This window comes from Paroedura picta, chromosome 2 (genome assembly GCF_049243985.1).
Source record: "Paroedura picta isolate Pp20150507F chromosome 2, Ppicta_v3.0, whole genome shotgun sequence".
NCBI lineage: Eukaryota > Metazoa > Chordata > Lepidosauria > Squamata > Gekkonidae > Paroedura > Paroedura picta.
Window position 1 is genome coordinate 75808090 of NC_135370.1, and position 130266 is coordinate 75938355.

Sequence of the window (130266 nt, forward strand, 5' to 3'; positions counted from 1 at the left end):
AAGAAAACCTATTCATCCCATGCAAGGCAGATTCAGGCTCAGGCAAATCTAGTGCCCAGAAGGGCCAACTGTGCCTTCCTTAGCATGCCACCTGCAAGATGTGAGCCCTAATCATATAAGATAGTTATAGGAATTGAATATTTTAAGATAAAAATTGAGGGGGGAGACTGTTGGGAGGGGAAATAACAATGTGTATAGCAAGGAAGAGCCCAGTCAAACTGCTCTAAATTTCTCCAGGAAAGAATGCCGAATCAAGGCAGCACAGAACTGAGGATAGCTTCTGTAATGGCCATTAAATGAAGCCAGTCTGGTTCTTCAGGTAAGATTTAGGCACACTTATCTTCCCTTTGAAGAATACAAGCAACAATTGGTAGCCTTCCAGAAGTGGTCCACAGAATCAGATTTTTGGTGGTCCACAGAATCAGACTTTTCTTCATAAACTGATGTCCTTTCAGATCCATTTTCTTCTCTATGAATCTTCTCCATCAGACTTTCCTTCACCTCCAATTAGCTGTCAGGTACCAGAAGCTGAGCTGTGGAGCAAGGTGCAAATAACACCTCGGCAGTCCAGATATTTTAACATGGCATTTTATTGGGGGAGGGGCTATTATGCCTGCCTTGTTACACAAGTGGTGGTAGGATAGGCAGGAAGGCAGGCTGGATCACCAACCCATGTTAAGAGGGGGCACTTAACTAATGGTCCTGTTGTTAAACATCTACTCATGGGCACCATGACATTCTCAATTCCTGCCTCCTCTCTCCCCAAATGGGATCAAGGTGTCTTGTCATTTTAAATATCACAGGCTCTGGAATGTCCTCCAAGGACCTTCAAGTGGCCCTCCTGCAACTTTTCTCCCTTTTAGTATGGGAAGCTGCAGAAAGCCTGCGAGTTGGTAAAAAGACAGACTCTGTTCTGCTATGACAATTGGAAGTATGTCACATTTCATTCTCTTTATGCTGGTTATAAGCATTTTTAAGGATGCTGGTACTCTTAGGTAATATGGGCCTGGAGCTGCTAGGACTATGCACAAAGATCTGCTATTTTGTCAAAGTTCAGCATAGTGGCAAGGTTGTGGCTTGTTATTGCAGAAACAGGAATGCTGGCACTATAGGTTAGTTAAGTAGGGTCTTAAGGGGCTTCATCCAAAGGTTATTTTAATGTAATTCAGGGGTGCTGGTGCTGCACTTTGGAGGCACACACGAATGAGCTATTGTGGGACGTTTGGAGGTACCATCACAGTGATCTACTATTACAGGGCCTCTTGGGAGCTTACTAGGGGGAGGTGCTATAGTAGATTCTCTTATGAGCACTGACAATTAAGGTGGTTTCTCCCAGGCAGGGATTTACTGGAGTTACTGCCCTATGTTATCCTATGGTCATTTATGAGCACAGACTTGTGCTTGCTAATAGTTCCTAGAAAGAAGTTTTGTGTTACTAGGATGTTATTGCAATCTTTGCAAGTGCAGAGCCAGCAGAACTAGCTTGTTAGTCATCTTACATTCTACTGCTCTGTAAACGTCTGTTATGGTTGGCATGCGTGTGGTCCTTGTTACAGTAGGTTTGTTGAGGAATAAGGGCTTGCCTGTAAGTAGACTCTTACCCAGGAGCATGGAGTCCGCATAAAAGGGTTCAGTATGGAAAAGCTACTGCTCAGAGCCAGCACGCACTATTTTGTTAGTGTAGCATCACTGGTGAAGCATGGGCTGCTGGAAACTGCAAAAAACAAACACAACTGACTTGTGGCGTATCTTCCACTGGTTCTGGAAGCATGAGGTAGGTTCTGTCCAGGGGCTGCCTGGCTCAGAAGCCAGTAGCTTTTCTCCAGTGGAAGAAAGGGAAGATGAAGAGGCTGGAACATGCCTCTTTTCATGGTAATGGGGAGGAACAATTTGGGAACCAAGGTGTGGGGGTTACTCAGAACAGCAAGCAAAGGAAAAGAAGATGACTCCACAGACAGGGCAGGTGAAGGGTGGGGCTCCGCAGTTAACAGGGTCCCCCAAGAAAGGAGAGTGAGCCCATGTAAGTGTGTGGGTGATATGGGCATGGCACTTACCAGAGATGGCACCAGATGGTGCCACACTCCTTCTGAGGGACACAGCAACCACTTGAGAAAGACTGGAGGAAACAGGGAATCTGTGTAAGCCCCAGTTATGGGTTGGGAGTCAGGGAAGGATAATTTTGGGGAGGAGGGGGAATAGCAAGGCTCCCTCTCTGGAGCAGGCCTCAGCTTGGCTCCAGACTGAGGGAGCCGTATCTCCGAGGCTATTTGAAATGAGAGAGGAAGTGAGTGACGGGATAGTGTGGTGAGTCGATCCCTAGCACCTGGCAGATGCCCAGCAGCTTGAGGCAGGCCTCATGGCGGCTAGAACTGGCACAAGCCACGTTGCAGTAGGGCTCCTCGTACTCAGTGGACACTAGCTCGTCATCGAGCAGGTTGAGGCGGATGACCCCGCGCTCATGGAGGGCCTGGAGCATCTCCAGGTTGGCTGTGGACTTGAGGGCTTGCAGGTGCTGCGACACCAAGCACATCACTCCCACCAGGTGCGTGCGGGGAAGAGAGTGGGCAGGCAACAGCGGGGCCAGCCCACAGGCCACCATGACCGAGGCCAGCATGATATCTACTCCATAGATCTCCTGAATCCAGTCGCGCAGATAGAAGCCACCCATGCGGGGGTTGATCTCAATGAGCTTGGGGCCAGCTGCTGTCAGCTTGAGCTCCACATTGAAGACACCATCGGTCAGGCCGCAGCCTAAGCAGCACTGGTAGGCAGCACGAATGAGCTGCGCTTCACGGTCAGGGGGAAGGCAGGTGGGCATGCAGGCTGCCGTCTCAGTGAAGTTGGGCACCCGAGTGGGCCCGTTATCGGACACAAACGCCCCCAGCATGCGCCCTTCGTATACCACCAGATCCACGTCGTGTTCAGTGCCAGAGACATACTCCATCAACAGCATGGTGTTGCCCCAGCCCAGCCCGATGCCTGGATGGTCAGAGTCATCTCGCAGGTCCCTGGAGATCTTGTCAAAGTGCAGGTGGCACTGCTGTGCATCTTCCACCAGCTTTACCCCCACAGCCCCTGCCCCATACTCTAGCTTCATGACACCAGGAAAGCTGAGATGGCTGGCAGCTCGCTCCACGTCGGCATGGCTCTCCAGGTGGCAGCAGGGTACGGCATACAGTGCGGCTGACGGCCAGCGAGCCCCCTCCTTGCGCCGCCGCAGCAAGTGCAGGTGAGTGCGGCTCTTCTGCTTGGCCACCCGCATGGCAGTGGGGGAGCTGCAGCGCAGGCCCAGCCCCTCGCACACCAGTGCCGTCAGAACCATGCAGTCATCCCAGTAGGACAGGCAACCGTCCAGGTGCAGGCCCCGCTCCCGCACAAGCCCCACCAGCCGCTGGGCATGCTCCTCGTCTCTCTTGTGGTCCGTGGTGTCATAGTGGATGAAGGTCTGCACCAGCTGGGAGGCAAAGTGGTTGGGGTCGGACTCCACCAGGTGGATCTGGGGATGGGAAAGAGGAGAAAGAGAAAGACACAGAGAGGTAGGAGTGGGAGTGGGGGTGGGGAGAGGGGAGGGGCAGACACAGAAGGGCAGAGATGCAGAGAAGGTGGGAGAAAAATCAGAGATGCATCACTACTGACAGTATCAGAGAAGGCCAATGCCTCGGGACCAAGTGCGGAACAACGGCCTCCTAACAAGAGGCACCATCCTTTGGCAGCTGCTCCCCACCTGGCAGGAATCAAACTGGGCATGCCGTTCACGCTCTTGGTGGGGGAGATCACCATTCCTCCAGCACCCTTACGTCTGAAGGCAAGGAGGTGGGATCTGAGCTTTCTCTGGATCCCTGTTTCTGCAGCAACTGAGCTTAGAAATAAGGAAGTCCACTGGCCTCAAGGTTTGGGAGGAGAGGAGTGAGATACTGGGGCAAGATCCAGGCTGGCAGGGTGGGGAGGAAAGGGTCAGAGTCCTGAAAGACAAAACTGGGCCAGCCGGTTGCATGGAGAATGTACAGGGAGTCCCATTTCCTTTCTCCATCTCCTCTGGGCCTCCTTATCTGGAGTCAGTTTAGGTCAGGGAGGTGCCTCCATTTAGCTCACCAGGCTGTGTGAGCTTGAAGCAGGGAGCAGCTGGCCAGGGCAGCAATAACTGTTTCACTGCTGATACTTTTTAAGCAGGAACATCCAACAACTTCAGGGATCTGGAGACTGGTATGTAGACTTTTGTTTGCTTGTTTCCTGTAAGAGCCAAGCCATTTTCCAAGGGGAGCTTGGGGTAAAGCACATGGACTGTCCCATTGTGAAGACTGCCACTGGCGACATAGACTCTGGCTCATTAGCTAATGCGTGCTCTGTTCAGGGTCTGAGCTGGTGAATGGAGGTAAGATTCTCCACAGACTTCAACATGGGCAAACTCAGCCCTCAGTCCTAGAGGAATAAACTGGCATCAAGGCACTTGTACCCCTCAAGAACAGTCCAATGAATAATTACTCACTAAGCCATCGGTTGCCCTCTCTCTGCTTGCCTCCACCCATGTCATTCTCACCCCATTCCCAGACTGCCACCACCACCACCACCACCACCACCTTGCCTCATCTGGTCTCCCCACCACCAAGCAGGACTTATCCTGACATCTTTGACTGGGAGCCCAGGGGATGCATAGGTCTTGGGCCTGGGGTCTAGAGACCAGTTGACGTGACAATTCATGCTGGAAATTGCATCATAGTTCCATCTCCTCTGGAGGAGGAAACAAAATAGCAAGGCAATTTCTCAGTACTGGTAGGGGATTCATTTTGTATCTTGGGCTTGGAGAAGCCAGAAGGAATATATTGGTTTTTACGTGGGCATTTGGAGAGGAGGGTGTGTGGGATCACAGGATCTTACTGAACAAGTTGTTTGGATAATTCCTGAATGTCTTGGCCACAGGGCTTTCACCCCATTTTCCATGCCTTTAAACATCTATGTGACATGCTGGAGATGCAGCAATGGAAAAGTTCTCATTATGGCCTACCAAACAGCTATTAGAGACACAGCACGCTTTCCACAATATAAAGCAATGCAGTTGGCCAAGGGTGACCCCCGTCCCGCAGAGGCTGGATCCTCAGCCAGAGATCCAGATCTTGATACAGTTCTGCTTCTTAACACTGCTAACGGACACTTGATGAGGGCAGAGGCAGTTCCGGCTAAGCCTAATACCCACAAGAACGGATCAGAACTTCTCTCTAGCCCCAGTGACTCTTTCAATAGAAACCCACTTCTGTGGTCTTTCCAAAGCCCCACTCGGAGTAATTCCAATAAGGCCAGTCCCACAAACGGCTGTGACTCAAGAATGAGAACAAGCCAATGCCAGAAAAGGGGCATGCAAGTTCTACTTGGCAGGGTAAGCGGGGAAATTCATGGTTTCCTCTCCTCCTTGTACTTAGACCACACCCATGACATTAATATAACATGGACAAGGGCTGTGGGGGGTGGTGCTGCTCTAGCTAGTCGATCCTGCAGCCTGTGGGGGGCTGCACAAGTCCGGTTTCCGCATCTTACTTTTAGCCCGTAGTCCCTGGCTGCCTCCCAGACGAACTTTTTGCTGACTCCGCCGGCCCCAATCACCAACACGTGCTTGCCCTCCATCAGATGGCACTGGGCACGACGCAGCATCGTCTCCACCAGGGGCCGTGCCACCTCACCCGCTGGCACTCCCACCACCCGGCCCATGGACTCGAAGACAGAGCAGGTTTCCAGGCATAGTTGTGAGTTCATCTCCAGGGCCACCAGCTGTAGAACCTGGTCTTCTGAGCTCAGTAGGAAATCTACTCCTGCAGAGAGTAGAAACCAATATATTGTCAGATACCAAGGGCTGGGATCCTAGCTGGGCATTACTGATCATTATAGACATGCTGATGACTGCACATCTTTGTTACAGAACCTGGGTGGGGAAAATAGTGTGGTATAGTAATTATTATATTGGACGAGGCTCTGGGACTGGGGAGGCTTGGCTTGTCATGGAAATTTGCTGAGTGTCCATCAGCCAGTCTTACTCTCTCAACCCAAACTACCTCACAGAGTTATTGTGAGGTGAAAATGGGGAAAGGAGGACCACGTGTGCCACTCTGAGCACCTTAGAGTATAAAAGTGCACTAGGCAGATCTGACCCCCTTGGGATCCCAAGCAAGTAAATAAATAACCTTCTAAAAGCTGAGGTGTTCACTGGATCTGGTGCTTGTTCCTTGAACAAGAAGACATCAAGAACAGATGCAGCTGCTCTGCCTTCCATCCTGATGTCCCATGTCCGCAAGACAGAAATATGTTATTAATTGATTAATAAAACTGCTTGTCCTCCTTTCTGTTGTGAGGTCAAATCTGCCATAGTTGGTTGAGGAAGGGCTAGTAGAGGAAACAGAACAGGAAGACCAACAGAAACACCCTCTCTTGGGGCTTCATTGTTTTTTTAAAGGAACATCTACCTGCTGTTTGGTTCTGGTGACAGGTGCTGCCTATCAGCTCCATGGGCTAAGGTTGGACTATGAGGCTACTGTGGTCTATGGTGGGCTGCTCAAAGGGCAGGAGAATGTAAAGAGAAGGAAGCCTGATTGGGGTCTTATGGCAGCTAATAAGTCACCAATCCTGAGGAGGATCTGGGTGAATGGAAATCACTAAACTTTCCTCTGAGCTCTATGGCCAATAGCCAAGAAAGCAACACCAGTACTAGATCTTGAAATGAAAAAAATGGTATCTCAAGAAGGTACTTGGTTCAGCCTAAGCAGAATTAACTTCAGCTGTTTCTGGGCACAGGGGAGGGGGGAAATCAGGCTCTGTGCCTCCACAGGTGCCACCAGGCAATGAGACTCATACACCACCATACAAGCGAGTTTCTGATAAAGTGGGGAAAATTATTGCCATGGGAACCTATGACTTAGGAATATCACTAGGGCAAAATTCAATAAGACATTTATAGCAGAAGTTTCCAAAACAGTAGTGGCATCTCTCTCTACTGCCTGTCACTTCTTCCCATCTTCAAAGCAGCAGCGGTGCTTATCCTGGCCAACCATCTGCTTCTTCCTCAACCTCCACCCCACCCCACCCCACCCCACCCACAGCAGTGGCAGCTCTTCCAGCGAAGTCTCAGTGATGGGGCACCATACTACAAGAAGCACGTTTGTAGATAACAGAGAACAATGAATTAAGGGAGTTTCATTTCCCCATCAGAAACATAACAAAGGGTCCAAAAAGAGCACAACTCTACAAGGAGCAGAGCCATCACTTCAAGGGGATAGCGAGCCTTGTGGCTGTAGAAGCCCCCTGGAGGGAGGCCAGCAAGTGGCATTAATCCAAGGGTCAGATTTGATGTTGCCATCAAGCAGGGACCCACAAGAAACCTGCAGGGGTGGTTATCCCATTCCCCCCAACTATGCTTCCTCCCCCTTCTTAGTCTCTCACTGTTTCTACTTCCCACCATCCCTTTTTTAAATCTCCCCAAGCCTGTGACTTTCTTTCTGCTCCACCCACCTCGTCATCTTTTCCCTTACCTCATCATTCTTTCACTCCCTTTCTCCTTCCACCCTGTCACTCTCTCTTATGGCTCTCCCATGCCATCACTTTTTCTGGCCCCCATAAGTCCTCCTGGACACCCTCCTGGTGCTCCCCCTGCACAGCAGCAGTGGTGGCAGCTCTTCCCGCTGCTTTTTCCCTTCCTCAAAGCAGCAGTGTTGATTCTCCCGGCTGACTGCCTGATTCTTCCCCTTCCCACAGCGGCAATCTCCCAGCTGCTACTTACTTCTTCCTCCCCTGAACCTCAGCCACAGCAGTGGCTCTTCCTGCCACCTGCTCACTTCCCCTCTGCAGCAGTGATGACAGGTTTCCCAGCCACTGGCACACTTCCTCTCCCTCACAGCAGCAGTGGCGGTAGGGCCCTGGGGAGCCAACAAGACCCTCTAGAGCAGTGGTCCCCAACCTTTCTGAGGCTGGAGATCGGCAGGGCATCGGGCCGCGCCCCCGCGGACCGTGCCCGCTCATCAGGCCACGCCCCAGCAGGCCATGCCCGCATGGGCCACGCCCGCGCATTAGGGCGCGCCCGCGGGTGAAGCCCGACGCGCGGGTGCGGCCCTGATTCCCTCTCCTCACCCTCCCGCAGTAAGAAGCTTCCCGGGCCGCAAGCTTGCGGCCTGGGAAGTTTTTTACTGCGGGGGGGGGGGGGGGCGGGGAGAGGGAACCGCGGCCCGGCGCCATGGCCTTCGCGGCCCGGCACCAGGCCGCGGCCCGCAGGTTGGGGACCACTGCTCTAGAGCAGGAGTAGTCAACCTGTGGTCCTCCAGACGTCCATGGACTACAATTCCCATGAGCCCCTGCCAACAAATGCTGGAGGGGCTCATGGGAATTGTAGTCCATGGACATCATCTGGAGGACCACAGGTTGACTACCCCTGCTCTAGAGCCACCATGTCAGCAGCTCAGCCAATTAGGATTTAGCCTCAGTGTAATTCTTGCAACTTTTAGAATTTTTCTGGTGCGTCCCCCAATCTCCTTTCTCGCAATGTGGGCCTGATCCATGGATTTTGATATCTGCAGATCTGCTCACACTTGAGAAATAGATGCACAGGTGTATAACAGGATACTATGTGAGCGTTTTCTTAATCCATAAAGCTGGATGAAGAGTCCTCCAAAGCAGGTTTCTGTGGAGTTTTGCTCCTTACACTTAAAAACAAATTGCTTCAAACTGCTGTACTTTAGGCCAGCATAGCTGACAGTGGTTCTGTCATATTTGACAGGGAATCTCACCAATAATGTCAGTTTGTGCTCGGCGACCACCTCTTTGCTCAGCTGACAGACCAGCCTCCATATCGATGAAGGCCTTCATGGCTGCCTCAGACTTCTGTTTTATCTGGACATGGATGGCTGCAATCTGGGCTTCGTCCTTCAGCCCCAACTGCCGTAAGCTGCTTTCCAGCGTCTGTGGTACCGTGGCCTGGTGCTTCAGAGGTTTATCGGCTCGGCCCACACCGCACACTACCTGGAAACAAAAAAAGTAAGATCTTCCCGGTCTGCAGTCAGTCAGCTGCCCTGTCTTCAACCTCACCATTTTAAGAGTCTCAAATAGCCAGTCCACTTAATTTTGCCTTGAAAGCAAGCTATGCTGTGCATGTATAGAATTTATACAACTAAAATACAGTTCTATCCTAATTAATGAACATCTGGGATAATCTCTATTCAGGGGAAAATTAGAAATGTTACGTCAAATTAGTCCAATTCAAAACAAAAAAACCCCTAGAGTCAGAAGATCACCCCAAAGACATTTCAAAATGGGAAGAAAAACCTCACTGTCTATACTTTGCCAGCCAACCGATTCCTTCCGCATTGGGGAATAAAAGACCCCCATCTCTCTGTTGTCCTGTTTAAAAATACTGCCTGTGATGACTGCCTAGGACTTTGGGTCCCAGACTCCATCTATAAGGCTGCTGTAAAGGGCAGTCTAGCTCAGGGCTCCTGTTACCTTGCTCAGTAGAGGCTGGTCCTTTCGGGATCTGCAGACAACAGCACAGATTCGAACTGCCATATTAGGTTGCAGAGCTGTGTTGCCTAGAAATCAGGGATGTAGGGAAGGAAGAAAAATAGGGAAAGGCAATAGAATATATCAGAGAAGCAAACTGATAGGAGTGGAGCATGTGAAATGGGTGTGAAAGAACAGGACCAAAGAACAAAAGCAGTGGGATATGTTGGTCTGGGGTCAAATAAGCAGCGTAGAATGTCCCAGGGGGTTCAGGGATACCAACATGGTGGCTTTTCCACCCTGCCAGTGCCATTCATTGTCCAGCTTCTCTCATTTGGCAGATTGGATACCCATCTCTTTCAAATACAAAGTAAAGCTAATAAGAAGTAGTAGCACAAGTGTGGTGAGGGGTGGTCTCTCAACAGTAGGATCCAAATGTAATTGAATGCTGTGCTATTGAAATAATTTATTTCTTTGAATTTCTTGTGGGCAATTACTATCGCACAGTATCCAGTATCATGTGGATCCAGCCTTGCAGTATGAGAGCTGAGCTGAAGGGTAATTCATAGTGTGAACTGACCTTAGTGGGAGGTAACTAAAAGATATCCCTTACATGGGGAGTTGCTTGTATCAGAAGGGCCTGGCTGGACAACACAAGCCGTAGGAATGAAAGCCTCAAGCAAGATGCTTTCCTCCTCCTCCAAGGTCTCCAAAAACGTAAGAACAGCCTGCAGGATGCATCCTTGTTCCGACTTGGCATGGAACGACACTGTTTGAGCTCCACTCCAGCGCCAGCCTGATGGTTTCACGACCACCTGCAGGGAAAGTAACAGTCAGGTTTTAGTCATCGGAAAGGATACTACATCAAACACCTTTCCTGTGAAATGCACTTTCTACTCCTAAACTGCACATGTATGCAGTTTTCCAAGCCGGATCCAAAAGGGATCAAAAGACATGCACTCTTCTAAATCCACAGTGCCCCCTTCTTAACCTTGCCTGTCTAGTCACCCCATATCAAATTCAGTGCTTCTCACCTGGTTGTAGGGTTCCATGGCACTCCCTTGCAAGAAGGCTGTGATTTCCTCTTGGAGCAGGTTGTCCTGTCCCTCCCGACCACTCAGCTCCACCATGCAGACCCACTGCTCCTCTGTCACGCTTCGCAGAGGCAGCGGGCGCTTGAAAGTGAAGGCGAGGGTGGGGGGCACTGCTACATGGGCCTGCTGGTCCATGAGCTGGCGGGTGAGCAGCTTATCCTCCAGTAGGCGAGCCAGCTCTCCTGAGCCCCCAGTGGGACAGTCGAGGTCTCGGGCCAGTTCGGCAGCAGACTGGCCCTGTACTTTGCATGGCCCAAAGCAGCCTGTGAAGTAGGTGACACGACGCGGGGGCGCAAATTCTTCCAGTGTTGTGCGGCCACCGAGGTCAAAAGTCACGGCCTTGAAGACCAGCAAAGACGACTCCCCTGGACGAGACTCTGAGGGTACCTTGGAGAGCCAGGTGGGCGATAAGCATAGCAGCATGTTACCTGGAGAGAAAGAAAACAAAAAAACCAGCCCCTAAGTATGTACAAAAGATGGACCCATGCTCCAGAGAAGCTTGCCCTGGATTTCTAGGATGGCAAGAATGTACTGTGTTCACTTTTGGGAGGGGCTGCCAACCTTAGGCAGCCTGTGCAATGCGCACAACAGAGTAATCAGTAGCAGCTGGTCAATTTGGCACCTTACAATCATTCAGTGCCGTCAACACCCTGATTATCTGCTCTGACAACTGCCCTGGAGCCAGCAAGGCAGAAGCCTGACCTATTCTTGTTCTCTGGAAAGTGTTACTCTATCATGCTTTTCCATAAGGTGTGACTGCAATGAGAAATGGAGCCTGCGGGGAATGGGAAACGGAATAATTGTCATGACATCATTAGCACCTAGCCAACTTCTTTTCCTTTTTTCATTCTGCAATAGCCAGTCATTTTGAAGCTCTGTTTATAATCTCACAAGCTGAAGTGGCCCAGGGCTGGTTATAGTTCAGATGAGAGACTCTGAAGAACCAAAGTGCAGTTTAACCTTTGAAAGACTGGCCTGGGAGTTCTGAATTTGTCAGTAATTCTACTTCCAGTCCATGGTGGAAAAAATAAAAACACCACCCCAAGAACAGAAAAATATCAGTCTTTTTATATGTCACCCATACACTCACTGGTTTACAAGGGTATCAATTATAGTTGAAGACTGTCTGTGAATGAATATACCTGAATGAATATACCTGTCTCTTTGTTTTTGGAGGTGGGTGTTTGTTTTTTGCTTTGCCCTCTGGGTCTCCCATGGTGTGGAAGTATTGCTACAAAAGAATCATGGGTTCCATGAATGAAACAGAAACCTGTACAAAATGATGGGGCACTGATGTCATTGTAGACTGGGCTGCGGTGATGGTCACCAATATGGATGGCTTTAAAAGGAGAGTGGACAAATTCATGGAGGGCAGGGCTACCGATGGCCACTGGTCACGATGGATATCAACTCTATGAGGTACCAGTGGCAGCAGGCCTGTTCATATCAGTTGCTGGAGACCATGGACAGGTCATCCTCCTTGTTGGCTTCCTAAAGGCAAATTTTGGTCATTGTGTGAACAGAATGATGGTTCTTTGGTCTGATCCATTGTGGGTCTTCTTATATTCTTTTGGTTGGTAAGGCTACCCATGTTAACAAAGGTGCATTTTCCCACTCAACTGCCGTTGCTCCACAGGAAGAATATTTTTTAGTTTTGGGATGCTAGTCCATAGCCACTGAGAGAAGAGGGAAGCAAAAACACTGCTGGTCCTCTAATAATTTAAGTCACTTTACTTCCTTCAGGGTCATACCTGGAGGGCTGTTTCTATGTTCTAATTAATTTGAAATCCTCATATTAAAGTTTAGTTCCTTAGCTTTTAGTTGACACCCCTACTTCAGTCTACAGAAAATACCTGAGAAGAACACAGGTGCCATGTTTCTCAGTAATGTGCTGCATTTGGCAGCAGTGATTCCAGGCCCCTCCATTGTCTCTCGTACCTCTACTCCATACAGGATTCACATGCCTCTGCTCTTTTCCAAAAGCCCTCTCTCCAAACTTCTTCCCCGGCAGTGTTATAAGAAGGAAGCAGCCAAGAATTTCCCTGAGCAAATTAAAAGGGGAAGAAGGCTGGCAACACCCTCAGTGAAAGCCACAAATGTCTAAAAAACAAACAGCCCCACTTCTCAAGCCAGTCTCCCCCTCCCAATTTTGTTATAATCTTGCCAGACAACTTGGAACTTCTATCATTTCTTTTTTCCAAAAAAATAGTGCTATTATAGGCAAATCTAAATTCTCACTTACAAGAATGCACAAGGTCTCGTACTCTAGATTTTCTGGCACATGAGGGCCCTGTGTGTGACAGAACACTAACTGGAGGGTCTGGACACATGGGGGAGCTCTCAGTAGACCATGAGTGGGGAGGGTGGTAAACACTGAGTGGAAGCCTTTTGGTTGCAGTCTTTGCAGTTATTCAGGCCTGGCCAATTTCCTCCTAGCCCCTATGCTATTGTTCTTGTTCTTTGCAGGTCATTACTGCATGCAAAGAGGAGACGGAACTCATTCATGAGCCCCCTGCAGTAGAAACAAGTTTCGACACATTTCATTCTGAAAATGCCAGTGGGCCGGGCAGTGCATTATAACCAAGCAATTCCCAGTGCTTTGTGCTTTCTTTTATTTCTTTAAAACATAATTGTTTGGCTAAGGTCCTGAACTAAAACCAAACCTTTGCTTTTATTGTTCCTGAGGCTGGATGCTCTCCAAACCCCTGACCCACTTTGCAATAAAGACTTTTATTTTTCAAACCAAGGTTACAAAACAAAAATCAAGTTTAAATAGCAGCGCATATGCATGGTGCTGTTAGTTCTGATCTAGCAGGTGCATTTTAATAGCTGGGTTTCCCTGCAATAAATGGGGCCCTGTAGCTTCAGGCAATGCTTCTGTGATTATTACAAAGAAACATGGTCACTTTGTCATTGAAACTGTGGCACTGTTTACCTCCACATTCTACCATAGAGTGTGAAATGGCTTTCACAGTCTTCTGCAGTGGCAGGAGAGCTACCAGTCTGTGAATAAACTGTTCTGAGTCATATGGGAAGCGGATGGGTGGAGGATTGCGTCTTGGTGCAGGATGGGGGGGAGGGGGGGGAAGAGGGTTGACCTTCTGGTTCATTCCAGCCCTCTGCTTCTATATGCACTGTAGCCGGAGGGAAATCTGAGCAGCTCAGCTGCCAGAAGAGCTCTGGTTACCACCAGCTCTTCTCAGCCTCGGAGAAGAGACCGGAGGAATGCCAGGAATATGGAGCAACAGCTGCCCAAAAGAGTCTGTGAGAAGCACGCATGGTTGGATATCTTGATCCAGACTGGACTGCAGCAAGAGAGAACTCACTGACAAATTTCAGGCCCTGAGAGGACAGTGGTTTATTATAATGTACTTTTCAAATACAGAAAAAGAAACACAAACCATTATCTTGTTAAGTCTCTATATCATAAAATAAATCCAGTTACCCTTATTAATGACTGAACACCATTTCTGAGGCCAAACAGCAAAAGAAAAGGCCATGCCTGTACGGCTGATCCATCCAATCCCTTGATTTTGTATTGCAATTGTGATGCTGAATTGCCATCCTCTAGCAAAGCAGCCTGTACAGCTTATGCATGTGGGAAACAAGCAACTGCAATATTAAGGGCCCTACACAAATTATAAATGGTTGTTTGCATAGCCTCAGTTCTCCTCTGTTGTCCAATTGGACATAAACCATATTTCATAACTGATAAATAATTCCAGATTCATATGCACATGATGCCAGTCCCTGGCCTTAGACCTGCCTGGGGAAAGCAGCAAGATTTGTATTGGATCCCAATTTGATTCTGAAACAAGGGGCATAGTAGGTTCTATGCAGCCCTCATTTTTTCTGGCCTACTCTGATGAGATTTTGCACATTTTTTGAAATAATAAACACATCTGCAAAACATTCACCATTGGCAAAGAGGCATGACTTCACACACCGCCATCTTCCTTTAAACTACCTTCAGTACTCTGTATTATCTCCCTCCTGAATCACATATTACATTTTATTTGCCTTTGCCTTTCTTTGCCTTCGTATCGCTCCTTTGCACTCATTTATGCACATGTTCTGAAACAAGTCCTGAATCAAATGAAAAGGTTCTAAAGACCTGTGGAATTTATAGGCGATGTCTGGCAAAATAACAACTGAGTTCACACTTAGAACAACTGGTTGATTGAGATATCCTGAACCCCATTTCTAACGTGCCTAATAACGGGCAAAGGCTCTTGTGGAACATCCTTCTTTAGAAGTGTGTATAAACAAATTGACAGGACATAAAGAGTTAACAAGCACATTCTTTCCAACCTCACTGGCTGTAACACAAGAATCAATGGCTGATTTCAAGAGCCTTCAGATGGCATGCAAGGTAAGCAAAGTAATCCAATGAGATTTCTTGAAGATGTTTTGGAAGTAAAATAAAAGTATCCAGAGACACTGGCTGAGAAGTAACTCTTCAGCTATAGGGAAGGGTAATTGAGGAGGCCTTCATGCCAGCGATATTGCCATTATTTACTGTGGGCAATTCAGAAAACGCTAACAAACCATTGTAGTCTGATGATATATTTTATGCCGTCTTTTTGCAGATCTTAGCTTATCAAATGTCAATGAACATGGCAGAAACAGCAGCTGGTGACAAAATTGGCAAGGCAACACTGTCTCCTGGCTGCATTTTGGTTTGAAAATGTCCCTTCCCTCATTTTTAAAGAATATGGAATTGCAAACAGGAAATTACTCTTCGAATACACTAAGTATGAGGTTGTACATTTTTTTTCTTGCAAGCATGGGATTTTAAAAAATATTATTTCCCGGTCCACAGATGCACACAAGTGAAATATTGTGAGTGATTTTTTTTTACAAAGGAAAGTAGAATGAATGATTGTAATTTATTAATTAAAGGTTCAGGAGCAGTATAATAAGTAACTGGAAAGAAACAGTTCAATTCCATTGCAATGAATAACACTTTTTTTTTTTTTTTGCACTGTCAAGCTGCAGCTGACTAATGGCAACCCTGTTGGGTTTTTAAGGCAAAAGACGCTCAGAGGTGGCTTGCCATTGCCTGCCTCCATTTCATGATGACCCTAAGCTTTTCAACCACGACTGCAGAATGGAACTCACCAGGACATTGGTTGCCACCTTCCAGAAGCACTGACAGGTATGAAGTGGGGGAACCCAAGATACAGATAGTAATGTCTGATGGTCCAAATCCTGAAAAACATAAGAATATAATCAATGGCATATTCCTTGTGCTGAAGTTTGGGAGGTTAACATCCGTGTTCTACAATTTCACATTCTGAAATATTGTAAATGATTTCACTTTCTTAGCCACATCTAGTTTCTTGGAGTAATGCTTTGTTGGCTTCAGATAAAGAGGTGAGCTAAAGCGGTGAAAATCACCCAAAGGTCTTGTAGGTTTCCTTTGTAAGGTGAGAGTAATTCCAGAGGGGAAGAGTCATCAGAGAATTCACATTAAGTCACTTTGCAATTGCTTTAGTCACCACTTCAGCTGAGTCCATCCAACATATTATATTACTAAATATTACCATTTAAACCCCGGCTTGAATTTCATATCAAACTCCACATCTCCAATTCTTAATGCTTTCTTTTGAAAATAACAGGGGAGAAGGTCATGTGCCAGCTATGCCCCCCCATAGAATATTAAAGCTATCAATATTTTGCTAAATAGTCCCATTCTCCCTCTTTAATGCTAAGGGGCTGTCTGCAAACAAATCTCCAAGGACTGGTAAAGAAAGGGTGCAGAAGTCTCCCTCTAACAGGTGCAATCATAACAGGTTGACGATTGCACAAAGCTTCTTACAAGAGAGACATCATCATAACCAGACAAAACTACAACAACACAGGTGCCAGTTCATTTTGGGTTACACAACCCTTCTCAAGGGAATGTCTTGGGGAAAAAATATTATATACACCTGATCATTTACGATATAAGTCAATGACCACCAGGCAAAATAAAATCACAACACTAACATTAATTATTCCAGCCAGGTGTTGGAGAGGAGCTGTATGTGAGCCATTATAGTCCTCCAACTCACCTGTTCGGGGCTCCTTGGTGAGGTCAACGGTCTCTGGTAGCCCTTCCTGCTGCAAGGTGCACTGCAACAGGTCATAGTAGTAGGCAGTCCAGGCCCGTGCCTGCGCATCCTCAGGGCAGATCTTGCAATCCAGGGGCACATCTCGGCGCCAGGCACAGCGCAGAGGGCTCAGGGGTGGTAGAAACCCCTGTTCTGCCCAATCCAGCTCCTTGGGTGTTGGGGGAGGCTCTGTGTGGATCTGGTCCAGAGACAGCTATAGGTAGAGAAAGGCATGGGAGTGGAAAGTGCACCCAGGAAAGGAGAAGGAGCTTAGATACAGTGAAGACTTCACTGGAGTATTGGGGAAAGGGCAATTCTCTAGTGGGATGGGGCAGACCATTATGAGGAAACCGGGATGGCCAATCTATGAAATGCCCAGGAACAAATACAGGGGGTGGCAAAGGCCTGTTGTGCAGGACGGGAGGCAAGCGTGTGTGTCCCACTGAGGCTTTCAAGGACACCATCATTCAACATAAAGAGAGAAGCATTGGCAGAATTTATGGGGCTCAGGGCAAGGTGGAGGAAAATGCTTCTGGCAGGTGAACACAATGCCAAATGCCTGCGTGTCATGGGAGACTGAGAGACACTGCAGGGAGCAGCAGCTGAAAACCCTGCTAATCAGCCGATATTTTAGTTTATTGCTGTGCAGACCAGTGCAACTTGTCAACGCTTTTCAGCATACAGGTTGCTATTTGGTATATATACTGAAGAACTTGGTGGTTACCTCATCAACAGAAACCAGCAGAAAAGCAGTGCCTGGAAACAAATATTTTATGCCACCTACAACATAGCAAACATCATGTCTCCTGCCTTCAAGTCTTCTAAGATAGTGGTCCTCAACCTTTTTATCACTGGGGACCAGTCAACGCTTGACAATTTTACTGAGGCCCGGGTGGGGGGGGGTAGTCTTTTGCCGAGGGACGTCGCCACCTGAGCCCCTGCTCTGCTTGCTTTCCTGCTGCCGCCCACTGGGGGCGCTGCCAGCAGCAGCTGCACAGTGCTACGCCGAGGGGGAGTCCCAGCCATGGCGGCTGCCGGAGAGCACCAAAGGTGAGCCAGCGGCAGAGTGGCAGGGCAGCCCCCGAGGCAGCAGCCAGGGAGGACGAGGAGCTGCGGCGCGGTACCAACTGATCTACGGGCTGCTACCGGTCTCCGGACCAGGGGTTGGGGACCAATGCTCTAAGACACTCTATTTTATGTTAAGGCCTTTAGGAATCTCAGAGGGGATTTATACAGACAGCAAATTGATATATGTTGGTCTCAGCAAGAGACAGAAGTGGGATATTTGTTAGGTAGGAGAAGGGAGACAAACAAGGCAGGAAGAGAGGAGTGACAAAGAAGGGCTGGACTCACCATCATTCAGGGTGAAGATGCTACAAGAGAAGAAAAAGATAAGTTAGTTTTGGGGGCAAGTTGTGCCCTAGGCTGTCATCTCATCTTCAACCCGAGAGATGAAAACACCACTTAATTGTGCAGATGTCATACTTTGCTATATGAGCCTGAAGAGACAGGACTAATGGGAAAGTACACTGTACTGTTCACTTTGGAGCAAATGCCTGAGCCGATCATCGAGAGATTTCACTAAAGACTCTGTTCATAGTTGCAAAAGAGTAACATGGCCACTCTGTCTGGCTGACTGCCCTCTGAGTAAAAGGCTACCAGGACTAATAGATCATCCCAAAACCTCGCCTAATTATTCCATATGGAAATAATGTATAAAGAACCCTTAACAATCAATCTATCACTTGTTCTTCAGTGCCTATTTTATATCCCTTTCCAAGTTGCACCCATGGCAACCTCCCCCAAGTTGTGCAACGGAGAGTGATACTGCAAAAACAGGATTGGTGAATGTGTGTTGAGTGACAGTAGCTGTTGCTAAGTTTTTAAGACAATAATAGCAAGGCATACCAGCACTTTAGAATTAATCACCACTCCAGTCAAGGATGAACTAGCAAGGGTTGTAAGAAAATACTTGTGGCTGGTATATGCCTCAAGCCCTTTGGGCTGGCCTTTGGATGTGTTTTGAGGCTAAGCAAGTGCTCTGTTCTGTGTATCCAGGCTGCACTATTTGCTGAGAAATTCCCTGGAGATCAATGAATTGTGAAATGTCCAGCTATTCAAGAAGACTAGAATTTTTAAAAAGGAAATTAGGAATTAAACTCACATGCTTACTCATTCTCTCCCCTTCTTGCTCAACTGTGGTCTTAGATAGTACACTAAAAAAACCCATTTCTCTGCTCTGTCACTGGTTTTCCTGTGGCACTTGATCACAGTTACCCTTTCCCTGAGGGATTTCTACAGAAATGTCATTGATAAAAGGCAGAGATGTAAATACTTAAAAGCAACCCCCTAACATTCTAGAGTAAGCCTCCTGTGGCGCAGAGTGGTAAGGCAGCAGACATGCAGTCTGAAAGCTCTGCCCATAAGGCTGGGAGTTCAATCCCAGCAGCCGGCTCAAGGTTGACTCAGCCTTCCATCCTTCCGAGGTTGGTAAAATGAGTACCCAGCTTGCTGGGGGGTAAACAGTAATGACTGGGGAAGGCACTGGAAAACCACCCCATATTGAGTCTGCCAGGAAAACGCTAGAGGGCATCACCCCAAGGGTCAGACATGACCCAGTGCTTGCACAGGGGATACCTTTACCTTTAACATTCTAGAACCTTTGAAGGAGCCGAAGATGACATGTAGAGCCATGTCATGACATGAAGATGACATGCTTTGGGCTGATCCTGCGTTGAGCAAGGGGTTGGAATAGATGACCTATATGGCCCCTTCCAACACTATGATTCTATTCTATGAGCCATCATGGTCAACAACAGACACATCCATCCTGTTATTTCTGCCTGAAGATTCTTCAGGCTTGTGTCACTGCTAGAATTTCGCCCCGCTGCGTCTGGGTCCTCGCAGGGGATGGTTTTCCCTGCTTGACCCAGTCCACCCTGGATTACTGCCTCCACATGAGGCAGCTGGGCAGAGGGGTGTTACCACACTTCATGGTGACCCGGGGGGGGGGGAGGTTATTTGCAGGAGTGCGTGAGAATGCAGCCCCGCCTTCATGCAAATTTTTTTAAATGCCCCAGTCAGCCATCACAAAATGCTACGGAGCTGACTAGGGCATTTTTTGTCCATTCTGGGACCCTGTAGGAAAGGGAGATGCCGGGCTTAGAAGGCCCAATTCTTCCCCTTCCACATGGGCCTGCACTGGAATAGGCCCTGTTAGCACGCGCAGCAATATTCGGGTACCCTTGCTACAGGGCAATGGAGGGCCTAAAGCAGGCCAGGGCCAGGACGGCACTGACATCATGTGGAAGTAGGGATTAAGTAGGGATTAGCCTCGCTGCCATATGAGCACTGGCCCAGCCTTCCCCCCCCCCCCCCATGCGGAATCGGTCTTCTAGTTTCTCCTCATCTCAACCATTGGGTAATGAACCAGAGACGTTTGGAAATACTTCCATCATGATCATCATGCATGGAATACAACTGAAAATGCAAAATTTGGAGGCTTTGGCAAAATCCTGTGAATCTTTTTTTTAAAAATCAGAACGTTTCTAACTTCATACTTGCAGATAAACGTCTTGGGGGAAAGTAAGTAGTTTCTGCTGTTTACAAAGTAGTAGAAGGATTTGGCAAAATTGCTAATTCTGTCAAATCCTCATCTAAATCTAAACTCATTGTTCAGCCCAAATGATGTGTGCAAATTAAATGAACTTATGCAAACAACTCTTACATAGATCAGTGACAGAATGTGGATTGGTTTATTATAGCAGACTCTACCCCTCTTTCCCGGAATGATGCTGTCCTGCAAGATACCACTATTACACAAGGTCATCCAGCTACTTTCCTCTCATCCTTTACACCAGTTGACACATGAAACTGGGTGCAACCTGGAGTTGGTATATTCAATTTGTGTGCTTTTAAAGAAGCCAAAGGAGAAATTACTGCAATTAATATTTCTCTTCCTGTCACACTGCTGGGATGGGAGATGTGACTTTGCCAGAAATTCTTACACGAATATAACTGTAAAGTTGCCAGCAGGCCTGGATAAAAATGTTGGGTCACTTTAATAAAGTCACAATGTAAGGAAATGAACAGCTGAAGCTTTTTTAAAAAGGTACTTTATTTGAGCAATTCTTCCAAAAATGGCCAAGGGATGGGGAGGGAAGAACCCCTGGCCATACAAACCTTTGCTAGCCAAGGCTCCTTTAACATAGTTGATTTGTTAGTGGCAGCTGGAGTCCAGCGCAGTAAGTCTTCCTGGGGCTGGTGAGGGGGAGGGTTGTTTCATGCTTTTTTAAAACTTTGGGTGGGTGGGGGGCCCTACCCTAGTCTCAGGCTCAGCCCAGCAGAGCAGGTCACTGGGATGCTTCAGGACTTGGGGAATGGGGAGGAGCAGAACATAATTCCCACTCTCCACTGCAGCCTGGCATTTTGGTCCCAGCCAGGCGAGTCCACTTGGGATTGGTTAGCTGGGAGGGTTGTTTCATTTTGTTTACTCTGGGTGGGTAGGTTGGAGGGAGAGAGAGGGGCTTGGCAGGGAGGTATGGCCAGCTGACACAACTTCAAATTTACCTTGAAGTCTGCAAATGTTTTCAGGGGTTACTCCATAGTCTAAGGTGACCAGAGTGTCCCACTTTTGGAGGGACATCTGGGGGCACCTGGCAAATTGTACTTATGTTGAAATTAAAAAATATATATTACAATACTATTTTTGCGTTCTATGCATTCTATGAATTTTTTGTTGCTCCATATAGACCAGATTTTTAATCAAGAACCCGCCCAGTCAATGGTGTTCCACTTTACCAGTATTAAAATCTGGTCACCTTACCATAGTCAAAAGGTTGGAAAAGGCTGGTGTAAGGGTTATGGTTATTACTCTGGAGGACTTGAGTGTCAGAAATCCAGCTTCAAACCCTTTGCTTGAAGGGGGGTCATAGGTATACTGTGTGGCTAAAGTACAATTCCAAGTTAAGCAAATAGTACTCCTTAAATCTGCCATAAAAACACTGGAGGGCGTCACCCCAACGGTCAGACATGACCTGGTGCTTGCACAGGGGATACCTTTACCTTTACCTTTTTACTCCTTAAATCAGGGGTTTAATCAATAAGTACTTTGAGAAAAGGAAGTGGGTACCAATATAAATGGCCACTATGCTGGAAAGGTGACATTCCAGATCAGCTGTGTTTTTCATTTCAAAAGAAGTAGAAGGTTTGTGGGATGTATATATGCACGTATACCTAGCCTGCAAGAGCTAGGACTTGTTCTGTGTGCATGTTATGTGCTCTATACTGGTTATAGTCTTCCAGTGTGTGTCTTAGTATTTTCCATTTATAAGTGTCCAGTCACAGCTGAAAGCACTAAAGGGACCTGTTATTGAAGCTATCACACTCTCCTGGGTGCTGGCTGTTGAGCAGGACTGAAGGGTAATCTGACCCCGTAAGCTTACCCCACCCATCGCACTGGAGAGAATACTATTTTGCTTCCTGCATTGTCACAGGAAGAGGCTGCCAACAGAAATTCTTGATTACCTGGACAGTACAGTTCCCCAGCTCTCTGCATTCTGCTCTCGTGATAGTCAAAAGTTCAACCAACATCATGTAAATATTCAGAGAGTTTGCATATGTTATCAATTATGGCCCTTTTGCTTTTCAACATTTACATTATTGACATATACAAAGGCTATCTGGCCCAGAATGTGTACCTTCCTCTGCTGGTCAGTTGGTCACCTGCCCCATCCATCTCATCTCTTCCGGCCACGTGAAACATTTACCTTTCCTGTGAAATGTCTTATTCCCTCTCTGTTCCTTGCATCTCTCTGACATGACAGGCAAATGAACTTCCATGTTGGGAATAATTTAAGCATGAACATCCTACTGTGCTATGGCTGTCCCCAACCCATTTCTATTCAATTTTTTTTCTGTGCCATTGTTAGGGATAGGTTTTCTACAGACGAACCTTTACTTTCCAGGAGGGTGGCTCCCAATTTCCCAGAGGGGAAAAGCCTCGTGGCTAAGAAAGCCTTTGTCAATCTCATTCCAGGTCACTAGGCTGGCAATGGCACTAATAATGCAGCCCTAAGCAGAGTTATCCCTCAATGAACTTAGAAAGGTGTAACTGTTTGTTTAGGGTGGCACCATAATAGTTATCAGAGACAGAGATGACTATGGCTTTCAAGGACTTAGAAAGCCTTGATCAATTTCATGTGCATAAGGTTAATGAGTTCACCTAAATTCCACATGCCATAACTGTTTAGTCATTATGTGCAACAGAAGAATACTGGAGGACAGAATTCCTGCATTCATGGAAAGTAAAATTCCAGCACCGAGTCGTGATTCCAAGGCTTAAACTCATTATAGAAACCGACCTCCATATACTTTGGTTGCTTGACACACAGCAATTTTAACACAGATAAAAAAAGCTGAAACACGTAAGGCTGACCCACCCATCTGAGGCAACACGATAATTCAAATAAATTCACTTCTGTTTCTTTGCGATAAGTGTTGCATTAACTTGTCAAAAGTGAGCAAAAATGTCCAAAGAAGCCATATTTTTATTAGTTTCATGGAGGTCAGAACTCTCCACTCCCTTTCTGGGCCTCCTTAAGTAATATGAGAGGCACTGGAGGTGTGAGCTGAAACAGCAAGCAAAAGAGAAATGCCTGCTGGCTCCCAGCCCCACTGTACTTTCACACTAGCTGGCAAAGCATCATTTTCTCCCTATACCCCGTCTATTATTGGTTAGTTCTCCAGGACTGCCAGGACAACTACTTTGGGAAGAAGTCTGAATCCAGAATACTGTTACAAATAACAAGAGATATCTTTTTACCAATAAAAATAACATCAGAAGCAATGTATATCTGCACGGATGATAGATTTTACCCATCTATAAGCATAGATGGGGAAGCATTATATGCCGGCTCACAGCAAGACTGTAGAAAAGATTAGAACTTTCCTAACACTGGTTGTATCTCTACCCTTGGGACACATTCCCTGTTTGCTGTTGTACATCCAGAGCAATTTAATGAGCACACATCATCACCCACCTTCGGGAGGATAGAAACTTATTGTTTTCTTCAGCAAATGTGCATACAACATGACTTATAGTGAGTCTAGTTCGAGAGTAATTAGTTTTGCAGATTGAGGTATCAAAAACGCAACAGCATTAATTTCAGCATCATATTCTGATTCAGTTCAGGGAAACCAGGCAGAGGAAGGAAGTGTCTTCACATTTCTTTTTCATTAATTATCTTGCAAGAAAAAGGCTCTATAGGGGAATAAGACTTTTAAGCCCCAGAGTCTTCACTTCTTGTTAGGCCCACCGATTAATTCATGATCAAATTTTAACCAGCAATTTAAGCTTTCATCTCATTCATTATTCAATTAAAGCTTGGAAGCTTCCTATTTAAGGGCTCTGATTTTGCAAACTCTTGTTTTAGTATAGCTAGGGTAGAAGGTGTTAATTAAGCAATGAGTACAATTAATCAGTTCATTGACTTGCTTTTTAAAAAATAGAACTTTTAAAGTAAGATTGTAATCTGAACTGTGAAAGGGATATTAAGTGCTAATGGCATTATTGTAATCAATATAGACATGTTGAGGTTAATCTAAACAATACATGATTTTGCTTCTAGTGCCTTGTCAAAGAAACTGCTATCTGTTCCAAGCCTCAAACAACTGCCTGTATTGAAACAGGAAAATATCTGTTCTAATTTAGCTTCAGAATAATCCCTGGAAACCAGAGAGTTAATTGTGAGGGTATGTGGCACTCTCTATCTGTACATAGCTGAGACAAAGGGAGGGAGCATGTACAACTGGTTCCATTCTGCTGAGAAATGTCTCTTCAAGACATTTGGGGAAACCCCTCACTGCATTTGTCCAAGTACTGTGTGATTCCTTTGGGGGCTTCAGGATTTAACACCAGAAGAGCTTCCACATTGCCAAGGCAAGAGTTTGATATTAAAACCAATTTATTTCCCACTGGAGCTCTGCAGAGTAGTCTTAAGAATCCCAGTATTAAAATGAATAAAGCAGGCCATACCACAATTGAAAATAATGACTTGCTTCCCGCTGAACAGACAGGATTGCGTATCCTTCCAAGGCAAACTCCCGCTCATAGCAAGGGATAGTATTTGGAGACATGTGCTGCTGTTGTGTCAATGCAATGAATGAGTCAAAGAAGTGTACATCATGGCCTTCTTGAGTGAGGCATACTGAATGGGATGAGTTGCAAACTTTAATGGGAATACAGTTGCCACCATTTTAATGGGCACTGCTCTCATGATTTTAATAATGTTCTGTAGACATTATTGCTTAGGTTTTTTGCAGTTCAAGCTGCAACCAAGAGACTATGAGCACTAAGGCCAGCTTCCCTTGTCAGCTGGCAACTCTAAATTGTAATGCACAAAGGGAAATTCATGCTTTTCACCCCAAAGTAAACATAAAATGAATAGATGAAGCCAAGTGCCCTACAAAGTAACCTGCATATGGATCTCTCACTACAATGCAAAAGGTTTGCATTAGAAGTTCTTCCTATTTCATATAAAATGCTAATTCATAAAGTGTTGTTTGAAGATCTGGGATTGCGTAATTTGTTTATGTAACTTGGTGGCTGGCTGCATGTATGTCACATCTGCAAGGCAATGGAAACAAAGAGTCTGCTTGAAGAGTAATGAATTCCAAGTAAAAACTGGATAAGGAACCAGAGGCTACAATGGCAGAAAACCTGGCTTCACAAAAAGGGGTCTCCTTTCCCTGGACAACTGGAGCTTGTATATATTTTTATTCACAAGTAAATCCTACTGGGCCAACTACCAAGTGCATATCACTGAAATCTTACTATAGTTTTGTGCGTATCTTAAACTGTGAGATCAGGGGTTTGGTCTGGGATCCTGTACTTGAAAAAAGATGCACACTTTCAGCCACTTCTGCTACCTGCAATCACAAACTTATCAACTTGCTCCATTGTTTGAGGAAATGATCTGATTTGCCTTGTTTGGTTAATGACTGGTGCTGGCTGATGTTAGCCGGTGATAAGGAGTGTACATTCACTCTGACCTAGTATTTATCCAAAGAAAAAATGCTAAGATTTGATGCCATGAAGGACATTTACCCTGTTTCTACACCACCCCCACCTTATTTCCAAACTGGCTGTCTGTCTACAGGAGGCTTTCTCAGCCAGGGTTTCATGAAATCCTGGGGTTTCTTGACAGCCCTGGAAGGGTTTCCTGAATGGGTGGGAGTTAATGTTATATATATATTTTTTAAATGGTTAAACATTTATTTATGGGTGATTTGACAACATATAGTCATACTAACCTTCCCCCTTCCCAAAATGGCCAATGATAGGCCTGGAGGGGGAGGGAAAACGGAGGGGCCCCAGGTGGGCATGTACACAACAACACTTCCCAACCCTATTCGGCATAATTGCACCACTTCTGGGGTTTCTTGAAGCCCGAGGAATGTTCTTCTTAATGGTGCCTTCCTTCACTGCTGTTGTTCTGAGGGACTATCCCCTTCCAGATGTCTATTGCTCCAATATCTTTTCTGACATAACACTTTACATCGTGGGGACCATGCAGATGCACTTCCTGTGCTGTGAAAATAAAAACCTCAGATATTTTCTCCTTGAGGTGACAGAATTTTGTATCACTTTAGTCTTCAGGTGTCTCTGAGATATTTTTGAATGCTGTCCTAAAAGAGCTTCCTGCATGTAGTCAACTAGCCCATTGGAGAGGAAGGCAGCCTTCTCCCTAATATAGTGTGTTCTCCACAGAAAGCTTTTAAAGTGAGGAACTTTCAAAAACAGGACAAGAACCCCCCCCAGCTACCCCCACCCTGCAGTCTGAGGTGGTTTGTCTAGAATGTTATCATCTCAATCAGCATGGAGAATGGATAGCATGGCCACTCTGATCAGCAGTTTGACTGAAGAGATGTATAGAATTGAGCTGTACTTTAGGATGTGTATTAGGACTACCTCTTTCCTTCCAGTGCCAGTACCTTGGATTGCAGCCTGGGGACCAGCATATAGAACTCCCTTGGCAATGCCTGACATGATATTCAGGAATTTCAAATAATCATTTGATCTAGGTAAAGAATGTTAAGTAATAAGTACTCGGAGAACTAGTTATAGATATGGGTGTGTTCTGGGCAAGGCATGTCCTTACAGTGCCTGTATCGGGATCACATGGATCTTGCAACATTTGGACCCCCAAAACCCACATATCAGAATGTACTGATACCCTAAAACCACCCAACTAGCTGACTGGAGGGGAAGAAGATGGTGAAAAACTATATGCAGGGCAGTCAGCAGGTATCTGGGAAAGTCAGCTGTGACTCACAAAAGCTCCTATTGAAATGTCATTAATACGCAAGGTGCCACGGGACTTCTGCTTTATTTTGGTGTCAGAGACTGCTATGGCTTTGCAATCAGGACAATCTGCCCAGACAGCTTGCTGCTGTTGGCATTGAAGAGAAGAATTCCAAGGATACTCCTCCTTTGTGTTGGGGAGTGCAGAAAGGTACTTAAGCAAAAATGCCCTAAATTACCCTGTGGCACATTACAGCCACCATCAACTTTCTCTTGTCAACACATAAGGATCAAGGGCGAAGGAAGAAATGAAAGTGTGCCTTCATCCAGCGCATATTTATGTGTGGCCTGCTAATTTCCCTCACTGGAAGAAAAGGCAAGGGCAGAATCCTGGGCGTGTGAGCACAGTCCATGTAGGCAGCTTAATCTGGAAGGAAAACCGAGGCTGCTGAAGGTGGGGGTGGGGTGGCTAGTCCAGCAGAAGCATCCGTCCACTGCAACCCATGCCCCCTAGTATCAGCTGGGATCCTTGCTTCACCCATCCTTTTTTGTCGATCGGAACCTGATGCATTCACTCCCCAGCCAATTCTATAAGAGAGCGGGCAACGCCGGGGGACGGCCGAAGCAGCTCATGTGGGCGGGGATTCGGGTCACGCAGGGACCCCGCAAGCCGCCCGAGAAGCCCCTTTCCCTGCCCCCACACGGTGCAATGCTGCTTTCCCGCACGTCCCTGGGCTTTGTGCGCCCCCCCCCCACACACACACACACACGCGGCCGCCCCGGAACCTGATCCACACAAGGACGCTGAGCAGAGCGGCCTTCTCCGGAGTCCTCCTCCTCGCAACTTGCAGGCGCGCACAGAACCGGCGGCAGATCCATTATAATCCACGGCGGTTCTGACTTTGATGATGCCAGCGGCACGGCGCCCGCTCCATCCCGCACCACAGTCCTCCTGAAGGCAAACACACGGCGATACGCACGTGGCTCGGCGCCCTCCCGCTCCCCTTTCTCTCCTCTCCTCCGACTTCAGCGCCCCCCGCCGCCGTCGCCGCCGCCATCGCCCCGGCCGGAAACCCCGGCAAGACCCCATCGGGTGCGGGAGCGAAGGGCGCCTTCTCTCTCTCTCCCCCCCTCCGGCCCCTTACCTCGTGGCAACGCAGCAGCCCTTGAGCAGAGCTGAATGTTGCCAAGGCCAAGCCGCGCGATCCGGTACAATCCGCTGGCAAGGCGGGGTGGAAGGAGCCGGGGAATGTCCAGGGATTAACTCCGGCGGGTTTTATATAGAAACGGCGCGGGCATGCCCAGTGAGGCGAGGCAGCTTATCAGCCATCGGGGCAAGACAGGCAGGCGCTCGCCGGCGCGCGAGACTCCCACAGCCATTGACCAAGGGAGAGGTCTACTCCTGGCGCGCTCGGACGTGTGGGAGCGGCAGTGTACACGAGGGGGCTGGAGAAGCGGTATGCAAAGGCTGGGTGGGAGGGATTCCACCACAGTTACGGAGCGGGAAGGTGGGGGGAGCGCAGGCATTTCGCCCTGGAAGGGGCTCCTGGCTCCCATTTTACACAACAACGGAAAGGGGCTTTCTGCACCGCTCTCGCCAGGCCTTTTCCCACGGATCCCCACGGCAAGGACGTGTTCATATTCCTATTTTACAGATCGGGAACGGAAAGGGAGAGTGCCATTGCCCATGGACCACGTGCCACGGTTATCCAAGACCCTGTTTATCGATTTCCATGTTGAGCCCTTCCAAGGAGCGCCAAGCAGCATCTGGGCCTCACAGCAATCCAGTGGGTTGGCGAGGCCCCCAAGGTGACAGGTGAAATGAGGCCACCCGTGTCCTTGAACGCTGCAGGCTTCCCTCCACTGAACCAGCATTCTTGTCACCACACCACAGTGGCCTTCATATTTTATGAGTCCACCTTAAAAAGCCCTTGGGATGTGGCTTTTTTCCAGCACCTAGCAGTATGATAATACTCAAAATAGCAGTGGAATACCAGTCAACCTTATATCAGGATATTGTTACTAAGAACGAAAGGGTTTCCAAAATCCTAGAGCTCACAACATTAATGTCTGGTCTTACCTGTTAATTTTGGAGTGCACAGATTCTCATCATTTTTAGATTGCATAACACCTTGCCAACAGTGCCATCCTTCCCGAAAACATGCCACGCCTCACAATATGTATCAGTAACTGTGCTGCAAGTTATTTTTGAACCTAGGAGAAATGATGCTTGAAAGATGGGAAAATATAGCATGAGAATGGGTGCTGGAGTCCATGATTTCATGTATCCATATGCCATATTGCCATATTGACCCACCCAGGTAAGCCCAGTCCCATTAGATACTAGAAGATCTCTACTTAGCTTCTAGATCTCCAATCGGATAGGTGACCTCCAAGGAATACCAGCGTCATGATGCAGGGGCATGCAATGGCAAACCACCTCCCAACGTTTCTTGCCCGGCTGCCAGAAAATCTTAGGATCTCCTGGCTGCATTATACACATGCCATATGATAAATAAATAAATGTGTCAAATGGTTGAGGGTTTTTTTCTAGTGGAGTTTAAAGTAGTCCATCCTCTTACAACCCTGATGCTCTGCAAGTTTTCTTTTTTCAAGCCTGAATAACACATATATAGATTTGCTCAGACCACTGCAAAGCCGGACAATAGCAAACTACCTCCATTAGTCCCTTCCCTTGAAAACCCCACAGAGTCACCACAAGTTGGCTGTGACTTGATGACACTTTACAGATAGCGATTGGCTCAGAGTGTTCCCGCACAGCCTGGACTTGGAGATCTTAAAGGTATGGGAGAGGGATCGCGTGGTGACAAATGCACTTACATCAAGAGAAGGCTGAGTTGGGATAGTCCTGGAGGAGAGAGAGCACAGTAGCTGGGATTCTGTCCTGGGATGCACTCTGCACTATTCTCGATATATATTAGCCATGGTTCACTGAATGCAAAGCTGATGCCATTTTATTTGGGTTAGAATTCATTCTAACACATTGTGAATTGTATATTGTGACATAACAATAAAAAACTTCCGTTCTTGACACTGTTCAGAGCACTTCATATGCATCAATCCTTGTAACAGCTTTGCAAATCAGGTCAGTATTTCTATCCTTGAGACATGGGATGGGGGGAACAGACCCTCACTTAGCCTTAAGTTCAAATTAGAGGCAAGATTTGAATGCAACATCCAGATACACAGCTTGGTCTTCTAACCCCTTTACTATGCCAGTTCAGTGTTAGTGGATCCCTATATACCCATACAGTCTTATCCTGGTCAGGTCAGAAGCAGGTTACTTCCATGGAACTTACTCCGAAGTATAAGATTATAGATGTATCTGTTTCTGAAGCTCTGTTTTGATCATTCTATCATGGTAGTTTCATAAAGTTTGGAAATCATAGGTGGTCAGTGGCATTAGCTGGCTTGCCTGAGAGTAGTAGCCTAGCTACTCATACGTATTTGCATCACCAGTTTGGCCATGACAGTCTTGTTGCCAGTTTTCACTTCAATACAAATTGATTAGCAGGGCAAAATAGCTCCAAGTTTGGCTCTTAAATTAAGCAAAGTCCCATTTTACATTGGAATTGGGCGTGCCTAGGAGATTGGTCTTGAGCATTTCAGCTCAGTGGCAAAATCATTTTTGAGGAAGGAAGCTGTGAAAATGAAAAGAATGAAAGTGTACTGTTTCAGACTATTTCTACTTCATTTGTTTTTGTGTGATTCATTTATCAAAGCTTCTTCCAACAATCAGCTCTTCAACCACTTTTTAAAATATAAAAGTATGGAATTAAAGGAGAGGAAGCTGAGTTTAGGATCAATTACACATTGTGGAGTGCTTAAGTTTGTGGTGCAGCAGAAAAATTTCTACATTATGGGCTCAGAGCCAAAAAGGTCACTGGACATGTATTTCTTCAGGTGGAGGTATTGATGTCCATGCCTACTGACTCAACTATTTCCAGTGACTGAGTTCTGGGGCAGGGTTTGGTTGCAGCATGTGAGAACTAGCAAAGAGATAGACATAACAATATCCTGGACTTTTGGTTTGATTTATGTATCTGTTGATACCTCTGTTGGGTGGGGTCAGCCCTGATTGGAACAGCAGCATCAATAAATGGAAGCCTGGTATGATGAGTCAGGCAGCCTGTAAATGGCGGGAAACTCTGTGACTTTATTTGCACCTCTGTATGCTGTTCATGCTATACCTATGGTATTCATATTTAACTGGATTATGTAGTTAAATGGCCTCTAATATTGCATATGCTTGCTTCCAGTTTCTGACAATACAAAGTTTAGGAAGATCCCAAGCATAATAACTATCAGATGATGATTTAGACACACTTAACATTTCTTCTTTTGCCTTTGTTAAAGGATAGAGTTGTGTGCAAGACATATTGCCAACACGCAAACTAGCCCATGAGATGTACCCCATGGACACAGAGGTTTGGTACTTCCTTATGTAGACCAAACTTTTTAAACCTTTTGTCCATGGAGGAGCCCCTGAAATATTTTTCAGGCTTCACGGAGCCCTGGCACCAGGCCAGAAGTGTGGCTGAGTCAAAGCAGACTATAGGAGGAAAGCTAGGAGTCCCTGTGGGGAGCTTTCGTGGAGCCCCAGGGCTCCAAGGAGGCCTGGTTGGGAATCCCTGATACAGACTAATGGCATTTCTCTTAGTTCACATTAACTGGTAATGCCTAAGAAACTGCAGTTTTCCGAGCAGGCTAGGGATCTGGAACAGAAAGGTCTCCATTCTTCCCCAAACTAAATTTCCCAGAATGCTATCTGGGGAGCCAGTGCCCTCTTCTTTACTGAACTTTATGCCAAATATAATTGTGCCCAATACAAACAGTAGTATAAGCAGTACCTTTGATCATTGCCATATATAGGAGTTTACAGCTGCTTTCATTTAGTATAAGTAGACATCCACAATAAGTACAGTAAAAAAGTAAAAATATGCTGCAGCCATTCAGTTTTGTTTAACAACTTTCCCTTTGTTTATGACTGGAAACCTACTGCTTATGTTCTTTGCAAAACCTTATGAACTTAAAAAAATATCTCCCTTGAGCAGCAAAACTATTTGAAAAGTATGTATAGTTTTTGCCTGGATGTATAAAAATAATTGTACCAAAACAGATTTATACTTAATCTTACCAGAGGCATCTCACAATTTCCCCCCATGTTGGTTCATGACTTGGATTGTGTAAAATACAAGAGGTTGAGAGCTTAGTCACTCCTGTAGACAGGTAAGCCCCTTTGCTGGATTCAGGCACACACCTCAAATAACTATGTAGAATATCTAAAATGGTTATAGTCTTCCATCATTACCAAAAAATAAGCATCCAACAAGTGCATATTTGAAGGTCAAACCTGTCTTCTTTCACAATTAGATCTATTTTTTTAATGTCTTACTCATTCGGACCAAAGGTCCTTTCAGACCAAATTTCCAGTCAAAATCCATATCATGATTAATGGAGCCTTGAGCATCCCCCAGCAGTAATTTCCACCCACTCTTCTAATGATACAGAGCAGAGTCTATAGAATTTCAAGTTTAATGTACTGCAGGATGACCTGTTGCTCCAGGAACAAATTTCTACTAGGCATGTGGGTGCTCTTAAGCTCATCTCTGACTTCTTGGGTTCTGGTAGGTATTACTAATAGTGATCACTGGATGCCTTTGACAGACATGGTATGAAGGAGGAATACATTTGTCTCTAGGCATCAGTGAAATGCTGCTTCTGATACGGACTCCTGGACAGACAACCATATTTGTACTTCTCACAAGAGTGAAAAACTGGTGGTATATTTTCATGTATCTGTAAATAAGACCAAGAGTACCTTAAAGACTAACAAAATGTGTGGCGGGGTATGAGCTTTTATGAGTCACCGCTCACTTACTCAAATACCAGTGACTCTTGAAAGCTCATATCCTGCTCAAAATTTAGTTTTTAAGGTCCTACTGGACTCTTGTTCTTTTCTACTGCTACAGACTAATGTGGCTGTCCATCCTGATCTCTGTTATTTTTCTGGTGTCAATGGGTGGCCCTTCCATAAGGATCAAAAACAATTGGGGTAGGGAAGACATAGTGCAAACCAGGGCAATTCTCAGAAAAATTAAGGGAGAATTTGGGGATAATCTTGAAAACATCTATGCATCCATCTCCATTGGCATTTCCAATTGAACAAAGAATCACTAGTGTCTCTTTAGAAACAGGTGGGTATCTGTGTTGGTCTGAAGTAGCAGAACAAGGGTTGACTCCAGTGGCATCTTTGAGACCAAAGCATGTGCACAAAAGCTTTGTTGTAGAAGTGCCATTTGACTTAAATTTCTCCTTAGTGTCTATTTAATCCACTTTCCTCCCTTTTATCTGCTTGGATTCACCTATTTTCACCCACATGCGTACCCTGATTCAAGAAACGTAATGTTTTAATGGAAGCATCAACTTTGTTAATTGATAAGATCTTGTAAGTGTTCATATTAATAGGCAAAACTGATGCCTACAAGTTACCCTAATACATGTTTGATGGAAGTAAGGAAAGTGCTATATAGAGCTGGTGAAGTGAGGGACAGACAGTGACAGCAGACATTTCAAAGAGGCAGAGACCCCCCCCCCCATGCTGATTTAGGAAAGAAGGGTTAGGAAGTTTAGCAATAAAAGCAAGAATTAGAGATAGAATTTTTTCACCTGGGGCATATGCTTAGCTGGGTACTATTGTGATGAAAAAAGATTCTACAATAACTATAGCATCTTCGACTGGCAGTCAACTATACAATAAAAATGTTGCTCTTGTATGCTTTTCTTGTGTTGTTTTATTGAGCAACTATTCCATTTTCCATCTTTAGGTACCCACAGGCATTAGTATCTTTAAGAAACACATTTGGTTTACCTTCCATGAAGATACATTCAGGCGGGTAGCCATGTTGGTCTGAAGCAGTAGAACAAAGTTTGAGTCCAGGGGCACCTTTAACACCAACAAAGTTTTATTCAAGGTATATGTTTCCATGTGCATGCTTTGTTCTTTGGCTTACCATGGGCGGGGGAACATGTACACAAACCTGCTTTATACTGAGTCTTGTAGTTTAGCATTGTATACTGACTGGCAGTTGCTCTCCTAAGTTTCAGGCAGAAAAAGGCCTTCCCCAGTGTCTGCTGCCTTTTATGGCTTGATGTGAGCTCCCTCAGACACGACTCTGAAGAGGTGGCATATATATTTTCTAAATAAATACCTGAGAGCCTATAACTGGAGAAGTCAGGGATGGAATCTGGGCTCCCCCACATGAGTCCCCCTATAAAGGGATACAAACAATGGGACACTGAAGTGATAAGCTCTGGTAGTTGTGACTCTTCAGTGGCAGGGATTGATTTTTTTGTATATATACTTTGAAACTCTGAACTCAGAAGACACGTTGCTGTGAGTCACTGAAGACTACATGCAATGCTGTGGGAAGAGAGAAGCTTGCTCACCTATGGGGCCAGCGAGCCCCCCACACACACACACACACACTAGATTCCCTGGCATCTAAAATAGTACATAGGCTGCATGTTATTTAAACTTCCATGTTTTTAGTTGCTGATCTATGTTTCTAACATTCCAGAGTATCATAACTTTATGACTTCTTGATAGGAGACTGCAAGGAGCTGAGCTGCTACTATACTTATGTGCAAGACCACAAGAACAAGTGGGAGTTCATTTATATTTTGAGGATAAGGAGGATTTATCTTGACCTAGGATGCTTCAGTGGTGCATGAATGGCAAGACTGATCTGGATCTAGGCAGGCACAGTGGTGCATGAATGAATCATGCTGTTTCATTAATGCTTTGCATTAAGAAATACTGGCCACCGTGAACAAGAGAATGCTGGGCTAGATCGACCACTGCAACAACTCTCACAGTTTAGGTCCTTGGTCATTTCTAAGAATCCCATTAACCATGGGAATAAGGGTTTGCAGTGCTTTTTTGGTTGACTTCTGCACCAGCACAAAGCTGGAACATTTCCAGTCCACCCAGTGCTTTTGTTCATATTTGCTTTAGAGCTCATTCATTGCACAGAAGTCTGAATGAGCACAGTGATCACATGAGTCTTCTTGTGAGATGAATGGGAAATATGGGGGTCAATGCCTTCTCAAGACAGGATACCATCAAAATTAAGAAAAATCATTGGGTCAAAGTCCTCAGATTTAGTAACAGCTTATTTGGGTAAGCCAATAGGAACAGGTCCTTGAGAAGGCAAGCAGGAAGAGTTTAGTTGCCAGGGATTTTTCAGCTACTGAACCTCCTGAGGATTGGCCAGTGACAGGGCTCAGGTGCAGATATGTACCCATAGTAAAGATGGTCAGACCAGAGTCAGAACTGAACTGATTTCTAAAAAATCATTTTAGGTTGAAAGGAGTCTGGGTCCCTTTGGTGATTAAAAATGCAAGCATGGTTTACTGGACAAGAAGTTCTTGTCATTGGAGCAGAAAGGTGACATGACCCCCCCCCCAAGCAAAAAGACGGCAGAAGTGAAGCCAAAGGAATTCCAGCTTGCATGGGCTTCAAGCCCCAAAACACGGCTATAAGTCCTATTGGTTAAAATGAAACTTCCTTCCAAGAAGGCCTACTTATAAACTCCCAGGTATGCCCTTCACTGTGCAAATCTTCCATTTTATATCTGGTCCACTATAAGCAAGAGTTCAGGCCAAGACAAACCTACCCATAATGCTTTGCATGGCAGAAATAAGCCAAAGGTAGGCTCTATGTGAAGCCAATCTCAAGCAAGAGGTTTCCTGGCTGCCACAGGAGTGACGCAATTAATCTGCACAAAAGGGCTGGGAAGTATGCTTTTCTCCTACCCTAGTGCAACAGGAAGCTGATCTGATCAATTGTTCTACCATAATGTCTCCTTCCTGGTGAAATAATGCTTCTGGCAGCTTCCCCTGTCCTTTAATTACTGGCACATCCAAATCCCATTAGCAAACGATCCCACGCCCCTAGACTCCCAATCCAACCAAAACGCAGATATAGTCTACTCCCAGCCCATCAGAGTTTTTTTTATCAAAATCTGGTTTGCCCATTAACAAACCTCTGGTTCTTTGCCAATGCCCAATTGATCACAGCAAGGCTTTGGCTTAGGGTTTCCATGCCCTGCCCCTAGCCCCCAAGGTACAAAACTTGCTATAAACAGACTTCAAAAACAAGCCGCCATCTCTGTTCTTAAGTTTGGCTCTTCCTTACACAAACCCCAGCTTTTTGGTGGACTGTTCCTTCTGGACCCTTCCCTTCTTGTCGAATGGTAGATATATTCTACTATGACTCAAATTCTCCCCATTTCACACCCAATTATCTCTATATTTTCATCTGTATGGGTGTGTTAAGATTAAATTGTATGTATGTTGTTAGTTATTTGCTTTAATTAAAATCCTTTCATTAATTTTTAAGGACTACAGTTGCCTATCCCTCTCACATTGCTTATTCGTCTCCTAGAATTGCTAATTCCCCCATCATAAATTCAGGAGAGAGGTCTATTTCAGGTAACACTTATGGCCATTCCGCACCCGATACAAAAAGTGAAATACCTTATGCAGATGCCATATTTTTGGCATTTTGCATGACGTTGCCAACATCCAGGGGCTTTTCGCACACCTTCAAAATCGCACAATGGTTGCCAATTGAAAACGCTACTGATTTGCCATTATGCACAACGTCGTTGACAATCTGCCACACACCTGAAACCGATCTGCAAAAAGCGCTTCCTTGTAGCGCTTTCAGGGAAATCCCCAAAAGTGGATTCACCCTCCGGAAAGCGCTACACTCCTGCAACCAATCTGCAACACTAGCAGGAAAGTTCTGTGCGTTACCATTGTTGTGGTTTCTACAAAGTCCCTCCCCCTGGCTCTCTCCTCTGATCTTCCGGCGAAGCGATCGCCATTTTTTTTTCTCCGAGCGAGCGAAGTTCAACCCACCAGCAAGCCTGTTTAGAGGCTTCCCTGGCTTCAGTCCCTCCCCAGAGCTGTTTAGTAACTAAGCACAAACAACAGAGAAGCCCGTTTGCTGATGTATTTTCCCTTTATTTTTTACACTGTTTTCGGCCGAAAATCGGGCCCGTGAGGGGGGGGGATTTTTTTTTTCACTTGGGGGGAGCGTGGCAACGATGAAACGACAGCTCAAACACACCTGCCAGCTGATGGGTCTCTCCGTTGCAACGAATCAACACATACTCGTTGCAAAGGGTGTTTTTTTTTTTTTTTAAACCTTTCTTAAAGGGAAAGGGGCTGTTTGGGAGCATGCTAACGGCTGCCCATTGGCTGTTTGACGGCCAGGGGCGGGACGAGCTCGGCAATAGCGCTTCCTGTCTAGCGATTTTTGCTGAGACCGGAAGCTTGTGGGAAACGATAGAAACGCAACTGGATTCCACTACAAAGTCAGGTATGCATAATGACGAATTGCACTATTTTAAATGGCGATTTTTCGTTCAGCAAACAATTTGCTACAAGGATCCTGGTGCGGAAAGCCCCCCAGAGTCTCAACAGCAAACCAGCAGCTACATCCTCCATTTTAAAGTGATAGCTGGGGAATTCACAAAACTGGATTCCTCCAATTATGTAGCACAAGTGGGAGGAGAGCAACCAGCAAACCGCACACCAAGGAAATGTGCATAACCAAAGTAGGCAAAGTAGCGCAATCTCCATCTCCAGTACGTGCCCTCAAGCCTGCCTCCCTCTCCCTTCTACCCAGAATGTGGCTTTTTTGAGTGGCAAACTGCCTGGAGAAATGAATATGCTTCATGCTGGCAGGAGAAAAAAAATCCCCCCACCAGTTGATGCACACAGCATGCCTCTCAGACCACCCCACAAAAAAAAATTGTGAAAAAAAAATTACTTGAGCTTCAAGGCTGGGCGGTGGTATTAAAATAAGCACTATGCATCTATGATTAGATGCATAGGCGTCCCAATGGAGAAGTTTCACTTTATGTTTAAAAAAACACAGCAATGTCCCTTTAAAACAGGAAAAGGTGATTGGCTGCCTGCCATGTCTAATGGGGAGGGGGGGAGTCACGTGTATAGCACGTTCTTCCTCTCCACCATTTCAGGCAGTCGTGTAGAGTGCCAGGAAGCACCAAAAAGCAACAAAAGAAATTAGGAGAGCAAGAAGGTGAGAAATGGCAAGGGGGCGTGTCACACAATTTCGCTGTCTTGATGCTATCTTTTTAGATGTGTGGAAAAGCCCTCAGAATTGTCCCCCAGATCCTATATGTCTAAGCAGGAGTTTACAAAGATTTTGCTGCAGTAACAATGCTGAGCCTACAACTTGGTATTAAAAGGACTGTTCTGGAAAGTTCTTGGAAAGGCCTATTCTTCCTCATTGATTGGCTCTGCTCCTAATCTAACCTTCCTTACAGAATTGTTGTGAGAATAAAATGGGATGCTTTCCCGACTCCTTGAGATCACACACTGCTGTATATTGTATGGACAGAGAATGTGAAAAGTGGCTTGCCTACTCAGCCACATGATCAACCATAAATGTCATATTACCTCTGGTAGCATATGTTCCTGTTCCTGCCCATGCATACAACAGCTTAGCATTATGGCCAAGATACCTTCAATTTAGAGATTTTGAATTGGTATGCAAAAATTCTTTCCCAATTCATCTGCTTTATCCTTGTCAAGTCACAGGCTGTAGAAGGGGAACTTGGAAGAATGCAGTAAGTAGCTCCATACAATGAGCAAGTATAACTAAGTATATTTTGGAATTTCTCCCTCCAACTTGCACAAAAGCACTGAATTGTTATATTTTTGTGGGCATTTGCTTCCTGCACAAAATTATTAAATGATCATCAATGGACAGGCCCCCTAGGAAAAGTTGCCAGTATCTGTATAGGTCAGAATGTTGGCAAGAGATACCCAGCCAGACCTCCTGTGTGCTAGAAAGCTTGGAATACAGCTATGCTGGATATCAAGTGACAGTCTTGGATCCAGACAAAAGAAAAAGTAACTTCAGTGACAGAGGTACAGTTTCTTCCCATCATAAATTCGGATTCAGCATCGGGATGCTGCTGGGGACTGAACTGGACCCAGTGAAGGAGGGGTGGGTGGGAGTGAGAGGGCCCAGGGTTCTACTTTGAGATTGATGACATCTGAGTCATGACAAGCCAAGACTTCTCTGCTCTATTCCTGGTTTGGAGATGTGATGGAGCCTGGCCCTGGTATTGAGAGGTGGTCTGAAAGGAATTTGGATCTCAGTTTCAGGATCTGGCATGAGAGACAAGACATGTTCTGCCTTGCAAGTGACTTACTCATTTTTCAAGAGGTTATATTTTGTATACTATACCAACTGAATAACTGTGATCCAGTGAAGGAACTCTAAGTAACCTTGAAGACCTGGACATAGGTCTTGAAATCAGGCCTGACACAAGACACTTTATTCTACATCTATAAAAAGGAATAATAACCATATCACAAGGCTGCTGTTGTAAAAATGAAATGAGTTTAGCACAGTTTAGCACAGTACATGCCAAAAGGTTGAGATATAACCTGTTATTTCTAAGTGGATCTAAAAAAAAATCAATCATTTGTCAAAGCAGAAATGTCAAGGGCTAGCAGGTATCTGTCCATACCTGGAACAAATGATCCTAAATTTAATGCCCTAGCACATTTGTATCCTGCACCTGTTCCAAGGAGCCCAGGGCAAGAGGCCTGGTTCTCTCACTGCCTTTTTCACATCACTGTAAACCTGAGAAGTAGGCTAGTACAAGAGAGAGTATCTGGTCCAAGGTCAGCTAGTAAAGTTTTATGCCTGCTTGGGATTTGAACCTTATGTACGTTTAGAGAAGCAGTGCCCTTTTCTCCTTCCTAAGGATGTAAAAAAAAAACAGGTTTGAGAAGAACCATCATGATGCTACATGGAACCAGACTTTTCATAACAGGGCTCCAGTGCCCTTAGGCATCTGTGTGACAGGCAGGAATAGAGCAGGTGTTGAGTGCTTTTGGACCACAGATGCAAGTGACAGGAAAAGCTTCATTTGGAACATTCTCATAGACATCTTCCCTTCTGTAGAGATACAGCCACAGTATTACAGTCTGTACGGTTCCTTGGCCAGCAGCTAGGGAATATTTGTAGTACTATCACATGCTTCACATGCAGAAGGTCTTGGGTTCAAAGAATCCCCAGAAGCAGGTGCTGACACCAAGGGAGCTGTTGCCCATCAAAGTAGACAATCAAGAGTTGGATAGGCCAGTGATCTGACTCTATATAAGACAGCTTTACTGTCTAAAAAGAAGACATCTGTAAACAAACTTAAGCCTGTGGTATAGGTATATCATAATAAGGCAAGTAATGCTGAATTCAGACATGCAACTTGAATACTTGTCGACATGTCTCCTGCTATAGACATACATATATGAAAATCAGAAAGGCAGTTTTATTTCTAAATGTCAATTCATGGCCATTCAGGAAGATTAATTTACAATCTCATTTCAATCTTCCTGTGTTTTACAATGCACATGTGATTTTGGTCTAATACTTGTAGCAAAACCAGGATTACATGATGTAGAATGGAGAACAGCTTTGGGTGGCAAGTGAAAATGTATTGATGCTTCTCTATTGATGTGTGTGCTGATTCCAAGATGGCGCCAAATCAGCTACTTTTGACTGGACTCATTTTCTTCCTTTTTCCTGTTGGGAGAAACTAAAAACTACCAACCTGGCATAACCACATGATGATTCCAGTTGAGTTGCTAACTAACCAGATAACAAATAACCTGGACAATAAGAATTCATTTTTAATTAAAAAAACTAATTCCACATTTATGGATACAGACTCAAACTATAAAATATAAAAAAGCACAATATTCACCTATACATTACTGTCTACCTTGATATAAATGAAATTTTGACATAGAACTACTGAAAATTCTGAACTGCCTTTTCCATTATTAAACTTGGAACTGGTAGCAGAGCTCTAAAATGGGACTGTGACATTCAGAAGCCACAAATCTATTTGTTTTAATATTTACGGACAATAGAAAGTTGTTTTATTAAAATATAAATTATTTAAAAACCTGAAATCAAACTTTATTTTAAAACCCATTTTACAGCATGTCCCTGTTTGGGAAGAAGGGATTGTTAAGAACAATTAGCACAGCACTATTTTCTAGGCTGTGTACAAACATCACACTAATGAGGCATCTTAATGGTCCATTGGGTACCGAAGATTTCATTCTTGTTTCCTGAAGGGTGCTCAAGCATGGTAAACTATCTTGGAGTAATTTAGTCATCAGGAATGACATTCAACAGCACCTACAACACTAAGTAACTAACAGTTGCTCTGGACGAAGGCTGCTGTCTCATGCACAGTATTATTATGGAGTAGTGGTTGAAGTGCTGGATTAGAAGATCTGAATCCCTGCTCTGCAACCTGTTCCCAGTCACTCTTAATTAGTCTAACTAGTGATGCCAGCCTCCAAGTGGGATCTGGGACTCCCCAGGAATCAAAGCTCATCTCCAGACTACAGAAATCAGTTCCCCTGGAGAAAACAGATGCTTTAAAGGGTGGTCTCTAAAGCACCGTACCCACTGAGGTCCCTGTCCTTCTCAGGCCCCACCCCCCCACTCCAATCTCCAAGGGCCTTTTCGCACAGGGATCTTTGTTGCAAATTGTTTGCGGAATGAAAAATCGCCATTTAAAATAGTGGAATTCGTCGTTATGCATACCTGCCTTTGTAGTGGAATCAGTTGCGTTTTTTAGCATTTCCCACAGGCTTCCGGTCTCGGCAGAAATCGCTAGAAAGGAAGCGCTATTGCCAAGCTCGTCCCGCCCCTGGCCGTCAAGCAGCCAATGGGCAGCCGTTAGCATGCTCCCAAACAGCTCCTTTCCCTTTAAGAAAGGTTTTTAAAAAAAAAAAAACGACCCATAGCAACGAATCTAGGTAGATTCGTTGCTACGGAGAGACCCATCCAGCTGCCTAATGTGAGCTGTCGTTTGATTGTATGATCGTTTGCACGCTGCCTCGAGTGATAAAAAAAAAATCCCCCCCCCCTCTCACGGGCCCGATTTTCGGCTGAATTTATTTGTAAAAAATAAAGGGACTTTATTTCAGCAAACGGGCTTTTCAGTGGTTTGTGCTTAGTGACTAAAGGTGAAGGACTGAAGCCAGGGAAGCCTCTAAACAGAAAGAGGCTCGCCGGTGCGTTTATCCCCGCTCGCTCGGAGAAAAAAAAATGGCGATCGTTTCGCCGGAAGTTTGGAGGAGAGAGCCAGGGGGAGGGACTTTGAAGAACCAGCAACAATGGTAACGCACAGGTCTTTAGCGCTACTGTTGCAGATTGGTTGCAGGAGTGTATCGCTATCCGGAGGGTGAATCCACTTTTCTGGATTCCCCTGAAAGCGCCACAACGAAGCGCTTTTTGCTGATTGGTTTCAGGATTGTTGCAGATTGTCTACGACGTCGTGGGTTATGGCAAATTAGTAGCGTTTCCAAATAGCAACCATTCTGCTACTTTGAAGCCGTGCGAAATGGCCCCAAGAGTTTCTCAACCTGGATCTTGCAAACCCACCTCCCCATTCCCTGCTGTAAGCCAAGAGGGTCCTGGCAGCCCTAAGTCTAACTTACTGAACAGGGAAGGAGTTGTTTTGGGCTCGCCTTTGGGGATCAAAGCAGGGTATAAACAACCAAATATCTGGAAGTGGCTCTGGTACTTAGCATGCATAAAGGTAAAGGTAAAGGTATCCCCTGTGCAAGCACCGAGTCATGTCTGACCCTTGGGGTGACGCCCTCTAGCGTTTTCATGGCAGACTCAATACGGGGTGGTTTGCCAGTGCCTTCCCCAGTCATTACCGTTTACCCCCCAGCAAGCTGGGTAGCATGCATAGGACCTTGCTTGATGTGTAAAATCACCAGTTTGTCTTGTGAGGGAATTGGGCATTTAGCATTTGCACAGCAAACCGAAATTCAGGAGGTGAAGCATCCCCTCCAGACCAGGAAAGGAGCTATGGTTACCACATGTGTTAGAGGCACAGGATCCCTGTGAGAAAAATTCAGCAACCCTAGAGGAATTGTTGCCTTAGGAATAACTGTTTGTCCTTAGCAACCTCATCACCATTGCTTGCCTCCCAGTGTAATGAGTCCTCACAGGCATTTCTGTGTGTCGGGAGATGGGGAGAAATAAGTATTTAATGGGAGAACAGTGGCTATACCCAAAAGTGGATTGCCCATGTCTAAAGGCACATGATGGACTACTTTGGGAGGTTAAATGTTGACCAGCCCAGGAAGATCTGCATGCTGCTACATCAGATGTCTTGGAAAAATTGATTGAGCAAGAGGAAACCTACTACCAATCCTTATACCTTATAGTCGCAAGAATGAACCTTCGCTGTCCCATTGCAGGGATGTTCCTGAAGAGCCATTATGAAATAGCAAGTAGAATATTCACATTGGTTCAAGAGTATGTGGGTTCCAACTCCTACACAGCCATGAAACTCCTGGACTCAGTTACTGGCACAGAGTTTCCCATACCGGATGGGACTACAACAAGGAAGAAATCCAGCCTGGGACATTGTGCAGCTGATAGTGTTGTGCAAGTGATCTGCTTCAGAGAGAGTAAACTATCTTGCACAGGTTCATATTAGCCAGGAGAACTAAAGAAGCAATTCTTTTGCTGTGGCCATCCCCCCCCCCCATGCATTCAGTCCTGTTCGTTCGTTCATTCATATTTATATACTGCCCTCCCCGAAGGCTCAGGGCGGTTTACATAGAACTGAAAACTATACATGGAACCATACATATAATAATGTCGGGGTTTCTCTGACTTCGCCGCTCCTACCCGGGGACTCACCAACGAGAGGCGCATCACCTGGACCTTTATCCAACCCTGCAGAGTCGGGTCTGGGGGAGTCCTCGGCGGGGGAAGTCCTCAACGAGGAGCAGTGTTTGTGCTTGGAGGACCGGGGAGGAGTGGGGAGCGGTCTTGGCCGGGCAAGGAGCCGCCCAAAATTGAAACGATGGATGCAAGACGCCGGAGCTTCTCCTTTAAGGGTTCGGTGGGCGGGGGATGCGAGGGAGGAAAGCTACTTAATGGGAGAGGTCGGCGTCAGTGAGGAGATGGGGTTCGGGATAGTGCAAGAAACTATCATGAACCCGGGAGTTTCAGCCCGGGTTTCCCGGTGGACTCCATTCTGAGACGTCGACTATCTGCCTCAAGTGCTATTCCGACCTGCCTTCCCGTCTGCCGACACCGTGGCGGAGCAAAGAAGAGGAGCGGACCCCTCGAACCCTGACAAATAACGATAACATTAATATTATTAACTGATAACAAGGTGACAGTATAACATTAAACAATAGTAATACAAACAGGTCCAGGTGTCTTGGTGGATTTCTAGGGCGGAGGGGGAGGGGGGGAATTTGCCAATTCCCTAGCCATGATTGCTTTTAGTGTGGAAACTGGAACAAAATGGGCAGGCACATTAAGGCGAGAGCAGAGAGACTTGGTAACAAGATTCCCCAGGGCTGAGCTATGTGATTCTGATGAATAATAATACTCTCTCATCTGGATGCAGGGTTACCTCAGTGCACCACAAAGAACACGTGTGATTAAGAAGAGGGAGGATGAAGACAGATCTATGTACTTATAGGGAACTTCCAAACACCACATGCCAGAAGGTCCCGACACACCTTTGCCAGTAAATGGCCTGGTTCACTAGGGTTGCTGAGAAAGTGACATGAGAATCCTGGCCTGGCTAACTGCTTAGGGTGTCCATGTAAAGGGCAGGTGGGTTGATTTCAGCTACAGCAGCTGTGGACAAACTAGGGAGGTCTCAAGAACTTTCTCAATTAAAGACTGTAAGATACTATCCTGGGTATTTGCAGGGTTGCCAGCTCTGACTTGGGGAAAACCTGGAGACTTAGGAAGTTGAGCCTGCAGAGGGTGGGATTTGGGGAGGGGAGGGACTTCAATGGGATAGAATGCTATACAGTGGACATTTTCTCCTGGAGATCTCTGTTGCCTGGAGATAAACTAATTACAGGGTATACCCAGGTCCCACCTGGAGGCTGGCATCTCTAATTATTCATCAGCACAGGGTTGCTGGCGAGTAACTGAGTGGAGGCTGGCTGGAAAGCATCCTCTTCAAATTTACCAATAGTCCATGCTTCAAGAGAATGTTGTGTTTGTTGTTTGTTCACCTCGTAGCATATTGGGGGAAGTGTTCCCTGATAAGCTGGTGACTGTTGTTAATCAGCTCTTTAATAAGCATCCTACATTCCAGTATTTCAAAAATAAACTCTGCAGGCACACTGGATAATAGCTACTTCTGTTTCTTCTTGTTCAAGGAATGGAATGGCATCCCTGAGTATTTTCAGGACCCTTTATAGGCCAGCCTCCCTTTGGATAACTCCTTCCTGCCTCTGCTTCTTGGGATGCATGTACTGCCACTCTCTGCAGCAAGCTGTGTGGAGCGGGGGCACCTGAGGCCCTGCATACAAAGGCAGCTCTGTGGGCCCCACTGGCTGGGAGCTGCCTTTATGCTTTGTCTGAAGGAACACTTGTCATTTGTTTCTTTACACACGAGGCCCTGCTCTGACAGCCTGTGTTCCTTTCTTTCCTTTGTGCCCTCCTTCCCCTCTCACTTTGTAAACAAGCAAAGGGATTAAAGGAAACCCTAACAGAAGATGGTCTCATCATCTTCCCAGCCCATGATGTACCCGGTGAAACAGAAACATGCCGCAACTGGCACAATCCTTTTGGAGGGGTTAGGCCAAGTCTTCAGTTGACGGGGAATTGTACCTATAACACTTAGCACATACATAGGGCCATAGTGTTACAAGTGCTTGAAGTTCAGATATATTTATCTGAATCCTTACACATTTTCTGTTGAATCCATGGGTTCAGAGACCTTCCCATTCTGCACACATAGATGGTGCACTTTCAATGTGCTTTGGCAGCTGGATTTTCCTGTGCAGAACAGGAATATCTACTTTTAAAGTGGATTATCTATTGTGTGCAGAATAGACAAGTCCTGCCAATTCTATACACAATAGATAACGGAGTTCATTTAAGTTCTTTATTGTGACTCCCACTCTAAGGTACAAATGGCAAGACTGAACTAAAACTGAACTAGAGAACCCTTCCAACAACCCCAACATACATACAAAACAACAAAATAGATTTTCCTGCCAGTGCATGCTATCAGTTTCAGTGTAAACTGACTGGATCTGGCAGTCGGGATCTAACCACACATGGGCTGATTACAGTGCAGGATTACGATCCTGCCTCAGACCTCAAACTCAGTCCTTAGCAGTTCTACAGACACAACTCACTATAAATTATCCCTATTGCACAGAGCTGGTTTAAACTAGACGTTATTCACAAAACAGAATGAGTTGAAAGGGTCCCAAATGCCATCTGATGCATCCCCTGTCCAAATGTAAAACCGCAGCTAGGCTCCCACCCACACATTATGAACTGCCATAAGACACGGATGGACATTTCCTATAGAAAGCTGCTTAATCCTCCTTTTAAACCATCTATGACTATGGTCATCCCTATGTTCTCTGATAGTGCACTTCACTTTTTTATATATCACTTCATTCTCAAAGGGATCCCCTTTGTTATTACAATTGCTTATTTATACATTACATACTTAATTGCAATCATATGCATAATTATGCAAGCCAACAAAGAAAGCCTACATAAAAAAAACCTCAGTCCAACATTTATCATACAACTTGGAGCAAAGCCCATTGTACCTAGGAATATAATGGGCATTAGCACATACACTTGCACACCTTCATGGGTCCCCCCCGTTTCTCACTCAGTCTTGAGATTCAGTGTGGTATCGGACTCTAATCTCAAGACCTGGGTTTGATTCCTGACTCCAGCCCCATATGCAGACAACTGAACTGCCAAATTCCAGATGGGGGCCTTCAGGAATATGAAAGAGAGAGAGAGAAAGAGACAAAGAAATAAGGGGGGGGAGAATGGAGGAGGGAAGAAAGATGTCAGTTCTCCTGAAGAAAACAGCTGCTTTGGAGGAACAGTGACCCACCTACCCTCACCCCCATACAACAGTGTCTATATAGATCACTACTGTCCCCACTGCCAACTCCCTCCCCTCCCAAAGACTGGGCTAGGCATGGAAGGCCACAGGAGGGCTGCCTCCTTCTGCCCCTTCTTCCACCTTCTTCCAAAGGCTAGGCTGCTCTGGGAAGACCATAGAGGATGGCCTACCTCCTTCCCACCCATCCCCATCTCTCAAAGGGCAGGCCAGGCAGGGAAGGCTCGGGGGAGGGGGGGTCTGGCTCCTTCCCACCCTCCCCACATCTCCCTAAGGCTGGTCCAGGCTGGATAGGGAAGGCCATGGAGGGCTACCTCCTCCCCCCCCCTCACATCTCCCAAGGACAGGCTGGACAGGTAAGGCTATGGAAAGGCTGCCTCCCTACCATTTCCAAGGGTCCGGCTGGGTGGGGAAGTCCGCTGAATCCCACCAGTCCTTCTGAGGGGGCAGAGTATGGGGGAAAGCAAAGAGCGCTCCAATGGCCAGATGCAAATCAGGTCCTGTTAGGGAGGACTCCTTGGAGGAAAAACCTTGCCAGGAGCTCCACCCAAGCCTCATCTGGATGAGAGCTTAGCCCAGCCAGATGTTCAACAGGCATCAGGGAATGGAGTTGCAGACAAACCAGTGCTTCAATTCCAAAGTTGTTGCAGGAGCTCCTCATTCCTCTGTCCATCTTCAAGCTGCAGTTCCCTGCCTTGTCAGCCTACTCTGCCTCCCTTGCAGCTCATATTTGCTTCCTTTCAGCAGAGAGCCAAAATCTGAGAGGGGGGGGGGAAGCAGCTAGCTTCCCTCTCTTGTCTGGGGGAGAGGGAGGATGGGAAAGAGCTGAGAATGCAGCACCTCTTCTACTTAGCAGACAGTAGGAAGCTAAAGAAGAGGACAGATAAGCCCCATAATTGGTCCTCATTAGAAGAGTGTTCTCTCCATATTAGTGGCACACCCCCAGGAAGGGCCAATCAGGTAGGGATGGCATTGTCTGTATGCAATTTAAACCAATTGGCCCTCATTGGCAAATTTGAACTGTTTGGCCCTCAATAGCAGGGAGGTATCTCCTTATTGGCAGCACACACCCTGGGAGGGCCAATCAGGTAGGGATTGAGTTGTCTGCATACAATTTAAACTGATTGACCCTCACTGACAGAGTGCAATTTGTATTGCTTGGTCCTAATTGGCAGAGTGCAGTTTGAAGTGATTGTCCTTCACGGGCAGAGTGGTATCTCCCTATTGGCAGCACACCTCCAGGACCAATCAGGTAGGGAGTCAGTTGGCTGCATGCAACTTCAACTTTATAATGTTTAATATTTAAGGCTAAGAACCAGGAACTACTACCAGAGCTGCTACTTATGATACATTTTACGTGTGCATTATCAGTTAATCCAATATATCTAAAGATTTCCTCTTTAACCTGTTCCTTTGGTTTATTTCTATTCCAGTATCGGATAAATGTCTTAACTGGCCACTCTGTGCTTCACATTTGGTGGCTCTGCCCACTAGTTCAAAGCATGTGGGATCAACATATTCACAGAGGTAACAACAACATCCCAAATTGCAAATTAATATGCACACCTAACTAAGTATTTAACCAGGAGGTTCTCCAAAAGAAAGAAAATATGCTCTTACTTTTTTTTGTCACTTGGCCATCGCATATGTAGGTCTGGAGTCTGTCATATTTGCTAAATTTATATGAATGGATATATAAAGCATGACACGTATTAATGGGCAGAATCACAGTATACATGAAAATTCATGAGGGTAAAATCCATTTCCATGAATTTCATGTTTTAATTACTGGTTGGGTAAAGGAGTGTTTTCTTTTGTCCTTTCTGAATCTACTGTGTATCAACTTTACTGGATGTCCTCAAGTTCTAGTATTTTGGGGGAAAGAGAAAAAAAATATTTCTATTTTCTCTGTCCCATACCACCTCTTAGTCATTTCTTTGCTAAAGAGAGCCAGCTCAGTGTAGTGGTTAAGAGCAGCAGCCTCTAATCTGCAGAACCACGTTTGATTTCCCACCCCGTCACACATAGCCAGCTGGGTGATCTTGGGCCAGTCACTGTTCTCTCAGAGGTTTCTTGGCCTCACCTAGTAAAAATCATTGTACAAAAAAGACCAACAACCCCAGAACAGCTCAGTTCTTCTACAGTGACAAGTTCCAGACTCTTCAGCCTTCCCTCATAGGAAAGGTGCTCCAACCCTTTATCTTGGTTGTTCTATTCAGTACTTTTCCTGGTTCTACAATGTGTTTTTTTGAGATACAGTGACCAGAAATGCACACAACCTTCCAAATGAGGCTGTACCATAGATCTATACAAGGGCATTATAATATTGGCTGTTTTATTATCAGAGCCTTTCCTAATAATCCCCAGAATCTCCACCATTGTGTGATTTCTCTGTTGCTGCTGTAGCTGCCAATACAATGCAGCAGCAATGAGGCTTCCGCCTGCCAGGTTTCCTCAGTTTCCTTGTCTTAGTCCTTAGCAGCACCCATCCTCTTTACTGTGGCAGGGGATCTCCTGCTAGCAATCCCTGCTTCCTGCTGCTGTTCCATCCACTGATGGAGAAAAGCCAATGCAGTAAACTGCCATCCACATGACAGTATAACTTTGCTTCTGGGGATAATTTGGAAGAGATATTACACTGTTCTAGGATTGTCCAGCTATTCCTAGAGTGGAATGATGTCACATCTGGGTTATCCCCTAAACGTTATCACACTGTCACATGGATGATGCCCTGCCCCATGTCCTAACCCCCTGACCATTATCAGGTACATGCCATAATTCTATAACACTCTGCATATCAGTAGAAAAGAGCAAGAGTCTAGTAGCACCTTAAAGACTAACAAACTTGTGGCAGAGTATGAGCTTTTGTGAGTCTTTCTTTCTTTCTTTCTTTCTTTCTTTCTTTCTTTCTTTCTTTCTTTCTTTCTTTCTTTCTTTCTTTCTTTCTTTCTTTCTTTCTTTCTTCCCTTTCCTGCTTGCTTGTCTGCCCCTTTCATTGCAGAAGTATGTTTTCCTGCTTGTATTTCCACAATGAAAGGTGCTGTAAACTTACTTTAAAAAACAACAACAAATAGTGGGAATTCAGAGAATCTGTTGCATATTATTGATATAATATCATATGTATAGAGAAAAGATATTCAACTGCTGATTAAAAAAAGAAAGAGTCTCAGTGGCAAAGGGAAGAAATGGTTGCCCAAGAGGCAGGATCAGGGAAAACCTAAACCTTCCTGCCCATAGAGCAGCCATCCAGTCTTTTCTGCGACCTTTCCTAGAACGTCACAGCAGAACCTGCTTGAGAAGGACTGGAGAAAAGTCAGGAAAATCCTGGAAGGTGTACAAATATACCATAGTGCTATGGGAAAGCAGGAAAAAATCCACTTCCCTGCAGAATTGAACCCAGGGCAAATAACCTGCATGGAAATGAATTCATGGTCATTTGGCATTGCGAGGAGAGACGTTTTATAGGACAAATCTTTTAAGACAGCTAGTTATCACTGCCCACTTAAATGCCAGTTTACCATATCTAAGATTTGCCCATATGAAATGAATTTAGATTCTATTGAGCATCCACAGGTATGATATTGTTTGGATATTTTTTAAAGCAGAAGGAGTAGCCCTAAGCAGGTCTATTCAGCACCGTCCCATTTTATTCTAAAACTACACTCATAGTCTCACTTTTGTTTTTAAAATGGTGAGTAATAAAGCCAGGAAAGCAAATGAAAGCCAAAAAAGTAGCTTTGTCCATAATCACAATCTGATTCTTCTGATCCGATTTCAGTTTTCTAACAGGGTTAACAAAAACCAAACTGATTGTATAACTTGCAGGCGCCCCCCCCCCCCGTTTCTGCTTCAGCAAACAGAGTACAAAAGGCTTAACAACACAGGGCTTGATTAAATGAATAAGAAGGCCTTAAACTAAAAAGCAATTGTTCCCACAATAGGTACAGGGGAGAAAGAAAGGAACCAATATTCAGGGCAGCCTGAGGTGAACAGGCCATAACTTACAGTGGGTTTAGGTAGGCTAGGAACTTTGGCCTTAGCTGAAAGGCATTTAGATTCTGGCCCAGTCCAGCTGCTGGGTAAACTTGTAAGGTTGCTAGCTCTTAATTGGGAAATTCTTGGATATTCGGTGGGGTGGAGCCTGTGGAGGCCAGGGACCTCAGCAGACTTATAAAGTCATAAAAATCCATCCTCCAAAGCAGCCATTTTCTCCAAGGGAACTGATCTGGGTCATCTGGAGATCAACTGTAATAGCAGAAGATTTCCAGAGGCCACCTGGAATTTGGCAACCCTAACAAATTTGAGCACATCATTTTTTTTTTTTTTTTTGCCGTTGCTTCTAGAAAAATGATGTGCTAAAGTAGGAAGCCAAAAGATAACCGGGATAACAGGCAAGTTTGGCCTTGGAGTACAAAATGAAGGAGGGCACAGGCTGGTAGAATTTTGTCAAGAGAATACAATGGTCATAGCAAATACTCTTTTCCAAGAACCCAAGAGACGACTCTACACATGGACATCACCAGACGGTCAACACAGAAATCAGATTGACTATGTGCTCTGCAGCCAAAGATGGAGAAGTTCTATACAGTCAGTAAAAACAAGACCAGGAGCTTATTGTGGTTCAGATCATCAGCTTCTTGTTGCAAAATTTTGGCTTAAATTGAAGAAAGTAGGGAAAAGCACTAGGCCACTCAGGTATGAACTAAATCATATCCCCGACGAATATACGGTAGAGGTGACAAATAGTTTTAAGGAATTAGATCTGATAGACAGAGTGCCTGAAGAACTATGGACGGAAGTTTACAACATTGTACAAGAGGTAGCAACTAAAACCATCCCAAAGAAAAAGAAATGCAAGAAATCAAAATGGCTGTCTGAGGAAACTTTACAAATAGCTAAGGAAAGAAGGGAAGTGAAAGGCAAGGGAGAAAGAGAAAGATACACCCAATTTAATGCAGAATTCCAGAGAAAAGCTAGAAGAGATAAAAATGCCTTCTTAAATGAACAGTGCAAACAAATAGAATAAAACAATAGAATGGGGAGGACCAGAGATATTTTCAGGAAAATTGGAGATATGAAGAGAACGTTTCATGCAAAGCTGGGTATGATAAAGGACCAAAATGGTAGGGACCTCACAGAAATAGAAGAGATTTTAAAAAGTGGCAAAATTATACAGAGGAACTATACAAGAGCGAGCTTAACACCCCTGATAACCATGATGGGTTAGTTACTGACCTGGAGACAGACATCCTGGAATGTGAGGTCAAATGGGCCTTAGGTAGTCTGAGCAACAATAAAGCTAGTGGTGGTGACAGCATTCCAGTTGAACTATTCAAAATCTTAAAAGACGATGCAGTAAAAGTGCTACACTCAATATGCCAGAAAATTTGGAAAACTCAACAGTGGCCACAGGATTGGAAAAGGCCAATTTACATTCCAATCCCAAGGAAGGGCAATGCCAAAGAATGTTCAAACTACTGCACCATCACACTCATTTCTCAAGCTAACCAAGTTATGCTCAAAATCCTACAGGTAGGCTCCAGCAATATGTGGACCGAGAACAGATTTTATTTTCCTGGGCTCCAAGAGGCTCCTCCTCCTTCCACTTCCCTCCAAGGCTCAGGGTCTGCAGATCCCTGCTTCATGAGAACTGCCCTTGCAGGTGAGTTCCCTTCCTGGGGGATCTCCAGTCTGCAGCCTTACTTTGAAGGAGGGAGAGGCTATCTACAGAGTTCTTCCACCCCCCAATTTAGTGCCCATTGTATTCCTGAATATAGTGGGCTTAGCCCCTAGTTATACATGAAATCTCAGCAAGCAATTGGCTGGCTGCTGGACAGACAGGCAAGCCAGTTGGAGGAGGAGGCACTCAGGGGCAGGACAACCGCCCTGAGGGGGTGTTAAGCGCTGAGTGGCACTTAAGCCATGAGACACGCTCCTCCTTCAAGACCTTACCAGAAATATATTATGTAGAACAGATAATGCATTCAATATAGAAACACTGAAACAGTTGTTGGGAGTTTATGCATCATAGTGTAGTATCAACTAGATCTTTGAGCCATTTTTTAAAAACGTATTTCAATGTATACGGCAAACAATTTGGTCATTTTCAAGCTTGGATCACCTATGCACAGATAAAATAATTAAGTGGAATCAACTAGGAGTTAATGGTGCTGAGACACCAGCTGGGTGGGTCCTTCTTCCCGTTCGCTTATTATTCTGTGTACACTTTGCTATGGTAAAGCGAAAGCTTACTAAAAGGCCTGGGTGTTCCTTCTCTTTCCAGTTTATCGTAAGAAATTAAAGAGGGAGTGGTCCTTGAGATACTAATAAATTATGACTCATAAGATTTAACCATCAACTAGAGATACTTCAGTCAATAAAGGGTGAGTCACTAGGAGTGATGCAGGAACACAGTTCAACATGTGAAGCGGCTTCATTCCATCAGAGCAGTGGTCCATCTAGTTCAATATTATCCACTATGGCAGCTCAGGCAGAAAAAATACTACCAAAGACCCTTGGACTGGAAATGCAAGGGACTGGATTTGGGACATTTTTTGGATAAAGTACATGCTGTAACTCCGAGACACAGTTGGCAGCTGCCATCAGACCTGTGTCCCCTCCCATCTTTTGATGGCACTTGAAGAGATTAATCTCCTCACTGGTCAGTCCTGGATTGTGATGATATATTAATTTGCAGCACACTGCCTGGCTGAAATTGCATTAGAACTAAATGTCAACTATATGTCAAATGGTAAAATAAACTGCGTGCTCCTAAACAGGAATAGAAACATGGATACCAGTCAAATGTCAGTCTCCAGGGTACACCTCAGGTCCACTTAGTTTAGATTCTGTGAGAATGTAGAGAGTGGTAATGGGTTCCTTTCCATCCAAAGAGATGCATACCTAGAGATAACAGGCTCTCTGAGAACAGGAAACTGATCTTGTCAGTTCTCAATCTCTACTTCCCTTCACATTCACAGACCTTAATTGTTGGAATATTATGAATTCCAGTGAGCTACTAGAGTGCACAAAGGCCTATAATGCAGCAGAAGCTATCTGGTCTATGTGTGTGCATGCAGATAAAAATCAAAACAACAAACAGACTTTTATTTTTTCAAACTAATCTAAGAGTTCTTTTATTATAGGAACTCCATTCTGAACTGAATAGTAAAGAGATAGATTTCTAATCTAGTTTGACTAATTAGGATGGATGGAGATACAGGAATCCATGTCCTGTTCTCATGGTGCCAAGAGGGAGAGTTCTGGCTTCGTGCCAGGCTGCAGGCTATAGTATGAGGGGCAGGTTGCCCTGCCTGTTCCCGCTCCTGCACAGGGGAGCATTCAGCCTGATGCACCTTGTCCACTCCGGATTTGTGCTCCTGTGTGGGAGCCAGGGTAGTGAATTTCCCAGTGCAGAAATAGTCTAAAGTGTGGAGAGAAGGTGTCAAAGGCAGAAGGCAGATTCCCTGAGACACATCAAAAGGATAGTAAGAGAAGAGAGCAAAATGATATTCTGTGTCTGAGCTTATCTATCACACTAACTCTATTATAGTCGCCCTCTGGAGTCTGCATAAAGTCCTTCACTTCCAACATCAATTAGCAATTCCTGGCACCTTGCCTCAACCTGATAGCTTCCCATCCGGTAATCAAGGGTTCATCAAGAACTATTTTTCAATTTGTAAAGCAAATATAGCTGTTGTCTATCACCTGGTTCCTCCTGGAGGTTCTTTCTGGAGCATTGTCCCTCCCAGACCAGCCCATCACTTGACTTTTAAGATCATTGTCAAACATAGGAAATCATATCAACTCGTTGTTGTAGAGGTTAATACATCAGCTTAGCCTGAGGTAGAGTACCCAACACCAGTCTTTGTGTGTTCTGGGTTTCTCTGCACACACCCCTTGTGTAAGCCCTGTCTTCTTTTTCTATATATATGTTGTTAGATCTGATATGCACATCCCTTCGTGTTTGTAGGTCTTCCTCTTTTTTTCCATGTTGTTGCTGAATCCGTGGCATTTTCTCCACATTGTGATAGTAAATATTGCCTTTCACACAATATGCTATCCTTTTTAACCCCTTGTTTTCCTTAGACAATCTTCTGTGTGATTCATGTTTTGTGTGCTTGTTTGTATCTCTTTCATTATCTCTAATAAAGAACATTTCCAGTTTACATCAGACTACTTTATTTAGAATTTATTTAAGGGAACATCCTCATAAATGCTGGTGGAGACCCTGAAGTTTCCCCCTCTTGCTAAGTCTCCAATTTAAAAAATAAATCTGTGTTGCAAGGGAGGGTGGCATGTATATATAATGAAAAAAATAAATAATAAAGCATGTAAATAATAAAGGATGTGGATGCTGCACTTTGTGAGCAGCTTGAGAAAATATCCAAGCGGCAGGACCTTGTCATCATGGGTGACTTCAATTTCCCAAGTGTGTGCTGGGAAACAAACTCTGCGAAGCGTCCTCAGTCATGCAACTTTCTGACCTGCCTGGCTGACAATTTCATATATCAAATGGTAGATGAACCCACAAGAGGTTCAGCCATACTGGACTTAATACTGACCAACAGGCAAGAGTTGGTGGATGGGGTAAAGGAGGTGAGGACCCTAGGGGGAAGCGACCATGTCCTCATAGAATTCCTTTTGAGATGGGGAGCCAAGGAAGCTTGTAGCCAGATGCAGATGTTGGATTTTTGTAGGGCAAACTTTAATAAACTCAGAGACATGATGAGTGTCATACCCTGGACGAGAATGCTGGAAGGGAAGGGAGCATGTGAAGGGTGGGTGCTACTCAAACAAGAGCTATTGCATGCTCAATCAATGTCTATCCCAGAAAGAAGAAAACACTGCAGGAGCTCTAAGAAGCCTATTTGGATGAACAGAGAACTTCAAGAGGAACTAAGAAAGAAAAGGGAAATGTTCAGGAAATGGAGGGAAGGACAGAGCTCTAAAGAAGAGTACCTACAGGTTACTAGGCACTGTAGATCAATTATCAGAAAGGCCAAAGCTGACAGTGAGCTAAGATTGGCCAGGGAAGCCCATTGTAACAAGAAAAGATTTTTCAGTTATGTGAGGAGCAAACGTAAAGTAAAGGAGGCAATAGGCCCACTGTTGGGTGCAGATGGACAAACTCTAACGGAGGATGCAGAGAAAGCAGAAAGGCTTAGCGCCTATTTTACATCTGTTTTTCAAAGGGTTTAGGCACATCTAGAGATGGCAGTAGCCAAGGGATGGTGTCTGGGTGGCAGGTTGACATGGATAGAGAGGTTGTCGAGAGGCGTTTAGCTGCACTGGATGAGTTCAAATCCCCTGGGCCGGATGCAATGCACCCGAGAGTGCTCAAAGAACATTCTGGAGAACTTGCACAACCCTTGTCCATCATCTTCGGGACCTCTTTAAGGACTGGAGATGTCCCGGAGGACTGGAAGAGAGCAAAGGTTATTCCGATCTTCAAAAAAGGGAGGAAGGATGACCCGGGAAACTACAGACCAGTGAGTCTGACCTCTGTTGTGGGTAAAATAATGGAGCAGATATTAAAGGGAGCAATCTGCAAACATCTGGAGGACAATTTGGTGATCCAAGGAAGTCAGCATGGATTTGTCTCCAACAGGTCCTGTCAGACCAACCTGGTTTCCTTTTTTGACCAAGTAACAGGTTTGCTGGATCGTGGAAATTCGGTTGATGTCGTTTACTTGGATTTTAGTAAAGCTTTTGATAAGGTTCCCCATGATGTTCTGATGGATAAATTGAAGGACTGCAATCTGGATTTTCAGATAGTTAGGTGGATAGGGAATTGGTTAGAGAACCACACTCAAAAGAGTTGTTGTCAATGGTGTTTCATCAGACTGGAGGGAGGTGTGTAGCGGGGTACCTCAGGGCTCAGTGCTCGGCCCGGTACTTTTTAACATATTTATTAATGATCTAGATGAGGGGTGGAGGGACTACTCATCAAGTTTGCAGATGGCACCAAATTGGGAGGACTGGCAAATACTCCGGAAGATAGAGACAGAGTTCAACGAGATCTGAACACAATGGAAAAATGGGCAAATGAGAACAAGATGCAATTTAATAAAGGTAAGTGTAACGTTCTGCATCTGGGTCAGAAAAATGAAAAGCATGCCTACTGGATGGGGGATACGCTTCTAGGTAACACTGTGTGTGAACGAGACCTTGGGGTACTTGTGGATTGTAAACTAAACATGAGCAGGCAGTGTGATGCAACGGTAAAAAAGGCGAATGCCATTTTGGGCTGTATCAACAGGGGCATCACATCAAAATCACAAGATGTCATAGTCCCCTTGTATACGGCACTGGTCAGACCACACATGGAGTACTTTGTGCAGTTGTGGAGGCCTCACTTCAAGAAGGACGTAGATAAAATTGAAAGGGTACAAAGGAGAGCGACGAAGATGATCTGGGGCCAAGGGACCAAGCCCTATGAAGATAGGTTGAGGGACTTGGGAATGTTCAGCCTGGAGAAAAGGAGGTTGAGAGGGGACATGATAGCCCTCTTTAAGTATTTGAAAGGTTGTCACTTGGAGGAGGGCAGGATGCTGTTTCCATTGGCTGCAGATGAGAGGACACGCAGTAATGGGTTTAAACTACAATGATATAGGCTTGATATCAGGAAAAAAATTTTCACAGTCAGAGTAGTTTGGCAGTGGAATAGGCTGCCTAAAGAGGTGGTGAGCTCCCCCTCACTGGCAGTCTTCAAGCAAAGGTTGGATACACACTTTTCTTGGATGCTTTAGGATGCTGAGGGCTGATCCTGCGTTGAGCAGGGGGTTGGACTAGATGGCCTGTGTGGCCCCTTCCAACTCTATGATTCTATGATTCTAATTAAACCAGGAGACCCCCAAGTTGGGTACCAATGTCCCTGATCTTTATTAGTCGACGGGTGGGAAAATACTTTAATTGCTGCTTTTCCTTTTGTCATCATAACTGCACAATTACAAAATTATTATCTTGAAAAGGCAAAAAGTACAGAGTTTCACTGAAAGCAGTAAAGATGTAATTAAAGCCTTTCCACCCCCAGGAAAAAGAACTGATTAAGGATCCAGTCAGAAATTGTTGGGGTGAATAGGAAGAAACTAACTAAGCATGAAACATCTGTGGAGGTAAGGGATAACTGTAGGAAGATTTGGGATCTCATACACACACACTGAGCTACTTTATGTTTTGTGGTGATCTGTGTTTGCCTTTAGTGCCCACTGACTTGACTGACCACTGCTCTCCATTTGAAACCCCTCTACTAACCTGCACCCATCCTGCCCTAGAGGACTTGTTCCAGCCCCAAGCAGTGACTTTAGGTGATTTTAGTGCTCAGCTGTTCATGCCTAGTTTCAAACCTCCTCCCATCTGACCTGCCATCTGACCATCAATCGGTGTCTATCTGCCCAATGTCCTGCTGCTTTTCTGTCTGTCTGTTTCACCCTCTGGCAAGTGACCCACCTGGGCTGTGGTTCGGTGTTTGATATCATGAGAGGGGGTGGAAGGGGTCATACTTGTGGCCCAAGAGGATGCCATCACTTTTCCCTGTGCCAAATGGTTGTGGGTAAGGAGCATAGCTTTCCCCCAGTGGAGGATGCCCTCAGCACATCATCAGGGGTCTCAGCACCCACTTCCCCTGCTCCATCCATGAGGCTCTCAAGTGCCCCCCAAGAGTTCTTGGCTTTGCTGCCTAAGCTGCAGCATGAACCTCTGTTTGGAAGGGAGGACAGTGACTCGGAGGGGGGTGGTGATGCATTGTCCCCTTCCACATCCCAACATTCTCAACTCCCTGTTGCTTCTGCTTCCTTTGTTATGCCTCCATTTAGCACATCCTGGCCCAATGCCAGGGAGCAGTTGTGCACTCCACCTTCATCAACCTTGAATTTCAATGAAGGGTCGGCTGTGACCAGAGAAAATGTAAGTTTGGGTGTTTTTTTCCCCATTTCCTTTCCCTCTTTCTCTCTTTGCTCCCATTAGGGCCCAACTCTCAGCCACTTTCCCTTGTGTAATGAGTGACTCCTAGCAACAAGCAACCTGCACCTTTCATGGGCAGGGCACTTACCAGGCCCAGATTATCAGGCCACTTTCAAGAACTTGCAGTGCATATGGACAATCTGTTATGGTATCGTGGGCCGTGGCACCCTCAGGTGTGGGATGCTGTGGCATCCTAGTCTGTGATGGCCTAGGGCAGGGGTAGTCAAACTGCGGCCCTCCAGATGTCCATGGACTACAATCCCCACAAGCCCCTGCCAGCGAATGCTGGCAGGGGTTTCTGGGAATTGTAGTCCATGGACAACTGGAGGGCCACAGTTTGACTATCCCTGGCCTAGGGTCTTCATAGCAACTTATCATCAGCTCACATTGCTGGCCAATAGTCACAGTCAACATAGAAGGGGGCTCCTATCCAGAGCCACAATGGTCTTTCGGTCTGCCTGCTGGCAAAGTGATTACAAGACATTGCCAAATCCCTCTGGGATGCTGGGAGGCTCAGGCTGACTAAGGTAATCTGGCTGGCAAGACGTCTGTGGGATATGGGCATGCATGGCTACCCCTTCCCAGGAAGAAGGATGCTGTTAGCAGCAGGTTTGAGCCAGAGCCCCCCTACAGTTGTGATCTGTTCTGGAGAGCCAGATTGGTGTAGTGGTTAGGAGCATGGACTTGTAATCTGGCGAGCCGGGTTTGATTCCGTGCTCCCCCACATGTAACCAGCTGGGTGACCTTGGTATCACCTCAGCACTGATAAAGCTGTTCTGATTGAGCAGTGATATCAGGGCTCTCTCAGCCCCACCCACCTCACAGGGTGTCTGTTGTGGGGAGAGGAAAGGGAAGGTGACTGTAAGTCACTTTGAGACTCCTTCAGGTAGAGAAAAGCGGCATATAAGAACCAACTCTTCTTCTTTGAAAGATGGCCAGCTGCAGTTGCCTGTAAAAAAAGACAAGGCAGGAAGTGGGAACTAATCATCAGTGCAAGCCATGTCCCCAAAGGATGGGTGGGTCCGAGGACACAAAACCACCTGCAACAATGCAGGTGGCTCCTGGGCACCATGTCCTGTAATCATGTTGTCATCTGCAGGAGGAGAGTGAAACCATCTGTGCTGGTGGCTCCTGGTTGGTGGGCAGGAATCACCTTGACTGTGGTGGGAATGTGGACCCAGAGACACACAGTCACCCAGCACCATGGTCACATAATCCATCTGTGGGGGGAGGGTGGGCCCAGGGAGATACAGCTATCCATTGTGCCAATGGCCCCGGGCAGGGTGGGAGCATTGCTCCTGCCCCATAATCATTTTGTTTGGGTTTCTGTAACTCAGACCCTTTGTGCTGCCCTAGCCGGGCACATGTAGGGTCAGCCCAGATGAGCACACTCTTGGCTGATAAGCCAAGTTCCAAAGCACATACCAGAAAACAGTGTCAAGAGTCCAGTCCGGGTCTTATCAGGAGCTGTGGCAGACAAATCCAAGAGAGAACCAAAGGGAAAGTCAGCAAACAAGCCGAGGTCACAACCAGAAGAGTAGAGTTAGAGCCAAAGCAAGTCCACAATACCTAATCTTAGTCCAAGAAGCCTTATCCAAGGTCACGAAGCCAGGAAGCAGGCAGGTAGGTCAGGAAAGCCGGGAAGCAGGCAGGCAGGTCAGGAACTGGGTCAAAGTGATGGGTGGGCTTGTGCACAGGTTGTATCCACGCTGAGAGCTGTCTCTGATTTACTTAAGTGCAGCCAGACCTAAGAAGTTAAGTGGCTGCACCTGGTAGCTCAGTTGCTGTCTATTAAGTCATCCCCAGCTGGGCCCCAGCTGGCTTCATACCTTGCTCTGAGCCTGGCACTTCAAAATCACCCCTTCTGCGTTCTGGTGATGAGGCCGGGCTGAAAGGGGTGTTGATTCTGGCTGCAGTGATGCTGGTGCAGAGGGCATGGTGTCTACCTGGCTGGGACCTGGCTGTTTCAGGGCTTTTCTCATTCAGCAGCATCTTGCTGCTTTGCCCGAGCTCCTTCTCATCTTTCTGCAGGGGTCTGGCAGCAAAGGTTCTGGCGTAGGCGCAGTTGCAGCCTCTGGCAATGGGGGCATGACACCCTTCCCAGTTCAACCATCACCAAAATTGGCAGGCAGTAAAGGAGAGTCAGCTGGGGATGCTCCCTGACATATCCCAAATTTCCTGAACCAGTTCAGTTCAGCAGAATGACTGAGTTTGGGTTCAGAAAACTCAGTTTTTCCAATTTATGCCCATCCCTTTCCACTAATTCCTCTGCCAGTTCTCAGTAAGGGGGAATACCTCCACAAAAAAGCCCTGCTGCCAGGTGATGAGCACTTGCCAGGGGAGGACAGAAATGGCCTGAGATGGAGATTGGGGTGTGTGGTTAATGAAGACTCTAGCCAACTAGAGGAGAATGGTGTAGTGTGGATTGTAGTTACATCCGCATTGAAGTTTCATTCTTCCATGGAAGGGGGATTGTATGTGCTCCTCCCAAAAGAGGTCTCTACATGGTATAGCCATTCTATTAACCAAAATATTATTGGAAAATTTGTCAAATGCTTTCCTGAACTCAAGATATATTACACTCATAGCATTTTACAATCCATTAAGCCAGGACTCCAATAAAAAAAATGAGATAAGATTAGTCTGGCAGGAATTATTATTGAAAAATCCATGTTGGCTTCCACTGATCACTGCATTGCTTTCAAGATGATTGTGGATTAACCACTTAATCTTCTGTAGGATTGAGGCCTACAGAAGATCTTCTGTAGTATTGAGGCCAGATTGACCGTTCTGTGGTTTCCTGGATCCTTTCCTCTTTTGAAGACAGGGACAACTTTTGCCTGTCTCGATTCTTACCTCACCTGTCCTCCAAGATTCCGCAAAGATTAGATGAAGGCCATGAGCACATCAACATGCTACGTTACTATTTTAGGATACAGTTTATTCTGTCCTGAACTACCCACTTCATGTAGCTAAGGATTCTCTAGCCAACATTTCATCAATCTTAAGTGGCACTTCTTTCCCCCATTATTCATACATTATGTGCTAAGTTGCAGACAGTTCCCAGAAACAAAATAGGAGCCCAGCAGTTCTAACTGTTCTTTGTTTCCATTTAACATTTTGGCATCTTCACTGAACAGCAGGCTTACTGTTTGCTTCCTCTACCTCCTGGCTTTGAGTTTACCTTAAAAGCCCTTTTTTTTGTTCCTAGTCTTAGACCATTTTGAACATAACCTTCCTGACAATGTGCCTATAAGTCCAGAATACTCATCTGTACATTTCTCTAGTATTCTGTCTTTCCTTCAGTTTCTTATGTATCACTTTTGAATTTCAGAACATTACTTTACTTTTTATGAAGCCTGACTGGCTTCTTAAGATGGCTCCCATATTTCTTTCTTATTGGTATATTTGCAATTGTGCCCTTCTGTTTATTTATTTAGAGTCTGATATTTATTACCCTCTTTTCTCTCTGATGGGAACTCAGAACCACTTACAACTAGGGTTGGGCATTTTGGCGCCCAAAGTGGCTGTTCGCTCCCAGCGTAAGCAGCACGGCGCCATGGGGGGGGAGGGGAGGCATGAACGTTGGCGTGCCTCCCCTCCTCCCCGTGGTGCAGCGCTGGCTGTGTTGGGAGCGAAAGGCCGCTTCGGGCGCCAAAGCACCCTACCCTACATACAACAATACAAAAATATGATATGAATAAATAAGCAAACAAAGCAATGAGATAGATATTCAGCTTGTCCTGTATCCAGTGGCTGGCTCACATAGCTGTAAGCCATGGGCATGTTAGGTTCCCATAGGTCAGCGGTTCTCAACAGCTCCCATGCCGTGACCCCAACTGCGGCGGCGGTGGGGTTGCGGCAGTAGCATGCGCAAGCAGACAATGTGTGCATGCACGCAGACAGCATGCGTGTGTGAGTATGCGCATGCAGGCATGCCTGCGCGCATGCACACAACATGCGGGCATTGTGGAGGTGCCCATTTAAATTCCTTTGCTGCCGCTGCTGCCCACCGCCCACCACTGCTGCCCCACCGCCGCCCATCACGATTTACAGTCGCCTTCCCTTTCCTCTCATCACAACAGACACCCTGTGAGGTGGGTGAGGCTGAGAGAGCCCTGATATTTCTGATCAGTCAGAACAGTTTTATCAGTGCCGTGGCGAGCCCAAGGTCACTCAGCTGGCTGCATGTGGAGGAGTGCAGAATCGAACACGGCAGGCCAGATCAGAAGTCCGCACTCCTAACCACTACACCAAACTATATCGAATAATCTACTCAGGATACATAGGAAATATAATGCTCATAATTTTTCTAAAGCATTTTAAATTTTAATCCAAAATTTTCTAATTTTCTTACAATTCCACCACATATAACAAAAGGAACCAACCTTTTCCTTACATCTCCAACATTTATCATCTTTTGAGATCTGACGAAACCTGGGCTGTTCATGTCAGAACACTATAATTTTATCAAGCCTTAAATATCTGCTGCCCTGGATTTCAACAATTTGGTATTCCCCATAACAACTTCCCTCTACACAGTCACACATAGCACACCTACATTGCTGCCACTTCCCAGCCTTTTTTCCATTATGTAAAACCTTGTGTAATCTAGTCCTATGCAAATTTACTTGAAAGTATTTACTTGAAAGTAAATTTCACTGAGTTCAGTTAGGTTTACTCCTAATTAAGTATGTGCAGGCTTATAGCCTTAATAGGAGATCTGACTGGACCAGGGAGAATATTGAAATATATGTTGGAAAGGGTAAGACAGAGGGTGAAATTCTAATTTTATGTCTCTTGTTTCATGGGCTTTATTTTGCATAAGATTTTCTTGAAAATCCTGCTGTGGATGAGGACTGCTGGTAGTATCTTGGGGTTATACCCTTCTGTACTGTTCTATTCTGTATCTATTTAAGGGCAATTGCAAACCACCAGATAAAGTTGAACACTTCTTCTGATGTCAGTGAAGCAAGCAAATATTTTCCCCTGGGGTACAAGTATTTAAAAACTTTTTAATAATATACAGATGTGGACAAGTGGCTTGTTTCCCAGTTTGGAAGCCAAATTGGCTTTCATTATTAGGTCACTTGCATAACTCTCAGAGCAATTATAGAAGTGTACAGCTCCCATCCCAACAGAAAATAATGAATTACCTAATGACTTCCTGTAAAAAAGCAAGGAGTCTATGCCCAATGCAGTTTCCTTTACTTTGTTTCCAAGTGAGTGCCACCATTTGGATGGTGATGATCAATGACAATCAAACTGAGCTTCTCCGATAGAAATTCATTTCCTTTTGTCTGTCTTGTGGTCCTGCCTCCCAAATGGTGGCTTTTGTTTGAGAACAGGAAGTGAAAGCTGTCTCACCAGCAACTGATCGCTGCTTGTTCAACACAGAAATGTTCTATTTGTCAAATATTCCTTCAACAACAAGATTTTATAGGTATCAAGCTTTCAGTTCTTCATGAAAAGTTGATGTCAGCAAGCCTTTCCTTGAAACTACCTCATAGTCCCCACTATGATATTCCCCTTCACCATCTCACTGTCTGTCTATTATTGTCTATCCCTGAATTGTGTTCCTTTCCTATCCTTCTGGTCAACAACCTTGTCATTAATCTTTTTCAAGGATGCTAGGGAATAGCTTACTGCTGGAACACGACCTGGAAATCTAGAAGTAATCTTTAGAAGCTCAATAGCACTATTTTACAGAAGTATAAAGAAATATTTCATACATCATACTTTCCTCTCTTATATTTTCCCAGTTTGGTTCTTTGTTTTTGCAGATTGAATTGGTTGGGGGGGGGGGGTTGTCCATCCTGCCTTGTTGCATCTTAGAAGAATTTGGTATCTCTTCAGAATCCTACTTTTTCCCTAGACATTTGCTTCTTCTCATCTAGGATGTCTTAAAAACTCTAGTGTTCACTCAATATATGCCCGGAACTCATTTTTTGATCGTTGCAGTTTCCTATGATTAAGGGTTTTAAATAAAAGGGGCTGTGGCTCAGGGAAAGAGCTTCTGCTTGGCATGCAGGAGGTTCCAGGTTCAAGCCCTGTTCAAGCCATCTCCAGTTAAGAAAGGACCTGGACAGGAGCTGATGTGTAAGACCCCTGTCAGAGACCCTGGAGAGCTGCTGTCAGTCTGAATAGACTATATTGATTTTGATGGACCATAAAGTAATCACCAAAAGAATCCATGTAACCTCAATAAATGGTTTAATGAGGGAAACCTCTTAACAGTGTCAATTGCATGTTCCTTGAGATGGAGAAAACATAGAGTAGTTGCCAGTGCATCTCATTTTGTCCATAGATTGTTACAAAGCTTTGCCGAGAAACAAGGGCAATTAACTGGGACTTCTCTGCTATCCTGTTGGAAACTGGCACATTCCTGTTAAGAGGTTTCCCTCATTAAACTGTTTATTGAGCCTGCACAGATTCTTTTGGTGATTACTTGCTACATTCCATGTTGGCTGATTCAGTATAAGGCAGCATCCTGTGTGTACCTGTGTGTAATTTTCTCATGCTCAGATCCCTGTAATTTATTTTGTGACTGTACATGTCTCTTCTTTTGCACAATTAACATATTCATAGTAGGCTGCTGGGCCAGTACTCTTAGACAAATGCTTGTTTCCACCTTTCTTCCCCAGTAATGCTGGTGGCTTTCTCAACCAGAGTTTCATGAAAACCTGGGGTTTCTTGACAACCCTGGAAGGTTTTCCAGAATGGGTGGGAGTTAATTAAAAAAAAACATTTATTGTGGTGCAGAGTGGTAAGGCAGCAGAAATGCAGTCTGAAAGCTCTGCCCATGAGGCTGGGAGTTCAATTCCAGCACCCAGCTCAAGGTTGACTCAGCCTTCCATCCTTCTGAAGTCGGTAAAATGAGTACCCAGCTTGCTGGGGGGTAAATGGTAATGACTGGGGAAGGCATTGGCAAGGCCACCCAGTATTGAGTCTGCCATGAAAACGCTAGAGGGCATCACCCCAAGGGTCAGATATGACTTGGTGCTTGCACAGGGGATACCTTTACCTTTATGACCATATATGGATATGTCAACCCCCCTCACCAAATGGCCAATGATGGGCCTGGAGAGGGTGGGAAGGGGAGGGGCCCCAGATGGGTGTTTCTTCCCAATCATATTCTGCATAATTGTGCCACTTCTGGGGCTTCTTGAAACCTGAGGAATGTTTCAAGGGTTTCTCAACAGTAAAAAAGTTGAGAAAAGCTTGAGTATGCTGACCAATATGGGTGAAATATGGCCTCTTCTTTCAGTAGAGAAGTTAGTCATACCTGATCTAGGCGAATCTAAATACATACACAATCATTGTGTTTCAAAATATTCCAAAAGCATTGTGTAGAGTAGAAATTTGCATTAAACCTTTGCCAAGAGTGTATACTCATCTTTTGTGTGGCGAGAAACAGCCTGATGTAGTGGTGGGTAGAATGTTGGCCTAGGGGCAGGGAGACCAAAGCCCATTCTGCACATGTTGGATAATGCACGTTCAGAGTGCTTTTGCAGCTGGATTTTCTTGTGCAGAAATCTACTTTTAAAGTTCACTGAAAGTACATTATCAAATGTGTGCAGAATGGGCCCAAATTCAAGTCCCTGCTTGCCATGAAACATTCTGGGTGACATTTGGCTAGCCAGTGTCTTGTCATCTTAATATACCTAACTGGGCTATTGTAAGGATAAAAAGAAGGATGGGAGAACCACCTACACTTCCCTGGGCTCACTGGGGAAAGGGATGGGTAAGAATGCACCAAATAAATAAATGTGAACATAGTTCACAGCCATTACCTTTCTAGTTCTGTCTCCTGATCAAAGCCTGTCCATCAAAAATAACTCCTAGCTGGATTTTATTCTTTTTTCTCTGTACGTGCTGCTAATATTGCTTTGCTAGAATTGTGCCCTGCAATTTTTGGAGAATCCTAAATTTTAATCCTCGAAACCCATTGTCATCAGACAGTCTTTTTTCTAGGAAGGTAGGGATGGAGTTGCATGTCAGCAACATGAGATGGCCTCCCTGCTAGGGCTGTTGCATTATTTTATTTTGTTGTAATTGGTAACTTCTCTGGGAGGGACATTCTAAACAAGTAAACCTCATGGAGAGCTGTCTCCCTTAGAACTGGCAGCTGTTCCAATGCATCTGCATTGACATCCACAGGAACAACATGATGGCCCCTGGGAGAGGGATGCTGGCACCTGAGAGGCAAATGACAAATCCAGGAAGTGGGAAGATGGCCCCAGTCCAGTGCAGTGACAACCTCAGGACTGCGATGACAGTTCCTAGGAGCGGATGGATCCTTCTGGGAGTGAAATTATAGACCTAAAACAGCAATAAATGTTCTTGTTGAGTGATGATCCCGTAATTGCCACTGTGCCCTCTGTATCCTTTGTGGACCTTATTTTCAACTGTTCATCTTGCTCTGAAAAGTCATGACAGCATTATCAGCCTCAAATTCCATTGTTGCAAAATAAAAATCTTCTCTGCTACACCCCATTTTTCTTTCTTAGAGACCTTCTGTATGAATGTCTGCCCCCTTCCCCCCCATTGTATATCAGCCTTTGTCTGTCTCCATGCTCCTCTGTTGCAAATCCCACAGTTTCTTTCTTGAGATTTCCTGCACAAGGCTTCAAACTATTGCTGTGCCTCCACTATTTCTTTTACTGTATATTCTTTTTCATCCTCACCCGAAAATTAATGGTTCACCATATTCAGTGCTGGCTCTAAGGAAGTAAAAAGGTGCAACCCTATTCTCAATTGCATAGGAGTAAACCCCTCCTTTGAGGAGAACCACCGCCTTTGAGTAGAACAGTGGTCCCCAACCTTTATTAGGCTGGGGACCGGCAGGGCATTGGGTCGCGCCCGCAGGGACCGCGCCCGCGCGGGCCACGCCCATGCTTTGTGCCGCGCCCGCGAGCCGCGCCTGGCCGCACCCACGGGCCGCGCCTGCGGGCCGCACCCACGGATCGGGCCGCGCCCGCAGGCCGCGCCCGCGGATCGGGCCGAGCGGGCGCGGCCTGCACGGGCGCGGCCCGGCCCTGATTCCCTCCCCGGCCTCCTGCAGTAAGTAGCTTCCCGGGCTGTAAGCTTGCGGCCTGGGAAGTTTTTTACTGCGGGGGGGCGGGGCGGGGAGAGGGAGCCGCGGCCCGGCGCCATGGCCTTTGCGGCCCGGCACCGGGCCGCGGCCCGCAGGTTGGGGACCACTGGAGTAGAACCACCAAGCCATGCCAAGGTTTTGTCATCACCCACGTACTCTAGATGGGGTCACTTCTCAAATTGTGATGTGAGTTTTCTCACAGCTGTGCCAGCAGCAGCTCTATGAAGCATATATGATGCAGAAAATGCTATGTGTACTCACTCTAAAGTAGTGGTTCTCAACCTTCCTAATGCCGTGACCCTTTAATACAGTTCCTTGTGTCGTGGTGACTCCAACCATAAAATTATGCAAGTGTTCTTTCACAGAAATTAAACCAAAACTGACCAATGGCATGAAGATCCATTATTCATGATTATATATCAATTGTTCCCCCCCCCGGGGTTTCTCAGTTCAGTTCTGCCTCTTGTCCCACCATGCCGATCTCGCTCTTCTCCGCTGCTCCAGACAGATGAACGCTCAATCTCGATCTACCCTGCAAGGCTGTTGTGTGGATGCCCCCCCCCGGCCAAGCTGCTTGCCCTGCCATGGCCCCTGTGAAAGGGTCATTCGACCCCCAAAGGGGTCCCGACCCCCAGGTAGGGAACCACTGCTCTAAAGGAAACCCTACTGTATTGCTCCAAGTTTACTGAGACTGTCAACTGTGAATGGGTTATCTGTAAATACTTCCACTTTGGAGAGCACATTGATCAAATGGGCAAAGAGACAAGAGAAGCTGCTAATGTATAAACCCAGCCTGTGTAGTGTTTCCTGGTCACCTCAGGGAGATAATGTTTGATGGCTTCAGGTGGCTCTTAGTAACCGAAGTGGGCAAGTTGCTAGGGAAAGTGAGGGTGACCACTTGCCCCCTGGAACCTTGTCTATCTTGGTTACTCAAGACAAGTGACCTGCGGATAGGAGGCCCTCTGAGGCAGCTGCCCCCAACCCCCGGGTCAGGAACCAGGACCGGTCCGTGGATTAGTTGGTACTGGGCTGCGGCTCCTCCTCGTCCTCCTCCCTGGCTGCTGCCTCAGGGGCTGCCCTGCCACTCTGCTCACCTTTGGTGCTCTCCAGCGGCCACCATGGCTGGGGCTCCCCCTCGGCGTGGCACTGCGCAGCTGCTGCTGGCAGCGCCCCCCCCAGTGGGAGGCGGGAAGTCAGGGGTGCCAGCGGGAAAGCAAGTGGAACAGGGGCTCAGGTGGCAGCGGCGATGTCCCTTGCCAAAGACTACCCCCCCCTCCCGCACGGGCCTTAGTAAAATTATCAAGCATTGACCGGTCCCCAGTGATAAAAAGGTTGGGGACCACTGCTCTGAGGGAAATTGTCAACTTCTCTCTGTCTTCCAGGGAGTTCCCAGAGGTGCTGAAGGGGGTAGTGGTTTGACCCTTACTGAAGAAACCTTTGTTGGGTCCACGGGACCTGGCCAGCTACCACCTGGTTTTGCACTTTGTGTTTCTGGGCAAGGTAGTTAAAAGTGCAGTTGCGGACCAGCTCCTGGCATTCTTGGAAAAAACTTCAGCTCTCAACCCATACCAGTTGGGCTTCTGTCTTGGCCACGGAGTGGAGATGTTGGTTGCCTTGACAGATGATCTCTGGCGCCAGCTGGATAGGGACAGTTTGGTGGTCCCCATGTTACTAGATTTGTCAGCTGGATTTGATGCAGTCAGTCATGAGTTGTTAGCCCAGCACCCCACCGGGACCTGGATATTGGGGACAGCCCTCCAGTGGCTGTGCTCCATTCTCTGGAACTGGACTCAGAGGGTTGCAGTGGGGGAGGAGTTATCACATTCCTTCTATCTCCCCTGTGGAGAGCCCTGATATTACTGCTCCGTGAGAACATTATCACTGCTGTGATGAGTCCAAGGTCACCCAGCTGGCTGCATGTGGAGGAGTAGGGAATCAAACCCAGCTCACCAGATTAGAAGCCACTGCTCTTAACTGCTACACCAAGCTGCCCTAACCCCTACACTAAGTAATATCATGTTCCATGTTGATTTTCCCAGAGAGTTCTGTCTAGAATGTCAGTAGTTTATTCAAAAGAGAGCTATGGCATTGCAAGACTCTTTGATTGCCAAAGATCAAGGCAACAGGTAATGAGAAGCAATTATAGAGGCAAATTCCACCCCCTCCTGTACACATTTCAGTTTCACCCAGGACAAAGAATAATACAGTTTACAGCTGACACCCTTAGGCGGGAAGGAAACAGTCCAAATTTCCAAGGGTGTGATAGGCAGCCAGATGGCCCAAAGCATGCGAACAGAAAGGTATGGGGATGAGCAAAGCAACTTCAGGACACGTCCCCCATGAGGAGTTCTGAAACTTTGGTCAGACAATTCATGGCAGGAGCGGATACCTATCTGACAGGTGGGGCTGAGGGAGCTCTGAAAGAACTGTGATTGCTCCACGGTCACCCAGGTGGTTTCATGTGAAGGGGGGGGGAGAAATTAAATCCAGTTCTCCAGACTAGTGCTCTTAATCACCATGCCACACTGGAAATTATTAGTTGGTAGCACTTAATGGCTCTTCAACATTTAACAAACTACTTATAACCTACTTGCCTAGTGGCTAAGCTCTGTGACACAGCAAAAGTTACCTAAAATGAGAAACATAGCAGCACTGGAAACTATCCATGCTGCCACAAGTAGTTGTTTTCCCCTCCCTATTTAACATGAAGCCTGTTCTCTAGTGAAATTTCATTTCCCTTTCCCTTCAGGGCTCTCCCTGTATGATCGATTCTGGGGGTTGAATGTGTCGGCCTAGGGTGGGAATTGGCTGAGAATGTGGCTATCTGGGTGGTGTGCTGCTCACCCACTGCAACTTTGGATTCCTTGCCAGGCCTGCTGAAGGTGCCAGCCACTTGGACATTGCGGTACCACAAACTTTTGATTTTGGAGGACTTCAATGTCCATGTGGACACACCATCCTTAGGATTTGGCCCGGATCTGGTGTCAGCTATGGTGACTCAGGGGTTCTCGCAGTTCGGTGCCTTCAGGCTGGCCATACCCTCGATTTAATCTTTGGTGCTGGTGTAGAGGTAGATTTGGTGACGAATAACATCATTCCATGTTCAGACCACCATGCCCTGAAGGCTCGACTTAGGAAAGCACCCCCTCCCTGTTTGGGTGATGGATGTATTTTAGTCCACCCACGGAGACTTTTGGAATCTGAGAGATTTCTGATTGCTCTCTATGGGACCCGAGGCCCTCCGACGTCTTGTTGAATGAGGTGCAATTAACAACAGCACTGGTCACCAGGAATTTGGGGGTGATCTTTGATGCCTGCCTTTCAGTGGAGGCTCAGATCACAAAAGTAGCCCAAACAGCATTTCCCACCTGCATCAAGTACAGCAACTAGTGCCCTACCTTTCCTCAGAACATTTGGCCACAGTGATCCACACAATAGTCACTTCCAGACTGCGGCTGTGAGGGTCCTCACTCGTTCATCTTGGAGGGCCCATATCCAGCCGGTGCTGCGGCAACTGTGATGGTTACCAGCTTGCTTCTGGATCAAGTTCAAGGTTTTGACTTTGATCTTTAAGGCTATATGTAGCCTGAGTCCTACCTAGCTGAGGGACTGATTATCTGTTTACGCCCCCCACAGGGCTCTTTGTTCTGTGGATATAAATTTGCTGGTTGTCCCAGGCCCCTGGGATATTTGCTTGGCCTCAACCAGGGCCAGGGCCTTTTCTGTCCTGGCCTCTACCTGGTGGAACGAGCTCCCGGAAGAGCTGAGGGCCCTGATGGAACTATCTAGGTTCTGCAGGGCTTGCAAGATGGAGCTCTTCCATCAGGTGTCTTGTTGAGGCCCGGGGGGGGGGGGTGACTGGAGTACTAACTGTGGGTCCCACCCTAATACATGCTTTCTAATCAGATTCCCCATGTTTATATCATTTATGAGCACCTGTGTAGGTCCTAAGGCTGGAATAACAGAATTGAGATTAGGAGAATTAGAGAAGCTATGCCACCATTTTATTGTAATTGTTTGTAATGGGGTTTTATGAGTTGTATTGTGACTTTATTGATTTTATATTTTGTAAATCGCCTCGAGACAGCTGTTGTCAAGAGTAGCAGTATAGAAATTGAAATACATACATACATACATACATACATACATACATACATACATACATACATACATACATAATTTTTGTTGCTAAATAATTATTAGGAATTGTTGTGGAATAAGGATAGTGTGCCGTGACTGGGTGAAAAATTGATTTCTGCCTTCTGGGGAGGCTGTAGGGGCAGAGAAGGAAGAAATGCGGGGGAGGGAGGGAACATTCATATATCATTATCGATTCCAACAAAAGTATTTTAACTTATGCCGCCCCTTTGGCAGGAGTTAGGATGAGGCTGGACCTCAAGGGAATATAAGATTCTGTTCGTCCCCCAACACTACTTGATCTCCTGCTTGCTCTGGTGTAGCCTGGCTGCTGGCCTGAGGATTGTTCACTGTCAGCCAAAATCATCACCACAGCAGTGTAATTCTTACCACTAGCACAGCATAGTATTTTATGAATACAAAAGGGGTTTAGAAGCATTCATATCAGGCCCTGTGTGTATAAGAAGGACAGGAGAGCGCTGTACATTTGAAATGGTTTAACAATTCCTTTATTTGTTAAAATAAAAAACAATTTTTTTTCCCATACCTCAGCTCTGTCTTTAACTCTTTACATCTGTAATTACTGGGGTCCATTCCGCATGACTTTAATGTAGCAGAAGGCTTGCAAATTGTAAACGCTACTAATTTGCAGTTCCACAAGACTTCGCACACAATCTGCAACACTCCTGCAACAGTTCCACAAAAAGCTATTTGTTGTAGCGCTTCTAGGGAAATCAGGAAAAGTGGATTCACCCTCCGAAAAGCGCTACACTCTTGCGAACAATCTGCAACACTAGCGAAAAAGACCTGTGCGTTCCCATTGTTGCGGTTCCAACAAAGTCCCTCCCCCTGGCTCTCTCCTCCGAACTTCCGGCGAAGCGATCGCCATTTTTTTTTCCTCGGAGCGAGCGGAAAGCAACGAACCAGTTAGGCTTCATTCACCCAGCGAAGCTTCTCCAGCTACAGTCCCTCCACAGAAGTGCTTTAAAGCTTCCCTAAGTCCCCAAGCACAACACAGCCCCATTTGCAAGTTCCCTTTATTTTCGGCCGAAAATCACGCCCGTGCGGGGGGGGATTTTTTTTTCACTCGGGAGAGCGTGGTAACGATGACTCGCCAACTCACACGCCAGCTAGATGGGTCTCTACATTAGGAAGAATCAAGGCATATTCGTTGCAACGTGTGTTTTTCTTTTTTTTTTAAACCTGTGCTTAAAGGGAAAGGGGCTTTTTGGGAGCATGATAACAACCGCCCATTGGCTGTTCATTTGATTGACGGCCAGGGGCAGGACCAAGCACAGAAAAAAGCACTTCCTTTCTAGCGATTTTTGCGAGACCTGAAACCTGTGGGAAACGAATGTAACACTACTGGATTCCACTACAAATGCAGGTATGCGTAACGCCGAGATTGCACTTTTTAAAATAGCATTTCCGCTTTATGGAACCAATTGGCAACATTGGTCCTTGTGCGGAAACACCCCAAGACTCTACACTTACTAACTTGAAAAATGGGCCAGTAATGACGGGGGCACCCTCTCTCCCCCATTCTTGTCAAGTGGTTTAAAAATAGTAACTGCAGACTTCCCACACCATTTCTTCTTTAATCCTCTTTCTTCCTAAACAGTGATTTATTCTGGGGAAACAGCTGAGATGTGAGAACATATTGCATGCATGGGATAAAATACATCACTACCACCAAACACACATATAAATTACCACATAGGCAGGAGTTGTGCTTCAAGTTCTGCTCTAATGTGATTTGCTATCACTGTTTCCAGATTGTATCTCATCAGTCAGGCAGACAAACTGACACTTTAACAACACTTTGCCTTCCACTCAGTTCTCTTATTCTAACCTCTTCCCATTTTAGATTTGGCCCTGCTGACTTTCCTGGAGCAGGGGCAGCTTTCCACCCTACCCTGCTATCCATCACCATGACTTCTAGTTGTCTTTACCTATCTCAACTGACACACAGGCACTCCCAGGTCTGGGAAATGTCAGTTCTGGAGATCCACTTTCATTTTGGAAATGAAGATTTTCCAAAGAGGCTGCCAATGTGGGGGTTGAAGGAGGGAGAGCTCCTTCCAGTTGTTATGCCAAAACAAATCAGCACTTCCAAATAAGTGCTCTATTCTTTGCTCTCTTTTCTTTCTAGTACTGTATTATTATCTGAGACGCCCTTGGATCACCCCCCACCACCACCACCAATAAAAGCTGATTTATTTAAGCACTGATACTGCATAAGTAAAGGGGGGCATTTTATTTTAGATATTTATTTAGATATATACACTTCATGTGTTTCCATGGCAGGGACCCAAAGCAGCTTACAACATCATTCTCACTCCATTATATTCTCACATTAAAACCATGTGGAGTAGGTAAGACGAGACAGAATGATTGTCCCCAGGTCACCCAATGAGCTTTCATATCAGGGTGCAGATTCACACCCTGGTCTCCCAGGTCCTAATTCCACTCTAGCACTCTAATTCATAAATTAATACATGTACTGTACACTTGCCATTTCTTTATAAGTGTGGTGTGTAATTCTTACATTTAACAGGACACAGAACTGATTGAATCAGTTTAGGATACTGAACTGATTGAAAGTAAAGATTTATTCAGGAACTAATAAATTAGAAAGAGAAGAAATAAACAGAATGAGCTTCTAGTCGAGAGAGAGAGAGAGAGAGAGAAATCTATACTATTTTAAAAGAAATGTCTAAGGATTGCATTCTGCAGACAGACAAGGACATTCCCCCTACAGAGTTGTCTAGTTAGAGCAGTGGTTCTCAACCGGGGTGTTGGGACTGCTTTGGGGGTTGAATGACCCTTTCACAGAAGTCGTGGTAGGGCAAGCACCTTGGCCGGGGGGGGGCCACCATCCACACAACAGTCTTGTCGGGTAGATCGAGATAGAGCGTTCGTCTGTTTGGAGCAGTGGAAAAGAGCAAGAACGGCATGGTAGGACAAGAGGCAGAACTGAACTGGGATACCCCGGGGAAAAAACAATTTATATACAATCATGAACAATTCACACCATTGGTCAGTTTCGGTTTAATTTCTGTGAAAGAACGCTTGCATAATTTTATGGTTGGGGGTCACCATAACATAAGGAACTGTATTAAAGGGTTACGACATTAGGAAGGTTGAGAACCACTGAGCTAGAGCTTACTGCCTCCTGCAGGATCTTCTTTGCACAAAATACAATGTTATATTCCTGCAAACTCCACATGTGAAGTAATTTCTGCCACTTATTAGAGCAGCAGTATTAGAGCAGCCTTTCTCAACTTATTTACCTTTGAGAAACCACTGAAATATTCTTCAAGCTTCAAGAAACTCCAGATGTGGTGCAATTCTGTTGAATATCGTTGGGAAGCATATCTGCATACATGCACACCTGGGGCCCCTCCTCTTCCCACTCCCTCCAGGCCCATCATTGGCAATTTGGAGAGAGGGCAGATTGAAATGACCATATATGGGCATATCACCTGATAAATGTTTAATCGTGTCATCATGAGAGGCAGCTTTGTGTAGTGGTTAAAGAATGATGACCATCTGGAGACCCAGGTTTGACTTCCCTCTCTTCCACATGCAGCTCTCTCAGCCTCACCTTTACAGGGACCAATTTCGTATGCAGGCGCAAAACTCACACTGCCTCCTGATTTCAAACACACAGTTGTAAGCCTCCTCACCGGAGACCCGTCCCACATTTTCCCCTCTGCCTCATTGTGGTTTTTTGCCTCCTGACAAGGTGGCAAGGGAAAACAAATCGAACTTCTTCCCCTGCTCCTCAGCTTGTCAATCACAGCAGGCCACCAATCAAAACACAGCAGTTGTCTTGGGGACTCAAACTTCTGGCCCCCTGAGCCCTGAAATTATTTTTTTTGTGTGCACTTCCATGTTGCTATGTAGTAACACCACAACATAAATGCATTTTAAATAAAAAATCAGCAATTCCATGTTGCTATGGAGAAACGTCAAAATGATAAAGCATTCCACCCCCCTTTTTTGGGATTCATGGGGTTTCGGACTCTATTTATGTCTGTGTGGAGTTGTGAGAGGCTAGACATGGTAACTGAACTCCGAAGAGTGATTGTGTGTAAACAGTAGACTTAAAAACAAAGAGCGTGGACATCTAGCTTCATCACGCACCCCCTCCCTTCTCCATTCATTGTTGTACATATATTATCATTTTGTTATAACAATAAAATCATGTAATGAGAGGACTGAAAAATGGGGATTCCAATTGTAAAGAAAATTTTAAGATTGTATAGATACAATTGCTGTTGAAGTCTTTGATTTTAGCATGCATAATTTTTTCAACAAAGGAAAGAAAGAATCTGTCCAATGGCTTAATTAAAGATCAAACGTTTAAGAGTCTCTATTATTTCTTTTATTTACACTTGGACTCTGCCAGAACGGTTTCTAGATTGTTTTCCGTTTTCAGTGCTTTTGTCATTGGCAAAGTAAGCTTACAGCCTTGAATCTCCACACCAAAAGAGCGTTATCCTAATTATATTTTAAAGTGATTAACAAGAACAGACTCGTTTTGCTACTGACGAAAGCACTGAAAACGGAAAACAATCTAGAAACCGTTCTGGCAGAGTCCAAGTGCAAATAAAAGAGATAACAGAGGGGCCATAATTAAGGTGCTGACTGATAGAGATGTTCTCAGAGTAATTCCAGTGCAAATGGCTAAGTTAGTGTGGTCTGCACTGGAGAGGGTTTATGTCAATACTTCCCTGAAAAGCCAGCTTCACATATGAAAGAGACTGTTTAGCATGAAGATGGCAGAAGGGAATAATTTGTGAAAGTACCTAGACCAAATGTTTACCCTGACACAACAACAAAGAAATGCAGGAAAACTAATTACAGACCAGGATTTAATCGTTTTATTGCTAATTAGCATACCAGAATCTTAGGTAAACACAATAGCTCAAATTGAAGTTAAAGGAAATATGTGTCTCACAGAGGTAATAAATCATAATCAGGAGACAAGAATAAACAGTTTGAAGAATCTGATACACCCCAGTTTGCCCTTCGCTGTGCAAAGAGGAAAGTGGCTGCAAACCTCTATTTTATTTCTGGTTCGCTATAAGTAAGACAGATCAGGCCAAGACAAGCCTACACATAAATAAGCCAAAAGCAGCCTCTGTGTGAAGCGAGTCTCAAGCAAGAAGTTTCCTGGAAGTCACAGGAGTGATGCAATTAATTATCACAAAAGGGCTGGGCAATATGCTTATCTGCATTCTGGCACAACAGGAACGAAGGAATAGAACAACAGCTTTCCAGTAGTAGCTCTTATCCACGATCCTGTATTGTTTCTTCTTAATGTCTCCTTCCTGGTGAAGTAATCCTTCTGATAGCTTCCTCCTATCCTTTAATTACTGGCACATCCAAACCTCATTAGCAAAGGACCCACCAGACCTGGACTCCCCTTACTGCCAGAATGATGTAGTCCACTCCCAGAATTTGTCCAAAGTCTTTCACCAGCTCCAGAGGATCACTAATAGCCCGATTTTTTTAAATCATAGTCTGGTTCACCCATTAATGAACCTCTGTTTCTTTGACATTGCCCAGTTTATCATATCAAGGCTTTGCCTTAGGGCTTCCATACCCTGCCTATAGCCCCCAAGGTACAAACGTGCTATAAAAAGAAAGCAGAGATGAGCCATCTCCATTCTCATGTTTGGCTGTTCCTTATGTGAAACCCAGCTTGCTGGTGGGCTACTCCTTCCAGACCCTTCTCTTGTCAGATGTTAAATATATTTTCCTGTGACCCAAATTCTCCCCCTTTCACGCCCAATCATCTCTGTATTTTCATCTGTATGGTTGTATTTAGTTTGAATTATATTTATGTTGTTAAAGCGCCTTTTTATTTGTTTTAATTAAAAATCCTTTTTATTAATTTTAAGAACTGCTTCTACCTATGATTTCTGACCAGAAATCTTCATATACACTGGTGAAGTATTTTGCTCATTGCCCCTTTCACATTGCTTATTTGTCTCCTAGTAAGTATACAGTAACCTACTTAATCAAAGAGGAAAACCAAGTGTTTGAAAAATTCAAGGCATATGTGGTGATGGTAACTGGCAGATTCAAGAGAAAGCCACTAGCAATTTGGACTGATAATGGAGGAGAATACATAGGACACAAGATTAAGTACTTAGCTGTACAAAGAATTGAGCATTAACTCACAGTTCTATATACTCCAGACCAGAATGATGTATCAGGAAGGAAGAATCACTCTCTGGCTGAGATATGCAGATGCATGCTTTATGAAGCAGAAGTACAACTGGCCTCGACCAGGGTCAGGGCCTTTTCGGTCCTGGCCCCTACCTGGTGGAATGAGTTCCCAGAAGAGCTGTGGGCTTTCAGTGTTCCGCAGGGCCTGTAAAATGAAGCTCTTCCACCAAGTCTATGGTTGAGGTGGTGCGACCCAGGAAGATCTATATGGCCCCCCTTCCAGGCACTCTGTAACAGTTTGCAATCTGACATCTGCACCCTTCTCCCTCTCACTCTGTTATAAGTTGGTTATTGGGCTATTAAGATTGGTTTTTTCCATCATAATTTGTTTTTGACTGGATTACAACTGTGATTTTATGTGTAGTTTTAATTGGTTTTTATGGGGGGGTTATGCATCTGTATGTAACCTGCCACGACCTGTTAGGGAGTGGCTGTTAATAAATTGAATAATAATAATAATAATAATAATAATAATAATAGTAACAACAATAACAATAATAACAACAATAATAATACATGAGAAGTACTGGGGAGAAGCAATGAACCCTGCTACTTATATATAAAACAGGCTTCCCACAAAAGGTGCCAAAAGCATACCATATGTACTGTGGTATGGGCAGAAACATAGCATGAAGCCTACAAAAGTATTTGGATTCAGAGCCTATGCCTGCATTCCAAAGGAAAACAATCCAAGGTGAACAACAGCATAAGGAACCCTTGTATATTATGCATTAGGATTAAAGGGATACTGATTTTTGAACCCCAAAAATGCAACTGTGAAAATCTGCAGTGTAGTCTACATTTATGAAAGACAGAAATTGAGAAAGAAGGGACATCAGAGTATCTACACAAACAGAAGACAAAGCACAGCAGCCAGAAGCAGTGTTCCAAAGCACTATTGAATGCATAGAAAACATATGTGCAGAGCTTAAAAAAACAGAACAGATTGCAGAGCCAGATGTTAGATGATCAGCAAGATCAAACAAGGAGAGATAATGTTTTAACTGACAATGACAGAAACTGTGATGGAAATTTTTACACAGAAAGATATAGAAGGAAATCCAAGTAGAAAATTGGAAAAGGGTAGCAGAAGAAGAGATCAGATCTTTAACCAAAAAGCATGGACACTCACTGAACTGCCTCCAAGGAAGAGGGCAGCAGAGTGCAGATGGATCTTCTAAGAAAGGTTTAAGATTCTATGGGAAAGGATGAATATTACAGACTCTGCCCACTAGATTTTGAGAAGGAGTGTTAGAATATGCAAGTTCTACTGTGCACATATGCAAAAAAGTGACTGGAAAATCTTGCAGAGGCGAAAATGGGATGATTAGCAAGGTTAGGGACCTCTCCCTTTTGAAAATAGTTCCTCTTCTTGCCTCTGACTGGCTCATTCAGGTTTTTTCCTTTTCTTCTGAGAAAGTTATATTTGTCCTCTTCCTCTCCAGCTAGAGCAGACACACTTCCATCTTTCTTCTTTTCTATACAGTTTTATTTACTTATTCAATAAATCTATTTGGTTCTGAATCAATGTATGCTCAGTCTCTGAATATTTAGACTCTGCAAATAATACAGTTATCTGTATTGTTCCCTGTTTTATGCAAACTGCCCTGAGCCTCAGGAGAGAGTGGTATATAAATATAATAAATAAATACATAAATAAATAAAATAACAACAGTTCTAAAGCAAATAGTCATTGGCCAAAGCTATACCACACCCTTTTAAATCCCTCATGGAATAACTTCTGCCTTATATGGAATTGGCATAGAAATGGACCATGTGACTTCTAAGGGAACTCTCTTCATTGGAATTACCTATAGCATATCATGAAATAATAGCTTTCTGACCCCATATCAGATAACAACTGCACCAAATACAATTTATACTAACCTGAATTGTTACACAACAGGTTGCTGGCAACATGTATCACAATGTGAGGAAGCTAGATGGTAAATGGACTTTCCATAGCTAGGGCATTATATATGTTTCAACAACATTATTTATTTATTTATTTGATTTGATTTGATTTATACACCATCCTTCCCAACAAACGGGCTCTGGGCGGTTCACAAAATCGTCAGTTAAAACATCCACAGTATGATTACAGTTAAAAACACCCACAATAGATTTTATTTCTTAAAATAATCCAACATCTAGTTCCAGTATGCCTATTTTCCAGTTGGCTCCAAACCCATGAGGCTAGCATCTGAATGAAAGAAAAAGAAAGAAAAAAGGCAAAGAAAAGTTTGTCCTAATTGATACAATACTCAGCACAAGGACTACTTGAAGAGGCAAGGGGGTGAGGGTAAAGACACGTATGTATTTCACACCAGCGATTCCTTCCTTGTGTGGACTGAAATCTTTAGCTCCAATTTGATCACACTTCAAAATGGCAACATTTCCTTCTCAGTAGATCTCAGACACATCAAAGAAAGGGCCATGAATGCCTGAAAGAGCTGTGACTTTCAGTTGGAAACCAGCATCTGAGACCCCCCCCCCAATTAACTACAGAATGAAATGTATGTACCGCTGCCATTTGTAAAACCTTCTCTGGCTTTATTTATAATCAATTCATAGTAGTTTCACTGCATAATATGATGTGGCACTTCATCATACAGCAGACTCTACTAAATGAAAAAATGGATTTTAATTAACCCTAATGAGCAAAAACTGACGTAAGGAACACGTTGAGATTTGACAGACAAATATTAATTAAAATGGTTTATTAGACACAATACAAAAACAGTAAAGGACTTCATCTAATCAAGCATAAAGTAAAGACAAGAAACATTTCAAATGGATAAAAGAATCTATGATAAATGAAACAGATCATGCAAAAATAATTGAAAAAATATATAAATCTCCAGTGCATTTTAGACAAAGTAGGAATCATAGATAAAACCACTATGCAAATATCTAAGCAAGACACATGTATAAAGACAATTATGAACAGAACCAAGCAGACCTGCATTGAATGGCAGTATAAAACTTCTAAGGCACACTAAAAAAAACAGTCTGTAAACTGCTATTGACCTCGATGATACTGAAAAGCACCCGAGCACCAACACCACTGGTCCTAGGCCCGCACATCCATGGTGCAGATTAGGACCCAGAAACAGCTCTCCTGGGCATGATGTAAATCACAGCCCAGACACCATATATATATGACTAGTAATCAAGCCCGCTGCAGCTAAATGCAGCGGGCGCTAGACCACGGAGCCTTCGCAGCCGTGCGGAGCGCGGCTGCCAGGGCTCCGTGTGTCAGGGGGCTGACGCGGCAAGAGGCGCTTCGCGCCTCTCGCCGCTTCAGCCCGCCGGGCAGGGAGCCCCCGGCAGCCGCTCTCTGCGCGGCTGCTGGGGGCTCCCTTGCCAGCGGCCTGACATGTCGGAGGCGCTTCGCACCTCCCGACGTGTCAGGCCGCCCTCAAGGAAGCAACTGTGAGCCGCGCTCCACGCGGCTCGCAGTTGCTTCCTTCAGCAGCCTAGGAATTGGCCCGGCCGATGGTCTGTCAGGAGGAAGGGGCCAATTAGGCCCCTTCCTCATCACGGACAAAGCCCTCCGCCTGAGGGCTTAACGAATTACTTTGGCCGCAGCGCCCGTGGCGCCGCGGGCGTGTTAAGGATGTGTGACATGCTGCAGCCTCTTTCTAGCCTTATGTTGGGCACTCTTTGGACATGGGGAAGGAATCATGGATTATTGGAATTCTAAAGAAAAGGAACTTTGCACAGCCAAGTAAACAAATCTTTAACTGCGGAGCGGTATAAATAAGAGTAAGGGCCCTTAGGGTGGGCCCTGTCCAGGATGAGGAAGGGTGGCCATTGGCCCCTTCCCCTGGACTGACAATCGGAGGGCCGCCATTACCCCCCTACCAACCGACACAGCAGGTAGGTGGTGGGCCTCAGCACGGAAGCGGCGGGGGGGGGGAGCGCACTGGCCCTGACTTTTTGGCAGGCTGGCAGGCTCCTCGGCTGCCGGGGGGGGGGAAATCCCTTCCCAGCTGGCCGGCCAGGGTGATCACCGGCTCTCGAGCCGCCGATCGCCCTCCCCGGCCAGCTGGGAAAGGTGGCTGCCCGGGGGTGGGGAGAAAGCCCTTCCCAGCTGGCAGGCTCCTCGGCTGCCCGAGGGGGGAAGCCCTTCCCAGCTGGCCAGCCAGGGTGATCGCTGGCTCAAAGAGCTGCCGATTGCCCTGCCCCACCAGCTGGGAAAGGCAGCTGCCTGGGGAGGGGCTAGCGCCCACTGTATTATATTTACAGTGGGCTTAATTTCTAGTATAATATAATTAAAATATATTGCTAACACATCAAACTACTGGTCATCAAACACAGCCCCTATTGCCTTGCTGGATCGGAACCCAGTGGAGCCAACCCAACAGAGGCAAGGAGTGGGTGGAGAGACAGCTGTCGGAGGAGCAGGCACAGGGCATGGGGATACATCCCCACGTGTCCCTTGCTCACTCACTGCTGCTTCCACAGTGGAAGCTGCTTTTCCCATCCCCAAGTAGTATTAGGTCGGTTGCTCCCCTAGGTGTCCATGATGGGTGAGTTGTTCCATGATTGGTCAATATGGGTAGTGTCACTATGGGTTCCAGTGCAGATGTTTAACTGTCACTTCCTTGGAGTTTGGTCTTTTTTGTTGTTTATTTTATCCATTGAGAGAGCATGGAATTCTGACTAGCTGTTTCCACAGTTTTCCCCTTCCCATCCCAGGGGTTCCTAGATGGGTTCTTTCCAGAAGTCATCAAATCATCTAAAAAAGGAGGGGGAAAAACATAGATAAAGATATAGCAATGCTTTGGAAGCAAATCAAGAGGGAATAAGGTGGAATAAAGTTTGAGAAATCAAGAGGGGACAGTATGACCACCACATCTTTACTTGATCTTATCCATTTATTAGAGGTCCCTCCCACTCTTAGTAGAAGTGACAATTTTCTCTGCTTATTCAATTATTAAAACTTATTATCACTTATTTTCTTTTTTGTGGGTCAGCTTGACTGGTGTTTTTTCCAAGAAAACTTCCATCTCAACCTCATCAGCAAAACTGCCTTAATTGTCCTGTTTAATTTTCTCACTGCCAAATGCTGGTGTGTGCAAGCCTGATTGGTTTATTACAAAATCACTATTGAGCCTTCTCATGGCTCTTCGGTTTTATTATACTTACATAATCAATTATAAAACAAAGACAAGCTGCCTCTCTCTTCTCATCACCTAAACTGCTGGATTATAGCTCCCCGGGGAACTCACAGTATCTCTGAACAACTGAGATTACATGATTAGGCTGCATCCACTTGAACACTATTATTTTGATCCATTATAGCTTAAACTGCAACAAGTCAAATTCTTCAGAATAAACCAGCTGTACTATGTGAGATATAGGGACTAATTATCAGTGGAAATCATTTAAACCCAGGGAGAGGTTTGTTTGAAATTGTATAACTATTCTGCATGCATAGATGAAGCAGAGGTGAAAAGTGGCAGCCTACTGGAATATGCAATACCTGTAGTGTGCATGATTCAATAATATAAAAAAGAGGAGAGGGCTGAACTGCTTAACTCCTGTTTCTCCTCAGTCTTTTCTAGTGCTCAGTGTGGCAAAAACGTAACACAACACAGGGGATGGGAATGGTGGCCTAGGATCACTGTTGGAGCAGTCCACAAACACCAAGTTTCTTTAAATGAAACAAACTCTTCTGGGCCACATGAATTGCATCCAAGGGTACTAAAAGAACGTGTAGATTTAATCTCTGAACCTCTGTCCATTATTTTTGACAATTCCTGGAGAACAGGTGAGGTGCCAGATGATTGGAGGCGGGCAAATGTTGTCCCCATCTTCAAGAAAGGGAAAAAGGAGGATCCGGGTAATTTTCAACCCGTCAGCTTGACATCTGTAGCTGGCAAAATTTTGGAACAAATAATCAAACACTCTGTCCTTGAGCAGCTGGAACTGAGAGCTGCAATTTCTAAGACTCAGCACGGATTTCGCAAGGACAAGTCATGTCAGACTAACCTTATCTCTTTTTTTTGAAAATGACTAACTTGCTGGATCAGGGGAATGCCATGGACATAGTTTATCTAGATTTCAGTAAAGCTTTTGATAAGGTTCCACATGATATTCTTGTTGACAAGTTGGTAAAATACGGTATGGATCCTAATTCTGTTAGGTGGATCAATAACTGGTTGACAGATCGTACCCAGTGGGTACTTGTTAATGGTTCAGCATCCTCTTGGAAAAGAGTGACAAGTGGATCTGTCCTGGGGCCTGTGTTGTTCAACATATTTATAAATGATTTGGATGAGGGTTTAGAGGGGATGCTTATTAAATTTGCAGACGATACTAAACTGGGAGGGGTAGCAAACACAACCAAAGACAGAAACAGAATACAGGATGATCTGGATAAAATGAAGTTCAATAGGGACAAATGTAAAGTTCTGCATTTAGGTAGGAAAAACCAAATACACCAATATAGGATGGGGGAGACTTGTCTTGGCAGTAGCATGTGCGAAAAGGATCTAGGAGTATTAGTAGACTATACATTGAACATGAGTCAGCAGTGTGACTCAGTGGCTAAAAAAGGCAAATGGGATTTTGAACTGTATCAAACGGAGTATTGTGTCCAGATCACAGGAGGTGATGGTGCCTCTGTACTCTGCTCTGTTCCGGCCTCACTTGGAGTACTGTGTTCAGTTTTAGGCACCCCAGTTGAGGAGGGATGTAGACAAACTGGAACATGTCCAGAGGAGGACTCCCTAAAGAGCGCGCGCAGGACCTCCCGTGGTGCCGGCAGTGTAGGAGGCTCCCTTTGGGCCTGGAAGCTCTCACTTCCAGGCCCAAAGGAGTCTGGCACAGTGGTGCTGGCTGGCTTTGTGGTGGGAGTGGGCATGGCCAGTCCGGGTGAGGGCCCAATCGGGACACGCTTCATGCATCCCTATTGGGCCCTCACCCGGACTGGCCATGCCCGCTCTCCACCCACCAAGGCCTTAGCCAAATATGTAGATAGCGAACACTGTTTACAGATTCCACGATTCTATGATTCTGCAGGGGGAACTGGAGGAGATGTGTATTTAGCATTGTTAGAATAGGAACTCCCTGGAATATTTCAAATACTTTCCCCCAGGGTCCTGATTGGCTTACTGGAGACTTCCTGCTCCTTTGAGCACACTTCTTCCCTGCTTGGTTCCAGAACAGAACAACAGACAGAATGACAGATAGACAGCAGATAGACAGACAGGAACTTCTCTCCTCTCCTTTTTCTACACAGAGTTTGTTTCTCTTCTTAATAAAAGTATTTTGTTCTTTAAAGCAGCCTGGTGCTTGCATATTTAAACTCTGCCAACCTAGGGTTACCAGTCCACAGGTAAGACCAGAGGATCCATTGGAATTAGCGTGTTTCCAGACTGTAATGACTGGGGAAGGCACTGGCAAACCACCCCGTATTGAGTCTGCCATGAAAATGCTGGAGGGCGTCACCCCAAGAGTCAGACACCCCAAGAGTCCCCGGTGCTTGCACAGGGGATACCTTTACCTTTAGCTTTTAGACTAAAAAGATCGTTCCCGTGGAGAAAATGGCTACTTTGGAGGGTGGACTCCATAGCATTCTACTCCACTGAGGTCCCTCCCTGCCCCAAATTCTGCTCACTCCTAGCTCCACCCCCAGAGTCTCCAGATATTTCCCTACCAAGAGCTGGCAGACCTAGCCAACACAGCCACCAAGCAAGTGCTATGCCAAGGTTGAGAGTTAGGAGTTTTGAAACTGGGATCTGAAGCCAGGAATCACAAGGTGGGAATTAGAGCTAGTCTAGCATAGTGGTCAGAGTGTTCGGCTAGGACCTGGAAGACCCAGGTTCAAATCTCCACCGTATAGTAGAAGCTTGCTTGGTGACCCTGGGCCAGCTACACTCTCTCAACCTAACCTACCTGTTATTATGAATATAAAACAGAAATGGGGAAAATATTGTAAGCTACTTTGGATCCCCACTAGGGAGAAAAGTGAGGTATAAATGAAGTAAAAATAAGAACCAGGTTGTAGTCTGCGCGGGGCTTTTTACCCATTCTCAGCTCGAATAAATCCCTGCCGTCTACATTGAATTCAATTTCCACTTTGAATTTGGGTGCTTTAAATTTCCCCTCTGCAACATGCATGATTGATCTGGAGTGACCCTACCTTTCCCCCATGATATCCAGAAGTGGATATAACCCTCAATATTTGAAAAATCAGCATCAGTAAATGTGCAGATGTCTGTGAATTAAGTTCCTGCTTCCTGCTTCCAATGCTAATGAAGCAAAGCAATCTTCCCTGATTGGCCATGTTGTCAGTTCAAAACTTCCTGGTTCCTTGTTGCAAGGCTTTTCTTAAAGTGACTGTGCTCCAGAAGCCCTAACTTCTCTCAGCAGAGATTTGCCTCTTTGATTTATTCCCCTTCCGCTGCTGTCTCCAATCCTCCCCCTCCCCACTCCCCCCTTCAAGAAAAGAAAGAGACTCCTCCCGTGCTTGGTTCTCCTCCCTGCTCTGAGATTTCCCAGTGGAGTGCAGAACACTTTCTGTTACAATGGGGGAAGATCCAAGTTAAAATCAATCTAAATTCAGCAGGCTCCACAATGGGGAAAAAAACAAAGCAAGTGCAGAATCAGCCCAGGAATCAGACACAGAAACATAATTGCTCACCCCTGAAGTTCCTGATTTCATGCAGCAAGCAACGATGACTCTGACTGAAACTTGCTACGTAGCTGGTGAACAGCATGTTTAAATAGACCCACACACAAAGAAGTGTAATAATAGACCTTAACAGGAACTGATAGAATGATTTCATAACTAGAATAGCTTGGTAGCCTTAGAAGATGAGAAATGGAGAAATGAAGTTTGATGATATGTATTATCACAAAAATTATATGGAAGAATGGTAACCACCAGCACAGGGAAACTTCAGCTAAAAAAAACCCTTCACCCAACAGAAAAAAACCAGCATATTTCCACATCTTAACATTGCAACCATAAGCAGTTACACCCATCTAATCCAGTTGAAATTAGTGAGACTAGAAGGGTATAATTTTGTCTAGGATTGCATTGTAAGAACAGACCTCCTGGTAATTTCACAGCAGACTCAACATACAGTAGATTCAAGTGGAGCTGAAAAACTGAAAACTGAAAATTGAAACACTTTTCTTCTGGGGATGGCGGTGGGAGAGAGAGGGAGGGGTTTGATGATGACAACAGTCCAATAATCAAAAAGTAGGCTGGTGATGAGTAGAAGTGGTTCAAAGAAAACCAACAGAATCACTACATACAAGGAAAGGGCTGGCTTAACATTGGCTTCCAGAAAAAGATCAAGATAAAAGTAGTTACAAAAGAACCAGAAAAGAACCAGGAAAAAAATCTGACGAATAACAAAAAAAATAACCCAAAAAGGTAAAAACTAAAAGCACAAAAATGCATGCAGAAATTGGAGGATAAACCAAAGCAGTACTGGACCATATCTGGTGGAAAACCCAGTGTTCTTATTATGTCTAATAATCTCCCTAGGGCTGATTCTGCACTTACTTTGTTTGTTCCGTTGTGGATCCTGCTGAATTCAGATCGATTTGAACTCAGGTCTTCCTCTTTCCCCCTCTCCCCATTGAAACAGAAAAGTGTTCTGCACATGATGAGGGAAGTTCAGAAGGGGGGGGGGAGCCAAGCACAGCAGGAGCCTCTTTCTTTCTTTCTTTCTTTCTTTCTTTCTTTCTTTCTTTCTTTCTTTCTTTCTTTCTTTCTTTTCTTTCTTTCTTTCTTTCTTTCTTTCTTTCTTTCTTTCTTTCTTTCTTTCTTTCCTTGAAGTGGGGGAGAGGATTGAAGACAGCAGAGGAGGAGGAATAAATCCCAGAGACAAATCTCTGCCAAGAGAAGTTAGGGCTTCCCCTTAAAGGAAAGCTTGCAACGTGGGAACAAGGAAGCCTTGGCCAGTCAGGGCTTCTCTAGGGTTATATCCACTCTAGGATATTGTGGGGGAAAGGTAGGGTCACTCGAGATCAATCATGCTTGTTGCAGAGGGAAAATTTAAATTGGACAAAATCAATGGAGATGGCAAAGACTCAATCAGCCTGGGATTGGAATAAAAGCTCCGTACAGATTCAGCCTATGTCAGCCTTTCTCAACCAGGTTACAGTGGATGAGCAATAGGGTTGTGAGTGTCCTGCATAGTGCAGGGGGTTGGACTACATGATCCAGGAGGTCCTTCCAGCTCTATGATTCTATGATTCTATGGTTGGGAAGCTTAGCTATGTACATGCCCGCCCAGGGCCCCTCCCCTCCCCACCTCCTCCAGACCCATCACTGGCCAGTTGGGGGGGGAAGCAGGGTTGACATGACCACTTTTTCATTAGGGGCAAAATGACCACTTAACTTATGGGCAAATTTCCAGGTGGGCCCCTGCCATAGAGGGCCACTGGTAACCAGGACCAAACCAAGCCCCAGCTACTCTGTCAGCACCTCAGCCACCATTTGGTTGGACCATTCATTAGCAATGGAAACATGTTATCTGTATCTGTTCCCTGTAACCCACCCTGAGCCTTCAGGGGAGGGCAGTATATAAACAAACAAACAAACAAACAAACAAATGACAGTTTACCAGTGGTCTTTCCCTACACTGCTGTCACTTTTCAGGAGGAAGCAATAGGTGAACTAATGCTGATAGTTTGCACTGCTGAGCTGAGTGATCCCTGCACTGTTGGCGTGTGAAGCTGCAGGGGCCACTCAGCCTGGTTAGCTCCAGGGCCCTTCCCACTTCTGAATCCTTAAGTGACGACTATTGTGCTGAGTGCTTGTACTTGCCACTACAACTTTTACCTTTTATATTCAGGTGTTTGAGGTGGATAGCTGTTTATGGTCTAGAGTAGTAAGGGGAAGATATGGGGAGTGACGTGTGACCCATCATGAGCTACTTGTCGGGAGCATGGGGGAAATAAATCAAATTAATTAATTAATAGTATCTGTGTCCAGTAGCACCTTTAAGGACAACTAAAGTTCATCAATGGGGTTTTGCATCTCAGGAGCTTATACCCTAGAAATCATGTTGGTCTTGCATGGCTTCTATCCAGCACACATGTCAAAGGTACCTGGAAACTGTTATTTAAAGTGAGGAGCCATGATTGGTCCATTTAGCTCTATTTATCATTGGTATAACGTGCTGCAATTGGTCCAGCAACCTTCTTTCCACAACCTTCATTGAACTGGATCCCATGGAAGCTCTTCATTTGCTTATATACTCAACAATATTTGCAGAAGCAGAACAACTAAAACTAGTCCTTTCTGTCTGTTTACACCAAAGAAAAGCAATTGTATCCCCAGGGGCTTTCCGCACTCCTTCAAAATCGCACAATGGTTGCCAATTGAAATCACTACAGTTTTGCCATTATGCACAACGTCGTTGACAATCTGCCACACACCTGAAACCGATCCGCAAAAAGCGCTTCCTTGTAGCGCTTTCAGGGAAATCCCCAAAAGTGGATTCACCCTCCGGAAAGTGCTACACTCCTGCAACCAATCTGCAACACTAGCGGGAAAGTTCTGTGCGTTACCATTGTTGTGGTTTCTACAAAGTCCCTCCCCCTGGCTCTCTCCTCTGATCTTCCGGGGAAGCGATCGCCATTATTTTTTCTCCGAGCAAGCGGAGATCAAATCACTGGCAAGCCTTCATTTACCCAGTGAGGCTTCCCCGGCTGCAGTCCCTCCCCAAAGCTCTTTACAGTCTCTTTACAGTCACTAAGCACAAACAACAGAGGAGCCCGTTTGCTGATGTATTTTCCCTTTATTTTTTACACTGTTTTTGGCCGAAAATCGGGCCCGTGAGGGGGGGGGATTTTTTTTTCACTCGGGGGGAGCGTGGCAACGATGAAACGACAGCTCAAACACACCTGCCAGCTGGATGGGTCTCTCCGTTGCAACGAATCAACACATATTCGTTGCAATGGGTGTGTTTTTTTTTAAAAAAACCTTTCTTAAAGGGAAAGGGGCTGTTTGGGAGCATACTAACGGCTGCCCATTGGCTGCTTGACGGCCAGGGGCGGGACGAGCTCGGCAATAACGCTTCCTTTCTAGCGATTTTTGCTGAGACTGGAAGCTTGTGGGAAACGATGGAAACGCAACTGGATTCCACTACAAAGTCAGGTATGCATAATGACGAATTCCACTATTTTAAATGGTGATTTTTCATTCAGCAAACAATTTGCTACAAGGATCCCGGTGCGGAAAGCCCCCCACTATTTTTATTCATGTGCAAGGCCTTGCTGGATTTTCCTTTGGATACAGTTCCAGCATCAGTGTAAATGAAATCATGGGAACCATCTGTTGTACATTCCATTGCTCTCTATTGTTATTTGATTTAAAATTATATCAAACCACTAAGTGTTGCTGCAGCTGTGTGGCTCTACAGATCACACAAGAAAATGTACATGATGTACATTTTACTTCCCATGATAGATCTGTTATTGGAACTTGTAATTGTCAGTGGCAAGATAAATATGCTCTGTATATGTTTAAAAAGAATTCACAAAGACTCATTTGGTCCATGAAACTTGGGCAACAGCATCACACTATAGGCCAAGGGCACAGGTGGTACTGATGCAGCTGTGGGTCACATCTGGGCCAAGTGCAAAGCCAACTGTGTAGATGGGAGACTCATGGTTCACACAGAACTGCACAGCTCAGCTACCTCTGTCTTCCTCCTGCCTCTGTCTCCCTCCTAGCAGTTCTGAAGGTGGGAAGCACTAAGCATTAAACACAATAGCAACCCAACAGTAAATTCAGCTGAAAGAATCTTTGCAGTTCCAAAAAGCATGGCTTGCCCAAAACTGACCAATGAGGAGACATCTACCATGTTGCATAATGTGGGTGGTGGAAGAGTAGCCAACCAGAGGCATGAAAAGGGAGGGCAGAAAAAGCAATGGGTTTGTTATGCTTTGGGAGAGAACAAGGGGGGAAACTGCCTCAGTAGCATTCTCAAAAAACCTGGAGACACAGCAAATGGAAAACAAACTGAGTGCTGAGGAGAGCAAGATCCATGCAGAAGGAGAAAGAAAGCCTGACACACCTGCAAAGTGAAAGTGAGTTGACATGCAGAAAGGAAAAACACATCGAATGAGAATGCATGGTAAAAGTGAAGGAAAATACCAGTGAAAAAAAGGCCAAACACTGTTTCACAAACTGGATGCCTGCTCTTGCATCAAGACCCTGTTCTGAGATATAGCTTTTCCTGTCTGATCAGTATTCAGCTTTTCATACTTTTCATGCTGGTGTTTGAACAGGAGATTATCCTCACTTTACCTATGCAGATCTAACCTGATGTCCATTGACATGTTGGTGACCCTCACAAGGCCTCATGACAGCTTGCAACAGACTTAAACAGCAGCTGAGTCACTGGGGGTTTAGTCCATTTTAAGAAGTGTCGCTGGCTCCTAAAACTCAGAGTAAGTGGCCAGTTCAGAGATTATGTAATCGGCAGCGAAAAATAACAACCCCTGAACTCCACCCCATTTCCCATTATATCCTCTAAGTAGCTATGTTTGTTGCACATCTGCATGCTAGAGTGCCAGGAGAAATAGTGCTCCAGGCTGTTAACGTGTCCTTTTTCTCAGGAAGAAGAAATCATGCCACATCCTAGAACTGAGGGGGCTGCAGGTGCTCTTTTTTCAGCTATTCAGCTAATCTAGAACAGTGGTTTTTCAATCTATGTTCTGCAGAACTTTTGAGTGTCAGACTTCTTACCCAAGGGGAACTTCCTCATTCCAGTTTGCCTGCAGGCTTTTATGAAAGATAGTCTGTCCATAATAGTACTGGTCTTTTATAATGTAACCTCAAGAGACAGTTTGAGGTGCATTTTAGGACAACTTATTCTGTCAGGTACAGTATCAGACCCCAAAGACCTGCCTCACATCATTCACAAATGAAAAATGCATCCTAAAAGTTCACACCCCATAGTCCTTTGCAAAACATAGTGAGTCCATGGCAATCATGCAGGGTTCTTCGGTACACAAATGGGAGTTAAGGGTTTTTGTGGTAGAGATTTGAAAATGCTTATTCCTTCTGCACAGTTTGGCTTTCCTAATAAACTATGTTCCAGGATGGTGAAGTGTGAGCAGCAACTAGAACTGTAATTACATAAAATTCTGTTTTGTTATCGTCATCTCACGATATTGATGCTGAGAGGACAAGGTGCAGATGGCCTTGGAAGGGCAAGTGTGGTGCTGAAAAGTGCTGACTTATGGCAACCCTATAGTGTTGCCTTGGCATGAGATGCTCAGAGGTGGTTTTCCATTGCTTGCCCCTGTGTAGTGAGTGGTATTCCTTGGAGGCCTCCCATCCAAAGACTATCCAGGCCCAAGAATGCTGAGGTTCCAAGAACTGCTGAGTTCAGGCTAGGCTGGGCTATCCAGGGGAGGGCAAATGAACAAGTACTATGGGCCAAAAAATACAGGTTCCCCAGGCATGTTAAACTGGTTTGATTTCTTTTTACACAGCACAGAGACACCTTGTGGCTATTTCATGTAATGCAAAATAAATAATACGGATTCATTGAAGTGGGGAGCTGTGTTGATCTGAAGTAGCACAACAAAAATAGAGTCCAATAGCACCTTTAGTACCAACAAAGATTTATTCAAAGCATGAGCTTTCAAGTGCATGCACTTGGCTACAACTCTGCTTGGCAGGGGAAGTGGGATAAAAGCAGCTGGATTTTGAATATAAGGCCTCTAGACTTCCCCCCCCCCCCAAAAAAAAACCCCAACACAAAACAAAACAAAAAAACTAGTGTTGCAAACTTCCCTTCTCAAGGATACCACTAACGACAGAGAATAAATCTTAACAAGCAAAAGCAAATGACCTTGACAGATCAGTGTGCACAGATTCAAATGGGTAGCCGTGTTGGTCTGAACTAAAATGGGTAGCCGTGTTGGTTTACTCAAGGCATGAGCTTTCGAGTGCAAGCACTCTTCCTTAGTCTGATGAAGAGTGCTTGCACTCGAAAGCTCATGCCTTGAATAAACCTTTGTTGGTCTTAAAGTTACTACTGGACTCAGATTAGTGTGCAGTTTAATTTACAACTCAATAAATGTAGCAATTTTTGTAAGTATTTGTAAGTATTGTAAGTATTTATAAGAACTAGAATATACTGTATGATATTCCTGTGTGTGAAAAAAGACCCACTGTGGCCTACAAAAAACCTGCTACTTTGAAACACATTTTAATTTATAGTAACACCCACAAAAAAAAGGGCTGAATCTGCACTGGGCTTTTTATTTCCTGGTGACCCCAAATTTAAAAAGTCATCTCCATGTTATTCAATTGACATTTTTATATTTATCACTTTAAATTTTCCCACTGCAACATCTATGATTAATCCGCAGTGACTCTACCTTTCCCCTGCAATATCCAGGAGCGCATATAACTTACTACATTTGAGTGAAACACTCTGAAAGCCCGAGTATTAAGTGTAGATCTCTGCATTTTGGCAGATTAACTTCCTCCCCCACCTCCGCACCTCCAATGCTGACACTGACATAGTGCAGTAGTCTGTCGCTGATTGCTCAGGGCATCAGTTCAAAGACTGCTGGTTCCTGGTTGCCATTCCCTCACAAGACTTATTTTTGCCCTCATTTTTAAGTGAATGCACTCTTGTCCAAAATCCCACACTTCTATGTGCCAAGATTTGCCTTTTGGATTGTCTTCCCCCCCTTGTTCTCCCCTCCCCTGCTCATCCAGGAAAAGAAAAATAAACAAGCTGCCTCATGCTCCATTCCCCTCCCCCAGCTTGCTTTAGCTGTAGAGTCAGGAGACAAACAGCAGGAAATAAACTCCTTCCCAGCCTTGTGCTCCTTCAATGCCGGCTGGAGCTTCTCGACCACTGCTCCCCTCCCCCCTCTTAGCTTCCCCAATCAAGCGGGAAGGAGAGAGCAGCCACACAATAAAGTGTAGAACACAACATCCATTTGAGAAAAGCAAAGGTAGAAGATCTGGGTTCAGATCAATCTGAATTCAGCAGGATCAACAACGGTGGGGGGGAGGGGAGTGGGAGGAGTTCATAACCAGCCCAGGTTCCAGTTTTCTAGAAGGTCATTTTCCTTGTAGTCTGGTGAAAACAATATCTTTAACTGCTCCTCGCAGAGCGGATAAAATAAAAGAGTAAGGGCTCCGTCGGCGGGCCTCCCGCAATGCCGGCTGCGGCTGCTCCTGCCTGCCGGGCACGTGCAGGATGCCCCGCTGCCGCCCATAACAACTCGCCTGCCAGACCAGCCAGCCAGAAGCAGCCGGCGGAGGAAGCTTTGGGGCCCCCGGTGGCATCGCCGCACTCCACCATGCGGCCCAAGCTGCCCAGCTCCAGCAGCGCCGCTGCATGCAGCAGCTCCCGCCTGCCGCCCAAGTGCCACCCGCGTCGTCGCCCACGGGACACAGCCTGAATGCCCAGCCAGCTTCCCGGCCGCAGCTCGGGAAGCCTGCGCATGTCACTACAGCCCGTCCACTTCCTCCTGCCCTCCAGCTCGCCCGCTGCTCGTCCCCCAGGACACGAGGTAGGCCATGAGGTGCCGCCCCTCCTGGATGATCCCGGACTTCCCAAGCCACACCACAGAGCCCCGCTAGCGCCCGCTGCATTTTACCTGCAGTAGGCTTATTTTCTAGTATATATATAATCTCAAACATTCTACAACATGTACCAGTGAATGTTAAAAACTGCACCTTGACAAAATCACCAGGCCTTTAAAATATAGACTCCCTGAACAGAAAAGTAATATTTCTCACAAATGAATTGGTGCTCCTCTTGTCCCACATTTCACAGAATGTAGTCACAAACCCACAGATTTCAGATTGTGGATACTATTAAAAGCAGACAGATTAGATTATAGAATTTTTTAAAGAAATAGCTTGGATTTTGAGATTGGCAACCTTATATCTGAAATGACAACATTTATTGGCTGTCACTCCTGTAGACAAGGATTGACTTATGCCTGGGCAACCCATTCAGTTTAATAATTACAGAGGAGAAAGTAACATCAATGCCATAGAGTCTAGTTTCCAAAGTGGCTGTTTTCTGTAGGCAAACTGAACTCTATCCCCTGGAACTCAGTTGTAATCCAAAGAGATCTCCAGCCACTACCTGGAAGTTGGCAATGCTAGGTGGAGCTTATGGAATTCATGAAGAAGACTCCAACCTTCCCGTCCCCTTCCATAAACTGAGCACTGTAATAGTCCTCCTTTTGCTTAATAATTACTGTATGGGTACCACAATTGTTAGCCTTAGCATTCTCCCAGAATAACATCTGCGATTCAGTCTATGGGATCAGACTCTCTGGAGAAAACAGCAGCTTTCAGCAGGTGACCTCTATGGCATTACATCTACACTGAGAGGCCTCCCCTCTCCAAATTCCACCTTCTCCAGGCTCCAGCCAAAATCTCTAGGCATCTCCCAACCCAGGTTTGGCACCCCTACTAGCTACTAAGACGTGCTTGTCTGTGGAAGCCTAAGCTTGGAGCCAGGCAATAGGTTTCTGAAGAGCTGAAAGTAACTCCCAAGAGAGATTTCACATGCAGCTACGGCCAAACAGGGTTTTCAAAACAGTGCGGAACCCCTGGGAATTCTGTTTTCCCAGAAGCAACTGAGAGATGAGCACAAGCAGTAAGAACGGCAACATCTTTTTCAACCTGGATTGCACAATCAGAGAAATTGTCATCTCTTGCCACTTAGACTCTGTAGAGACTGTGATGCTTTTTCTCATTCTTTTTGAGCCAAAAAGCCCCTTTCCTAGAGAGCAGAGGCAAAGCTGAAAGGAGACTGCTTGCATTGCAGAGTGCTTAGGGTAGAATGCTGTAGTCCCATGGAAATGGAATCTAATTTGGGACTGGGTTTGGAGTAGGGTTGCCAGCCTCTCTCCGGATGGACCCTGGAGCAGCAGGGCTCCTCACTGGCTGAGATTTCGTAACCCAAGCCACTTCCACAACCAGGATTTTGTTCTTTGTGAACAACTGGGTACCGTGCTTGGGATGTGTGGGATGGGGCTGCCATCCTCCAGGTGGGACCCGGGGAGCTTCTGTAATTACAGCTCACCTCCAGATTACAGAAATTAGTTCCACCAGAGAAAATGGATGAGGGTGGCCTCTAAGTCATCGTACCCCGCCGAGGTCCCTTGCTTCCCCAGGCTTCAGTTACTTAATGCACTTAAAAAGGAAAAGCAAATGTCCAGGATACAGGGATTGTAGGTGCACTCACTGTAACTTGGAAACTTTTCTTCTATTCACAGCTCATCTGGGAAGGGAGGCACATCTGAACTCTTACCTCAGCTCCAAATCTTCCTCTCCAGGACATCCCCCGCCCCCCTCTTCAGAGTTGAATTGCAGCCCTTGCTTTGCTGTGAAGGAAGAAAGAGGTTTTGCCAGGCCATGAAGGGGCCAGACATGACTGACAGTGCTTGTCTGCTAACACACTGGAGCGAGGTCAGGAAGAGGGGAGAACAGGATGGGAACTGAGTGAGCAGACAACATAATCTCCCCGTTCACCTGCTTCCTCCTCTCTGCTGCTCGGGGGAGTTTTGTTTCTTGTCTCCATGTAGGAACAGCCATGGTGCATTACTGGGAATAGTTCTGATTCTACACTGCCATGTAAGTCTTGCTTGGACACAGGTGAGCATGGCATGGGACTGGGCCACACCTATGACTCACCCTGCAGGAGTTCAGTTCAGTTGGTCTTACCATAGGCAGAGGCATCTGGACCTCATGCAGTCTGCAGGCATCCGGTTTGAGTGCTGACGCTGCCTGGGATCTGAACAGGTGTGGGTGTCAGGCCAGGTGGAGGCCAGGATTAGCTGAGAGGACATCCCTCTACTGCTGCCTTGTTGCACTTAATCTGACTAGGGGCTAAACCAGTTACTGAGGGCAAGAGCATTAACATTTCTTCAGGAAGAGAATTACTCATACTGCCGGAGACCCAAATTTCTGCCATGTGCTGCTGCTGTTAGGCAGGAGATGGGATGTGGAGATGAGAGACTGCTTTCAGGATGGAATCTGCAACTGTGCCTTAACCTTCCCTGTGCCTTCTTTTAAAAAAGACCAAACTCAGATCCTCTACAATAGTGGATATTCTTTAAAAAATTGTTTTTCAAGCTTTTAAAACTTGGGCCACCTTGCTAAATTTTACTCAGCTTTCCAAAACCTGTTATCCCCCAACCTTATATTTGCTTGTGTAGCAGGGATGCTAGCCTCCAGTGGGACCTGGGGATCACCTGGAGTTACAGCTCATGTCCAGATGACAGGGATCAATTCCCACAGAGAAACCAGAGTTTTGGGGGATGGTCCCTATGGCATTGTGCCCCACTGAGGTCCCTGTCCTCCACAGGATCCATCCCCAAATCTCCGGGAGTTTGCCAACCTGGATTTGGGAACCCTCCCCACTTCCCATCTCCCACCAGTAGCTAAGGGAGACTAGGCAACCCTATTGGGAAGACAAGGAAATTATTGTGTATGTTTGCCCTGTGTGAGACAATTGGTGGATTGCAATTAATGCATATTGAACATTGTTTTGTAAAAAGGTACTTCTGTCCTTTAACCCAGTGGTCCCCAACCCCCGGTCCGGGGACCGGTGCCGGTCCGTGGATCAGTTGGTACCGGTCCGTGGCTCCTCCTCGTCCTCCTCCCTGGCTGCTGCCTTGGGGGCTGCCCTGCCACTCTGCTGCCAGCTCACCTTTGGTGCTCTCCAGCGGCCACCATGGCTGGGGCTCCCCCTCGGCATGGCACTGCGCAGCTGCTGCTGGCAGCGCCCCCCAGTGAGCGACGGGAAGTCAGGGGCACCGGTGGGAAAGCAAGTGGAGCAGGAGCTCAGGCAGTGGCGACATCCCTCGGCAAAAGACTACCCCCCCCCCCCGGGCCTCAGTAAAATTGTTACGCGTTGACCGGTCCCCAGTGATCAAAAGGTTGGGGACCACTGCTTTAACCCTTCACCTTGACTAGGTTGCATGGCAACAAGGCCCATCTGACTGAACTGGGATCCCCTAAAAGACAGACATGTGTGCTTTGATACTAGCTCTTTTTTTCTGGTGATGACACCACTTGCTAAGTTCTTCCTGAGAGGCAGAGGCTGTTTCTTCCAAACCATTTCCATGGCTGACCTTGCTGTGTGACTTACTTCCAGCCATCCTCCCACTTATTAAGTCAATTGGCTTTAGTGATCCCCCCTCCCCCATACTTTTCTGCAGTCATTTGAAGTTTGAGCTGTCACCTCCGACTTAGAGGAATATGCTTGTTGGGGGTGTGGGATACCCCTCCCCTCCCGCTGCAGCTATTAGTGGTTCTGCAGTTGTTTAGAAAGGCTTGTGCTTCATAGCTCAGGCAACCATATACATTAGAAAAATGTGGGAACAGGGACCAGTTTGGAGACAAAAAGAGAACGATGTATCAGGATGTTCAGAAATGTATTTTGTTTCTACACGTATGGGGTTGCGTGTGGACATTAATGCACATGGATGTCCATGTACATATGTCACCAATAGGATTTTTCAGAAGAATACTAGACATTATGTGCCCAGTCCTAATATGTTCTTTCATGTTTTCAAGAACAATGTTGTGAATGGCAGGTGGTGACTAAAGGCTACACAAACCTTTGGTCAAACCCACAGCTACCCCAAAAATTGTCAGTTGGACAGGGGACCAGGAATTCAATTCCCAGGTGTACACAGCCCAATTTAGATTGGAACCTTGCTGTTTTTCCAATGTGAAGCAGTCACTGGGGAGTGCTACTTCCCCCACTCTATATTGTGTGCTCTCATTAGTACATCTGGAGCCTCTAACAGGACAAGTAGTGGGGGGCTATTTCAGGTTGGGGAAACAATGGGGGGGACTGAAGTCCTTTCTCCATTTTTATTTATTTAGACAATGGTTATGCTATCTCTTCAGGAACTTGCCCAAAGCAGCTTCCAAAACAAAAATAATAAAAAGTTATTAATTAAAATCCAGCTTTAAAAAAACAGCTCAGTATTAAAAAAAACATAGACCATAAAAAACAGACCACAGAGAGCTTAAAATGACAATTTCTAGGTGGTTAAAAAAAACACCCTAAACCCTGAATGAACAGAAATGTTTTGTCCTGGTGCCTGAGGGAAAGTCTGCCTTGTCTGGATTGCTATTCAGTTTATTGGCTCTCATCTTGAAGCACCTGTACAGGACTTCCACAGACCCATCTGACTTAGCTGTAGAGATGGGCATCAGGGACATTGCTCCCCACCCCCCAGGAGTTGGAGTGTACGCTACTCCCCTATCCTTTCCTCTTCACCTCTTTGATAACTGGGGGAGGGATGGGATTTTTAGCTGTCATGTTAGTAGACTGATGTTTTAATGGGGTTAGTTGTTGTGACCCGCCTCAAGCCTGTCGGGAGAGGCGGGAAATAAAAAAAATAAATAAATAATAATAACTACGTATTGGTGGCACATTACTCTCCCCCTGCTGATCTCTCCCAGCATTTTCATGTAGATGTTAAGCAACGACAAGGTGTAACACTTCAGGACACATAGCATAAGTGCCATGGAGTCAAGCACCAGTCCTCTGACACCATTGTCTGGCCTCGAGTAACAGCAGAACCAGAAAAGCATGGTACCTCTCACTCACAACTCAACCAGCATCTCCAGAAGGATACCATGGTCAATGCCATGGAATACCACAAGGAGATCCAGGAAAAGCAGCAGAGACACACTCCCCTCTCACTCTCCGTGAAGACTGTCCATCAGGGTGACCGGAGCTGTTTCTACACCAAACCCAGGCCTGAATTGGGATTGAAATGTATGTAGATAATCCATTTCCTCCAAGACTGCCTGAAGCTGCATAGCAACCACCTGCTCAAGCACCTTTCCCAAAGATAGTTGGGATCCAGACAGTTGAACCTGCACCTTCCTACAGAGAGGCTTTTGGCACCTCCTGGACCCATCCAGCCAACCCAGCCTGGCTCAATACCTACAGCCACAAGGGGCAAGTCTAGATTTAGTGGGCCAGTCACTTCAGAGCGGCTTGTCCCCTTTATATGGCCTCCTCAACAGAAAGTCATCCACACAACTAAGATAGACTCTACTCCTACAGCATCCTGAGACTGAATTGCACTAATGGGGGAAATCTGAAGTCATGGCAGGTACAAGTGATGGTACCCTCAAAATGCAACACCAAAGCTTCATGGAAGGCAGGTATGTTTCCCAGATCCACATTTTCAGGCACCTAATCTAAGATCCTCTTCATGACCCAGAAAAGTTCTACTAGACAACTTTGCACAGACACTATGGTAGCAGAGAAAAGAACTGCCTTTTCACAGTGTTCTTGATACAAATTGTGCATCTGGGAACTGAGTTCCCAGTGGGGAACTCACAAGTACACATGGATCATGTGGGCATGGGGGATAATAGAGGCTGTGGTTGTGGAAGGCACTGAGGCTACATTGCCTCTCCCCCTCCTGCTATTAGTGCAGTTTTGTTGTTGGTGCTTGGAGCTGCATAGGATCCAAAATAGCTGACATGAACTCTAGGGAAAGAGTAGCCATATAAACTGGGCAACTGACCTGCCCTGAGAGCCTTAAAAGAGAACCTCAAAAGGAAATGTTTAAATTTCTTGGAAGTGAATTAAAGAATCCCCATTTGGGCTTTCGAGAGGAAGTTGGATTTGTCTGCTCTCAATTCTTGTCACTCAGGCAGAAGGCCAGTTCTGATGTTAATTTTTCCTTTTCTTTCATGTATGGAGGCAGGGGGGAAATGCTCAAAGATGTGAGTCTTGGCAGGACTGGGAGGGCCTGGCAAATCTCTTTGAGGTTGGTCTGCCAGTTGCATGTGCCACAATCCCATCTAAGCCAATTGGCTCTTGCATGTACTAAGGGTTCAGCTATTTCCCCTTCTCTTCTAAAAACATACCCTAAAGTGATGAGGGAAATTAATGCTTGGTCTGAGTGCATGATGGCTTCTCATCTAAGGGAAGGAAATTGTCCTCTAGCCAAAAGGAAATTACCAATGCATGATGAAGTTAGAGTCATTAGTTTAGGGATTTGGTTCTGAATCTTTGCAAGATCTTTGTGTTCTTTGCATTTACAGAAAGCATTATACTTTGGGCAGTTAAATTCTCCCTTGCAATCCATTTTCAGTTTATGTGTCTTGTTGGTCAGCGGGAAAAATCTGGTAATACAAATCAAAGACACTTTATTAAGAGAATTAACCGGGTGCAGTGCAAATTCCAAATAAATCCACAGATATTATTACTCCAGTGCCCAAACAAGACGAGAGGGATGGAAAATCTTTGATTGTGTCTTCAGTGTATTTTTCCCTCATAAATAGTAGTCCTAGGAGGCATCAGTGTGGATCAGGGCCAGGAGTAAACTCTTTCCCTCCATGCTATTTTTCCTACCTCAATTTCCCCCCCTACCCAAGTTGATATTCATTCCATGTTTCCTCAACAGGGTACATATTAAATGTGGGGTCATGAAAATGGAATCAGGGTGGTGCTGTAGTCTCACCAATCAAAAGTTCTCCTGAGGCAGCTATTTATAAAAGAAAAACATGCTAGTAATCAGAGCATCATGGACCTTCCACGGTCTTGTCAGCTTTGGTCCCAGGTGATTTGCAACACATTGACAGACTAATAGGGAGAATACTGTCATTTTGCTCTCTAGCCCCCTGACAGCAATTGTTACTTGACACAGTGGATTTGATAAGTGAGAGGTGTCCCCAACATGGCACCCATGGTTGCCTGGGTAGCTGCCAGAACATTTTCTGTGCCAACCAAGTGTTTTCAGGAAGTGGGCAGGACCAGGGAGGGCTTTTCCCCAGCAAGGCTTCTGATTGATTATTGGAGATTTAATTGGTTGTTCAGCCCAGGGATCTGCTTTGAGCTACTTAAGTTAAACTGTGGCAATCATTTTGTGGCTGGCTCTGCCTCCTGTGGCAGCCATTGTGTTACTGCAACCACCACGATGCTTCTCAATTCCTAACGTTCTCAAAGGCACAAGAGCGTTGGGGACCCCTGGACTATTACTTGTGGGGAAAGTGAAACTTGAATCAGGAAGAGGAAGGCTTCAATCTCCACTCAAGCTCTGACATGTGTAGGGTGACTTTGGACCAGTCATTCTCTCCCAGCCTAATCTACATTGCTACGTTGATTTTAAGATGAAATAATGACAGCCTATCCAAGTATTCATGACAATGGAGCACCTGTTTACATTGGTGCCAAAGAAGACTTAGCTAGCCCTGTGCACTTCAGTATGTAGACTTCCTGCAGAAACAGACTAAGAACTTCATAGATGAGTTAAGACATTTTGGCCCTTGAAGAAAGGTTTGGGGGTGGCCAGGAGAGTCACAGGGGCCAGTGCGGGCATAGTGAGATTTGCCAGGTGCCCTTCATAAAGATTTTAATACCTATGTGCACTTTCAGTGTATAAAAGGGAATTAGATTTATGCCCAATGAATCAGAGAGTCATTTCCATTGCAGCTCTCTACAATTCAGTTCACACACGGCTCACATTGTGCCAGGCAGGGAAAGATAGGAGTGACCCTTAACGAAATATAATAGCCCCATCCCAATTTTAGCTCCTCCTACTGGTTCTCATAGGTCATGCCCCATTTCTACCAAATGCTGTACAATTAATTTACTTAGAATCCATTCCATTATGAAAAAGTAGGGAGGATTTCTGTGATCTTATTATGGCATTCAAAAAAAAAATTGCCCCCTCCCCTCAATACATACATGCTATGCTGGACTCCCCCATTAGATTCCCCCAATAGTATTAACTAAACTACATGGTGAATAACATACATACATTAATCAAATTCCCCAGTCCATCTCTGTCCATACTATTCACAAAGGGCCCTTTTTTGCTCTGAGTTTGAACCAATCTTTTTACCGTTACCTTAATTCTAAAAGGGAATGTTCAGAATTTGTTCTGCTCTAGACCAGTGGTCCCCAACCTTTTTATCACTGGGGACCAGTCAACGCTTAACAATTCTACTGAGGCCCGGGGGGGGTAGTCTTTTGCCGAGGGATGTCGCCACTGCCTGAGCCCCTGCTCCACTTGCTTTCCTGCTGGTGCCCCTGACTTCCCGCCACCCACTGGGGGGCGCTGCCAGCAGCATCTGCGCAGTGCAACACCAAGGGGGAACCCCAGCCATGGCGGCTACCAAAGGAGAGCCAGTGGCAGAGTGGCAGGGCAGCCCCTGAGGCAGCAGCCAGGGAGGAAGATGAGGAGGAGCCACGGCCCGGTACCGATTGATCCACAGACCGGTCCTGGTCCCCGGACCGGGGGTTGGGGACCGCTGCTCTAGACCATGATGAGGTATTCCCCACTCTAGACTTTGGTGAATCAAGAGACCAGCTAGGCTTAAGCATTTCTTCTATGGCAGCTCTTATCTCACCTGGTTGAACCTCAGCAAACTCACTCCACAGACATCACTTTTGGGCTTCCAGGGAAAGCTTTAAGTAAATAGTCTCCAGTCCTCCTATGAATGGTTCCTGGATGCCTACAACCCATTCCAGCCCATGACCCTTGCTAGAATTAACATATGTGCACTGCAGTCTTTGAAGCTAGGGTTTTTTGGTACCACAACCAAGGAAGCGCTTTTTGGTTGCCACCCATCTAAAATCAGGTGGCTGGAGCGTCTGAAGCAGGGCCTCTGAAGATGACTGGAAAGAATGGATGGATTTGTACAAGAGACAGCAGTCCTTAAAACAGGTGTTCCCAGGCTGTGCAGAGCTTTAGAGATCAGTACCAGCACCTTGAATTGACCCCAGAAGCAAACTGGAAGCCCATGTAGATGGAACAATGGAGTAATATGGAACATTGGAGCAATATGGTCCCTACAACTTAGTACAGTTAATACTTTGGATGTAGCTTTCTGTACCAGATGCAGATTCTGGTCTGTCTTTAAGGGCACCCCTGCATACAGAGCATTGCAGTAATACAGTCTAGATGTTACTAAGTCATGCCCCACAGTGGCAAGAGGTTTTATACCCAGGAAGGACCACAGCTTGCTCACCAGCCAAAGCTGACTGTAGGCACCCCTGACTGGTGCTGCCCCCTGTTTATTCAACAGGAGGCCCAAATTCAGGATCATCCCCAAGCTGTAAACCCATCCAGAACCACTGCAGAACACTTAGGGTTGCCAGCTGTGGGCTGGGAAATACCTGGAGACTTTGTGAGTGGAGCCAGGAATGGCTGGGATTTGGGAGGGACCTCAATGGAGTATAATGCTATGGAGTCCAGCCTCCAAAGCAGCCATTTGCTCCCAGGGAACTGAGTCTGGAGATGACCAGTAATGCTGGGGGATATCCAGGTCCCACCTGGGGACAAGCATTCCTACAAACAGTGCTTCCCAATCCCAAAAGGCAATCCAGAAAGATTCTATGATCAATGGTACAGAAAGCTGCTGAGAGGTCCAAGAGAATTAACACAGTCTCATTCCCTCTGTCTGTCTCCTGGTGCATGCCATCCACCACGGTGCCCAAGGTTATTTTAGTCCCATAACAAGGACTGAAATCAGATTGTGACAAACCCAAACAATCTGTTTCTACCACTTGTTCAATCACCTCACTCAAGAATCGTATATTTGTGTGACTGGATGGTAGTTATTTAGCTCTCCTGGTTCTAAGGTTTTTTAGGAATGGATGCACCACTGCCATCTTCAAGGTAAGAAAGACCAAACTCCTCTCTCAGGGAGGCATTTCTTGTCTCCTTGACCCAGTTCACACACACCCCTCCCCATTAGATATAAGCAGCCAAGAGAGACAAGGATCATACAAGCAGGTGGTAGGCCTCAAATTCCAACTTCTGATATCCTCAGACTGCACAAACAAGTGAACAAATTGGTACCTTGGGATCATCAGCTCCTGTTGCCACTAAGGCTGAGTCCAAGTCAGAATGGATATGAGAGACTTTATCCACAAAGTACTTAGCAAAATGATTACAGCAGACTGTAGAGAAGTTCATCTCCTCCTGCCAGGAGGAAGGGGGGAGGAGGAGGAGGTGGTGGTTTTTTGTACCCTACTTTTTACTACCTGAAGGAGTCCCAAACTGGTTTACAATTATCTCCCCTTCCTCTCCCCACAACACATATCTGTGAGGTAGGTGAGCTCTGAGAAAGAAGTGTGACTGGCCCAAGGTCACCCAGCTGGTTGCATGTGGAGGACAGGGAAATCAAACCTGGTTCTTCAGATTGGAGTCCGCTGCTCTTAATCACTACACCAAGATGGCTCTGAGAAAGGCCTTTGGTTGTCATGGACACCATAAAATCCTGAGCCTTTCCTGACAGGGCAACCTTGGCATGAATGTTGAAGTCCCCCAAGATAGCCAGTTTAGGACCCTTCAGCACTACACCTCCACAAGCATAGTCAGGGAGAAAGTTGGGCAGTGGGATGGGCAGTACACCAACCGAATCCCAAACCCGTCTTCTGCTCCAAGCATTAGATGAGCACTCTCAAACTCAGCAAAGTCCTGGAAAGGGCATTGAGCCAAGGGGATAGACTACAGCGCCACCACCGCCTATAGGGCAAATTTGAGAGGACTGTCTCCAACTGTACAGAGCTGAGCCCCAACCTATGTTGTCCTTGAACTTAAGCACTGACTGCAAGGCAGTTTTGGATGCCATCAGCTTCAGCTGGCAAGGCAGCAATCATCTCTTACAGAGCCCAGGTTGGGTGCTTCTTTTCAGAACCATGTCTCCAGGTAAGAGGAAGACTTTCTCTTCCCAGTGCCTGGCTCTGGCCTTTCCTCTCTTGTTTGGCCAGTAGGCTTCTGCGTAAAATGGAAGGTCTTTCCTCGAGTGTCTGGTTTCTTCCTGGCCTGCAGTTTCTTCTGCCCTTGCACTTCAGAGGCCTTCTCTGGCTCCCTCTGCTCCCTCAGAGGTGAATGGGGTGGCTCTACCTGGATCCGGGGGATGAGGAAGGCATGACTATGGCTTCCATGAGCCTCTTTGTCCATCTGTGCATCCTCCAGCTGCTGAACATCAAAGACAGCCTTGGCACCAGCTAGCCGATTTTCTGGGCTGTACTGGAATTCAGGCCTAGTGGCACGCAGCTTAGCCAGCTGGACTTGACATTCACGCTGCAGGTCACGGTCTGAAACTGGCACATCATGGACCTACCAGACAGGAAGAGAAAAGCAGGATCACCTTTAGAATGTGAAGCCCAAGACCTGGAACTTTAGACAGTAGTGTGGGTCAAGGAGGGAGAGCAAAGACACTTCCAGGAAAGCAGCCTGGGGGGTCTACCAATGGAACATTGATCAGCAGCAAGTGGGAATGGCCAAGAACAGGAATGGATTCACCAGCAGGCTGATGGCTGTGCAGTCTGAGTTCATTGGTCAGGTTGCTAAGTGTGGTATTGAATGGGGGAGGTAGAGTAGGAGTCTACAGTTACAGGTTGAGGAGCTATTTGGGATGGAGCATGGTTTTGTACCTGAAAGGGATATCACTGCAACACTCTAGGGGCCATTCCGCACCAGGATCTATGTAGCAAATTGGTTGTGGAAGGAAAAAACGCCATTTTAAATCGTGGAATTTGTCATTATGCATACCTGCCTTTGTAGTGGAATCCAGTTGCATTTCTATTGTTTCCCATAGGTTTCCGGTCTCAGCAAAAATCGCTAGCCAGGAAGCGATATTGCCGAGCTTTGTCCCGCCCCTGGCTGTCAAGCAGCCAATGGGCGGCCATTATTGTGCTCCCCAAAAGCCCCCTTCCCTTTAAGGAAGGTTTAAAAAAACACACACACACACACGTTGCAACGAATCTGTGTTGATTCGTTGCAACGGAGAGACCCATCTAGATAGCAGGTGGTGTTTGAGCTGCTGTTTCATCGTTGCCACGCTCCCCCCGAGTGAAAGAAAAATACCCCCCTCACCCACACGGTGTGATTTTCGGCTGAAAATACAGTGAAAAATAAAGGGAAAATAAACCAGCAAATGGGGCTGTGTGCTGCTTCGTGCTTGGTGACTTAAAACAGCTCTGGGGAGGGACTGCAGCCAGGGAAGCCTCGCTGGGTAAACGAAAGCTTGCCGGTGCGTTGATCTCCGCTCGCTCCAAGAAAAAAAAATGGTGATCGCTTCGCCAAAAGATCAGAGGAGAGAGCTAGAGGGAGGGACTTTGTTGGAACCGCAACAACGTTAACACACAGGTCTTTTTCGCTAGTGTTGCAGATTGGTTGCAAGAGTGTAGCGCTTTCCGGAGGGTGAATCCACTTTTTGGGATTTCCCTGAAAGCGCTACAATGAAGCGCTTTTTGCGGATCGGTTTCAGGAGTGTTGCAGATTGTCAATGACATTGTGCATACCAGCAAAACAGTAGCGATTTCAATTTGCAACCATTGTGCAATTTTGAACGAGTGCGGAATGGCCCTAGGAATTCTCCAAATCTGGGAAATTCCAAGCATCATTGTAATGTCATGGTGTCACTTGCAGGCACAGAACCGTATGTGACATTGTGGCATTGCTTAACAGTTCTTTCCCTCTCATTTTGCTCTCATTTCGATACCAAGCAGTGGCATCTGGCCACGGTAGCTGTGAATATAGCTGCTTGAGCAGATGGATCCAGGTATTATAGAGTCTAAAAGATTTGACAGGTGTACAGCTGTTTTTTTTCCTAAGCTGCCCACATAACAATTTGTGTGCATAAAGTGCCATCAAATTGCAGCAGGCTGATGGAAACTCCAACAAAGGATTTTCTAGGCAAGTGAGAATCAGAAGTGGTTTGCCAGTGCCTTCTGCTGCAGAGTCTTGCTTGGTGGTCTCTCTTCTAAGTACTGGCCCTGGTTAGCTTCTGAGATATGACTAGAATGAGCTCTCTGCCTTTCCTTCACTGCAAACATTCCCATGTGCTGCCATCACTCCCCAAGTGCCCAGAAATGGAAATGATGTCAGCACATCGCCAGACAAAGCTCTGGCATTTGGGCACAGCTCTATGGCTTAACCCATTTCCACTGTTAAGTCCCCCTCCTGTTGGTTGCCTACCAAGTCCTACCTGGCTAATCTAGAATTGCTTATGGGACTACTGTCTCCTAGGAGAAAAAACACAACACACATGGCATTCACACAGACAGTGTACGCAGGCTCAAATGGCAGATAAATTTCTGGCAGGAAGAATGTACAGAATTTCACTTGTTGTAATCCAGCATGTGTGAGACCCTGAAGATTATACAAGGACTGTCATAATTACATACCTTAGTCACTTGGAGATGTTTGCTGCTACTTTGGCAGCAGTGGGTAGTGCACAGTGTGAAGATGGCTGCCTTTTTCCCACCCAGCTGCAGCCTGTTGTACATCCAGCTAGACAGTGAGGACAGCTGGTTGCACAAGGGTGGGCTTCTCCCAGCAACAAGGCAAGACTGGGAGGGAGTGGGGGTGCAGTACACTGTCCCAGTGCATTCTGCCTCTACAGGATTATTGTTGCAAAGATAAAGTGGAGGAGAGGAAAATGGCATTCTAAACTACTTGGGAGCATCTGCCTGGGAGCATTTAGGGCCTGAGCCTGGGAGGGGGGAGCATCAATGACACTGCAACAAGGCTTCAGTATGGGCAACCAGAAGCAGTGTCACTGTACCTGTGATGCTGTAAGCATTCATGTCATCTCTATGATAAAGATCATAGAGAGTTGGGGAAGTTCCTAGAGCATCACAAGTGCCATGACATTTCAACCCCTGTGGCACTGTTTTCTCCATCTCGCCATCAAGTGAGTGGGCAGAATGAGCACTGGGACAGGAGGTTGGCTGTCATGGATAGGCAACTGGTAAGCCTGTTTGGGTCTCTGTTGGGAGAAAAGTGAGGTATAAGTACTATCTTATCTAAACAAGTGAATAAATGCTCCCTGCTTAATCATGAAAATAACAATGTAGGCTATACGCAGCCTCTCTTCTCTATGGCAGCAGAGAAGACCCCATTCTGTGCCACATCACTCAAAATGCTGGGGGGGAAGCAAATGCATACTGAACAGATGAGCTACAGAGAAATCAGCCAGTGGAGAACATGGCTGAGCTTGCCCTCTCCAAAGCACAGACCTTGGGAAGCATCTGTCACTATGATAACAGTTGCCCAACTCTTGCTCCTACTCTTGCTCCCAGGTTTGCCACAACAGCTGCATTTATGGACATTTGCTCATGGAAATTCTTACCTCTAGATATTTTTACCCGTTGGCATTCATGCATCAAAATGCTTGCTTAGGCACAGGAGCAAGCCATGCTGAGTTTTGTATGGTCACCCGGCAATCCAAGCAGCCCCACTAAACCTCCCCCAAAGACCTTGGTCTGAAGCAGCAGAAGGGACTCCTGATCCCCAGCCAGAGGGGCTGCTTCTGTTTCCAGCACAGGCTCCTTAGGCCAGCTCAGAAGGAGGGAGGTGGTGGGGACAAGCCCCAGAGTGGAGAACCCCAGGAGTTTCTACCTCTGCCATGAATGTGTCTTCTTGCAAGAGATGAGCTGGGATGCTGCGCAGCTTCTCCAGGGTCTCTACTAGTCCAGAACAACCATGTCGTTTTTGGGAAGTCCCCAGGGCCAAGCGGACCAGCAGCAGCCCTACACGGAAGAGGACCTTGACTCCTGCAGAAGGAGATTGAATGTCAGGGGGCAGAGATGGCAGATGTCCCCTGGCTTCCTAGATAGAGGAAAGCCCCAAGGAAGCTAAGTTACTATTTACTTAAAGGACATATTGTGCCTAGCATGTAAACACGTGTGTGAGAGAGTGAAAGAGAAAGAGAAAAAGAGAGATAGCAGTTCCAGAAGGATTAGATCTTAGAAGGAAGCCCCCTAACTTTTTTCTTACAACTAAGAATATTTAATTTGTAATAACTGACACTGTATTCTATATAAATAGCTTACAGGGTGATTGCCTATTTCACTTTAACCACCAGTAGGAATGCCAGCCTCCAGGTGGGTCCAGCTCATCTCCAGACTATTGCGATCAGCTCTCCTGGAGAAAGTAGATGCTTTGGATCCCAGTCTGGATCTGGCAATCCTTACCCCTCCCCCCCAAAAAACTCCCTGCTGGTGGCCAGGGGGAACCTGGCAATCCTATGCACCAACCTCATAGGCTTTGAGCGGACTATTTTCTACAAGAACTTCCTACTCTACAAGAATCCCCCTTTCATACCAATCCCACTTCCATTCCTCAGCCCATTTTGTCCTGACTTAAAGATCACAAGATAACTAACAATTCATCCGAGGATGAGTCCTCTTAACACATTTAATTCACCCCTGCCTACTCCTGTGTTACTTATCCAAGCCCACATCAAAGCTATCCTGGGGCTGCTGCTTTGGAGTGTTTTGTCACCTGGGTCCCAGGAGTTCACTCAGGCTCACATCCACCACTCACCTTCGCTCAGAAAGGCATCCCAGACCCTCAGTACTGTGGGGAAGGGAAGAGTGCGAGTGAAGAGGCATAAAAACCACTCGGGCAGGTAGAGCAAAGGCCCCACGCCATGCTTGTGCAGGTGCTTATGTGCCCTGGGGCACACCCGGCGCAGGAGGGCAACAAACACTTCGCTGTCCAGCAGCAGCGCTTCCTGCAAAACGAGGATAGAAGGTGTCCCACAGCACCACAAACAGAGCTTTGTGGCACCATAAAGAAGACAATTTAATCCCAGCATCAGTTTTCATGAATGAGAAACCCCCCACTTGAGATGGTGCACTATGCAGTCATTATATGTACATTATATATACATATATTATATACACACAGAGAGACCAGTAGGATTAAGGGGGCATGAAATGCATTGTGTAAAATTCTAATCTGATCAAGAAAAATACAACACCCATACACTAGTTATGCTAGGTGAGTTAAAAGTTATGATAGGTGAGGGATCTCAGGTTTTGCTAAAATAGTTACCACCTATAATGAGCAAGACATTCAAACTCATGGGGACAAATGTTTATTTATCACATGTCCATGGACCACAGAAATCACCGCCCATATCCTGAAGGACAGGCAACTAGTAGTTGCCCCCCTAAAATCCATGCCCAGTGTATTTTCTAGCAGAACTTCTTTTCTAGCAGAACTTCCGTTCTTTGTGCAGCTGTATGACAAGCTGAAATCAAACTAGTGACACTAGTGACACTTTCCCCCATTACACATTCAGGGGGAAGTTGTGCTTGTTAAATTTCCAAAAGAAACAAGATGGCAGACCTACGTATATTTGAGCCTTATGCCCCACGTACCATCCCTCCTATTTCCTAGGTTCCTTTCTCCCCTTCTTGCACTGTTTGGTCTGGGATGCAAAAAGCCCCCAATTCATGCTGGCGCTCCTTAAGCTCCAGCGAACGCTGACCCCTCACAGATACTCGGTTCCTGTTCCTGTGGAAAGATTCTCTCTCTGGTCTGTTCCTCCCCCACCCCCAGTCCCCACATTTCTCACCATCTTGGGACTATAGTAGCCAGGCAGGTAGTGCTCGCAGATCTGCACCAGGCACCAGAAAGCTGGCTGGAAAGGACAAAGAAGAATTACTGAAACTTGGTGGACAGTGGGGGACGGTTGTGGAGAAAGGGAGGATCCAGGGTGTAAACTGCATGGAGCTTTTATTCCAATCCCAGATCGATTCAGTCTCTGCCCTCTACACAGAATGTGATTTCCGTTTGGATTTGGGGCAATTTAAATTTTCCTTCTGCAGCAAGAAGGATTGATCCAGAGTGACCCTACCTTTATTGTGCGATATCTCAGAGTGCTTTTAATGCTCAATATTTTTCAAATCCGGATTGGGAAAGCAAGCTCCGTGGTAGAGAACCTCTGATAGGTCACACCTGGTCATGTGACAAGCTTGCCTTAAAGGGGAAGCCCTAATTTCTCTCAACTTCTATCGGTCCTGCATTTTTTCTCCCTTCTCTGCCTTTTTCGATCCTCTCCCCCCCCCCAAGAAAATAAAGAGGCTCCCTGCTTGGCTCCACTTCCCCCCCTTAAAGAAAGACAAGAAAGAGGCTTGCCTCCCCCCTTTCTGAGCCTCCCTAACCATGTGCAGAAGACTTTCCTGTTTCAATGGGGAATGGGGGGAGAGGAAGACTCGAATTCAAAGTAATCTGGATTCAACAGGATTGACAATGGAATAAAAGTAAGTGCAGACTCTGCCCAGGTTAGGGTTGCCAGGTCCTGCCTGGCCACCAGCAGGGGGTGGGGAGTAGGGTTGCCAAGTCCAGCTTGGGAAATGCCTGAAGATTTGGGGATGGAGCCTGGGGTGGACAGTGACCTCTGGGGGGGGATGGTAAAATGCTATAGAGTCCATTCTCCAAAGCATTCATTTTCTCCAGGGGGACTGATCTCTGTAGTCTGGGAGAAGAACTGTTATTCCAGAGATCCCCAGGCCCCACCTGGAGGCTGGCATCCCTACTTCAGGTTAGGGATGCCAGTCTCCAAGTGGGATCTGGGGATCCCCTAGAATTACAGGTCTAAAGGGATAAGTTCCCCTGGAGAAAATGGCTGTTTTAGAGGGTGGACTCTACAGCATTATACAACACTGCAGTCACTTCCTGCCCCAATCCCATACACTCGGGGGTTCACCCCCAAAGTCTCCAGGCATTTGCCAACCCAGAGCTGGCAACCCAACTTCAGGTGTAGGGGACAGCTGGAGCAAACGAAGGGATCTTGTTATGCAAACAGAAGGGACAGGGATATGGGGGGGGGGGACACCTTCACATGAGACTCACCTCTGGAGGCATGTGCATGAGGAGCAAGGCACCCAGAGGTCCCTGGGCCTGACAGTAGCCCTCCTGGGGCCGATACACGGTGAAAGCCTTCAGCAACTGCAGTAGCCCCTGCTGCCTACAGAGAAACAGAGGGAGACAGGCAAGTCTGCCAGGCACAGTCGTACCTCAGGCCCATCACACTAGACCCAGTCAGCAAGGACACCCCTACTCCACCCTTTGCTCTCATGCAATGCTAGCTCCAAAGACTGCTGCAGCAAAGGGATTCACAGTCTTCACTCCTAGACCCAGGAGAGCCTTGTGTGGCTGTACCTCTTGACCTTTCAACCAGAAAGTCCACTCGGAATGTGTGTGCTCCACATATCTGTGGGCTCACCAAGCAAACATGAAAAAAAAAAACAACAACCCAGAATTACTTGTTCTCATGGTTGCAGAAGGAGGGAAAACTGTAAGCAGCAATTCAAGTAGTCTGGAAACAGGGTTTGAGTGCCCTGTCTCAGAGCCTGAGTTTACTGCCACAGCTGCTGTTGTCTTGTCCTCTGGCCCTATCGCATTACACTTGGTTCCCTCCCCTACCTCCTTTTGCTAGGCTAGTCCAATTTAATTGGCATGGCACTGCATGGAAGTAAAATAAAGCAGTGCTACTCACTCCATGGCTTGTTACAATTAACCATAAACCAAGAGAGCTGCATGATTACTGTGTGCCGTTTGTACCACCCATGCAAGAATATGACAAAACTAACAACATTAGCTATATAATGATAAACGTTTTGCACCAGAATGCTTCTGCGCATGTAAGTTTGCCTCACTGTTGAAACTGTGCACTCAACCTGTCTTGGCACCTCCACTCTCCCTGACACAAGGCTCACGGTTCAGATGAGAGTAAGAGCTCCCTGCTGCACAAAACGTGCTCTCAGCCAGCCAACCACACTGTGGAACCTCACTTTGCAAGCAGTCTGTGCACCCTTTTCTTGCCTCTCTGCCTTCTGGCTTCTACTTCTATTTCTAGGTCTCCCCTAGCTGCCCGCTTGGGTGGGGGGGTAGGGTGGCCATCTCCAGGTTGGGCAGCTCATGGAGATTTAAGGATGGAGCCTAGGGAGGGCAGGGACCTCAGTGGGGTACAACGCCATCGAGTCCACCCACCAAAGCCCCCATTATTCTCCAGGGGAGCTGATGTCGGCAGTCTGGAAATCAGCTGCAATTCTGGGGGGACCTGGAGGGTGGCATCCCTTGCTTCTGCTCATGGGGCACAGCAGCTCAAGGGAGAGAATTAGCATGCCAAGGCACCCAAAGGGGAGCAAGCTGGTCATGGAGAAAGGGGGACGAAAACACCAAACCACACAGGGATGCCAGCCTCTAGGGTGGGACCTGGGAATCTCCTGGAATTACAGTTCATCTGTGGACTACAGAGATCACTTTGGAGGGTGGACTCTGTGGCATTGCACCCCACTTTCCTGAATTATGGGCTGAGTGCCACACTGAGGAATGGTGCTCAGAATAGCCACAAGGTGGCATGCCAAGGAGCCACAGGTTTAATTAATTAATTAATATATTCTAATTAATCTAATTAATCTAATTAATATATTCTGTTATGCAGAAGCTGGATTCATGAATGATCATTTCAGGGTGTACACCCAGCTCTGAATAAGACCTCAGCATTGTTCTGTCTGTTGCCTGAGGTTCTGGCACTTCAGGAAGAGTGATTCAGAGGCTGCCTTCTTATGCGTAGGAGGTGCAAGGGCTGCCCTTTCCTGTGCTACCAGGTTCATAATGCAAGAGGCCATGACCAGATAAGACCTGCCCCGGGCACAACCACTTCCTACCTAGCACTCTCCCAGATTTGCAGGGGCTGATCATTGAACAGGGAGGAGATTGTGTGGCCCTAATTTTCTCACTCTGGCAGAGCAAGAGGCTTGCAGACTGTCAAGGTAATAGAAGAACCCCATATTAATCTACTGAACAGCTAACAGAAAGATTAAAGGCAAGAAAACACCTCCCCAGCAATACCTGTTCTAGTATCTAAATGAACTAGTTTAATTGTATGCATCAAGCTCCGTAGGAGTATATAATTTAAGTGTAAGAATAAAGGCTCTTGGCTCCCTCTAGAGGGAAGGAAGCAAAAAGTGAGATGCAAGGGTGCCTTTGTTTGGTTAGTTTCTTGAGTCATTTGATCTCTGGCTGATCAGAATCTGCACTTGCCATAAAGCTTTCTTCATGTAGTTCACTGGGCTCAGAATAGGCTGAAATGCAACCTTTGAGTCTTTCCACGCGTATATTCATCCAACAGGAGGCAAGGTCATAACTCCTCTGAAGTGGTGACCGATTAGGTTCTCTGAACCTGACAAGCACCAGCCAGAGATGCTTTGTGCACATATTTAATTGGGAAAGACAGAACTAGGTGAGAAGGAAGGGAAAGGAAAGCAGAGGAGATTCTAAAGAACAATTTAATCTGGTCTGGTTTGTTTTAGTGTCAACAAAGTTTACAACACCCTTTATTCAGCTTCTCAAAGTTAATAACTGTGAGATTTATAAAATCCATTTTCAGCCTTCCAAAGGTGCTGGGAGACACACATTGTGCTACATGTAATGCACAGTTGCAGTGTTCTTTGCAAACCCCACCTGGTAAAATGTTCCCTTAGAACATAATGGGAAGATAACTGCAGCATTGGGCTTCTCTAGTCCAGCTTTCTGTCTCCAACAATGGTCAGCCAAATTACTCTGGAAACTCACCAGCGAGGCAAGAAAATGATGGCAACTCCCCAATTGCTAATGGGAAGAATCTTTGGGCAGCTGTATTTTCAGATATAGCCTATAATGTTCTGTGTGTTGTTTTTAATCCTGTATGCAAGGCCTCCACTGATGTGGAATCTGACTCAATGTAAAGCAGACTACCATCTTGTTTCCCTCTCTGCCATCCTCCGGCCACTCTTTCCCTATCCTAGGTCAGTGGACTGTCACTCCCAGGGATTTGTCCATTTCATTTCTCTGCTATGAGGATCAGAAAACTGAAAATGTTTCCTTTGGGATTATATTTATAGCTGTGTTGAGAAAAGGCATGAACTGCGCAACCGGAGACTGGAAGCACACAACCTTTAAAAAAAAAAATCTTTGAGCAACAAAGGTCAAAAAAACAACTGGGATGTTTCTTTGTACAAGTTGGGGTGGAGCTCCATATTCAAAGAGCCAGATGGCTGAGTCACGCACCAGGATTCATTCAAGAGAACAGGAAAACGATATTTCCAATGGTAGAAAGTAAAACAATATTTCAAAACTAAAAGCACTGTGTCACTTTTCACCAGTGACATTAGAGTTGCCAACCTCCTGGTGGTGGCTGGAGATCTCCTGGCATTAAAATTGATCTCCAGGCAACAGAGATCAGTCAAACAAGAGAAAACGGCTGCTCTTGAAGCTGGAATCTATGGCCTTATACCCCATTAAAGTCCCTCCCCGAACCCCCCCCTTCTTGTGCTCCACCCCCAACCCTCCAGAGCTGGCACCCTAAGTGATGTGTCAGCTACTGTGGATGCCTGTGAGTGGTGTGCAACCCCCATATATACAGAAAGTACGGGGGTGGGGATTGCATTTTCTAAACCGCAATGGATTGCGGCTAGAAAATACAATTTACTCTTAAACAGTAATGACATTAAATGAAATACACCAGCATGTCCTCTAACAAATGGAGTGCTAATTTAAGGATTTCTTAACAACAAATGAGTAATGGCTGTAAGTCATTTCTATGCAAAGTTATCCAATTACACATTGAGCAGTGTCAATAAAATAGTGGGAGCAACAATTATTTTAAATCAAGAAAAATGAAACTGTTACAAATGGTGCTTTGGTATGTCACAAGGGCTACCCAACCCACTCAGTTCACAGTCAGGTTCTGTTGGGAATTATTTATTTATTTATTTATTTATTTATTTATTTGTTTATTCATACTTACATTTATATACCGCCGATTCCCAACAGGGCTCACGGCGGTTTACACAGTAAAAGAATAAAAAGCATAAACCCCATAATTCCCTTAATAATAATACATGATAGTACATAAAATTAGCAGATCTGATGCCTTCTGTGCTCAGCCTTGCAAGTAAAATAGAGCACATCCCTCATGTTATGAGCAGTGAGTATGCTGTAGTACTGCACTCACCCTGGATCAAGCTCAGAGAAAACTATGTCTATAGCACAAGCAGCTGTGCACATAGAGTTGCTAACTCCAGGTTGGAAACTATCTGGAGATTTGAGGGTGGTGCTTGAGGAAGGCAGGGTCTAGCTAGGAGCATAATGCTGGCATGGTATAATGCCACAGAAGGCATCCTCCAGAGCAGCCTTTTTCTCCAGGCGAAGTGATTTCTGTAGTCTGGAAATTAGTTATAATTCCAGGAGATCTTTAGGTCCCCGCAGTCTCTAAAATCTTCACAGCAGCACTCATAAAGCCCTGTGGAATTTCATTACTTTCACACTAAAATCTCGCAATTCAGGCACAGCACTGAATGCGCCCCTTGTTTGCCATGCCTTTTGTGAATCCCAAGAAAATGTGAGTTCCCCCCTCTTGCACTAACTTCCTCCACTGTTTCCCTCCTCAAAATGATGACATTTGACATCTGACCAATGCTGTATCTCTGCCCACCCTCCTCAACTCCCCACTGTATTAAAGAAACATTTTGAACATGATTGCATTACAACACAATGCCAAAGTAGCGCAAGCACAACACACACACACTCTACCTCCCAGTCTGCCCCTCCAGCAAGATTGAACATTCATAGATGATTAGAACACTCTGTAAATTCCATGCAGGGAAAGGCAGCCTTGGTCAATTTCATGCAGGGAGGCTTGGAAACTTGTTAATTTCATCCAGCAGCCTTCCACAGCTTTCTCCAAGTACAACCCCCCCCCCTTTGTGTTACTATGTAGGAGCATCCTAACATAACTGAGGGGAAGTGGGGAGGCTATTGACAGTACAAAATGCTTGCCTGAAGTGGCACATTTAAAACAAAAGTGCAAGCAGGCACCATTTTTCCCAAATTGTCTTTGAATTTGCATAGAAGGGTGCAAGGAAGGCTGCACCATAAACAGTGTAAATATATTCACAGCGCTTTAAGGTTATGGGCAGACCAGAAAATCCTCTCTGTCTTTCTAGGGGCTCCACACCCAGTAGACCTGCAATGAATGTGTGTTCACTGGGCAGATGATCAATGTTGTCAGCTCTGATGTAATACCACTCACTGTTCAAGGGAGACAGAGAGGGGAAGGATGCATCCTTTCTTTGCATGGCAGCAGTTTTGGAACACAGCCAATGTGTTATCCTTGTTTAAAGACAGAAGACGCACTCAAATGGGGAAATGTGGACAAAATTCTACTCCTGAATAAGTATCCATTTTGGAAATTTGCCCGGAAAGTAAAACATTAGCAGGAAAGCATCCACATTTGAATGTCCAATCCACATCTATCAAAATCCTCTGGACAAGTCAACAACAATGGGAAAATTAGGGAAACACTTTCCAAAACACAAATACAGGAAATCACATTGTTCAGATAATATATTAAATGGGATTTGGAAACACAGCATTAAACATATTCTTGAAGTCCTTTTCAAAGTTTTCTAGCTTCATGTTCCAAGCAAGATACTTCCCTTTGATAGTGCCAAATGGAATAAAACTGGACACAGATGCCAAATTTCAATGTAGTCTTTTTACTGATGGAATATCATGTTTTCAGAGTACTCCAACCATAGCCTTGTGCCATTATTTTTCCAGATAGTAATAGCACAGCCATTTCTACAGTTTCTGCCACATGAAATGTGTTTTGAGGGCTAGGGGTGCCTATTGGATATTATAACATTGGATATTATAAGCAACTTCACTCCTTGCCTCCCATGCCCGTGCCATTTGTACCAGTTACATGGAGATTCAATTTCACTTTTTAAAAAATTTAATTTATTTTTTATACCTCCCTTTTCACTACCCGACAGAGTCCCAAAATGGCTTACAAATGCCTTCCCCTTCCTCTCCCCGCAAGAAACAGCCTGTGAGGTAGATAAGCCTGAGAGAGCTCTCAGAGAACTGATCTGGGAGAATAACCCAAATTGGCCCAGGTCAGCCAGCTAGCTGCATGTGGAAAAGTGGGAAATCAAACCTGGTTCTCCAGATTAGAGGCCGCTGCTATTTAACCATGTTGGCTCTCAAGTCTCCTTTCTCCTCTCAAAAACTCCTTTCTTTTCTTTAGAAGTGACACATTCTGTTTCTTAAGGTGAAATAAAGTTGGCAAATTCCATCAGTATCATGCAATCCCAACTGAAGTGTGGTGCCCAGCTTGTCTTCTGACCTTCTCTCACTTTCAACCCCCCATTGTCTATTTTTAAAGAAATGTTATCTGTTCAAAGATCTATTCAACCCAATGCCTTCTACACCCTATGAATATCTGCTTGGACATTTATTTGCTGTTCTTTTTTCACACTCCCAGGCCCTTCACTCACCCAGGACCTTCAGGTGACAGGAACATCACATGGAAAGGGAATTGGCGATGAATGTCCTTTGTAATGGTCTCTATCCACTGGGGATCACCAGGTGCCTCCTCCAGGTCCTACAAGAATAATAAAATATATTCAGGAGGGCCTGGTTGAGAGGGCTGCTAGATGCTGGACAGCAACAGAAAGAATAAGGAGATATGAAGATGGGGGATGAGGGTTGGCTGCCTAGAACAACAACAACAACTCCCCCCCCCTGAAAGTTTAAATGCTTCTGTTAAAATAACCACCTTTGTCAAACCGATACCTCTGGCCATTCCTCACTGAAAGGGGAAGTCATCATCAAATAATAGTATAAAATATACAAAACATCAGCAACAATACAAGGGGACCTCCATGTTCAGAGACAATATACCTATAAATGCTAGGTGCTAAAGGACCAACAACTGGGGGGGGGGATCGTAGCCTCTGAGGGAGGGAACATTCCAGAGCTTTTGGTTAGGCACTGGGAAACAGGGTGTAGAACCAGATGGACATTGGTTTGAACCTATAGGGCTCTTCTAAGCCAGGGTGGGTGGTGGAGATCTAGCTTGCAAAATAAACTACATAAGGAAATCAGGGTTTGTAGGAAGGGGAGCAGGAAAGACAATGAGAAAATCAATGACAGAGCCTGTAGCAAGCAAGAATAGGAGTATATGAATATAGCCATAGGAGATGAGACCTCACCTTATACTTTTGGGTGTTCTTCTTTGCTTTTGCTTGCCCACCACATAGCAGGGGCCAACAGCGGGCACGTAGAGATGAAGGGATCCCCTTCCGACAAAGCAGTTTTACCTGAGACAAGAAAACTCATCAGTAGAACTGTGATCTTCTACCCAGCGTCACCATAAAATGGTCCCCTACTCAGATCAAGGCTTAGATCCAAGGTCCCAACACTTTTTGAAACTGTGGGCATTTTTGGAATTCTGAAAACAGATAATGGTGAATATAACAAAATGGGTGCCAGGGGGCATTCATTCTAATAATAAAACATGGGGTTACAAGACAAGCAACCTCCTAAGATGTTGTCCCCTAGATTCTTCTAAAGCACCTTTTACTCCAATCCAGGACAGGCTCTTTGCTTTGGGGGAAAACAAATGAGTGCCAAAAACACATTGGTAAATACCATGCAAACCTCTGGCTTAGACCATCTGGTAGAAGGCAGGAGAGTTCATAGTACCAGTGGATTCTCTCTTAAGAAATGTGAAGTCTCTCAGTAGAACCTGTCAAGGCACTAGATGGTATTCACAGATGTTTGAGAAGTTTACTGAGCTAAACTACAATGCCACCAAAATATCTAATTCACTGTCTTCAGAATGCTCCTGGCATTTAGGGAAATAGTATGGAGTGTAGATTAGGAATTTTAGAAGTGGCTGAGTACTGAACTCTTGCTATGGATGAGGCAGATCTCTGGTCCAGGCAGCGGTCTAAAAAACCATGTGGACCAAGCCTAATTAATATTCTGTGACCACTTGGGCCCAGTGGTATCATAGAATCATAGAATCATAGAATCATAGAGTTGGAAGGGGCCATACAGGCCATCTAGTCCAACCCCCTGCTCAACGCAGGATTAGCCCTAAGCATCCTAAAGCATCCAAGAAAAGTGTGTATCCAACCTTTGCTTGAAGACTTCCAGTGAGGGGGCACTCACCACCTCCTTAGGCAGCCTATTCCACTGCTGAACGACTCTGACTGAGAAAAACTTTTTCCTGATATCTAGCCTATATCGTTGTACTTGAAGTTTAAACCCATTACTGCGTGTCCTTTCCTCTGCAGCCAGCAGAAACAGCATCCTGCCCTCCTCCAAGTGACAACCTTTCAAATACTTAAAGAGGGCTATCATGTCCCCTCTCAACCTCCTTTTCTCCAGGCTGAACATTCCCAAGTCCCTCAACCTATCTTCATAGGGCTTGGTCCCTTGGCCCCAGATCATCTTCGTCGCTCTCCTCTGTACCCTTTCAATTTTATCGATGTCCTTCTTGAAGTGAGGCCTCCAGAACTGCACACAGTACTCCAGGTGTGGTCTGACCAGTGCCGTATACAATGGGACTATGACATCTTGTGATTTTGATGTGATGCCTCTGTTGATACAGCCCAAAATGGCATTTGCCTTTTTTACCGCTGCATCACACTGCCTGCTCATGTTTAGTTTACAATCCACAAGTACCCCAAGGTCTCGTTCACACACAGTGCTACCTAGAAGCGTATCCCCCATCCAGTAGGCATGCTTTTCATTTTTCTGACCCAGATGCAGAACTTTACACTTATCTTTATTAAATTGCATCTTGTTCTCATTTGCCCATTTTTCCATTGTGTTCAGATCTCGTTGAACTCTGTCTCTATCTTCCGGAGTATTTGCCAGTCCTCCCAATTTGGTGTCATCTGCAAACTTGATGAGTAGGTATGGGTATGTATGTGTGTGCCTGAGGTTCCTTGTGAAAGCAATTTGGGATGAGAAAGTACAGCATTATACCAAATTCAACCAATGATCTCCCATTCCCTCTAACCTTTCTGTAGCGTCGGGACATAGTTTTCTCCCAATGAGCCATCATCTCCAGCCACTTGGTCTCCCGGTGCCGGATGAGCTCAACTGAAAGTTGACCTAAACTGAATGAAGATAAGCAAAAGCAAGGTCATCTTCCTCAACTGCACTGGGGAACTATGAATCTTTACATCATCCCTTCCCATGCTTCTTGGATCATTAACCCTTTCTCTTGTGATAGCTCCAAGTTAATCCAACCCCATGTTTGTCTCATAATGCTATTGCAGGAGATAATCAGCTGTAGGAGGAAAGAAGAGTTTATTTTTACACCCTATTTTTCACTACTGAAAGGAGTCACAAAATCATTGTGTTGCACATACAAAATAAGTTAGACTTTGCAATAATATTGTGGGTTTTGTGAAGGGAGAAACACGCAACAGTCTTACTAGCATTGTCCCGCCCTCGTACTCGCCCTCTCCTCTCTATTTCCTGCTCACAAGAATTTGTCTTTTAAAAAATGGCATGGTCTGCATTGCTCTGAGATCACAAAGCTACATTCCCCAAGTTAAAATAAAATGTTCTGTTCATTGTCCTCCTCTGTTTTGGGACTGGGCAGCCAAGACACATGCCCATTTATGTTTTCTGGCGTTTGGGTTTTAACGGGGAAAAGGGTGGCATGTGATGAAGCAGCCCTCTCATGATCAGCTAGGCGTCCATGCTTCCTGTTTTTAAGCCTTACTGTTCACACAAAATCACTCAATGGGGTTCAGTTACCATGGCTAGCCTCTCACAAATTTACCCAAACGTAAATAAGAATAAAACACCAAGAATCCCCCCCAAAAGGGGGGGATGCTTTATTGTTGTAATGTTTCTCCCTAGCAATGCTGAAATGTTATTTTTTTAATGCTCTTGTGTTGCAGCATTACAACATTGCAGAAGTGCCATTTTAAAAATAATAATTTGGGGGCTGGGGGGGGGAGTTTGAGTCCCCAAAACAACCACTGTGCTGGGATTGGTGGCTTGCATTGAGAAGTTTGTTTTGTCTTCCCTTGCCGCCTCGTAAGGAGGGAAAAAGCCACAATGAAGTGGCGGGAAAACACAGGAGGGGTCTCCTGTCAGGAAGTTTGCAAACGCGCTGCTTCCAAATGTGTGTTTGCAAGCAGGAAACAGCATGAGGCAGCGTGAGTTTTAATGCCTCTGTGCAAAAATGGTCTGGGTTGGACTGAGCTGAAAAATCCTGGATGTGTGAGGGGGGCTAATTTTCCCTTGCACAGTAGCCAAGCCCTCCCCCCTCTCCTTTATGGCACTTATAGAAATCACCCATCCCCAAGAAGTTTTTCAGGAGGCAATACAGCCAGCCCCCAGGAGGCAGAACTGGGATACTCATGCTTCTGTACAAGCACCTTTTTGACAGGATTCAACCCACTGTGATCTTAACTTGCAGAGCTGACTTCTTGCAGAGACATGACAGGCTCTTTTCTTGCGTCATTGCTTTATCAGCTAACTCATCTCCAGTGGCAGTCCTTTCCACAAGATGAGAGGCACTACAGAAAATGGCATGGAATAGCATTTGCTCCTTGCCCATATTTGCAGGGTGGCCAGATGAGAGAAGTGCTTGTGGTGAGGCATAGCAGGACAGGAGATTCGGTAGACATGTGGTCCCAAGATTGTTAAGGACTTTGTAGGTGATAACTAGAGCCTGAAGTAACCTGGGTAACTGGTCAGTAATCAATGGGGCGTATTTAGAATGGAGATGACAGGCATATTCCACTTTGCACATGATAGTAACTGTGCTGCAGTGTTTTGCACCAACTGGAATTTCCATGTTCTTTTAAGGGCAGGGTCATGTACAGTGCATTGTAGTTGTCCAGTCTTGAGGTAAACAGAGCATGAATCTATAAATAAATAATGCAAATTTGATTGCCTTTTTTTAAAAAAGGAAAGAAAGCTATACTTGTACCTCCATTTACAATAAAGTGCAGAGAAAAACTGAGGTGTTTTCCAGATTTTCCTAACATTCCATTTCATTCCCTTGTGGTCAGATTTTTTTTTCTTGCATCCAGACAATTTGATCAACATTCTTGTGCCATCTTGATTTTTCATCATTTCCCCCTCATTCTGTCCTAAATTGGTTTTTCCTGTTTTGTTTTGTTTTTTTTGGGGGGGGTTGCATTGCAAAAAGAATTCACAAAATAGTCTCTTGTTCGAAATGTGAACAGTTTTTTCCTTCTGATGGATTGCTGCCCAAACCTGCCCAGAAAGGGTGGGTTTAAACAGCAATTAAAAGAAATCCATTCCAATGTTTTGACATTTCAGCACTGAAACAAAAGTTCAGTCCGGTTAGGAGGCCTGACACCAGCAGCCAGTCACTGCCTTCCTTCCACTCAACAACAGATTCTAGCATTTCCATTTTCAAATATATTTTGCTGTGCATGCAGGTACCCTGACAAACACGAAATTGAAGGAAAGAAACTGTTGAGAATTGTGTATGGTGCAAGTCAGGGAAAGAAATTGAAGGGTTTTTTTTTGGGGGGGGAGCCAATAAAAGAGAATGCTCAAATGTGGGAGAAGAGGCAACCAACAAGGGGTGAGATACATACACCAGGTACGGCTCTCGGGTTTGGTATTGTGGGTGAGGAATGTAGTAGTAAGAAGAAGAAGAGCAGATTCTTATATGCCACTTTTATCTACCCAAAGAAGTCTCAAAGTGGCTTACAGTCGCCTTCCCTTTTCTCTCCCCACAACAGACACCCTGTGAGGTAGGTGAGGCTGAGAGAGCCCAGATATTACAGCCCGATCAGGACAGCTTTATCAGTACTGTGATGAGCCCAAGGTCACCCAGCTGGCTGCATATGGTGGAGAGGGGAATCAAACCCGGCTTGCCAAATTAGAAGTCTGGACTCCTAAGCTGGATTCCTAGCTGGATGCCTATTTCCCTTGAGGGTGTTGAATGTTAGTGCATGCACGTATAAAAAGAACACGTTTAGAGTCTAGTGGCCAGTTAAGTTTTATTCAAGGTACTAGCTTCAAAGCCCGTTCCTAAGAACAGGCCCAGAAAGGGTCCCCTCCCCATGGCCCTGGCCAGGCAGCTTAAGGTGGCCTTGGGCCGCAGCTCACAGCTGGATCAAGTGGGGCGGGCGGGGACTGGACAGCTCGTTAGCAGGCCCCGGACAGAGCTCCTTAGCAGGCAGTCAGCAGGCCAGGAGACCCTCATTAGCAGGCCCAGCATAGCAGGCCAAGAGGCCCTTGTTAGCAGGCCCCTCCACCACAACCCTTTCCCCAGGGCCCTCTCCCCTTACCTGCTGCTGGCTACAGGCACTGAGGTACATCTGAGAGCAAAGAGGCTAGATTCCAGGAACAGAGGGTGGGAGCTGCAGGGGCAGGGCCAATCAGGGTGGCCTGATTGGCCCTATTCCAACCTGGACAGCCAGACACGTTTCAGCCCCCTCCCCAGGCCATTTCACAAATATATAGAGGAACCATGGATAAAGATGAGATATCATGTGCACCTCCATTCCATGACATTGTATTTGAGGAAATATGTGTGCACACAAAAGCTCATATACCTTGAATAAAACTTTGTTGGTCTTAAAGATGCCGCTGAATTTGTCCTGCTGCTTCAGAACAACATGGCTACCTACAAAAAGAGGAACATTGGGTTGCCAGGTCTGTCGGACCAGTGGACAGGGGATGGGACGGAACTTACCAGGAGACAAGAGAGAAGAAGCAATTTCTACATTGCATCCGGGGCAATGCTGTGGTTTTGGGGCAAAATTCTATGAAAGAATTAGCTTCACACCATAGAGTTTTGCCCGAAAGCCAAAGCACTGACCCGCTCCCGCCAACATCACCAACATCCCTATGCCACTTCTGGGTGACATAAAAACATAGGGGTTTTTTCAGGTTTCTTGCTTGTTTTTTTTTGGGGGGGGGGTTTCCTCCACTTTCTTAATCCCCTAAATTGGGGGTGGGGGAGCGCCACCAAACTGAGGAAACCCCAGGCTCCAATTGTGGACTGGCAACCCTGAGGAAAACACATCCTCAATGTGAATGTGAATAGATGGAACATTGATGTGGAAAAGAATAAAGAAAACGTGTGTATTGATTGCATCTATTGCACAATCACTGGAACCACCGCAAAACTAACAAAAACCCAGATGGTGGCTGCAGTCTGGAAACTGCCTGAATCAGCAAAACTCAGCCATTCCGTAACTAACTGTTTCTTACAGCGAATGAAGGGCAGCAGTTTGGCTGCAGGTGAGTAAAAAGTAAACAATAAGGGACCAAGTTATAAGGATGAAAAACACTTGAGTAAAGGTAAGTAAACATTACATGGGTGAGTAAAAAGGGGTCAATATTTACCTTTAAATCACTGAGGTAATAACGTTTAGTGCAAAACAAATATAGAACACCTCCTAAACACTTGGTGTAATGAGTAAGTCAACGATGGTGCATTTTCAGCCTCTAATGAAAATTAGTGGAAACTGAGAGGTTATGGTTACCAGCCTCCAGGTGCTGGCTGGAGATCTCCCACTATTAAAATTGATCTACATTAAATAGAGATCAGTTCACCTGGAGAAAATGGCTGCTTTAGAAGGTGGTCCCTCTGGCATTGAAGTCCCTCCCCTCTCCACCCACCCCCTCCTCAGGCTCCACCTCTAAAACTTCCAGGTATTTCCCAACTTGACCTGCTGCTGTCCTAGGGCCACATCTGTTTGGCACAGCTGCTTCTAGGGGTTCTTAGAGTGCTTCCCTTGGGTGCCATACTGCTTATAATATGGTGCACAGATACTTTATACCAGTGAGTCAGAGAATAGCAAAAAACAGCACAGGAGTAGCTATAACAGGGAGAGAAAGTGGCAGGGTCTGGCACACGACATATAATGTGATCCATCACAAAGAGTTTATAGAAAGCCAGTATAGGATAGTGGTTGGGGTGTTGACAAAGACTTCGGAGACCCTCAAAGCCCCACAGAGCCATTTTCATTTAATGTGAAGCAAGTGTGTAAACACAGAGAAGTAAATGCAAACCAGGCAACAGAAAGGATGTGTGGTAATTCTGGGAGGATGGGTTCCCGCTCGAGGTCTCGCTCTAACAAAGAATTTCCAGTCTCCCACCAGGCCATAATTCCCAGAATGTTCTGGGGGGAGCATGACAATGAAAATGGTGTAGAGTTTATGTAGGTCTGCAGTATAGATTGGACTGTGTATGATGCCTTGTAGGCAGAAAAGTCAGAAACCGAAGTTGTCACTAACCACTGTAACCACCCTTGTTGCTATGGTGCCCAAGTTGCTATGGAGATGGGGAGAGGATGTGGTGAGTGGGATTACTAAAACAGGAAATGCAAGTTAATAGGTACCGAAAGGCACTTCATCTCTTCTTCTTCTGCCTTGCAGGAAATCTTAGATCAATGCTCACTACAGGCCAGATCTGAACTTTTGTGGCTCTGTTCAGAATTGGATGACAAGCCACATAGTACAAAGCAACACAGTACAGAGAATGTTAGCAATATTAGAGCTCTTGGAGTTCATTACATAAAATATACAAAGCCAAGAACTGTGCAGAAGTCATGAAGCTGTGCAGTCTTTTCACTGAGACTCAGTTTCTTTCTAAAAGCTACATACAGTCTAGCTTGCATGAAACAACGATGGGGTGAAATGTTTTGCATTCTATTATGCAAGCAGTCAGCCTGGACTATTTCAATATGCCTTTCTTTCTTCTGATCCTGTACCCATATTGCTGAGCTGTTTTAGTGTTGCACTGAAAAGAAACACTTTCTTTAAACTATGTCTGAAACACCTAAGCTTGACAAATTAATCATTCTCCTTAATGATTCCTTTCTCAAATGTTGCAATTTCACCGAAAGGCATTTCTAATCCAGTCCGACAATGTCAGACATTTTCTCATTGTGGAAGAACTGTGGTCGAGAAAGGTGGGACTTTACTTCATGAAGACGGTTCTTGAGGCCTATCAAGGATTACGACTGTAGGATTAGCAATTCAAGAAAGCCACATTATTATGAAGACAAGAAGTAAATTCCTGACTGCAATGGAAGTACATCTGAAGTTGATAAATCTCTAGCCTGTAACAGTTTCTTAGTTTCACTAAGAAATAAATAAACTACATGTCCAGCTATCTGAAAACAAATGGTTTGGAATGATTCAGAGTGGGGTGTTTTAATAGTAGTAGTAGTAGTAGTAGTAGTAGTTTATTATTACGGTCATAGACCATCAAATATCAATTACAGATTCAAGGTTATGTCATAAATAAATAAGGCTATTTCCAGCATCTGAATCAGATATAGTTATTAATGGGCACTGGATTATAGCATAAGGTGACCAGATTGTCCTACTTTTTGAGGGACATCGGGGGGCACCTGGCAAATTGTACTTATGTTGCAAGTAAAAATATATATATTACAATACTATTTTTGCGTTCTATGCGTTCTATGAAAAATTTTGTTGCTCCATATAGATCAAATTTTTAATCAAGAACCCCCCAGTCAATGGTGTCCCACTTTACCAATGTTAAAATCTGGTCACCTTATTATAGCAAGATAAATTATCAGTTAAATGATGCATAATAAGATAAACAAGAATGACTGTACAATGGCTGATCTATCCTGAACTTTAGAAGGACGTATGAAGGGCAACAGACGTTGCATCTGAGGTCACCTGTTCAGTAACCACAAGGAACCCAAGTTAGCCACCATCATTGCAAGCCATGCAGAAACAGGCTTTCATGTACACAGATAATGTGGATGAGCATCAGATAATGCCTGTCCACAAAACAATGCTCCTCTGGATACCACTGGATGCACTGAACACATCTTTTGCTCACCTCCACCCACAGCTGCTACTTTTTGTGGGCCTAAAGGTCTGAACTAGGCCTTTGTCTTCCTAAATGATACAACCAGTACCAAGGTGCATCTGCCATTGTATGTTCTAAAACAGGTAGAAAAGGGAGGGCAACACTCATAGGGGGAAATGTTGGGAAGTCTTGGAACTGAACACAGAGACCTTTCCCTCCTGATCCCTCTGTCCAAGGATGTTTCCACATTCTGGCCAAGGGAGGAAATGTTGGCTGAGGGCTGAGACAAGAAAAGTTTGGGATGAATGGCTGTAGGAATGCTCTATTGCCACTCTTTTTCTTCACAGCAGCAAGAAGAGCTGAACAAAATCACCATGTGGAAGCCGCCCAGCATGATCTAAGTGAGATAATGCTTGTCCAGGCTTCCAGTCATAACAGCCACAGACTGTCGAAATCACTGTCCCTCAGTCCCACATCTACACCTGTAAAGTGTCCTACATCTGTTGCAGAGTTAAATCACATTAAAGATACCGTTGCAGGGAATCTATGAATGTAATGAGCCAGGTAATAACAAAGACGTCATTCAAAGAATGACACTAATCACATTCCAGAAGCTCATGCAATTGCCTCCTTCTGAAAACAGGACTAGCAAGAAATAGCTATAAGGATACCTGGGCAAGAATATCTCAGAAAGGAATGTTCTCTAGCATTAAGAAGACAAACACAGCACGGAGACTAACCAAGGTTGTTTGCTTCCTCAGTGATATTCCTATGCACAAAAGCCTCTTCACCTTCCAGTGGTTCTTGAGTACAGCCCTCTTACCTGTTGTTAAGGTCACTGCCTCCAATAAAACCATAGCGATCAATCTGGCGATATGGAGCCATTCCATTCACCTCAGAGTCAGAGCCCAAGGAGCTGGCATCATCATCTCGACTCAGTGAGAAATCGGACGCACCTGGTAGCTCTGCCAGGTCATGGCTTACTCTGGGCAGCTCAGCTGAAAGGGAAAGGCCTGACATTTCACCCTGCGAGGCACTTGGGGTCAGCCCCACGTTTAGCCGAGGGCCAGCACCCTTATTTATCTCAGGCTGGCTTCTGGACTTCACGAGCAAGGCAACATGCTTCTATGAATGTGGCCCTTGGTGATATTGCTCTGACTCAAGTTCCCTACACACTCTGCAAACTGTTTCCTGCCACAATCATTTCCTGATACAACGGACAGTGCCAGCACCTTCAAAAGCGAAAAGAACTAAAGGTGTTGCAGGCGTATGTGTGTGTGTGGCCGGGGGGGGGGGGGAATCAACTGGAAGAGAACTCCCTGCAATGCTTCTCACAGAGGATTGCGGTCTAATTATGTTTGTACCTTGCTCTCTACAGCTCTCCCTTTAGATAGGAAGGCAGGAGCTGTT

The 130266-nt window shown here is 45.6% G+C and overlaps 2 protein-coding genes across 5 annotated transcripts; both read right to left on the reverse strand.

Moving 5' to 3' along the window:
• Positions 1-574: 574 nt before the first annotated feature.
• On the reverse strand, positions 575-60550 carry CARNS1 (carnosine synthase 1). 4 transcript variants are annotated; one of them, XM_077320900.1, is made up of 11 exons: positions 28106-28411; positions 18011-18030; positions 16619-16871; positions 15684-15773; positions 10503-10990; positions 10082-10283; positions 9472-9557; positions 8760-8991; positions 5530-5801; positions 2263-3496; positions 575-2203 (listed from the first exon to the last, which is right to left on the reverse strand). In XM_077320900.1, exons 2-10 carry the CDS (start codon positions 18014-18016, stop codon positions 2264-2266), a joined length of 2862 nt encoding a protein of 953 aa, XP_077177015.1. In that variant the 5' UTR covers positions 18017-18030; positions 28106-28411; the 3' UTR covers positions 575-2203; position 2263. The 4 variants fall into 4 exon arrangements, with proteins under 4 accessions (XP_077177015.1, XP_077177016.1, XP_077177017.1 ...); XM_077320901.1 differs by adding an exon at positions 27758-27912 and having other exon boundaries at positions 575-3496; XM_077320902.1 differs by lacking the exon at positions 28106-28411 and adding an exon at positions 60527-60550 and having other exon boundaries at positions 575-3496.
• Positions 60551-100035: 39485 nt separating this feature from the next.
• On the reverse strand, positions 100036-129994 carry TBC1D10C (TBC1 domain family member 10C). The gene is made up of 9 exons (XM_077320903.1): positions 129680-129994; positions 122071-122170; positions 120251-120358; positions 119534-119640; positions 113061-113175; positions 111781-111846; positions 110742-110931; positions 109815-109969; positions 100036-106526 (listed from the first exon to the last, which is right to left on the reverse strand). The coding sequence occupies exons 1-9, from the start codon at positions 129874-129876 to the stop codon at positions 106095-106097; spliced, it is 1470 nt and encodes a 489-aa protein (XP_077177018.1). The 5' UTR covers positions 129877-129994; the 3' UTR covers positions 100036-106094.
• Between the last annotated feature and the right edge of the window lie 272 nt (positions 129995-130266).

Excerpts from the sequence above, each read along its gene's own strand:
- CARNS1 (XM_077320902.1), bottom strand. Across the intron at positions 15,774-16,618 it reads CACCAAGGAGCCCCGAACAG|GATTTGGACCATCAGACATT; the intron begins GTGAGTTGGAGG and ends TATGTTTTTCAG. Across the intron at positions 3,497-5,529 it reads CCAGGGACTACGGGCTAAAA|ATCCACCTGGTGGAGTCCGA; the intron begins GTAAGATGCGGA and ends TCCCATCCCCAG.
- TBC1D10C (XM_077320903.1), bottom strand. The coding sequence starts at position 129,876 with ATGTCAGGCCTTTCCCTTTCAGCTGAGCTGCCCAGAGTAAGCCATGAC. Across the intron at positions 113,176-119,533 it reads CTGTCACCTGAAGGTCCTGG|GCAGCAGGGGCTACTGCAGT; the intron begins GTGAGTGAAGGG and ends GTTTCTCTGTAG. Across the intron at positions 110,932-111,780 it reads GCTACTATAGTCCCAAGATG|GAAGCGCTGCTGCTGGACAG; the intron begins GTGAGAAATGTG and ends CTCGTTTTGCAG.